Here is a 127,792-nt window from a genome sequence, read left to right as displayed (position 1 = left end):
AGTTGTTATCTCTGTTCCTAGTGAGTGTATGGTCACACAAATATGTGGTTTTACTTGAAAGAGTTTAGTTTGAATGTTTGGAACTTCATAACATTCTATAATCATTTTACAGAATAAACCTCAAAATGTTCCTTAACCATTTTGGTAATTAACATTACACTTATGTGTTCTTTTTGATTTACCTTTTCATTAATGTTTTCCTTCCTACATTTTAGGTAGCAAAATATATTTCACTACTTACAGCAGCAATATTCATTTATTACATGCTCATTTTTTCCCCCATTAACTTTACATTGTCAGAATCGTTCAGTATTACCCGATACTGAACTCGCGCGACAATACACATATAGCATTCATGTGCATAAAGGAACTACTTTCTATTGTAAACAAAGGATGCAGACGCTAGCACTTTTGATTTTTACACAAATCATGTACACTCACGTAAGAGGCTCTTTATGTTGTGGTTGTTTAAATTTGTTTCTGAATGAACATAAACATGTTTCGTGGGGAGTGGTCTAAAGCGCTCTCTGTTACGGATCACTGCCATCTCAACTCTGTCTGCGTGGGTTCAAGTCTCGGATCCGGCTAATGTGGGTATGTGAGAAAACTTTGCCAGTAGCTTCTCGTGGGTCAGTTGGTTCTTTCCGGAGTTTTCCAGGGTTCTTCCTCCACCATTAATACTGGTTGCTATGTATCGCCTATCGTGTGCTGAAAAATGGCATTAAACCCTACAACATGTTTCGTGGACTGCCACATACCAGCTGTTTTGGTACATTCCGCGTTGATACAGTGTTACGGATTTAGGCTAGCTACAGTATATAACAGACTCAAGATAAGGTCCTTACAAATAACATACAAGTGACAAGGCATATACTCTCTTCTTTAGCTGGTGATAAGAATGGCAAAATAAAATATACTTACAGTTTTATGTCCTGAATTTCCTCAAAATGTATTTTCTTAATTCTGCAAATCCGAATTACATGAGCCATGTCATAGGTTTTCAATCTGGATTACACATTTCGAAATTGTGCTGTAATTTCAATGATAAGTGCAATTGCATCCTCCTTACTGTACTCAAAATGAAATAAGCATTAAATTCCATAGCGTCTTTTTGATAATTGCAGTTGAAAGACTTCATATTTTTCCCACATTATGGTTTCAAACATTCAATGACAGAAACAGAAACACATTTGCAGATGTCAACATGCTTCTCCCTAGATTATTAAATCTCATGTATTTCATGTGGAATCGTCACATACAAATCCAGTCCATTTTCCTAGAATCAAGAAAAATACCAAAATCTATTCATTCCAGATCAAATGGAAAAGTTGTTGCAATGCACATTCATTCACAATGACTCCAAGTTTCAATTTTAACCAGACACGCCATTTTCTTTCGAAAGTTATGTCGAGCGCGCAACTAAGTTTAAATTTATCAGGGCGGAGTCATGTGTGCAGTAATAATGTTGATTTGTGTAATGATGAATATGCACTTGTATATTTAGTTTGGAATGCAGCATACATTTATTTACGTTGTTTCTTGTAGTGTATTGTGTTTATATAATTACACCTTAGGTAGATTAAAAAAATGAGCATATAATAAAAAGGTTACTGCATTTGTATGGGAAAATATGAACTCGTTTTGTTGGAAGGATATAGTGCACTCCCAAGGTCGTGCAGTATTCCATCCCAAAACTCGTTCATATTTTTTTCCCCATACAAATGCAGTAACCTATAAATATTAAATAGACTGCTCTGGTGGCCTAATGGTTGGAGCGTCCGCCTCAGATGCAGTAGGTCGTGGGTTTGATCCCTGGCCAAGTCATACCAAAGACTTATAAAAATGGTACTAACAGTAGCCTCGCTTGGAGCTCAGCATTAAGAGGTTAGTGTTAGGACTGGAGTCGAGATAATGTGACTGGGTGGGACACAAAGCTACATGTCTAGGACATGATGCCCCAGTACTAGACATCACTATAAACTGCCACACTGCAGACATTGTAGCGATGTAACTGAAAAATTGTTAAAGCTATGTCAAAAATCCAAATCCCATACACGCACACACATAAATTAAATAATAACTTCAATTTGAAGACCTCTTACGAGTTATTGTGAACAATACCAACTTTTGCAAAAAGGTTTCATCATGAAAAAATTTAAGAAGCTTAATTTGATGACAGTAATGAACATTTTAAATTGAACTTATCAAGCCTACTGTTATTTTAACCAAGGATCAGCTGAAACTGTTGTTAGTTTAGAAATGCACATGCTATGGAAAGTATTACAACACAGAAGAAAAAAAATGTGTTTTGGGCAATATTGCCATGACAACTGGTGCACATGATAATGTGAACAAAAATGGATTTATATCAGATTCAGTTTATGATGAATACTTGAAAGATGCCACTTAAATAACTTTGTTTTTCAAAGAAATTTGGATTTAACCAAAATTAGCACAGCGATATATCTTGACACTTTGAAGCAAGTTAAATGATTTTCTATCCATGATAATAAGGTTCAAGGTATCTTGTGAACATGTAAGAAAAATACTGCTACCAAATTTAGATGGTGTTTATCATAAATATATGAGATTTATCAATACTAAACAAAAGAATAAATGGTCTTAAATGAACTAATGGAAATTGTTTTGAGCAAGCATGACTCTTTTTTTAAGGATAAATGATTGATGGCCAAAATTATAGGCGGTCATGGCTTGCACAAAATAAGAACATACATCAAATGATTTGCGGGTTAAAAGTCAACGTCATTAGAACTGTAAATCATAAACCTCAAATCACAAATTTTAAGGAAAGTTCCAAGATTTCTCACAACACAATGATACCTGAAGTCAGACACATGCTATGACTGTCAAAATGTTCCGATATAGGTATCATAAGAAGTCCATAAGAAACCCCATGTTGATTTAGACATCAATTTGGGAGAAGGGGAAATAATATTTTCAAGACAACCACCGGTGAGGTCATATTGAGGGTTTGTCATTTTCATCTAGGGCCAAGTAGACGCCATAAAAACCATGTCAAAATGACTGCCATTTAAGAAGAGAAGCGAAAACAAGATTTGCAAGATGGCCACTTAATGGGCATCAGATCAGCACCATTCTAACTTAGAATCAACCAAGCATTTGAATGTCTTTATGTGAAAACCCCATGCTGATATAATGACCGTTCATTCAGGAGTAGTGATAAATGGTCAAGCTGGAAATTGGCAGCCATATTGGACATTTTCATTAAGCACCAACAGACATCACATTAACTATTTTGGTGAAAACGCCATGTTGATATGACCTTCCATAGAAGCAACAAGATTTTCAAGATAGTGACTGTGGTGGCCATCTTGGATGTCAGATCAGTACCATTTTTATTTAAGACCACCTGGACACAGAAACCATACTGGATATGAATATCCCATGTCAATAAGACATCCATGCAGAAATAGTAGCAATAACAAGATTTCCAAGATGGCTGTTCAGTATTGTAGCAGCTACGTTGGTCATCAAATCTGCACCATTTTTATTTAGGACCAACTAGATATAAAAAGTCTTTTAGCGAAAAATTGCATGTCAATATGACCATCCATATAGGAGTAGCAATATGATTTTGAAGATGGATGCTTTAGTGGCCACACACTTTGTACCAGCTGAGATCATGAATGTTTTGCACACCAGCAGAGTACTAGGTGCTGGGTCAGTATTAATTTTTGTTAACAATACTGAACAATCTGTCATAGTCAGCATTAGAATGGTAAAGAACCAATATTCCTTTCATAACATGACAAAGATAAGGAAATTTATATCTTCCAGTTATTGGATCTTTTAACTGGGAAATTAAGTGCTATTGCACATCAACTATCCACATGAAGTACATTGTCAGGTAGAATGCCAACTTAAAACTTCAGTTCTCCTTCTAACTTATCGGCAGCCTTTCCTGCAGCAAGGTACATCATATGACTTTTTAATGGCATCTGCAATTTTAAGTCAATTATCTTCTGCTAAACACCTAACAATATTTGATGATTTTGTTCTTGCACATGCATATTTTCTGCAATCAGAATTTTGGAATCAGGAAACATCCATTTGAACAAAGGACCAATGTAGTCTTCTACTGCTGGGGTAGTCTGAACTCAGTAAATAATGCCTCTGCATTTATAAAATTCATGTCCAGTTTATTTCTGCTGTAAAAAAGAAGTAAACTTATTATTGGAGTTAGTAATAAAAAGCTAATTCAAGGTTTCTTTGTTTTACCACGATGAACAATATTAAAATCCTTTACACACAGCCTGCAATGGCCATGAAGCTGCCCTAGAATGGAACTGTATTGTGTAATTCATGTATTTGAATCGATTTTCCATTTTTTTCTAATCCATCTGTGAAATAATTGGAAAAACAGTTTTGCTCTAACACATGAATAAATCTGACTTGTAGTGCCAAATACCTACAGACTGGTTCTGTACCAGATATGAATTAGAACAAAGAATCTGCAAGCAAAGATTAAAAATTTAGAAAACCAGTCTGGTCTCTTCTAAGCCATACAGCTGATATAAATAGAAACCGAGGTCAAGTTTAAGTAGAAACCAGCATGTTCCTTGGAAATAGGGCAGCTGCCATAAACAGAACATAATACTACTAGGAAAGTGCAAGCAAGTCTACAGACAAGCATACTCTTTTGTCATAGTTACGTAGAAGCCGTCTTTTCTAGAATACGGTCTGAAAGATCAATGAGATGTTAATAAAAATGAGAAAACAATTTTTTGGGTAGGGGGTATATCGAAAATGCGTAATCTAAATACATTTACACATAAGGCATAATTTAGTGGGGAAAAAAACAAAATGATTATGCAGAAAGCGTAATGGTTGGCATATATGCAGACCATCCCATAAACTCTTTCAGTGTGTTGCAGGAGTCATATTTAATGGTAGATAATAATCATGTGTAAATTTGAAAAAGCCTTCAACAGTGCTCAGTCCACAAATGATACAAATTTTCTAAGGCCTCCTGCAAGGTTAAAAGGTGGGGTCATTCTACGGATCTAAAATATCTGTACCGGCTTTATTCAAGAAAATAAACTTTGCTGTGGGCCTTCAGTATCGGGAATTTAATTCCTCATGCATGAGTAAACATCCCTATGTAGATTTAATCTTGTTTACATTTTCTATCCATGGTTATCTACCATGCGCTTTTGACACGTGTCCAACTTAAGTCAGTATAACATAATGTGAAATGTCTTGCACTTCTAGTAAGCCTGCTTATGGTGCATTCTATTCAGCAAGTTGGCTATCATTTTCTGAGGACTTTTTCATGCAACAAGTGCCATGGAGGCAACTGTTTTGCATCAGAAATTATAAAATAAAGAGTCAAATTGCACAAGGGTGCTGCCTACAATGAACATGACCTTCAGCTAGATGTCAAATCTGGTAAACCTGCCAAGTTGTGTTGTGTCACACCTAAAAACCCATTTTTGAAAATCCCCCAACAAGACAGTGTTGTGGTAGAACATGAATTCCAAAAACTGCATCCATAACAAGAGGGGAGTATTCTCAAACAACTTCTATGGTTATCTCAAACTAAGAAATATCCAAACTATGGGAAAGCATTTTGGGTTTATTCATACTCTCAGCAATGTATAAAAAGGATATGAATAGATTGCTTTTTAAACCACAGAATGCACCATAGCTACTGCTTACACGACATCCTCGTTGTAACCATGATTTAAGCAGGTTGCAAGGGAAGTAGCAAGGGGATTATGGTTAAGAGCAGTTCGGAACATGGATCCAAAATATGAACATCACTGTAGAAACCTGAAATATTGTATTATGAATTTTTCCACATCCTTAGTGCTGATAATGGATTCATGTTTCTGTCCAGGCATCAATATCATTTGTAATGTGGAAAAAGGTAAGGTTCAAAAGTCAAAACCAAGGAAAATGCCAAAAGATTGGTGTATCAATATCATTAGCAATTTTCATTATCTCCATTGCTGGCAGAAAGAGAGAAGAAAAATCTAACAAGCAGATGGGGCATGCTTCTATAGTGAATGATGCACAAGTCATTATTAAGTGACAGCCAGCCACGAGTGTCACAACAGTAGCTACCCAGTACAGTCAGCATTCTTAACACTTTTTAAGCAGCAAATTTTAAATAGGTCACAGACAGCCTTTAAAGATCTCCACGAGATCCTAAATCCATTTTGAAAGTTTTATTCAAATGTATATAATCCATATTCCAGTCCCAATACTCCACATAAACAGATGCAAAGAGTGGTTTTTTTCCTCCACCATTTCACAATTTATACAAATTTTTTTTAAAGAGACAATACCAAATGATTTATATCATAAAATTTATTTCACAACACAGTTACATATTACGATGAACAATTATGACAAATATACCATCAATCTAAGCGTTAAATGTCTCTGATATTGATCCATTGTCATCTTTCCCCATCGAACTTGACCGTCACTCAATCCTTACCTTTAAAATCACATTATATAAATGTTACCAGATCTTTTACATGGAAATAACGTGTAACTGCCATAAGTTAACATTGTATTGATGATAGATAGAATGGATATGTATGAATTACATATGAAAATAAAAAAAGGTGATCAGCACATGATGGTGAAAGGTGTAATATAATTTTTAAACCAGCTATTGTTTTTCCACTACTATTATCACAAATATTACTTTGTACACAATTTAAATGAAGTGAATAAAGTAGATGGAATATTTATCTTTAAACACAGCCAAATCTGTAAAACTGCCAAAGAATTAACTTACTACATTATAACAGTATTCAAATGTGAACTTGCTAACTCTAGCTACACACCAAGAATAGTGAAGAACCAAATGAAGTCAATTTTACATACACTGTACAGCAAGCCGACAGTTTAAACAATATCCATGTGTCTACTATACTTTCATCTTTATATATGCAATGCTTTTGAATAACAGATTTGTAAAAATTGTCTACCTCTCCCCTTTCATGACATTTTAACCTTCTAGGTAAAAGAAATAATACACATTATTCCTCTTCATCATCTCTCTTTATAGCATAGTACTGAACTGTCCAACTCGTTATATTATTACACACGAATGAACAACAAAATTACTTTGCAATCTTTCTATTATCATCTCCTTCATTTGTCGCATTGAGTGAATTCCATTTTGAATACCAAAAGTGCCTTCTTTATATATTTTCCACCCTGGAAATTTGTTCATGCTAGTGTTAGCAATTCAGACTACATTTATGTCATGAGGCTGCTCCTCCCATTTGTTTTCTGTTCTCACTGGTCTTCCCCTTGTCAATTTTTGGCCCAATACATTAATTCCTTGTGTCTACTTTTTCTTCTTTGGTCTTCCTCTGCCATCTGGTGTCCCATCAGCTTTCCTCTTTTGTGCCTATCATAAAATATATAATAAGGCGTGATGTCTAAGTGCAAACAAAATCTTAATGTATACTAAATAGAGACATGTATATCACAACAAATTAACTATACATATTGACAGCCGATATGAAACGGTAAAGATTCTACCAAATACTGTTTTAGACAGGAAGCAAATTAAGATGCACTCTATACAGGAATGTATATAATAATGATGTATATTGCCTTGTAAGTGCATGATCTAAAACTCTGATTAGTGACATAGAAATTTAAATCCCGATGACCTAACTAATAGGATGGTCAATGATCCTAAAGATGAAAGATCTCATTACACTTCATAAACTACAATCATCTGTCAAAATGTCTTGACATTAAACAATTACTATCCTTGTTGCCCTGATTATTGGTATACAAATGAAAATCATTATTACTGTTATTATTATTACTGAATACCTCGTCCAGAAAAGTAAAATATTTCAAATGTTCAGTTGTGTTTTGATGCAACTGGTACATTCAACCATCAATGCTTGTCGGAAGTAAACTAGGTTGCATTATATCCGAGCTTGAAATAATGAACACTTATAAGGTATTTTACAAAAATAAAGAATACAGGTTGCAGTTCTGGCATGTTTTTCATTCTGCTCATGTAAGAAATACACTGCCATTGGAATTTACAAAGCTATGTTAATGCATGATGTCTCCAATTGAATTCTCTCTCTGATTAAGAGCAACGTTCCCCTTTCTATGGATGGGCCCATAAATCAAAATAATCGCAATGGGCCTAAGTGTTAATTTTAAGCTTATACATCTGAAAGTATAATCATTTTGACCCCCTCCACTTACTAGACCACAGCAAACACTTTTTAGATAAGGTGACAAAGAAAAGAATTTTGTGACCCATCAGTCAGGAAATTTCAGAAAGTAGAAAGATCAACACCTCCCCCCACAAATCTGAAATAGCCAAAAGAAATTCAGGCTAGGCACAATTGTCATCTATTCAATCAAGTTTATGCTCATGTTAAAGTTTTGCTTGCTTTAGTCTTGCAACTCTAGCATCCATGGATCTGTCATGTGACTGTTGTGCACTTTAGGAAGTATATGTAACAGGTAATAATATTTCAAATTAGCCATTATTGTGGGCTTCTTGCTCATTCTATTTAATGCATGATTAGATGAAAACAAATAAAATTTGTCAAGTCACAGACCTAAGTAACTGAAACTTTCAAATGAACATCTGATTCGTTCCTGGACCAGAAGGAACAGCTTTATATAGACATGAAATTCAAAATGGTGAAAGGAGACGGGATTGTTTTATTTACAAGCAGTCAAACACTGGATTTAACCCAAAAATATTATATACATATTGCCAAAAGATCCTTCAATCAATTGTAATGCAAGAGCCTATAAAAATACCATAAAGTGTTTAAAGTGTACACTGATGTGCTGCAATACGATTTGCCAGCACAAATCACATGATTTAATGAAGACGTGAAATCAGACACAAACCATCCATCAGTACAAGTTTGGGGAGTAATCTGTTTTGATATACAGCAGACCCCATTTATCCAAATACCCGGTATTATCCTAACTATATAGCCAGCCATGAAAAATTTGTTCTTTGTTTATATCTGTTATCCGAACAATGATGAATCAAAGTAATTTAGCAGTCTTTAATCCTCAAATCCCTACTGAAATCACAATACATTATCCAAACTATGACAACCGTCATAAGGGCACGTTGATTTATTGAATCAAGACCTGTTGGTCCAAAATGTGAGTACTGATTATATGGTTCCCACGCTTTCCTCAAGATAAATTTCCAGGTCATTTCCAGTTGAAATTAGTTTTTTCAAGGTTCACATATGACCATTACTGAATGGAATTAAACATTTTAGATTATAAAACATGCATTTTTTAAATCTACAGATGTTTCTCTTTCAAGACTCTCCAAAAACATCAAAGTCAGAAAAGATGATGTACATGTACAAAACCACAAAATGTATCACAAGAAACAAGTTTAAATATATTCCTATAAAGTAGCATGTAATGGCATTTCAATGTACAGAATAAAATTTCGAACTTCATTTTGCTGCATTATGTTGCTTTGTGAGAACATAATGAACATAAATTATGTTTTGTTTCCTTTCATACCTTTAATTCTAAAGAATTCTATAGCAATATATATGTACATTTCATAGAAAGTAACATTTCCTATTACAGTATAAAAAAATAAATAAATGCAAATAATTAGAATCTTGCCTTGTAACGACAAGAGTTTAACCCTGAATTTAACTGTGCCAATAAATAAATAAAATGATTTTTCAAACAAGCTAATCTCTTTAAGACGATATGGTTAAAAATCCATCATTTGAAAAACATTTTCAAAAGGATTGATTTAAATTTTGACAAAAGACCTTCAAAATTTTATACTGTTATATAAACAAGGACTGAATTTTTGTAAAATCAACTTATCTTCATGTAACTCATTAAACCAGTCCCAAAATATGTATTGATACAGCAGCTCGTAGTTTTTTAACATATACAATGCTGCCAGGCATTTCTGCGCACCTATGGTTTCCGTCTCCAATACTGACGTAAAATGCATACCGAATTCGACCGTTTGACGAAATTAAAATACTGTAATGATTCCCATTTGAAAAGAGGCAATTGTCACACAATATTCTGTTCAAAATAATATTAATTTTGGACACACGAGATACCACCACTGTGTTTTCGTGACTCATGATATGCCGGCCAATTCTGCAAACAGCTTTGAAAAGATGTAATGTTTATCCATCGGGCTATAGAAATGAAATACATTAATTTGGACCGTTTCTGTCAGCAGTTCAGTTGAGTAATTTGATCAGGTTTATAGCTAGTTTTACAAAATTCAATGTAACAATGCCAATAAATGGCAAGTGATATTAAGCCAACTAAACCGTTCTTGTAAAAAAAATCAGTAAAATTCAATATTTTATATTTTTTAAAAATGAGCTATCATGTGGAAGAGAAACAACAATGAATAGGATGTAACGTGTTAACGTCTTGTTTATGGGGAAAAAAATACTAAGAATTTAGAAACAGACTATATGCTGGAAAATTTTGTGAGAATCCCGTTCTAGTGGCAAGCTGACATGTTGGGCAGCAGATGATTTTGTACGTGTGGGACAACTTTTTGCAAAATTGGAAACTTTGATTAAGATGAAGAATTTTTTTTTAAGGTATGCATTTCCATCTTTTATAAAATGTACTTAATTGTATGATTCTAACAGATACATAGTAAATAAGATTTTCTGAGTTACAGATTTAAACACAGGAGTCTGACGTTTTATCAATAAAGTATGGCAAAATCTTTGACAACATGAAATCACCTTACCGGTAATATAAATGAACACAAGGAGTGCAAGCATGACCACAACCCTCTGCTCAATTCAACTTTTCTCATAGTCTTTTATCACTTCAGAATTGCAAGAAGACTGAAAAACTACACATACACATTCAAAAGACATTGACGAACCAACGCATAACTCTCGGATGACCATCGCATGAATCCAATGTAGTGAATTAACCATTATTTTCTTAGAAATAGCAAGGATTATAGTAGTTATGTTGTTAATCCACAGTCAAACAAGCCGAAACTACTGCGCAGATGAAACCTGACCCAGTACTCGCCCCATTTGCTTTACTAGTCACATGACTTCACAAATCTCAAATGATGACATCGGAAGTCCAATATTCAAGTGATATCAACAACAAACTCCTTTATAATGTTGCTGTACAGAAATTCAATTATATTAAATGAAAGTCAGATACTTTTTGTAAAAACCAGCAATCTGGCTGGTCTGATTTATCAAACAGAGATCATGTCAATGTGGTGGTCATGTGATGCAACAATTCTCCAAAAGTTGTTCTTGGAATACATAAATATGGAGAGTTTTGTGTTCTTTCTTTTGTGTATTTTTATTACAACCAGTATACGACTTTCATTTAATATTTTATTTTTTTCTCTACAACATTTGAAAAGGCAGGTTGTTAGATATATGTACAGTACTCATGCGACCAGCAATGCAAATCATGAGCACCAGGTTACATTTCATCAACGATGTAGTTTTATCTTGTCTTTCAACAGATTAAAGACATTACAATTTTACTACTCACAATTTCTGAGAAAATAAGTAATCTTTTTATCAATTTCATGCATGCCTCATTCGATCTAGCAACGTTTAAAGTTTGCTAGGCCATCCGGTAAGTGGCTACGCTTTGCCACCAAAAATGTTGGTCTCTTGTGATGCTAGAGTGGTTTTCATACCTTCCATGTATGGAAAGATACAGATATCAAGCTGACTTTGAAATTAAAGTCTACTAGATAAATCTAATCCACTGGTCGTTTGTACTGACTCAGCATATATGTTTTATTGCAAGCAATCAAATAATCCATACTGCACCCTCCGAATAATCTGGTTAGAACTCAATAAATTGAACTCGTGATCAGTTTAGTTACACAACTCAATTACGCGATTGTTTCAGGCGTCAAGTGATGGAAGAAATTTCCTGGGTTTTCCCCCGACTTTCATCAATATTTGCAAAATTCCAGGACTTATCATGGTCGGGAAAAAAATTATCATTTCTCCCAACTTTTTCCTGATTTCCTGGTAGTGTGTGAACCCTGTGATTAATTGAAAAGCAGGTTATGTTATTGTTTGTTGTTGTTGTTGTTGTAGGGTTTAATGCCATTTTCAGCACACGATAGGCTATACATGGCAGCCAGTATTAATGATGGAGGAAGAACCCGGGAAAACCCCGGAAAGAACCACCGACCCAAGAGAAGCTACTGGCAAGCTTTCTCACATACCCACATTGGCTGAATCCGAGACTTGAACCCACGCAGACAGAGGTGAGATGGCAGTGATCCATAACGGAGAGCACTTTAGACCACTCGGCCACTCGGGGCCCCGTTATTGTTTGTTGCTAATCCAATAAATGAATTGCCTTCTGACAACCCAGTTATTAATTCATTTAATGGCAATAAGTTTATTTAAAATAGGTTTGACCTAAGAAAGTCAAAAATGATATAAACCCTTAGAAAGCTACAAACAACTGCACATGTATTTTCAATTTTTTTTATTTTTTATAGGAAGCCACTTTGGTTACTACACTATATCTAAATCACCAAGCCATGGAAAATGAAAGAGGTACAAAGGCAATGAGGGAACCAATGAAATGGCTTCCAAGATAAGTGGTAACAAGGGAACAATAAAAGTACAGCTAAAATGGTACTTTAGTTTTATTTCTGTGGAATATACAGGTACATAAAGTATGGGTTTCATCTGTTAAACTTTTTTCCAACAAAACCAAGAAGAGCTAATTTAAACAGCGTTATGTAGGAAAAGAAATGTATTTGACTTGATGTACTCTTGCACCATCATAGCCTTCAGTTATTCAATCCCAAGTAATATGCAAAGTTTTCTTCTATCCCCTCAGACTCTGAATAATCCAATAGTCTGCTATATGTAGAATCTATGTTTTTACTACTTGTACCTGTCGGGTTTCTTTAGCAAGGTAGAATATATACTTTGAAATTATTTTCATCATTACCTTTGTAATACTTCCTCTTGGTCCCTTCTTTTTTCTTTCTGCCTTCTCTCTTTCTTCCAATTCCATGTTTTCTCTCTCAATCAAGGTGATCAGGGTATTGCACCTCCTTTGTAACTCCTATAGAAAGTAAGATGTTCCATTTTAGACTTGTGTGCATGCTTGTATGTATTTAGGCTTGTAAGCTATATGGAAATTAGTTCATCTTCAACATCTAAACAGGTTTATATATGCAGTGCTATCAGGATGGAATTACTGTTCAAAGTACAATCAACATCAAGATATCACTGACAAATAAATTTCATTACTAAGTTTCCAGGTCAATGTATAAATTTCACACTTACACTTGTGTTCTGACCGAAAATTTAATGTGATGATCTCTTGACTAGAATTTTTTTCTCGTTTTATTTGCAACTCAAAACTGTCAACACTATATTTTACTAACCATAGCTGTCCTGGATTTGATGAACCAATCAAATCTGAATTGAGGAGCTTGTCTGACAGCAGTTCTTAGTTCATCATACACATTCTCCTTGTCAAATCCAAGCTTATGCAACATACAGATCAAGAATCTGTCCTCCTCTTCTGTGTAGTTTTTCCCTTTGTTGGTCCCGTACTGTATCCTCAACTGATGGAATGGAGCTCTGTACCTGGCCATTTTTGCATCCAAAGCCTTCTTGATGCTGATTCGTCGCTGAATTTTGGCCTCTCCTCTCTCAATCTGAGCCATGATCCTCTCAATGTCTTGAAGTTCATTGCATCGCTCCCAGAAAACTGTTGAATACTCCATCACCTGTACAAGATAATTAATGCCATTAGAAAGTTACATGAAAACAAATGCAATTCAGTCTTCTAATGCATTTGAAAATTTGAAAACTGTTTTAACATGCTAACACCAAGAAGACTCATGCACACAGGTTGTTTTTTTTTAAAATATGTTCTGATTAAGCTGTGGAAGTGACTACAAAAAAACTTGAAAAATCCAGTTTATTTATTTTCTATTTCTCTGGGATTTATGACCTGCTGTAAATTAGTCAAGGAAACTTTTTGGGGGGAAAAACCAGCATGATTGCTGTAACTGAATTTCCTTATTTGGAAAAGTTTCTATATAAGTAGCACAAATTGTTATATAACATTTCAAATGTGATCATCTTTAACTTAGACAAAAGTGAACAGGCTCAGATAATACTAGCTGATTTCGGAAATCTGGGCACAATATAACTTGACTGAAAAGACTCCTCTGTAACCCAACTTTCCTCTGCAGACTGGGCATGTAATTTAGTTAAACTGATGCTATTACTAATCAACACCCCACCCCACCCAATTGTTTGTTAATGACTACATACCTCTTCAGGAGTTTTGCCTTCCACTTCTCTAGATATACTTTCCAGATCATCCCTGCCATACTTTTCATTGGCCTTTATGAACTGGTTAAAATCCCTCTTACTCCAGTTTGTAAAGCCCTGAAAAAGAAAATGACAAGTGAACAAAGCTATGCTCAGAAGTGTGGCTGACAAAATGAACAACATACTGATATTTTATCATTTAAACAAGATGCATTATAAGCTTGATAGAATTTTAAAGTGTGTTATGAATAATTTTTGTTTTTAATGTTATCAAAGCGGTTATAAATGAAAATATACATGGAAATATCTACCTGTGTTATATATACAACATGCATTTTGTTCTGTTATTGATAATGAAGCTGGTTGTGTCCATTGTGATGTGCATTTGTGTGACTAGTGTTTACTCAGATATGGGAAATTCACTTGTTGGGTGTGTATGGTTTTGATTTTTAATTCCTACAAGATCAAGGATATTTTGGTAAAGTCTGATGTGCATTTTATGAAATATACAGTACCAAAATATAGAAAATGTACATGCAGTGCAAGGACCATTTTTTAAAATGCATCTCACTATTCAAGGGCAGTCTCTCATGTGTGTCAGACAATTAGAGGTTATGATGGACACGTCTTTTTATAAATTTGTAAACAGTCAATGAAGATGTAATTTACTGACAGATGAATATTTAGTGAAAAAGACGAGATAAAGTCAAATCACATGTGTGTATTAATTGCCCTGAACAAAGGAACCTGAATTTCAAAAGTCATATGTTGTATTTATTGTTGAACATACTTAGCAATATTCATGTAAAAATTGCAATAATGCACAGATGATGTGTAACAAATTTTGTTGGTGCATTCAGTAATGACTTTAGGCTATCAGGTTCAACGACTTCCCTCATGACTTGGCATATATTTGCAAACATTAAATAACACAGACTAACTATATTTACATCTGATTCAGTTTTTACATTCAAAAAGGATTAATATGTCTGACTGAAATTCATGAAAATAAATGAGAAATACTTTTGACAGTGCATATGGAACATTTTTGTTAATTTTAAGTCCTAGTGTAAATGTACATCTCACTCGTTACATGAAAGCTAGGACAAAGCTTAAGTACTTTCACCATAAAATAATTTTATAAAGCCAAACAAATTTGTTCACAAATGATTCTGATGTTACCTTTTCTTTGATTATAATGGATCATAATTTGTATCCACAATGTATAAGTCTTTTGGGAAATAACTTTTTGAAATCCTCAATGACATGTATTTATTCTAGTCCATCTGACTGTAAAGTGGACCTGGTTTTTCCAATCCTGTGTTTCTCAGAGCTGTTCCATTAAAACTAACATGGTACCCGGGGAAGGCACTTTAAAAAAATGATATGCCAGGGTACTTTGATTCACAGAGTTCATATGAAAATAGTAAGAAAATTCTCACTCCCAAACACGATTCTCTTTAATCAAATGTCCCTGAAGCAGATTATGAAGTACTGATGCAAGAGTGAACATCGCCAGGAACTAGTTTACAGCATAGTGACATATAATCATCAGTCACTGATAACTGTTCTCAAATGATGAACTGTCTTGTTGAACAAACTGAACTGGCTCAACAATTACATCAATATTCACTGCTTTGCATGGGTTTTTGTATGTGATAATTACCGGATATACATAGTACCAATGACCTTGTTTATATAATACTAAAGACAAGGTCCTAAAATCCATGGGAATAGTGAGTCATCTGATTTTTGAACAAAAGTCAACAAAAATCATGCAAAACAAAAACAAACAAAAAAGCCGCATAAAATAGTACAACGTTTTAATGAAGCATTTTTTTCTATATAAGCCACTCTCTATAAAACAATCTAAGACCTCAGCTGACCCATTATCACATCTCACAGCAAACAGGTCATTTCAATTAGGGCTGTTCCAGTAAAACATATCCCCACCCACCCCCAGGACGGCACTTCAAAAAAACTTCTGTAGGAGGTCGTGTTTCAAACTATTTTGATTCTGACAGTGGAAGGTTGGTTAGGAAAATCACTTCTGTTGTGGGGTTGTGTTAACAAAATGAGAAATCGCGAGTGGGGCTGTCAGAAGAAAAAAAACCCCCAAATATATATTTAAAATCACATTTAACCACCTCCTAGTGGTCTAACATGAATAAAACATTGGGCCAGAAAATGATGCCAGTACACATAATTTGTACAAATTTGCGTACTTTTAAAGCAGTGATACGGCATTATGGAAGAGAAAAAATTTGTCATAAGAGGCAGCAAAGCAGCAGCAGAGTTCATGTTAGTGAAAATCAGAGGTCTCGGAAATGCTTAATCACGTGTATTTGGATGCCAATTTTTTTATTAGGGACACAGAAAATCACTTTGGCAAGAGTCGTCCGTATGCATGTAATAGGTGGGCAGCATAATTCAAAGACCTGCCAGTCCTGCTTTAGCCACCGGCTTATTGGGAAAATGTGTTGATCAATAGCTGTGCTGATATTTACAATGACAGAATTTAGTGGCTGAAAACCCCACCCACCCCATACATGTCACCATTATAAGAGTACATCAAAAGAACATGCTGCAATAGCTGGGCAGCAAGATCAAAAGCTTTGACTGGCAGCTGGATGGGAAAATCTATTGATTTTTACGGTGCATGGATTCAGAGGCAAAAAGACTAAGATATGTACATGTGGTCATTTATAACAGTACATCAAATAAACAACTTTAGCTTTCATTATTGTTCTCAATTCCGAGTGTAGTGGAGTAAGCAGTGCACATGACCTCTTATGCCAGATTTGTCTCTTCTATAATGCTGTTTTTAAGTCCAACATTCCTATAGTCTGCTTGTTAAGACATGGGTATCTAAAATAAATATAACCAGCATATTGTCCATCCAACACATACATCAGACTCGCACTCAACATCAATTTTGGGCTCAAAATCACACACTGGTATTTCCAGTTACATTTTCCCAACATCCAATAGACTGATATACATGAAATTCATCGTCATCATAGCTATCACCAGCCAGTATTTGCCGACTGAAAACGTCGTCTGAAGACAAACCATGTTGTGATTCAGCCATTTTGGTTTCCTTTGTAGCCCTTATTCGAAACATGCATTTATAAAACTTCAGTGATGAAAGTAAGGCTAAAACTACCATAAAATGCTTGTTCCAGGGCCCAGTGAACCAATCAAAATTAGTTTAACAGCCATTTATATCGAACTGAAGTATCCAGATATCTGGATGTTGCATCAAAAGCCGTGAGACAGCTGCAGCAGCGCGAATTATGTCGCAAAATAACCTTTTAAAGTTAAAAGTTTAATAAAAATTGCATACTGTGCAAAGCACATTTTTTATATCCACGACATTGACATAATTTGCTGAACGGGTATCACTGTTTTATAAGTACGTGAATTTGTACAAATTACGTGTTCTGACCCAGTGTTTTATTCACATTAGACGGCTAGGAGGGGGTTAGATGCGATTTTAAATATATATTCGTTTTTTTTATTCTGACAACCCCACCAGCGATTTCTCATTTTGTTAACACAACCCACAATAGAAGTGATTTTCCTAACCAACCTTCCACTGTCAGAATCAAAATAGTTTGAAACACAACCTCCTATAGAATTTTTTTTAAGTGCCGTCCCGGGGGGGGGGGGGGGGGGGATATATATGTTTTACTGGAACAGCCCTAAGAAGAAACCCGGATCCAAATAAAACATGGATGAACCAATTATCCGGATTTTGCGGCAACAATCACTTTTCTGTAGTTTTTGCTAGTATTTTAAGGGTAACTTTTTAAAGACTTATGGCAAAATTATAAGAGTTGGCAGGTCTGGATTGGGTCTAATACTTTATGAATTATGGTCTTTGATTGGGTCTAAAACTTTATGAGGCATGGTTTTTGATTGGGTCTAATACTTTATGAGATATTGTTTTTGATTGGGTCTAATACTTTATGAGGTATGGTCCTTGATTGGGTCTAATACTTTATGAGGCATGGTTTTTGATTGGGTCTAATACTTTATGAGATATGGTCCTTGATTGGGTCTAATACTTTATGAGGCATGGTTTTTGATTGGGTCTAATACTTTATGAGGTATGGTCCATGATTGAATCGAAAACTTTATGAGGCATGGTTTCTGATTGGGTCTAATACTTTATGAGGTATGGTCCTTGATTGGGTCTAATACTTTATGAGATATGGTCCTTGATTGGGTCTATGAGGTATGGTTTTTGATTGGGTCTAATACTATATGAGGTATGGTTTTTGATTGGGTCTAATACTATATGAGATATGGTTTTTTATTGGGTCTAATACTATATGAGGCAGACCAGGTTCTAAAGCTGACTCAAAGATGTTATTAGTAACCATGAACATTGACAACATATGCTCTCCACTTGATTTTACCAATCCTCAAATGCTAATGGACGAGCTCTGTACAATTCCATATACCAGTAGTAACTCACTGCCAGTTGTTAAAGCATGCAAGATTAACACACCAAAATTTGACTTAGTATATTTACAGGTTACCTTGTTTGTCCAATGAGTATAGCACTCCCATGAATTCTCCAATCATTATTTACTGGTATATATTTTGTACAAAACATGTTTTATTCTCTTCATTAAGAGTGATGCTACAGAACATACTAGACTATAATATAGCCTTTTCCTATTTAATGGTTCTGATGAGCCACATTATATCTCCATTGTACCTGTTTGAGCAAATCGTCCTTTTCCTGGATCTCCTCTTCTATTAGAGGCTCAGACTCATCAATTTTCTGCTGCTCCTCCTTCCGAATTCTGTCAGCATCTGCACCATAATCTGGATTCTTGGGAACCTGGGATTTAAAAAAAAATCTCAGCAATTTTTTGCCAGTACAAATCTGTTAGTTTACAGAATTCCAATCCTTAATTTTAGTCATTTGTGTGTAGTGTCTGCCATATCAATACCAACAGGAGCCTAATATCACGTTTTAAAGAAACTCACATAGTATACATATTATTATTTTTAGCATCAATCATCTGAACCCACCACACAATGTAGCAACAGCAATTTTTTGGCATGATTTGACCAATGCAAGGTGACAGTGCATACCCTGATTGCGATTAAGACCATCTAGTCTGTTCATTAGTGATCATAAATCTGTTCACTTTACTTCAATAGCTCCTCACAAGAACTCATGAGATTCACAAGCATCTTCAACAAAGCATAAATTGGGAAGAATTTAGTGCAAAATAGCGATTTCAAGTGCTCCATAAATTAGTAAAACTGGTATGCAGCCTCTATACAGATAAAATGATAAGACACTGCTTCTACTGGTATGTCATGATACATGAATGTCATAGATTCTTGGAACTGCATTCTTAATTGTTTTATTAATCCTGAATGCATCAGGGGAAATTGTATATTGTACCTTATTTACCTTTATTAAATAAAGTTTTTTTTATTATCATTATTATTATTATTATTATAAGAAAAAGACTGCTTAAAAATCTAAATCTTCGATCGCAGCTCGTATTTTGTGAAATATTCAAAGAAACTAAAGTAAAATCATAGCAGTAAAATCTCTGTCAATGCAAGGGTTCTGTGGAGCCATCTCATCTGCAACCATATTCTAGTCTGGTTTCCTGTATACAATTTAAACAAAACTTAAAATCTTAATATAAATGTGCCAGGCTATCTTTCATTCAATTCATCCATTTGACAACAAAGGCAGACTAAACACAATAGATCATATCAAAGTATTGACAATACTAAGGAACATAAGAACTGACAGAACATAATTCCTGATATGCTATTTATGGTCATTTTTTTATATATACTGTAAATATACTGCTCTAAGTGAGCTTTGAAATGTTTTTTGCTTCATTATCCTTTCTTTATACATGTATATTACTAAAGAATGTTAAATACCTTTTAAGAAATTATCATGGCGATTTCTTTTAAAAGCATTTTCTCCTGTTTCATGTATTACCACAGCTGCCAACCTTCCAGGCTCGCAATATGTGAAAATAGGGACAAAATTTAGTGAATATGGACAAGAATTAGTGAAAAATACCATGACAATAACTCCATCCACTCTGACTGTCAATACTACACTATATCAAGACTGCAATATAAAACTAAAACACTACATATAATCAGAAATATATCTGCATTTCTATGTATTTTGGTATTCATAAACTTCACTTGTTCTTGTGGTTATTTATCAAGACATGATACTGCGGCAGACTTGAACTTCCTCAACTGCTTGATTGTAAATTTGCTTTCAAAACAGTTCAGACTTCTTGCCTGCTGGTTGATCTTGGTGACTAAAATTGCTGACAAATTTTCTGCACCTAAGGAGTCCCTAAAGTCTGTCTTATTTTTCCTCACTAGAGAAAATACTTTTTCACTGTCTCTCTTGCTGTGAGGAATGCACAGGAGCTGCAGCACTTTTGGTTCTTCCACAGGAAAATTTGGAAGCGATTTTTGAGTCCGGCAACATTTGTCAGAACAAATGTTTAGCATGGTCTCCAGTTGATAAAGGTAGATTGTGTTCGACAAGAAAACTCACAAATAATGCTTCAGCGTTGGTAGCCTGCATTTCTTCCACCAATTTTTTAAAATATTCCAGAGCTGAAATCTGCGAATTCTTAATTTTCCCAACTTCTACGTGTTATTTTGCAATGGATGTGCTTCTTCACATCGTCTCTGCGACGGCACACTGAGTGCAAAAAGCATGATGAATATCAATGTTTAATGTCTGAATGCACGGCCAATTTTTGATATATTCCAAATTAAACTTCACTTTTTGAGTAATACATTCCTTTTTTCTTGGTGGTGAAGACATTTTCAAGATTTACATGCGATGCTGAACGGTAACTCAAATCATTGTTGGTGACGCATGCGCGGAGCAAAATTCCAGTTAGGCCCCAGTTTCTCTCAAAAGCATTTGTAAAACTACTCTTATACATATAGATTAAAATAGGCTAAAATGCTTGCTACCGGGCGAACTGTACTAATCGGCTGTAGATCTACTAATATTGCGACCAGCAGTACCGGACCGTTTCGGCAACTGTGAATATCATGACTAGCGCTTAACAGGAAATCGGTTATTAAAGATTAAAATAATTGAGGATTGGAGAATTCGTGAATTTTTGGCTTACGGCGTGAATCCGTGAATCGCTGAAAAAGTCGTGAAATTCACACCAAACTCGTGAGGGTTGGCAGCTATGCTTATACATATAGATCAAAATAGGCTAAAATGCTTGCTACCGGGCCAACTGTACCAATCGGCTGTAGTTCTATTAATATCGCGACCAGCAGTACCAGACCATTTCGGCAACTGCAAATATCATGACTAGCACTTAATGGGAAATCGGTTATTTTATTAAAGATTTAAAATAATTGAGAATTGAAGAATTCTTAAATTTTTTGCTTGTGGCGCAAATCCGAGGATCGCTGAAAATGTCGTGAAATTCAAGCCAAAATCATGAGGGTTGGCAGCAATGTATTACCATCAGTGGAACAAACTCAGGTCAAATCATATGCATAAATCTGAGTTGCCTCCCTTTACATATAAAACTTATCTGAAATGCCATTGAATGTAAACTTTGTTATTAATTTTAGAAAGACCACAGTGATACAAACTGTACCTGGTAAAAGACAATAACAACCAAGACTATGACAAGAGTAAAGACATGTAGGCAATATGAAAATAAGGACTGTGTGTGTGTGTGTGTGATTTGGATTTTTAATGTAGCTTTAACATTTTTGTCATATCGCTATGATGCCTGCAGAGTGGCAGTTTATAGTGATGTCTAGCACTGTAGGCATCATGCCGCAGACATGTAGCATGATGTCCCACCAAGTCACATTATTCTGACACCAGGCCATCCAGTCCTAACACTAACCTCTTAATGCTGAGCGCCAAGCGAGGCAGCTGTTAGTACCATTTTTTTAAGTCTTTGGTATGACTCGACTGAGGCTCAAACCCATGACCTCCCACATCTGAGGTGGATGCTCTAACCACTGGGGCACCAGAGCAGTAAAAATTAAGACTAGCTGGGGCTAACAGACTAATTATTGTCTGTCTTACCTTGTAACCTATACTTTTCCTGTAGAAGTAGATTTCTTTATCCAGGATTTCAAACAGCCGTGGTGGAAAGAATTGGAAGTCCTGTACACTGGGTTGTTTGGGAGGCCTTGGTGCCTGTGGAGAAAACAAATATTGTAATACAGTAATGAGCATTTCTCAAAGATAATTTTTAAAACGTTTCAGTACATTTTCATTTAAATGGACTGAAATAAATTTTAGAAAGCATACTTACAATTGTCACTTTGATGCCGAAAATTCTTTTCAGCCATTCTGCTATATGTAGTATTTCCATAAGAAAAGTTGCCAAGTTAGATAAAAATCTGACCTGGTAATCGCCATTTGCATTGCTAGCCATATGACAACACAAATCTCGCAGCCTACATGCTGAAGACATCAGAGGTCCATTAGACATAAAACACCAACAAAAATCCCCTTTTTAATATTGTGGTACAAAAATGTCACAAATATTAAATAAGTCATGTAAAAAAAAAAATTTAACTGAAGGCCATATAATTAACACACTTACTCCAAGGACAACCAGAAACTTGTCATTGTCAAAGCAACCTGGAAAATGCCAGATTCATCATGCAGAGAGACCATGTCTACATGGTAACCAAGTTATACCAGCAAAAGAACCCCCCTTCTGAAATGTACTCTCTGAATATAGTTATAATACTGTATCTTCGGGCTTATGCAAGCAAGACAGACAACTAGCATTTCAGAGTACACATTCATGGTATATAATGTTACACCAAAGATTCAATGAAATATAGCAACTGAGGTAGAAGATAGATATGTGCTACACATGCTCTGTTTTCAAATGGGAATTAGTTTATCACGTTTTATTTCCTTCAAAGAGCAGATGTTTGTAAGAATTCCAGATAAAATTGGAATAGAGCACAATCAATATGTGGACAACACATGCAACTTTCTGTCAGTGATAAAAATTGTTTACTGTTACTGAAGGATGAGCAGTGGGATAAAACAAGGTTTTACCTTAGGGGCTTTAGGTTCATTCATCCGAAGAGCTTCTCTAAAGTATGCATCCACAGCATAGTTGGCTTTACGTTCTCTCTTTGGTGGCTCAATCCAATGACCGATACCAGTCAGTTTTTGTTTCTCTCTGTAGTCTTCTCCTTCAAACTGGTATACACTTTCATGGGTGTCCAAAGAAAATCCCCGCAGACTGCTTTCTCCAAGTGACTCCATCTTTTGTCGTATCTCCTCAGTCTGTAAATACATAAATTAACGATATATTAAATGGAGAATGTTACCCACTTTATATGAAATTTATTAAACAAATTGAGTTGTGCATGCTAAAAACTGCATGTATCAAGTTACATATATTTTATGTCAATTGAAAATGAGTTTATGATTCTATTTATTAGATAATGTTGAGGATTTTGCATTATTCTATGGTATTGCTCTGTGATGATGTTAAGTATAGCCCCCCTCCCCCCCTTGTGACAAATGATTATTTTCTTATGCAGCATCATGATGCTAATAAAGGTAGTAATTATATTATAAAGGATATCAACATTTTTCAGTAGATATAAAAAAATAATTTATAAATGAAGAAAAATCAGATGGTTCTATGGTAGCTTTATTGTAATTTAAGGTAAAGATTTGTTTAAATCTTCTGTGATGTTAGTGTTATTGTAATTTAACTTATAGACTTTTGAAAGTTCTGTGATGCTACCCTTTTGTAATTCAAGTTATGAACATTCAAAGGTTCTGTGATCCTAGCTTTATTGCAATCAATGTTACAGTCTTTCAAAAGGTTCTCTGATGCTATCTGTATTGCAATTAAAATTCAGACTCTCTGAGGTTCTCTGATGCTATCTGTATTGCAATTAAAATTCAGACTAACTCAGGTTCTTTGATGCTAGCTTTATTGCAATTAAAGTTACAGACTTTGGGACTTTGATTTTGAGTTTCTTGATCAAAGCATTCCACGAAAATCAAGGTGGAGTTAACATTATCACTATTATATCCAGTGCTGTGAATCAAAATTTCTGACAGTATAAATTTCAATATCCCATTATCAAATATATAATAACGGTAAAGATCTTGAAAGCTGAAGCCTAAATGTACACATCTTTAAAAATAATAATAAAATAAACATAATTTTAATGAGGCTGGCAGAAACAAGGTACCTGTATCTTAGCCAGAAACTAGATGTATCCAAATACACTGATACCCAGCTCAACTCTCATCCCAAATTAAACATGTTAAAAATGTAAGTAACAAAAGTTAAAAGCAAAACACTAATGGCCAATCGGATGCAACTGAACTGCCACTGTACTTGGTGAAATGTATTTGCTAATGGAGACACACACAAACAAAAGCTGAAAATAAATGCAAAATATAACTGAAGTTCCAATAGAATGTAACAAGTAAAAGCCAACACAATTAAGGTTAGTCTGCTGTACCCTTTCAGACGTACCCAAATAAAGTAAACTCGTATGAAGGAAATCTTGTGTAATTCAACCTAATTATTCATTTCCATCACGTAGAGTGAATGGCACTTAAAACCTCAACAGTTAAACACTAAAAGATTAGAAATCATACTCTTTTCTTGCATATATGTTTGAAAAAGACAGTTTATAAGAATTAAAGAAGTTACTTTTCTATCACACATGTAATTCACACTTCTATTGGATATCTTTTTTGCTCTTGTACAATGTGTCCCACTGCAAGGATCATCAACTCGGATCTACCAACTTATAATGCAACAATGGATTAATGTAGTAAACATCGGGCTTGAGAATTATTGATCCGAGGACAGAGACCAATTTATTTTTTGCTATGGACCCATCAATTGTTAGCAGAAGTAGCTGTCAAACTACTATAATTTCTTACCATATATACTCGCGTATAAGCCCATTTGCAAATACACTGACCCCACCCAAATGAATAGGTATAAACACTAAAAAGTGCATGACCTGTGTATAAGCCAACCCACAACTTTGTGACATCATAAGATGCACTCAGTAAGTTCTAAATGCACTTATTTAGGCAAACTTATATTACATAAATTACACATATACTTCTCTCGGGTTGGAATCTATGATTATTTTAAAACATGGTATAAACTTGATTCAAAATTATTTAATTTAATTTTCTGTTTTCTTACTGTTTGTGTCTAATTTAGATTTGTTTATAACTTGATCGAACAATGACAAATTGAGCATTCGCGAGTTGCTGTAACACTACCTCTCCCTTTTGACTCAATTATTGTTTGTTTATGCATTACTGCATTGGACATTTTATATCAGTCCACCAGTAATTAAGTTTTTATTTTTCCTTGAAATTGTAAATACCTAACTCATTAAAATGTGATCACAGCATGAGAACACAACAAATAACAAAATGGTTTGATTCAACACTCTCAATTAGGCTACTGAATGTATTTACATAATGGCATCACTGCATGTACATTGTAGTTTTAAACATGCGCTGAATGAAGTACATTCCAATGAATGAAGTACATCCCCTTGGAGTCAAATCATGGGCACCACTGCACTAAACATGAATAATATCTCCAAAATACAATAGTGAAGTTTCAGAAATAATGCTTAAAAAATTATGCTAATGCTGTAAAAACTGAGTTGTAGTTTGCTTTGATGTAAGTGACCTTACACCATACCTGTCAACTCACATGACAGGAGGGAGAAAAAAATCCAGATTCTTAGGGTCGTTCCACGGCAACCTCCTGATTTCATAATATCTCCCAATTTTTGTAGAGAACTCCCAATTATTACATTATGCATTCGATTTTCTTCCTGGTTCCTACGCTTTTCTAAATATAAATTTCCAGGTCTTTTCCAGGATGAAATTAATTTTTTCAAGGTTAACACATGCATTCCTATCATAGTATGAAAACACCCAATAAATGCAGCAAATAGATTATACTTCTCTCTTTTCATAACAAATCTGTAAAATAAAGACCCAAGTACATCAACTATATACTAATAATCCCATACATTCACTGGTCTTTTTCTCCAATGGACACAGCCTGTTGATATCACAGTCGAGCTCTTTGTGTGGCTTTCATAAAGATTTGTTTAGCCTTCCGTTTTGGGCTCTATGTGCAATCGTTTCTTTTCCTTCTCAATGAGCGCCTTTTTCCTTTCAAGCTGGTACTTGTATTGGCAACATGCAGTGCACATATTCTGACAGAAAGCTACATCTGTTCTCTCATGCAAGAAATTTTTCTTCTTATAGTAATTAACTCACTTTTTCCACATGCCTTCTGAGCTTCAATTTTTCTGTACGCAGCTTCTTTTGTAGGTGCCATTCCTAACTCTTCCACCTGTGATTAACGTACAGCAGAAGTAAAAAAAATGCCAGTCCTCTGGCATACAGTTTTCTTATAAGCTGAACAACTAACTTTCCGTCGACTTTTTGCTCCAGCCATTCCCATTTTTTAAACCTTTATGTAAACTTCTCATGTCATGGTCTCTCTCAACAACTCAGGATGCCATTTTCTGCAAGCATGCTTCTTCTTTCCATTGCCATCAGTTTCCATTACACGTTGATTCATTGGATGAATTTAAACTTTTGACCATTCAGAACACTCATTACAAGAGTCGTGGGCTAACTAATATATGGAACGAATACGTTACAAGGGTCGTTTCGGAATGGGACCGAACAGACCATTTTTAAACAACTGGATCGGAGATGATAAAACAAAAAATGGAATAGATCAAGAAAAATCGGATTCAAGTCAGGAGAAAAGCAGAATTTTCAGTCTCTGAAACAGCATGAACCCTGATCCACTTGCACATTATGTGATAGCAGATCTGGATCTACAATGCATTCAATTGATAGTGCACAACACACAAGTAAACTGTACTATTATAAACAAGGAAAGAAACAATACCCACCCTCTTTTCTCCTTTAGCCATAATAGCATCAATGTCTTCATCTGTAATCTCACTTTCTTTGGAGGCAAAGACATGACTAGCACCATGCCGAATCATACTCAACACTTCATCTTTCCCAAGTCTGTTGTTAGCTGCATCAACAAGTCGACCTGCCAAGAGTAAATTACAAGTTTAAATTCAAACAAACTTTCACGTTTTTTGTAAAACAAAATTTAAAGGACATATATATCATACTATAAAAAGCGTTATGTAAAACATTATATCTAAACTTTTCTTCTAAAGCCTACCAACATTCTGTGAATTCCCCTTTTCATGCAAGTATATATACTGATACTTAAACCCAAGAACAGGACCTACTGGAGCAAGGAAACCTATGCTGGCTGCAAATAGCTCATGCCAATTAATATTTATATGTAATTAAAGGGTGGAGCTATGAACAGTTTATAAAGTTTTAACCCAAAAAGCCAGTTCCCAGGGGATCAACATGCAGGAGCTAATATTAACTGCAAAAATTATGTATATTTTCATGACATGAAAATAGAGTACACATAATGTGATTATGTGGATGGGATCTTACTGGTTTCCAAATGTTGACCAGTGACTACATTGGTTTCAAAAGTTTAAAATGAAAGTCAACTGTCTCCTTATGCAATATTCCATTAATAAAATGATGACAATAGATTACATCATTGCAAACTATGCAATGAATTCTATTCAAGATATGTAACAAGAAGCTGGGCATGTTCTGCATGTCAAACCCTCCTGAAAGCTTGACAAAAAAAAGGGAAAGTAAAAACCTTTGTTATTTAAGTTAATCTAATGTGTGAATGGATGCATAGCTGTCTAGACATGGACACATATGCCAAAGCAATCATAAATCTTAGGAGGTGACCTCAAAAATCTTCTGGCCTCACTTTAAACATTAAGCATAAAAAATTTCATCCAATTCTTAATGGAAGTTTTTGAGTAATGGTCTTGCAAGAAAATGCTGACATCAGTATCACCATGTCTCCAAAAAGAGACAAGATAATAACTAAGTAGTATGAACTCTGAAATCGTGTCTCTTTGATCCTAAGAAGGTAATAAAAACCTCACATCTGACTTTGTTGAAGGTACTCGACAATTTCTGATTTAAACAAACACAAGCTAATTTATTTGGTTGAAACATATGCCCTGTCAATGCTGTGTAGAGGGGCCTTAACTAATGTGAAAATTTTATGAGAAACTGGGCAAAAATCTAACTTGAACAAAGTCCTTTTTGTATTATACTTCAAACCAAATCTGTTGAAATCAATTAATTCTGTCCTTCAAAATGAAAATGATATTAATAAATTATGGGAGCTGAGAGACTAATATGGGCAACATAATAAATGTACAGAATATACAAGGAACACAAATGTAAGAGATGCATTACTGAACCATTTTCATTGCACAACAAAAATACTTCCAAAGGTTGGAGTAATTGTAATAAGGCTTGTTCCAGTAAAACATACCTGGAACCCAGAGAAAACACTTTTAAGGTTTCTGATGTGACAAATTCTTTACATTCACCAAAACAGATCAGTCTCTGGCACATCAGCATCAGACTTACAAATAATTAACAATATCTTTGCATACCCTGCTGTATCACAATATTGTCCAAGCGAAGCTTCATCTCTGCCCTTTCTACAATCCTCTCTTCAACAGTGTTTTCTGTGATGAAACGAAATACATGCACTTGTTTCTTCTGTCCAATACGATGTGCACGATCCTAAAATTAAAATACTAGACTTTTGAGACATGTTCTTAATCCTTCAGAGATCAAAGTGGCTTGGTATAACTTGCCAGGTCAACAATATTCCCAAGTACTTAAATGACCACAAAATCTGAATATGCAGGATGTCTACTGAAATTTCTTCCTATGCTGCAGAAAACATATGAAAGCAACTATTCCAAAGTTTCTAAATATTTTGTATTTTCGTCCATATTTGATGGTATATTAGTACCATTTTGTATTTTCATCTATAGTTGATGGTATATTAGTACCATTTTGTATTTTTATCTCTATTTGATGGTGTATCAGTACCACTGTATTTTCATTCATATTTGATGGTGTATTAGTTCCACTTTGTATTTTTATCCATATTTGATGGTGTATTAGTACCACTTTGTATTTTTATCCATATTTGATGGTGTATCAGTACCACTGTATTTTCATTCATATTTGATGGTGTATCAGTACAAATGTATTTTCATCCCTATTTGATTGTGTATTAGTACCACTTTGTATTTTTATCTCTATTTGATGGTGTATCAGTACCACTGTATTTTCATTCATATTTGATGGTGTATCAGTACCACTGTCTTTTCATCCATATTTGATGGTGTATTAGTACCACTTTGTATTTTTATCTCTATTTGATGGTGTAACAGTATCACTGTATTTTCATTCATATTTGATGGTGTATTAGTACCACTGTATTTTCATTCATATTTGATGGTGTTATCAGTACAAATGTATTTTCATCCATATTTGATGGTGTATTAGTACCACTGTATTTTCATTCATATTTGATGGTGTATCAGTACCACTGTATTTTCATTCATATTTGATGGTGTTATCAGTACAAATGTATTTTCATCCATATTTGATGGTGTATTAGTACCACTGTATTTTCATTCATATTTGATGGTGTATCAGTACCACTGTATTTTCATCCATATTTGATGGTGTATTAGTACCACTTTGTATTTTTATCTCTGTTTGATGGTGTATCAGTACCACTGTATTTTCATTCATATTTGATGGTGTATCAGTACCACTGTCTTTTCATCCATATTTGATGGTGTATTAGTACCACTTTGTATTTTTATCTCTATTTGATGGTGTAACAGTATCACTGTATTTTCATTCATATTTGATGGTGTATTAGTACCACTGTATTTTCATTCATATTTGATGGTGTATTAGTACCACTTTGTATTTTTATCCATATTTGATGGTGTATCAGTACCACTGTATTTTCATTCATATTTGATGGTGTATCAGTACAAATGTATTTTCATCCCTATTTGATGGTGTATTAGTACCACTTTGTATTTTTATCCATATTTGATGGTGTATCAGTACCAGTATTTTCATTCATATTTGATGGTGTATCAGTACCACTGTCTTTTCATCCATATTTGATGGTGTATTAGTACCACTGTATTTTCATTCATATTTGATGGTGTATTAGTACCACTTTGTATTTTTATCCATATTTGATGGTGTATTAGTACCACTTTGTATGTTTATCTCTGTTTGATGGTGTATCAGTACAAATGTATTTTCATCCCTATTTGATGGTGTATTAGTACCACTTTGTATTTTTATCCATATTTGATGGTGTATCAGTACCACTGTATTTTCATTCATATTTGATGGTGTATTAGTACCACTTTGTATTTTTATCTCTATTTGATGGTGTATCAGTACCACTTGTATTTTTATCTCTATTTGATGGTGTATCAGTACCACTGTATTTTCATTCATATTTGATGGTGTATCAGTACCACTGTATTTTCATCCATATTTGATGGTGTATCAATACCACTTTGTATTTTCATCCATATTTGATGGTGTATCAGTACCACTTTGTATTATCATCCATATTTGATGGTGTATCAGTACCACTTTGTATTTTCATCCATATTTGATGGTATTTAAGTAACAATTTTGTATTTTCATCTCATCTGTTGGTGTATTATTATCATCTGTCCAATACTTAAAATGCCTCTTTCTCAGAATTCTTTCAGTTGAAGTTGGTCAAATTCTGTTGGCAGTTTATTAAAGTTGTTTTTTTAAATTTTAGTAACAGCTACCATTTTTGTATGGCAGACCAGCCTTTTCTAGTCCTTCATTCCAGAATGTTTTCTCTCCAATTTGATCAAAATCAGCTGACTGTTTAATGAAAAGACATCAATGAAAAATTCTTCTACAATTTAGTAATGGCAGCAATATTAAATACTAGATCAGCTTCATTTGTGAAAGCTTAAAAACTGTTTAGGCCAGGATGATTTCTGTCAAATTTAGTCAAATTCTGAGGACTTTTTTTTTAAAAACAAGGTCATTTTAGCAGTGTATCCCCTAGGGGCACAAGATTGGGTGTCAAAATTCCCCTTAAGACTGAGTAAAAACCAAACTTGGATAAAATTTTGTTGTCTCTGAAGCAAAAATGAGGGTAAAGGGAAACACTGTTTTAGTAACACAGCCATATTTAAACTTGGAGCAGCATAATTTCTAGAAAAATTAATGCTTTTCATGTTTTGTCAAAAAAATTCAAAGAGCTTTTGTTGAGATATAATTTTAAGGCTTATCCTTTGGCAAGCAATGGCAGTCATATGTAAATAGTCAATCAGGATCATTTATACAGAGCTTTTAAAAACAAAACACTTCCTGCCAGAATGCCTTTCTGTCCGATTCGTCAATTTCTGCTGGGTGGATGTTTGAGAAGTTGTTGAAAGTTTCTTCTATCATTAGTCAAGACAGTCATATTTAAAGGTGTATTGGCACCATTTGTACAAATGTGAAAGCTTTTCATGTCTAGGTACTATTTTTGATCAATCGTTGTTAGCAGTTTTAGCAGTAATTTTAATCTTTTTTTTTCTTAGTAACAGTGGCCATATCTGATGGTGGATCATTTGTATCCATTTTCAAGTCCTTCATACCAGAGCATTTCCTGAAAGAATATTTGAAATTCTGTTTTTGAAGCTGTTTTAATATTTTAAAATTTTCAGTAACTTCAGCCATATCTCAGACCTGCTAATCCTCACATCTGGCACACTAAGCCTCTGATGCAGTTTTGCTCATTAGGCTTATTCTTCATTCCGGAGTCAATGCTGATGGACAACAAACAACAGACATACCATAAGCTCACTCAGCCTAATAGCCACACAAAATATAAATATATCTGCACCCCAATTTGCAGTCTTAATGAAGGAATAGAAATTCACCATCACAAACTTGTCCAAAAATTGTCTAAACCCAGTTTTGTTATTGTGCAAAACATGCACAGAACAATCCAGGGTTTGGTACAGTGCAAAACATTCATTTATCACACAGTAACTTACCATAGCTTGAAGATCTACTTGTGGATTCCAGTCCGAGTCATAGATGATGACAATATCAGCAGTGGCCAGGTTGATACCCAGTCCCCCAGCCCTTGTACTTAACATGAAGATAAATTTGGTACTGTCAGGATCATTGTAGGCATTGATAGAAACCTAGAAAAATCAATTAGAAAAACTTTCCTGTTATTAAATTTTAAAATGACTGTAACTGATCATTTGAAATATTACTCATGAGAAAATTTTGACAATACTTTCAAAATAACTTGATCATATCACGGCATTAGTTTGAACAAAGGTATCATACTGCAACATTATTTCTAAAAAGGCCTCTTTTACATTTTAAGAAACAGAGATACCACAGAAAACAAAAACCAGTGTCTTACTTGTACCATGCAATCGTCTACCAAACATATCCCCACCTACATGCAAAAACTTTTACATAAAACTTTAACAATGAACCACGTCATAATGGCAGAGAAGGCAAATATTCTTTTTAGGAAAGTACATCCCTATGAGAATACTTGCTCACATTAATGTTAGATATAAAAAAACACTACTTCCCTAATCCAGCCCTCCTGAAAAATAAAAAATTAATCTTTTCTATCTATATACCATAAAGACCAAATGAAAAGACTCATACCTGTTACCTCCCTCCAACCACTGTTAGGTGGTACCAGTTATCAGCTGAATGGTACATTAACTAGGTTGCTTGCATTCACGATGAAGTTGGGAGGGTTTAATAGTCATGTAATTGAGTAAGTTTTCTTGAAAAAATATAATTTACTATAATAATTGTTTTCTGCATTGGACATGTTACCCATTCACAATAACATTAGGAATATAGGTATGTACAAGATCTGAAGCCCCTCAGAAAACTTGGATGGGCCATTCGCTTTGCAGAAATAGGTCAATCCAACACTCAGGGATGGTGCTGGCTTCTAAAAGTTGTCGCCCAAAAAAATCGCCTACCTCAATATTTTTTCTGCCAATTTTAAAAAAATATAGCCATTGTCATAATACAGTACTATCCATTTATCTCGACATCCTCCGGACCAAGGTAATATTGTCAACATAAGCAGATGTTAAGTATAGCAACCCCAGATAGTGCCTATTCCTTATCGGTAAACTCAGCGAAAATCGACTTTTTCTTGCACTGTGTGCACAAAATTTGCTTTAAAATCAATATTGATAATAACATTTTTATGAAATAAACTTTATTTAAAAGGGCTTTAAATTATCTACAAAAGCATATAAATTTCATTAATATGTACTTTTTATTGTATAACTATATCGTCAAGTAATTATCAATCAGTTATCAAAATTGACGGCTCTCAGTGAAGTGCTATTTCCTGTGCGCGCACGTTGACACCAGTGTGTTTGATTTGTAAATGCGGGTCACAAAAACCTAATGAATATTAATGAGGTGTTCATCATTTGAATGGGGAATGAATGATGTTTCCGACGGTGATTTGAAAATTTGCATATGATGACCCTGTGCTGAGAAAATAGTCCCTAAAGTATATCTAATTTTTTTTCAACTTACGAACGTTTTATTAAAATTTTCAATATATCGTTACAAAATACACATTCTAATCTTTCTTTGGATACCAAATTTGTTTTTTAGAACAAATATTTAAGTACCTGCATTTAATTTTGAAAGTACGCATTTCACAAAGTTGACCTCCATAAGGCACGCGGGCAAAGTCGCCATATTTGTTTCGAGATAAACATAACATCGATGTGAAAAATTGGCGATCACAAGACGAATGCTGTGATTTATTTATACTGTTCGAATGTTTTTTATCGGTAAATAATTCTTTTGTATATTTATTTATTTATTTATTAAATATTTTGTGAAGTATAGAGTAAATTTTATCATAAATGATCGTCCTCGTGTTGACATGTAGATTTCTCAGCTTTATTTTAGTTTACTTTTCTTCAAAACTTGCTTCTAAATACAAATTAATGCCAAATTATTGTATGCAAATGATGTTTAAACATGTTAATAATAAACAAAATTCAACCAATAACAAAGATTTATGGTACGAATGGAATACGAAAACGTGAATACCGATCGACGTTTCTTAAATATTAAAGTACTGCTCTGCAATGTTAGATGATGAAATATGCTGCTTTTTGTAACTGTACCTAAAACTTTTTTTCATTTTCTTTGTAGAAATATGAGTATGGATTTTCCTGGTCCTTACTGCCAAGAAGCAGGAATAAGTGCTGATACAATAGCTTCCAAATCTTGTGTAAAAATAGACAAATTGTCAAATGGAATTGTGATTGAAATTTTCAACTTTTATAAGAAAAGTAATCAAACATTTGCTAAATTTTGCAAGACCCTAACATTACTGAATGATGGGTTTCAGTCACTTAACCAATCTACTCTTTCCAACAGAGTCAATAGTGTACTTGACCAGAAGAAAAAACTTGTGAGTAAAAAAAAGGTGCCAGGTGTAAAAAACATTGATGAACTTCTAGGGAATCAATTCAATACATCAGTGCCAATAAAAAATTCATATCATGTGACAGAAAACAGATGCTGCAATGAGAAAGAGTCAGACACAGCGTGTCAAAGCAATGAAGTTCAGTTGCCAGATATTACTTACAGCTCTAAAAATATTGGCATACAAACTGAAAATGAAACAGCAAACAACTTCACAAAACAGTGGAACATGAAAAAGTATTTGTGCAACAAACAATCAAGAAAACTGCATGTATTAATAAACCAGGAAGCTCAATACAGACAAAAATTAGACTCAATTAATATTCGAATCGGTCACTATTCTGTAAAAAATGTCAACAAAAGAGATTGCTCATCAAAAATCAATAATCTTCGTTTTCGTGAACTTCAGCGGTTTAACAAAAAAACAACCTCAAAGCTTCACAAAGTGGAAGGTGCCTGTTACAAACACACTGAGGAACTGGAATTGTTAAGAAGAGACCATGAGGAACTTCAGGAGCAGCATCAACTGCTCACCCAAAAAATCGTCACTGAAAAGTCTAGAAAAGTAACTGCTCAAAAATCAAACAGTAAGCTTAGAAGCAAAGTGTCTCTATTGAAACAGTCTGTATCTAAAATGAAATAGGATAACACAATGAAAACTATGACATCAACAGAAAGAGACACAAATTTGAAACTAGCTACATTGACTCATAAGTTATCAGAAAAAGACCTAATGGTGTGCGAGTTACAGGATAAAATTGAAGATTTACAGGAAATGAAAGAAAGTTGAATCAAAACAAAACATACAGATGGAACTTACAGTGATAAACTAAGGTTGTGTGTAATCCAGCTGGCAGGTCTGGAAGTTGCCACGGAGAAAGTGACACCTGTCACTGAAGTTATATCAGAAATACTTTTTGAAAAAAAGTTTGACAAAAAGGAGTTACCAAATAGCACAACAGTGCAAACAATCATAGACGAAGGACATTTCATTGCAAAGGCATACATTGCTGAAAAAATAGACAATTGTAAAAATTGGGGTCTCAATCGGGATGGCACTACCAGGCGCAAACAGAAAATAATTGACACAGCGGTGACACTAGACAACGGTGAGATTGCCAGTCTGGGATTTACCCACGTTTCAAGAGAAACCGCCAAAATCATTACAGACGTTACGAAAAATCACCTCATTGAAATAGCCGACATAAGAAGCAAATCATTCAGAAGTCAGACTAATGAGGATTTTATTGTTAATTCCCTTGCTAAGCTTGCATTCACAATGAGTGATCGTGCTAGTAATGAGAAGCTGGCTGACAAACTTTTAAATGAGTGGAGGGATGAAATGTTAAAAAGTTGTGAAAATGACACTGACAAACAGTCTGTTAAAAACTTTCATTGTATGGCCCATGTTTTGTTGGGATTTCATAGATATATATGTAATGACATTAAAGTACTGGAAAAATCTTTGGTAGACCAGTATGGCCCATTAGGACGAGACAGCCTGCCGATCTTTAAATTCTGGTCCAAGGTGGGTACCATCATTGAGCGAGTTGTCTGTACGACATCAGACACTTTTGGACCAGCTGGTGACCACCTTGGACTGCGCGAGCGATGGGAAGCCTACTGTACTGAAAAAGGTATATTGTTTACGGATCGAAGTTGGAGAGAATTTTTCATTTTAAGTTAGTCCACTGTGACCATATTATGCTTAAACGTACCAAAACCTTGGAGTTGCAGTGCATTTTAACTTTTTTTTTCTTCTAATTCAGTCGTTTGAATGGTGACTATTATATATATTGCAATTTTTGGGTAAATGCAACATCGAAAATTGACATGCTGGGAATAATTGGTATAACTGTTTTTAAATCTTTTATTTTTTTACTTCAGTTCATGTTTTATTAAAAAATACAAATATTTATTCCAGGAATCAAGTCGACAGTTGGGAACTATCGCGACAATAGGTTTAATGGTTTATTCCAAACAGCGGCTGAGATTCTAGTACATCGCTTGGATTTCCAGACAGTCATCAAAACTGTACATGCACCAAACAAAAAAATTCTATCTGTTGATGCAGATTTAAACTCTGATCATATATTGTGACTATGTTGCTAGCCCTAGGGTTTGTGTATGTTAAAGTGACTGGCCCATACTGGGAACTCATTACATCGGGGAAAGTGCCATATTTAGAATTGTATGTATACATTCAAAACTTACAGAAGTATTTAAAAGATTGTGTGGAGAAACCCAAACTGATTGAAAGTGATGAACATTGGTTGGGAGAGGTTTATGACACTGCAATTGAGCAACGCTTCTCTGAAGTGATAAAATCTATAAAGATTGACAGAAAATTACTGAATCAAGTTATTACTTCTATGTGTAAGTCAATGGTAGTAACTACTGAAAAGCAACTATCTGATTTCTTGCCTGGTGGGCAGTACAGTGAAGCAGCTGATTCAAAGACAATGATGAGGACACAGTTCGCGCAAGTGACCAATCTTGGCTGTGAACACCACTTTGGAGACCTTGATAGCAGTCAGAAGCGTAGACCAAATGCCTCCTTGCACCACCACTCCTCCATTCAACTACTCAAGAGAAACCGTCTAAGAATGAAAGAGTGGTATGAGAGTATGACTCCCACAGAAAAAGTCATTGTGGAAAAGTGCACGCCATGGTGGAAAAGACTTGCGTCTTAAACATGAAGAAGACCAGAAACGTGTGTACAGTGAAATATTGGACCAAATGAATGAACCGCCACCAAAGAAGGGAAAACGAAATCTGAATGACAATGATGAACTTTATGAAAGTGAAATATATGAACTCAATACAGTATGTCAACGGTTGCCTGTTCTAGACCAGCTTAAGGAAAATGATTATGTTATCGTTGCATACCAGGATGCTTGGTACCCTGATGTGTTCATGAAATTAAAAGCAACAATAATAATAATTTAATAGTTAAATTCATTGCATCATGTAGGAAAGCGGGAGTTTTTAAATGGCCCAGCAGAGACAATGTTCAGGAAGTTAAGCCTGAATTTGTCATAGCGACTGGACTGATTCCAGAATGTCTCAATTCTGGACGTCAGTGGGCATTCTCAGATCACAGAAAATTTGATGAACGGTTTACAATGTATGCCAATGTTTTCTTCTGAATTAAATGACTTGTTAAGAAATATGTTGTACAGTATCTTAATTGTCTGGTACAAGAAAAATAAATATTTTAACCCCTTATTTTCTTCCCTGCATTGAAATCTAGTTTACTGTATATATTTGAATTCTACAGGAAAAATGCAATAAGTCTGACAAGTTTCATGGAGATATCTCTTTCAGATCAAAAGTTATGCTGTAAATACTTATCTTATTAAACGTGTTGGGTCCGCGACTTAAATGAATAAACATGCATTTAAAGAAGGCAAAAATTCACTGAAAAGCCAATTTTTGCCAACATTCAAATAGTCATAACTTCTGAACTAATCAAAATATTTCAGAAACTAAAACTGTTCTGAAAAGGTCTGAATTAGCTCTATAAGAATCAATCATTAAAATGCAAAATATGAAGACTTTGTAATTTTGACTGGGGTTGCTATTAAGTAATGGGGGGGGGCGGGGCCTAAAATAAATTGAAATTTCGTACACAATTCAAATTTTTCAGAGATGACCTGTCATCAATGCCAAGAATTTACTTTCTTGTTGCAAACAAGAAATGTTCAGGGCACAATAAATATGTTCCAATTGCTACGAAAAATGAAACAATGCTTTAAGTTTGCTGCCGATTTTCATTGATCGTAAGTCTTCGGCTTGCTTTGATGAAGGTTCATGTGTTATTGAAGGCACTGTTAAAGACTCTCTTTGACAGACCGAACAAATGCCTGTTTGTTATTGCTGCTGCAACATCAAATGATTGTAAAACATTGACAGATTTTTTTCATTTGCATTTTGTATATACTGAATGATCAGTGCTTCAAAATAATCAGTTTTTGTTGAAATTTCAGCAAAACTATTTTTCTGGTACATTTTCAAAGGAGAATAACTGCCATCATCTGGTAGATTGTAGTGATTCAGTTCCTGCCTTCAGAGGTGGTCAACTGTAGCAAGTCAGGCAGCATGACTATTTGGGATATATTACAGCACATAGTACTAAGGCCAGACATCAGCATAAGTGGATGATATAACAATGCCGTGTTAGGGTAGTTTGTCAATAATGAACAAAGTATTTGTTCAAGTAACAATAGATTCCAGTGCAATTTTATATCCATGTTCACAGCTTCCTGTCATGGTGCTTTTAAATTTCTCAACTCGAAAACCAAGACTGTATAAACAATTTTTAACAGCCAAAAATATCGCAATTTGCATCACTAGTGAAGCCCAGCACAATCCTGACACTGATAAAAATGAAGACGTCTGGTGCAAACATATTGGCCATCTTTGGAATGTCAAGGTGGTAAATCTAGGAGGTTATTAAGAGGCTTGAGGAAAGGGAAACCTTGTTCTTATCCCTTTATTAAAATGCCTCCTAAAGTAAAGAGCCTGATGCCACCTGAATTTTAAGGCCCAAACTGTTGCTATTGCTAGGCAGTATTCAGCCTCTAATCTCTTTGTCAGTGACGATCTCTCCATTAAGAAGAGACCAATTTGATCTGACTTTTTATACAGAAGGCATGGCCAGTTGGTGCAGCACCTACTGTTCTGCCTGTCTCTTCACTTCCTCTATCCTGCCATCAAATCGAAATGGTGATTCAAAGGGTGTTATATGGAGTGCCTGAATAATGATGCGCAAAGATCATAAAATCCAAGTTAGCAGCAGCTATCAAGGCATCAGTATCCAGCCCTATTAATAACCTTGTTGACCCAAGCTGTCAATTTCCAGGCCTGATTACTGTCTGCATTTTCATTAAGTCAAAAAACAGTTATCAATGCTCGACCAAAATGAACATGTTCCCATATTTATCCACCTTGTAGAACAGCAAGTTGTCACTGCAATATTTGTATCCACTATCTGAAACTTGGTGGTCAATGTGTCTGCATGTGTTTGATACCAACATGCTGCAAACACTGGCAGTAGTTGACTTCCGAGAAGAGCTGCCCAACTCATGTCTCTTTATCTGATATTTCTCTTCAATTTGCAGTCTGTGGCAGTAGGCAGTAGAAAAATGATGTTGAGTACTGGCTTTGCAGTCTTTCTTATGGCTCACAATAGAGTGGTGGGCAGCCCCACTGACAAACTTTGCAATGTACCCAACTGCTTTCAAATTAGGGTAACTTCTGGCTTTATGCATTAATCAATGGTTTGCCAAAGAAGCTAGGCTGAGTAGGAGGTTGAGACTATATTCTGGAATAACATGGTGTTGAACACTTGTCTATCCACTTTATGCAAGATTGGAGAAGATATAATAATGATAGCAATATATTTGTCTAAGCTTGGTACATCAGTGTGTTGTTGTTGTTGTTGTTGTAGTGTTTAACGCCCGTTTTCAGCACACGATAGGCTACACATGGTGGCCAGTATTAATGGTGGAGGAAGAACCCAGGAAAACCCCAGAAAGAACCACCAACCCACGAGAAGCTATTGGCAAGCTTTCTCACATCAGTGTGATAAGTACCTGAATGCAAATTGCGAGCATGGTGAGAATGCTGCAGGTAACGGATTCCTAACTGAAGTCAAATATGGCAGGACACCTGTCTGTCTTCCTCATCTACGTCCACCAAAGCAATGACGTTTTAGGAAGTATTTACTGCCAACGCATGAGGGCATTCATAAGGTGGCAAAATTCTATACATTTCCTCAACATTTCTGTTATTTCCATAGTAGTATGTGTGTGTGTGTGTGTGTGTGATTAGGTTTTTAATGTAGCTTTAACAATTTTTCAATCATATCGCTACGATGTCTGCAGTGTGACAGTTTATAGTGATGTCTAGCGCTGGGACATCATGCCACAGACATGTAGCATGATGTCCCACCCAGTCACATTATCCTGACACAAGGCCGACCAGTCCTAACACTAACCTATTAATGCTGAGCGCCCAGCGAGGCAGCTGTTAGTACCATTTTTTGAAGTCTTTGGTATGACTTGACCCTGGTTCAAACTTGCAATCTACTGCATCTGAGGTAGACACTTTAACCACTAGGCCACTGGAGCGGTTATTTCTCCATAGTGGAATTAGAATGACCTGCAATCCATATATTCACCCTCACCACTAGGGGTAGCGTCCTTCTGCAATATACTCTGCAGCCCATAGAGCAAGGACAAAATCAATGAATCAAATATTCTCAGCCCACAATGCACACACATTACGTATGTGACCAAGAGCATTTTGTTCATGTGGAGCCCATTTCATGGTTCTTCTCCACAACTTCAAAATGACAGCATTTCATGCACCACAATGACATCTATACAACAATGTACAAACTGTGCAATACTGATACAACAATTCAAAATAAGCAATACAAAACAATAACAGTGCCAATGAATGCTATTGATCGGCATGTTGATTATATCAATTATGTCAAAATTTAACTTCTTACACCACTGAAATAAATCACTGGATGGTGACAATAAAAGATAACTTTTTTTATGGATTCTTCAATGGCACTGTAGACAGTTGCAAGATAAAAGTTTGAACTGATAACGTTTGGGACATCGATGGCTACCTTGCAGGAACAAATATGTTGAGTAGAGAGAGTTACCTACCTACATCTATATAATATATACATAGAAATATGTTTCCCATCTTTCATGGAGGACTGAATTCTGGAGGTAGCAAAGAGAAATACCCGATATTAATGTTATCGGGTAATGTATTGGACCAGAAATATGCAAGCAGTGAACACAAGTAAACAACAAACAAGCACCAATTATACTGTATTGGAGCACAAAGTCAGAATAAATGAAGTCCACACTGCAAAAAAAAAATTCACAAATGCTGACCAAAAGTTTAAAATAATGACTACCATACAGAGTAAAAATCTACTACACTACACAGTAAAATTACTTTACTGAATGGATGGGTTAGAAATCATGAAGATTTCAAGTGGTCTTGCTGGACTACGTTGATAGTATTGAGTGAAAACTTAAAACTGGCCCACCTAAAAACAGTAGTAATGGGAGGTAATGGGTCAAAGTTTCTTCCCCTGGTCCATATGTTAAAAAGACGTCTTTTCCTGAGGTGTGGATTCAGAAGGTAGTGGAGTTTATTTTCTGAATGTTAATGTAATCATGGAATAAAAAGCTTATGCAAAATACTTGGAAAATACGAATCTCTGCACTTTACAAACCTGTCGATCTTCATGGGGTGTCTGTCCATCCAAGCGGCAGTATTCATACCCTCTCCAGCAGCAGTAGTCTTCCAAAATATCTAACATCCTTGTCATCTGGCTGAAGATCAGGACTCGAGAACCTAGTTTGCAAATAAAACCGAAAAGGCACATACTACACCAGCAATTAAAAATATTTGCATTCATCCACTATGCCACATTCAATCAATGATTGGATAAATGTGGAAAAGCATGTACCTTTCATAATGTGATCACTTCCTCCTTTCAAGCTGTTATTCAATTTAAAATAAAATTATACAAAATATTACATTCCACATAAGGAGAAGATGACAACAGCCTAACCACACCAACTTAAGTAAGGAAAGTTTCAAGAATAGCAAGGCATTACAAGCTAGGAAAATACAATATATTAAACAAGATCAAAGGGATGAACACAATTGTAAAATTTTTTAGAATTACATTCCTTTTCTTATCTTAATCAAATACCAATATCCCCCTAACAGCATGAAATCTTTGTTTTAAATGTTCCAATCTTCTTCTTGTTATCCTTTAGCAAAAAATTGATATTTTAAAAAAGTTAATTAAAAAAACAATTGGTAAGAAAACATTTAAGCAATATCTTTTATCAGCATTTTTGGTAAGAATTTTAATCTAAAATGAAGCTGTCAAACAAATGAAGGACAATAACCATTCTGGATATAAACATTTCATTTCTGAATTACATTGAGTTATGTCCCTTTAGATAGCCAAACTAGCAGGACAAAATCAGAACTCTCACTCCCTGGTATATCAAACAAGGTGGTCAAAAATTGCATGTCATGCCCATGATTGAAGCACTGATTTAAAATGTGCAACCTTGATTCATCCTATAGAGTAAAGAAAATCCATCAAAGGACCTGGGAAATGAAAGTGTATGAAAACCTAAAGGCACATTTTCTTTGTGTTTATGCATGTATGATTTATGTATGTCTAGTGTTTAAAGACACACCAGTCCATTCCTGGTCATAAAGTGATGGCTTTAAACTTTAATTCCTTACAACAAGGGGAACAACTGCAAAAAGTTAAAGATAAACCCTTTCAAAACACTATCTTCATGATAAAATGCACTGATCATTAAAAAAGTTGTATAAATAAGAAGCTTGAAAATAGCTAAAGCATTCTTTGAATAAACCCTTCACAATAGAAGTTAATATTTCCTCTTACAATATATAAGGCAAAAAGGTAAAAGATGGAAAAATGAGAGGGTAAAAAAAGTCTTTAAAATTCACCGTTTTTTTTTATGTAGTTACTTTTATTGGCAAAACACCATCAAAGAACTGCTTAATCAATCTGACATCATATAATTTCTGTCTTAAGAAGATTGCAAGTCAAAATACTTGACAAAATGTGTGTGATTTAAAATTTAATGGACCTTTAACAATCAGTCATATTGCTATGATGTCTGCAGTGTGGCAGTTTATAGTGATGTCTAGCACTGGGGCATCATGTAGACGTAGCATGCACCCAGTCACACTATCCTGACACAAGGCCGACCAGTCCTAACGCTAACCTCTTAATCCTGAGCGCCTAGCGAGGCTGCTATTAGTACCATTTTTGAATAAGTATGACTTGGCCAGGGTTTGAACCCATGACCTTTCGCATCCACTTGATAAAATGTGCTCCACTATCAGTGGTCACTGGTACATTAGATATTCCAGTGAAGGTTTATCATCATTCAATCAGGTACATGAGTATATAGATGAGTAACACAATACCACCTCAACTCTGCAAAGTCTTGTCTATTAATGATGCCAGTGACCTCAATCCTAAAGTCAAACAAGGGGACAGCACATCTCTCAAGCAAAAATGAATGAAGAATCATCTGAATACAGACAATCCATATTCAAATTTTCATTTGTTAACATAGCTGCCAACCCATGAGTTCAAAAATACTGGCTGCTTATGAAAAAAAAAAAAAAAAAAAGATTTTCATGAGCAAATACTGATTCTTAAAACTTTAATGCATATGTAACTATTTACCCATTCAGCTGCCCATCCAGAAGATGCAAGAATGCAACAGTCAGACAAAGAATGTTTATAGAAGCCTACTCAACACCCTGTTTATTTCAATCATTATCAATTCCAATATTCCATCGTTCACTGATGATCTGAATTCTGTGTTATTTTTTTGACTTAACTGTTTCCCAACCAGCATTCGAGTAATCCTTTGCAATTTTAGTGTCTGCAAAAAGTGTGCAAAATAAATCACCAGCAACACTAGTAACTGAGGAAGGTTGATTTCTAAAATAATTTAGTAAAACAACTTAGACTGAATTGCAACAAGGTTCTCCTGGCATTTATAAAGGTCGCAAGTTCAGGCTGAGCTTTTTCATACTGTTTTATGTCATGGGTGCTTCCATGCCCACTAGTGAAATCACAATAATACAATTAGCAAAACTCAAGGTTTTTCCCTTTACTAGATGGTTTCTCAGACCTAAACAAGATTCACAATTGTCCTTCCAGTTCTTGTTTCTATTCTTTGTTGGAGAAAATTCTGTATCTTCTGCTTTCCTTTTCTACAGGACTAGAAGTTGAATATTATGAAGATGAGATACACAATCAATATGGTGGCATGGCAGCCTCAATTTCAAATGAACCAACATACTTTAGAACTCTATACTCCTATAAACATGTGATACCTTTACTCTCAGAATGGAACCTGGAGCCCATTCTAAACTGAAAATTGCAAAGAAATTTTTTATTTGATTTTCAATATTAAAAAATAGATTTTGAACAAGAAAAAATGTACACCTATATTCAGATCTAATATACGGGACACTTGGGAGGTATTTGTTAACCAAATGTTTAGTGGCACCTAAGACTAAACTCAGAAACTGAATGTGTGGACTGTAGATCACCACAATGCTATTTGGCAGCATTTTGTAACAGAAACAAAAAGGGCAAAATGTATAAGGTGCAATGCCTAATGAGTTTACACTGGAGCGACCTGAAATCTGAATCTCACAAAAAAACCTACTCACCACAAAGTAAAATTTCTGCTGGTATTACTGTGAGAAAATTTATCATCTTGCCAACAGCATCAGCATTTCTATTAATTGTTATTCAGATGCTCTTGGAAAGATAATGTGAGTTGAACTGTAAGCTGATAAAGAACATGACAGAACAACAGACCTGACAACCCTGACGAGTTCGTCTCAGCAAAGCAATTGATTTTTTTCCGTAAGATTGACCAGTTTTCAGTAAGGTGTAACAAAATATCAATAACTGCTATAGTAAGCTAGAAAATGTGATTAAAAGTTTGACGCATCGAAGATAAACATTATGTTCAATTGAAAAGTTGGTGAAGTATGTTTATACTTTATTTACCACTAGTACAGTTGCACAAACATGAGTTCCAAACCCTATGCAACTCATGGCTTGTTGCTCTCTCAACTTGACATAATTCTTGGAAATTCTTTTCCAATTCACATGATGATGGCAATCTTATCTTCCACCAAGAGACATAGTCATTTTATTGTTAAGTACACATCAGTGATGTCCAATAAACATAATTGTGTCCTTCCCAGCTGTTATTCGAAAGAATCTGAATACTCCTTTTCATTCTTCTGTGTTAAAAGTTAACACGTTTCTAGCTTATTTTCCTTTCATCTTAAACACGCATCACTTTCTGGACACCATTTTTAAAAGTTCTATAATCAGCAGTTTGATCACTTTACCATTAAATTTCTATCACTGACCATGATCATCAGGGTCAAAGTTGTTGTTGTTGTTGTTCTAGGGTTAATGCCATTTTTCAGCGCAAGATAGGCTATACATGGCGGCCAGTATACCTGGTGGAGGAAGAACCCTGGAAAACCCAGGGAAGAACTACTGACCCACGAGAAGCTACTGGCAGGCTTTCCCATGTACCCACGCTAGCCAAGCCTTGGACTCGAACCCACACAGACAGAGGTGAGATGGCAGTGATCTGGAACGGTGAGCGCTTTAGCATCAGGGTCAAAGATGAAAGAAAACATGTGCAGAGAACACACTATAAGCTTCATAAAAATTAATGTAAAAGAAAACTTTAAAGCAAAACATCACTATTGGCAATGCTGATGCCAGTAGAAAAGTGACTGCATTCTTACTTTCCCACTGATGTGTACTAAACAATAAAATCAAGCCACTAGAAATTACCTTGTTCTTGCAACCTTGGAAGAAGTTTGTCCAAAATGGCCATCTTTCCACAGTTGTCAACCAGGTGTATATCTGTTGTATATGGTGGGCCTGGACAAAAGTAGTTCATAAAGGTTATCATTAAATGAAGCCAAACATAACATTGCATGTAATAAATTCTTTGTTACAAAATAACAAATTTAAGGTTTTAATTTGAGGAAAAAAAAGCTACTCAAATTGACTGATTCTATACTGACTGGAAAGAAATTCCTGAAATACACGTCAAATCCATTTTATGTCCTTTAAATTTTTATTAAATGCTTAAACCATCTCTGATATTCATGAGAAACTGGAAAATACCTAATTTGGTAACACTTTTTCTGAGTTAACATCTTCACAAATATACCAGCAAATGCAATACTAAATGGACCCTGAACCTGATATCAACGGCAGACAATCACTGAAACTGTCTCAAACAGTGCAAAGATATACCCACATGTTTCGTTAAATCAATAATCAAAATTTCATTTCAAAGGGGAAAAAAGGTTCTTTAGACAGAATCAGTCAAAATATTCATCTGATACATTCTCATATTGGGTATGATATATACCCATTGATACCTGTTGGTGTTACTATGCCCAACAGCTATTATACATAAATTTGGACCATTGGCCTTAAAATCAATGTTGGAATACTATCAACTTGTTCACTAAAATGCAATGAAAACAAAGATTGATCTAAATCTACCTAATAAAATATATATATATATATATATATATATATATATATATATATATATATATATATATATATATATATATATATATAAAAATAAAAGTAACTGTCTTCATAAGCTTCTATTTATGAATGTACCCACATCAGATGCAGGAGGTACAGGTTCAAACTCAGGCCAAGTCATAACAAAGACTTATCAGTGTATCCCCTAGGCGTGCAAGACTGAGAGTCAAAAATATCCTTGGTGTCAAAACTGGGGGTCAGACTGAGTAAAAAACAAACTTTGGTATCAAAATTGGGGGTCAAATAAAAAATTTGGGGGTCTCTGAAGCGCAAATGAAGGTAAAGGGAAACACTGCTTATAAAAATGGTACTAACTGCTACCTCACTTGGTATGCAGGATTAAGAAGTTTGTGTCAGAACTGGCCAGCCTGTTGTCAGGATAATGTGACCGGGGGGGGGGGGGGGAGGAGACATGATGCTACATGTCTATGGCATGATGCCCCAGTGCCATACAACAGTATAAACCACCACCCTGCAGAACTTTTAGCAGCATGACTAAAATAGCAGCAGAGGGGGCGAATCCGACATTTTGTCCAATCGTTATTTGGCTTAATTAATACTTTCTGCACTCAGCGGATCCGGTGTAGTCAGCGCTGGTAAAAAAAAAACGACGACGTCGTTGGGGGATCGTCGCGTCGTCATTTGGTTTAATTAACACCTTCTGCGCGCCGATCCCCAGCGTCGTCAGCGTCCGGTAAGCACATCGACGACCGCGTCGATGTCATCGCCCCCCTCTGCTGCTATGATCTTACAAACAGAGTGATCACTAACTCCTCCTCCTGTAGATCAATTAGGTTATTTGACTGATCGGTGAGTTTAAAATTAATTCTCGTTAAAAACCGATCATGGCATCGCATATAGACCGGATTAATCGGACTCTCAACGATTAAAAATCCCGGAGGGGCTGTTGGTGAAAACGAATAAAGGATATATCCCTGTTGAGCTTGATTTGATTGCTTGGTATCTACCTGGTAACTCCCTTCGATAACATCACACACTAGATTGATCGCTATCACTGATGTGATATTTACGTTGTACGGGGCAATATGCCTACCACTATCTTCGTTATCGTGTTTGAGGATATAAGTTGATGGACCGAGAAAATCATTAAGAGACTTTCTTAGTTCTGGCGCGTTGTATCCTGGAAACTTGAAATCGGGTAAATCGGCTTCTGTGATATTATACTCGGTTAGGAATTTTTGTTTACTACCATCGCTGTTATCGGATATCATTTTAACGACTCGTTCATTGATATATTCCATGTCTGATATAAGTTGATTCAACACCTCAACGTGTTTTCGTTCTTTTGTTTCCCGTAGCTGTTCTAGTTGTAATTGGTAATAATGATTAATCTCGGCAAACATATCAGTGATATCACTTAAAATAAATGTTAATATGGCGACCGATTCAGTAGTTTCCTTATGCTGAAAATACCACTGCATGATATTCCTGCTTTGAAATAAAAACCAACTGGGTGATAACGTGCTTTTTATAGTAGATAAATTATTTAGATACCGGGGGATAATTTCATGATACGATTTCTCATTCGTGTGCAAGTCCGCGGGTTTTTCCTTAGGCCATCCTAGTATGGTTCTTATTGAACTGTTATAAATATCAACCATATACCCCGGTGTGCTTATCTCAATCGTCGACGATAACGTCGGTTCATGAACCGTAATAGCTATTTTTGATTCTTTTCCTGTGATCGATTTTATCCTGCGTTGAAATTCCTTATTGATTTGTTCTATTTGGTATGACCCAGTTGGTATTGTAACCTCATTCCAGTCTGGGGTCCCATCGGGCTTATTTGTCCATGCAAAAACCAGCGAGTTATTAGGTTGTTGTCCGTTAAATGCGTTCGCTCGGATATTAGGCCAACTGTGATATACTCGCAATTTTGCCAGCGCTATTTCCTTTACTGGAACCGGCGATGGAAAGTTCACACTGAATTCGGGTTTCGTTGACGTTATTGATATCATATTTGTTTGTACCGGAGTGGTGTTCTCCGCAATCCGCTGAAGTAATTGAGACCCTTCGGGGTTCAGCGACATTATTATTATTCGTTGTCTTTAGTGTCTAATTTCAACAACCAGGTGGTTCCGGCTTCCAGTTGAAAATCCTCGATTTTTGACATCGCGGAGCTATACAACTGGACCATCGTGGAGAATTCAACATCGGATACGAACAAATTATCAATTGACAACGAGATCAACCCGGATAATTTCGAGTACGCGTCGGATACTATTTGATGTTTTACTGTATACTCGTTGAGTTTTTTCTGAAAACACGATGATATCTTCCTAGTGATTGCGTTGGCGACTCCAGCAATTGTTGTCATCGCGGAAACAGCGATTGGAACAGCGATCGGGGTTATCGTGGTTACCGCGGATAAAATAACACCGGCGCCAGCTACTATACCCGACACCGAGTACACGACCGCGTCGATGGCGGTTATTTTTCTGCGGTATTTTTTTATTTTTGCACGGTATTGTTCGGAAAGCGTTTTCAAGTTCGCGGAAAATTCTTTTGCGGTATCGAATCGATATTGATGTGACGTCGGTGATACCTCTGATTCAATTACCTTGGTGGTCATTTTTATTTTAAAAGAGCTAGTGTTTTTAATTACTTAGATTCGCTACAAATTCCACATACCATGTGATGTTTGTCCTAAATATACTGCTATCAACGGCTTTAATCACAAACCGTTCAATTGTGTCCTTGTTAATGATTGTTGACACTGTATTGTTAAACCCGGATGAACTCGACGATGATATACTAAACTGCATCGCCGAAATCAATGTCAATCGATAAATGCCCTTAACAGTTGCGGTGATATCTACTGTATTCTGTGTAGGAGTCCAATCGAATGATCCATGCTGAATTGTGTATACTGTGTTGATGATGTTCTTATGAGGGGTTTTTATTTTTTCGAGTTGCTCTGTTCTCGATAGTCCTTCTCTAATCGCTTCAACAATAAATTTGATTATTCCTATTTCCTGTCCATACGCAGTGATATCATTTATAGTTATTGTGATTTCATCCGGTTTGATATTTTTTTTACCAAAGAATTTATCAACGGCGTTATCAATCCTGTTAACATTTTTTCGCAACGGTGGTAAATTGGCTGACAGCGCCATAAGTTCCGAAATAGCATTTGTTATTGTTGCAAGATTTGGTTCGGTTGCCGTCGGGGGTCCCCGAAAAAAACTATCGACAATGTGTTGCACATTGGTGAAACGCGTTAGCATCGACCTGAACTGTTCTCCATGAAAGTTAAATTCACCACGTAAACCTTTTAACGAATTCGACATGGTTATATAACTGTCGCCAAGTATACTTATTTTTCCATCTATCATCGATATATCTTCACCCGGTTTGAGTCGTCCGTCGCTGGTATACAGCGCGATAGCGTTCTCGGCGGCATCACGCTGTCGTATTAAAACGTCATTCAGCGACACATTACTGGATTTCAATTTACCCTGGCGGTCTTGAAACACAACTATTTCACCTGGGTCAACACTTGTTAAATTCAACGTATCAGCGATTTCATCCTCAATTAGTTTTTTTATGTCATCGGTGGCGGCCGTTTCCGTGGGTTTTTTCAGCGCCGAAACCGGTCGCCCCCAAATATCAATCATCGTTATTGTAAATGTTATTCTCTAAAATCCGTTGAGCTTCTACGACCCCACTAGTGTATTCGTTTACAACCACATGAGGTGGTTTCCGCGATGATGAAATCGCCGCAAGTACGTTCAATACCTCACGGCCACATATCGGCGGGTCACTTAATTGCTGTGTTGGCAGCGTGGAATAAAAAACCCGGGCTGAACACGCCCGGATATACCGCATGAACTCTTTCGGCGGGGCTAACCCGTATGAATCAAAATAGACGATCGCACGCTGATCAATCGCGTATGCAACCCAATGAGTTCCCGCTCCGGAGGACCCATCGAGGTTAATTATGCCTGTTTCAGTATTCCTTGGTGCCGCCGGTAATTGATCCCTCATGAAAACACCTCTGAAGTTTTTTATCGCTAGCGCGTTTGCGGCGTCTATTAAATCAAAATTAGACATAGGAGTCATAGACTCAGGAGTCATAGACTCCCGAGTCAATAAACGGTTCCCGGTAGTCTTAGACCCTTTCCCGAGTACCATGAATACGGGGTCCCCGGTAGTCTTAGACCCTTTCCGGCCACGGGTCGTTTTTTTTTGTAGCCTTTCCCGGTTGCCTTCTTCAATGCCATTCCCGCCGCGGTACCAACGGCTCCTAACGCCGCCGCCTTAGCCACTGCTGGTGCGGCCGCGGCAATCAACGCTGGAATCGCAGCTAACAGCGGAAATATCCCACCGGTCTTTTCCATGTTTTTAATTGCTGCGGCTGAAAAATCTATTTGAACACCCTTTTTATTCTTCATCGCGTCATTGAAATGTTTTATTTGACGCGCCGTCAACGATATCTTATGATTACCACCCGCCATCTGTGACGGCTTCAGCGTTATTGTGGTCCCGCATTGTTTAGCCGACTTTGATCGTAATTTCTTGACTTGACCATCAGTCAACTCTACACTGACGACACTATACGACATTTTATTGTAAACGCGTTTGTGTTTTCAATTACATGTTTTCCACTGGCGCATCAACGATTCTCATTCGTCCACCAGCACCTTCTAGCAGCATTGATTTATCGCTGAGAATGACAGCAACCGCTCTATAATTAACATTACCCGGGGCTATATGAGCTCGGAAGTGTATATCAACGACGGATTGTCTCGTTAAATCAAGATGTTCCAACGAAAAATAATAAATCGGATACAGCTTTTTAAAATCAAGTTGTGATATTTGCAAACCAGTGTCGACGTTTTGATCACGGCCCATATATGACAGCAATCGATGGTACACACGTGCGATATGGTTGTCGCCGTAATTAAGCTGTATATCCTCGGATGGTTCCTGTTGTCCGTTTATTCTCAGCGAAACATCCCTGACTCCTAATTGATCAAATATCATATGGCTGTGTTCTTGACTGCCCAATCGTTCCCTATTCTGTAGCGCTATGAATATATGACGCGGGGCTGAAACACCCTGTTTTGATGCTAGGTGCCATGTAAACGTATCGGCGACGTTATCCTCTTTAGCATCAGTTGTTACCGCTAGCCAACTCAACAGCGATTTCCCTCCCTGTTCCATAAATGCTAACAATCGTGCTTCCGTGGTAACTGATGGAGTCAGCACCGGCATCCACAATGCCATTTTAGTTAAAATGACTTTACCGGCAGCGACACCAGCAGCATGCCATATTGCATTGTTATCATCGCCCCTTCGCGTCAGGGCAATTGTGTGCTTGGCCCCATAGATAACCTTCCTGACATTTCTGCAGAATCCAAATATGTGATGGAGTGGAATCGCGCATGAAAACTTTCGGCGTGGTCCGTGCAACATCCCTACTCGTACTGCGAATCCCATATTGTAATTATCGTTAAGACTTTTTATGATATTGAACTCAGCGCCCGGTCTTACCCTGCGGTCTGGATTGGCTGCTTCAGCTTGTGGGTCAAATGCGGTATCTCTTTCCACCAGCACGTTAATGTACTGAATATGATCAGCGTTATCGGTGGAGTCCTTCGCAAACATTATAGATGGGCCCGCCGATCTTGTATAATCATCTGAATATCTCGCTAACCCAATTATCGTCGTTGCAACATCAACCTCGCGTTCTATTGATTCAATTTCTCGCCCGTCAATAAGATATCTGGCGCTCTCAAATAACGCCATGATACCGTTGTTGACGAAGCCAACTCGAACACGAGGGTCATTTGGGTATGGTGCATTATCGGCGGCATTTGTCACGAGTTCTCCCTCGATTTCGATAAACGCTTCACACGGCAGAAAGTATTTACTGGTATCTTGGACTTGAAGTTCAATTCGCGATCGTAGGTCGGGTTGCGCTGCATAATAAGAATAATATTGATAATCACGGACAGAATCATCCCTGCGCACTGGGGCGTCCATATCAAACGCGGGATCAGCGGTACGCGCAAACATTCTATTATTTATCATGTTGATGTTTTCAATTGCGATTTTTTCGTCGTAAATTCTTTGAATTTAAACCACTTCCCGCTATCGCGTTCATGAGCGCGTTGGTTGCCGCATCGGCGGATGGCGAAGTCGCCAACGACTCTAATTTTTCTTCCACGGCGTTATTTATTACTTTACTGACATTTGCAGGCATCACTGTCGTTGATGGCATTACCGGTGGTTTCTGTTTTTTTCTCTTAGATTTCACCAACGACATTAGTTTGTCCCGCGCGGCTGAAAGCGCCTTTCCGGCAACATCTCCAATGGCACTAATACCCTTATCACGAATAACATCAATAGCCTTCATTCCTAATTGTTTGGCTAACGGCGCTACTTTTGGAGCCATTCTTGTAAATAACCCCGCAATGGTGCTACCGAGACCATCTCCATAGTACGCGCGGTAAACAGGCAATCGCGAGTTTACCACGTAGACGAGTACTGGTTTATCGTGGTTGTAGTGTATGATCATCTTTATTATAAAAACACCGGTTTTTCAATTAATCATCCACGAGTTCGTCTATGAGCGTTCGATATGCATTAATGTCCATAATACCGCCTGTAAATAACCGCTTGCAAATATCAGCGGCCTCATTGATTATTTCCGGAGAGTTATTTCCGGCTCGTTTTCCTCCAATTAGTACCTCTAGCCGTGATATATCACTGAGAACACTACCAGGACAGGTAACGCCGTAGGATTCTTTACCAACAGAGTATCCTTTTCCTTTTTTTGGTGTTATACTCTTAACTTCCTTGTGGAATTCATCGTAATCGGGATCACCACGATGTGGTAATGCTTCTTTATGTTTACTCGCTAAATACACTATTCTTGCCCAGTCCTTTAACGACTTTATATTTTTCTCGTAACCGCTATTGATATGCTTCTTATCTCGTATGCTCTTAGCAAAATTGTTGGCAGCAAAATTAATTAATTCTTCCCTGCTGCTGAAGCCTCTAATTTCATCTATTGTGCTCTTCTTGAGTACAATACGGGGTATATTCCCCTCTTTTTCTTCCGGTATTTCTTCTTCTGGTGTTTCTTCGGGTATTTCTTCTTCCGGTTCTTTCGCAGTAGCACCTAGTTCTTCTTCATCGGCCATTGTAACATAAGGTTCTTGTGGTTCGGTTATAGCGAGTGGTGGTGGCCTCCGTGTTGTAGCAGCCGCTATTTTTGCAGGAAGTGTTTCTAAAGACCTTTTTGTTTGTTCGGTCTGAGCCGCTATCTTTTCAAGCGCACCAAGAACGGGTACAGTTGCCGCCGTAACATCTTTGGTCGCTTTAGTTACCGGGGCAAAGAGTTGCTCGCTTCCAACAGTAAAATCGGTTTGTAGTTGCTGCCGCGTTTGAAGTTGTTCTCGGACCCTATCTCGTAACGGTATAAACTTTTTAAGCGCTGCTAGCCGCTCTCTGGCTAGCCGAGTAGTAAGTGATTCGCCTACCATTATTGCAATTGCGAAGCAATTTCTAATTTCTCGCCGGAGTTTTCGTCTATAATCCTTCTAATGTTTTTGATCTTGCTAGAAATCTCCCGGCGTCGTTCATAAACACGTCCGAGTTTTTTTCGTATTATTTCAACGGCAGTAAATAGTCCAATGAATGCATTTGCGTCATTGTGGTACAAGTTTTCATTGATCGTATGTTGTAATCGTTTTATAAAAAAGTACTCGCGGGCCAGGGTAAAACGCCCCCGTTTCGACTGTTCGTTAATAATTTCATAATCGGATAATATTTTTTCACTGTCGAGACCATCAGATAATTCAATTCCTTGATTTTTTAATTTTGAAATCTCGGCTAATATATTATTGATGTCTTCGATATTCATTATTCTTATAAAACATCTTATTTCTAATATCAAAAATTTTAATAAAATTTAAGTTAAAATTTAATAAAATTATTGGGGGTCATTTTTGACCCCGTTTTTTGTATGGACAGTACAATGCCGTAAATCTCCACTCGAGTGTTGTGGCAGATTACAGGCATACATAGACGGTACAATGCCGTAAATCTCCACTCGAGTGTTGTGGCAGATTACAGGCATATACATATACTTAATTAAGGACATTCACATCTTGGAACCCCAAAGCATACATCTCCGGGAGGGAGGCCTAGGGTGACAAACGTCATCGTAGACCGCCCAGAAGATATGCTTGGGGGACATCACTACATGTACTTAATTAAGGATGAAATGATTGATGGATGATGGGACGGCACAAGACAGCACAAACATAAAACGACGGGGCGGAACTCTACGGCCAATTCAACCAATCAAAAGCAACCCAATTAAATTAACCCGGTTGCATGATTGTAAACAAAAGACAACCACACGCCCGGGTTAAGAGCGTGGGTTAGTTTTGATTAGTTGAATTGGCTTTCGAAAGCCCCAGGCTTATAACGAGTCATCTTATATATAAAGTGACTAATACAGCGGCGTCAGTCACAAGGTGTGTGTTAATTTGAATTCCCTTGAATCGTTAAACCCTTAAATACTTATTAATGGTGTTTCACGGCATTTAAATGAAACCAAATACTCAAATAAAACATTAAAAAAAAGAATACAGCTGTTAGATAATAGCGTGTATTTCATTAGTTTTCATTGTAAAATGATTAATTAATCGCAACATTAATTGGACTTCAAGGGACATAACTCTTGTCATGAGACGCTATCACAAAACGAGTTATCTCCCTTTGATGTTATATATATGAAAATCGAATTCTGTGACCCGTCTTTTTTGAGATCGCTGTTTTAGTTATATTCTCCGCAACATCTAGAACTGATTTACTACAAATATCGAAGTATTTACCAGCCGCATTCATAGAGCGAAATATTTTTTCCTCGTGCGTTATTGTATCAAATGACTTTACGGGTTTTGCCTTTCTCATCCCTCCTGTTTTTCCAAATTTGGAATTTTGACTCGGTGTAACAGCTCTTAGATTACACAGTCTGTTATTTTGAGGACATCCATCAATGTGATCAATAACGAGACCGTCGTTGATCAGTCCGTTAAACGCTTCATACACCATCCTGTGAATAAGACAGATTTTTTTCCCAGCATTAAATCGCAAGTATCCGTGATTATTTACGGTACCAACCGGCTTCTTCAGTCTGCGGTTTCTAACAATACCGTCGCGAGATGCCTCGTAATTAACAAACACAGGGTGAGGTCTGAACTCTTGGTCCATTTGTATAATAATACTACTTGTCTAATTTATTATTTGGTTTAATTATAAACCTTGCAATGTAGTCCTGAGGAGTTTTGATGACGAAGTCTGCGGTGGGGTCAATGACGGCGTTTTTTATTCGTTTATCGTAATAGCGTTTTAACTCTCTGTATCGCTTTCCGCCACAATTAATACACAACTGTGATTTTCCTCTTACACCAACGTGGCAAACCAAGCACGGGAGGGGGCCAAGAGAACCATTACGAACGCTTTGTAAATGATACCCGCAGAATTCACCTCTACATGATTTATTGCACGGGGTTATCGACCCAATCATTAACCATTTGCAGTGATTCATTATACTATATTCTTTTATTTAAATACTTGTTTTAATTATATGGATGAGTTTGAGAGATTAGCAGTAATTAAGCCCTGGAAAAATATTAAATTCAATCTCGATAGAGTCCTCAAGGACACGCCAAAAGCGTTAATAAACGATAGAACCCTGTTGAATAAAATACGCGATTGTATCGGTGAATTCAAGCGTGATGGTGCATCTCATAGTTGGTCAACATTTCGAATTGATGGTGTTGTTGATGCTACCATGAACGACAACCGCGCAGCAACGATAATATCACAACTTGACGGTAAAAGGTATTTCTTCAGAGTAAAATTCATTGTCCGGGTGGAATCAGGCGATTGGATCATACGTGATAAATTTGAACCAGTTCTCAGCGACAAGAAAACAGTCACTGTTAGCCGCGACTCCAAGCCGGGGTTGTTAACCGGAATTGACAGACCATACTATGAACGAGCGTATCCTGAAACAGCAGTTGTTTATGGAATATACCCGTTAAATAAGAAACCTGATATCGGAAAACTGAAACCGATGAAACAGTCAACGGGGATAAATTGTGTAGCAGAGCGAGTAATAGAGCATTTTACAAATTCATGTCGAGGAAACAAATTGACTGATTTACGACGTAGCAAAATCAACCAGTGGGAACTAACCGTAAAAGAGCGTGGAGCAACCATCAGCGACATAGCGAGATTAGAAACGTCGTTGAGATTTCCAATAACCGTTACAACGATAACCGGTGAAGTATTATACGAATCAAAGTACAAATCAAATGGAGCCCCAATCAAAATTATTGATCATAACGAACACGCATGGACGCCCGCGATCACAATATTTCCACGGGATAGAACAGTAAAGTATATCCCGGGGGAATTTTTAGGAGAGGACGGTTTTCTCGCGGAGAGGAAACTATTTGATGCTATTGCTTGCTTGTGTAAAAACGACCCTGTATCAGTGTGGTTACTTCGCAGCGCTGAAAACGATGCGGATACCTTTGATCAGTTTGTAAGACCAAACGGTGAATTATATCGCACTGAAGCATTTCACAACAGGATGAAAAAAACTGCCATGGAATTTAAAGAGCATGATGAACAACTGCTAACAAATTGTTTTACGATTCCATCGGTTGTAGCTCATGTTGCAGCAAGGAAAAATGCGTGGAGACCAACGCGCAAGGAATTTCTGCCGGATGTACAATCCAGTTGTTTGGAATACTATCACGGTGGACTATGGAACACTGAATACAGCCGCGACGCTATGATCTCGGTTGATATGGTTGCCTGTTATCCAGCGAGTTTTCTCGGGTATGGATCCGCCGCTGAGTACTTTAGACGATTTGGACACCCCAGTCATGAAATGACTCGTGTTGCTATTAATGGACCACTGCCTGATTTTGATTTAACCGGATTCGCTCGCATAGTATCATTTGAATTCGCGGCAGGACTTCATCGCTGTTGCTATATTTGGATCGGTAGACACATGAATGAAAAGAAGTGGCTGCCAATAGCGCTGCTACGGTATATGATTGATTGTAGCATGCTAGTTTCGTTGATTGTCAGTGACGCGATTATATCATACCGGGCGCAGACTGAAGTCTGGTTACCAGAACCGGAGCGTCTAGATAGCATAATTGACGAATCCAGAAAAAACATTGATGCCGACGAGGAATATATCATCGAATGGTCCAGGAGGATATTTAACCAACGAAACCGCGAGGCAAAAGATCTCGGTAGAAGAATAATTGGTAAGTTCACACAAGGTGGAAAAAACCACGACTACAAACGATATTGCTCACGGCTGATTATAGATGACGCAGAATATGATTTCGTAATCAAGGACGCAGTGGCAAAAAATAGATACGTGAACTGCAAAACAGCTTTCTTGTCCAATGGAACAAAGTTGGGTACAGTTGTTACCTACGGCGATGGAGACAGCCCCGCGTATCCACATTTGAGGGCGTCTATGCTGGGCTATGCCGCTATCAATTTATTCTCGATGATAAATAGATTCCCCGATACCGCGGTTAGAGTAGCCGTTGATTCGTTTTATGTTGACGTAGCGTATAAGGAAAACGTAGCCGGGTTTACTAGTCCGGACGAGAGTTGGGGTACATGGAGAATTAAAAATGAAATACGACGCGATTATTCCCCGTCAGCAGATGTCACCGTTGAGAACAACTACTTACGCGGTGATAAATTGTCAGAATGGTCTAATGCACCATCGTGTTCTGATCCAATTTGTAGACATAAAACAGTTTATTTAAGCGGCTGTGGCGGGTCAGGAAAGACGACTCGGGCAATTGAATTATTTCGAACGCGGGCAAGTATAATCGTGCTTACACCGACCCATAGACTAGCGCGAGAGATAAAACAACGAAATGTTGACGCCGTTACTTATCACAGCTTTTTTCGATACAGCGGCGGTGAGTGGACTCCTGATCGAATGGGTGAAAAATTTATTCCTGAGGTTATCATCTGGGATGAGATATGTACTGTTTCGTTAGATACTTTACAAATGTTTCTTGAGTGGTTGCTGCGCGCGAATACAGCGGTGATCATGTGTGGCGACCATGGCCAACCACCACCATTTGTCGGCGAGGGTCCACATGATTGGTTAAGGGGTTTTGTGGACTATTATGAAGAAACCGATACTGATTACCGAGCACTTGATGAACAACTGCGTGAGGTTAAAAAATTAATCAGATTACAGCCGGATAGAGTTCAATGTGAAATAATCCGCGAGGTGATTCCGGAAACGCCGTTAAATGAATTCTGGGAAACATGGAAACCAAACGATTTGATTGTAGCGAGTAGAAAGATAGTCAGAGACACACTTCAGCGGAGGTTGTTTATGTTGCATAAGGAAAAGTTTCCAACGCGCCCAGTGCCGTTATGTTATAGACCCGCTGACACACGGCGGCAGAACATTGAAGTTGAAATTCCAAAAAAACAAATTCTCGTGCTGAATGATATCGTGCTCGTTGATATCAGCATCGTCGAGGATGCGCTACGTGCTGATAAATCCCCGTGGACGCTAGGATACGCAACAACAATACATTCCTCGCAGGGACTAACCATCACGGACACAATTGTTTGGATGGTTGATAATCGCATCGAATGGTCAAATCTAGTCTATCTTGCAGTGTCCCGAGTACGAAGGATAAATCAGCTTCGAAGAATTGTTATTGACGAAGCCAGTGACGAAGCCGGCGACAAAGTCACCATCGATGCAAGCGTCATTGATAGAAAACTCTCGGGTTACCGCCAACAGGATAAAAAAAAACAGCGGCGTTTTGATATTGATGCCGAATTAATAATTGCGTTACGACAACAACAGAATAATCACTGCGCGAGTTGCAATTGTATAATGAGTTGGCGTTATTCGGATAAAGACGCTCGCCAATTTACCGTGGACAGGATCGATAACAGTCTCGGTCATGTCAAAAACAATGTGAGGTTGACCTGTCTTGAGTGCAATAGACGCAACGGCGCTAGTTAAGACCACGCGGGGGTAATTGAGTATCGTCAGGTATCACTTGTAGTTGCTCGCGTGTAAATCCGCGCTGAGGAGCAGTTGAATCCAGTCTGTAGATCGGTGGTCTACCAGTTGATCGTGTTATCGTTGATATGTTATGTGTGGTAACACTCCAAATAGGATCAGTAGCTCTTTTTTTACCGCCTTCAAGCTCTCCTGGTTCATATAGATATCTCACGGTAACATCGCCGAGAATCGGCTTGGAAACGCTATCTATTTTTGATCTTCCGGGTATATACTCGTATTTAATCGCGTCGCTGGGCTTTATGTTGATTGCTCGGGTAATCTCGTTATTTAACGCTGCAATTACGCCTGGCAACCTTTTAACCCATTCACGAGATCGTTTTTCTTGGATGAATTCCTTCGCGTATTGATATCCAAATAACCGTTCAGCGAGAGTCCGATTGAATCGTTCAACAATTGCCTGATCACGATGTAGCGCAGTATGACCTCGTCGTACCGCGACGCTATGATGTTTCAGCGTTGATAAAACAGCGCCGCGAAATTCACTACCGGGATCAACTTGTAATAGATTTGGCCAGCGCAGAGGACCTCTTTGATAAATTCTTTCAAACGCAGCGGCTACTTCAGTTGCTGACTTTGTTTTTAACGGCTCCGCTTGTTTGTATCGACTCGCAACATCAACTACGGTTAGCGCGTATTTGTAACCGTTGTCATGCGGCAAAAATAGTATATCAGCCTGATGAACCTCATTAGGTACGCTGACATCAAAGCGCGAGAAGTTGATTTGTTTAGGCGGTGGTAGATAGATTTGCCATATAGCCTGTTTGGATAACCAATTAGCCGCAGTGGTCTTTGTTACCTTTGCAGCGCTTGCAAGCTTACCAATTGCGGCCTTCCCCTTCCAGTATCCTCTCGGAGAATAATAGATGGATTCCATGTTATTATTAATTACCAGCGCCAATCATTAATTTACCTTTCATAGCCGATTTTACCAACCATGAGGCCAATTTTTCTTTGACGGATTTATCAGGAATAGCATTTAATGCGTGAATTAATTTTACATCCGCGATATGACGCTGTTGCAGATTGCTACTTTTGTAAGCAACATCATGAGCATGACACGCCTTATCGATAGCGTTTATTGGATACTCACCGGGTCGCGGCTGATTTTGATCATCGAGTCTGATATCTAATCGTGTTCCGGGGCCACAGTAGCTATATCCTGGGAGGTGCTTTTCTCCTGGATACTTTGCCCACGGTGTTCCGGGGAGTTTTGCCAATTTGGCTGCGATGTCACCTCCTCGCTTTTTTTTAAAACATCTCCGGGTCTAATAGAAATAAATCTAAATTTCTTTGTACCGCATTGTACACACTTGCCAGTAAGCGCCGATCTATTATTCCTTGTTGTAACGGTTGTCATATCATTTGTGCCAGTACGCACTCTGCACTTCACACAATATAGATCCATAATTTATGTATAGAGATATGAATATAATTGATTTTTCGGCGACTAAAACAAGAGAACCAGTTAAGCATGTTGCAGCGTTACCAAACTCGATCCGGATGATTATCATCGGACCATCTGGATCCGGCAAGACGCAATTGTTACTCAATTTAATAATGAGATGGATGAAGTGGGATAAGTTGTATTTGGTTGCTCCTAGCGTAGATGATCAACGATGCTACGAGGTGTTGAAAGATTTCAACCAGAATGCATCAGCGATCGCTAAAAAAAATGTTATTGAGTTTATTACGGATATCAATGATGCACCGGGTATTGATGATATTGATGGCGACGTTAACAATCTAGTCGTGTACGATGATGTTATGTTAGACAATCAAAAAAACCCAGCTAGGATATTTTCCAGAGGCAGGCATAAAAACACTGACGTGATATATGTCACTCAACGATACACTCAGATTCCAAAAGTAATCAGAGACAACTGCAATATTCTTGCTGTATTCAACGGCGTTGATACACACACGCTACGAAATATTTGGCAGACATGGTGCGGCGGTGACATGGACTTTAATGTTTTTCGAAACTTTTTTAGTCATGCTCAGTCGACCCCACATGGATTCGTAACGATAAATTTACATGATCCTCGGACACGATATCGTATCGGACTTGACCAAATATTCGGTTAGTTGTAAATAATTTTCATTGTAAATAACTCCTTAGCAGCAGAGGGGGGCGATGACATCGACGCGGTCGTCGATGTGCTTACCGGACGCTGACGACGCTGGGGATCGGCGCGCAGAAGGTGTTAATTAAACCAAATGACGACGCGACGATCCCCCAACGACGTCGTCGTTTTTTTTTTACCAGCGCTGACTACACCGGATCCGCTGAGTGCAGAAAGTATTAATTAAGCCAAATAACGATTGGACAAAATGTCGGATTCGCCCCCTCTGCTGCTAAAATTGTTAAAACTGTTTTCAAAATGCCAAATCACACACACACTCTTAAGAATTTTGTTTCAATCATTGGTTAAGTTTTCTAAGTTTGAAAAGGTACCTAAACAAAACTTGCCTTACAGGTAAAAAGTTTGAGTGAAATACCCTCAACTGTTTGAAAGTGATGTTCAGAACAGCATTGTATATGGATGGACAGACATGGCATTGATAGATTTGGTGACAACTTATATCCCTCAGCATTGCATATGGATGGACAGACATGGCAGAGATAGATTTGGTGACAACTTATATCCCTCAGCATTGCATATGGATGGACAGACATGGCAGAGATAGATTTGGTGACAACTTATATCCCTCAGCATTGCATATGGATGGACAGACGTGGCAGAGATAGATTTGGGGACAACTTATATCCCTCAGCATTGCATATGGATGGACAGCAATGCATAAAACTAAATATAAAACCTCCCCTTATGTGCACTCACTTTGCAAAGACAGGGATATGTATCTTAAACTAAATTTCTTATGTAACAAGATACACAGTCATATAAAATTGGCTATCTACCTGGTTCTGCCCCGTCAAAAAGGTAGGGATGGTTAGCACATTTCCTCAGCTGCATCAAAATATTCAGCAGCCTCATTTTGTCAGATTTTCCTGCTCCATTAACAACATCGATATCCTTCATAAGTATTTTTGTGTACCTGCAATAGCATTTAATCTTGCTATAAGGAAACTAAATATTAGAATTTATTCATTCTTACACAAAATATCACAGAACTTTAACAAAGCTTTTGAACAAACTGAACAGATAGTCACAAACTTTTGTTCCCTGCAAAAGGCACAAAGGTATACAATATATATATATATATATATATATATATATATATATATATATCACTGTAGGAATCTGATAGATCTAAAATGGCAAATTAAATTCTTGCAAAGTACTGTCATTACTGACTGGCTGCAACCACTGGTTATTTCCCTTTCCTGCCTTCTGGAACTGCTTTCATTCACTATTATTATCGACAAAATGGTGGCCATCTTTCCAATCAGTATCCATCTGGACATTAGGAAAAACCGGGTGACCATCACAAAATTGCACACTAATGATTATAGAATGTGGCTCATTTAGCCTACACTAAATTAAACCCACTGGATGTTAACCTAGTTAACAGAAAACAAACATACCTAGTCTGTGCCAAAAATTGACCAGCAGCCAATTGTATGCTGACAGTCAGGGTTCTTGCACTCTTTAAAAAATGTAATTTGATGACTTTTCCAAAACCTTTTTTAAAATCAATTTCAATAATACCTATTACGTAAATTTACACCCTCTTATCCTTACCAAGCACATTAATACAAAAACCTATTTTACAGTGGCTTTGGGCATACTTCATCCTATCAGATAGGTCATTCTCTTCTGCATGCCTTTGAGTACAATGATTTTGAATGGCAGTAAGATCCCTGGATGTAGTCTGATTGAAGTTTTGGGTGAATCTACACTAACAAGTCCATTCTTGAAGACAGGTAGGCTGGTAAAACTTTTGCATAGGCAAATGAAAAATGCGACTGGATAATACAAAATAACCAAATTCCATGACTTTTCCAAAACTTTCAATGACTTGTGAAAATTTCAAAACTTTTCAAGGCCTCTGAAATGCTTTTCTATAATTCACAAACCTGTTCAGGATTTGCATACCTGCTTTTAACATTGTTGCTACCATGCATTTGGATCTTGCACCCAACCTGAGGACAGGTTTAAATGTCAACTCAGAAAATGTTGACAAATCTTGGTCTCTTAACATACAGAAACTTGTCCAACCACAAAAATCTGCCAAATCAAATAATGCAAATATCCCATCGCAAAACATTAAATCTGGGAATGGATAGAGCCATGTGAACGAAAATCAGCACCAACAAATATCCTCCATTCCCAGTAAGACCTTTAAATTTAGTACAACTTGTACATCTAGTAATTATCACATCAAATATCCAAGAAATGGACAAATATTTCCACTGGAGATCCAATGTTGAACAAGGATGTTCTCCATGTCTAATGTTCTCTTCATTGGAAGACAGTTACTCTTCAAATTGTGATTTATAACAAAAGAAATCTACTTCTAAATATTACTATATATTGAACTGAGCAAAATTCTGGGACCTTTTTCACATGGAAAAATTGAATTAAATGAAGTGCTGAAAGTCATTTCTTCTGTATGTCTGGATTCTTTCCACTCAAAGTAACAATTATGTGGTAAACAGAATCTCAACCTGGCAATAATTTATTACTGAATTTATGAAACTTAATGAATAGATTTTCATCTTTTGCTCATCAAGGCTCACAAAATAACTTATTTCATAAATTCACTATTAAATCATTACCCATTTAAAATTCTCAAAATCGGCTACAGTAGGTATCAGACCCCATGTTTGTGTTTGGTGAAGGAGGGTCCAAAACAATAAACTCCACAGAAAGCAATGTTCCACTTCTTTTGATGGTACATTATGTAACAGTCTGAGTCATCCAGTGTGAGAAACAAACCAAAGTTCAAAAGCGTACAGGAAAAATCCAGCCTTCAAATCTGTTATCACTATAATAATCCTCAGTTCATATTTAAAAAATACCAATCTTCAAAGTTGCTATTAATCAGATAATTGATATATAGAGATCAAACTTTAATTATCACACAAGGTTGGCTCTGAATTAGTTCCCTTTCTCTTGCTGGTGATAATGGTTGTGATCTGCACATTTTTATATTAATGTACATTTCTTGTGTATCTTCTGTTTTTGTATTTATTAACCTAATGAACATTTTATGCATTAGAATGGATAATAAATAAATACGTATCCATACCAATGCTACATCTTTATAAAGGGAAATCAATTGAAAGCCCTCTACAACATTATGACTTCTGTCAAATCTGGTCAAAAAGTTTTATTTTTCATAACGAGATCCCATTTTTATGCTTTATTATTTTTCTATCTGTATTTGATGGCAGATTGACATTTGTATAAAAATAAAAGCCACATATGCCAGGATGAATTCTGTCAAAGTTGGTAAAATTTCTAATGATTTCTTTTACAAGTCCTTGAGTATTTTCTTCTATTTTTATTAACAGCAACATAAAAATATGCATACTAAGCAATTTCAGCAAACTATATAAATAAGCTTCACCTTTCTGAGGGTAAGAGAGAGACAGAAAGTACAGCATGAATACAATAAAAGAGTTCCTGATTCTACATTCCAAATGACAGCTATCCTTCCAAGAGTTTGTATTGTGATCCATGTTTGACAAGCATCTGTCAAAAAGCAACTAAAATATTGTCAAACTCTGCCAATCAGATGTAAGATCATCTCATAAATATGCACAGATGTTTCTCATTATCAAACTCAAAAAGCCATTTATGATCTTGATTATTGAAGAATACATACCAAGTTTCATCAGAAGAGTGTTATCAAGCTCAACCAACCAGATGTGCGATCACCTCATAAATATGCACAGATGTTTCTCATTATCAAACTCAAAAAGCCATTTATGATCTTGATTATTGAAGAATACATACCAAGTTTCATCAGAAGAGTGTTATCAAGCTCAACCAATCAGATGTGCGATCACCTCATAAATATGCACAGATGTTTCTCATTATCAAACTCAAAAAGCCTATATTCAAAGTCTGATTAAAATTAGATCATAAATAGAGTTGTATATTAAATCATTAATATGCATGAATCTTGCTCATTACTGAATTCCTCTGAAAAATTGATGATACATGTTTATTTTTAAGTTTTATCAAAATCAGGTCAGAAATGTGTCTTTCCCTTGGTTGATTGTAAACTCAATGAAACTGATGAAATATCACCTCATTAGTATGCAAGGATCTCATGTGAGATATCAGTCATATATGCTTGAATTCCAAATTTCACTAAAATTAGATAAAAGATACGGTTTTAAAAGTGGTAGCAATTTGTATGCATGTCATCAATACACATGGATCTTATTCATGTTTGAACTCTGAAATCTAGATGATGTTCCAAATTTTATCACAATGGGATCAAAGACACAACCTCCAGATGGATTGATGAGAGATGAACAGCAGACGGCAGAATAAAGATGCTGGTACAATGCCAAAAGCTTAATGAAGCCTATAGCCAAACGAGCTAAATATGAACAAAAACAAAAAAAATAACTATTCAAACTTAAGAACTCTAAATTAGCAAAAGTCCATATGAACAGTGGTAACTTTGAAAACAATGGGCTGGTTCTACTTAAAGCAGACATGATTTTGGTCTTCCTTAAAAAAAAGCTGAAAATGTGAAAGGTGGGTTTGGGGGTTCTCCCCCAACAGGGTCTTGAGGGGTAGTGCCCCATTGATCCGTGTCCAGGGGGCCAAAGGCCCCTGGCCAAAAATCCATTTTACAGTCATGAAAAGCCACTTCTGGTGCAACTTATGATCATAATATATAACAAAATAATCATTTGAAAAACTAACAAACTTACCAAAAATTTTCTACTTGAATAATTTCAAAATATTTATTGTCACATGAATCGGTTCTCCAATACTATTGGTGCTTAAGTTATTACATATGCATGTCAGAGTTCACATCGTAATTAAGTCAATAATTTGGCAAATTTTGCTGCCAACATATTACACATCTCTCTTTTCATAACAAATCTGTAAAATAAACACCCAAGTACATCACCTACATACAAATAATCCTATATATTCACTTGTCTTTTTGTCCACTGCACACAACCTGTTGATATGTCAGTCTAGCTCTTTTTGTGGCTTTGTCACAGATTTCTTTAGCCTTCCTTTTTGTCACCACTGATTCCGTTGGCTCAATGTGAAATTGCTTCTTTTCCTTCTAAAGGAGGGCCGTTTCTCCTTTCAAGCTCCAGCCTGTATTGGCGACATACAGTGTGCATATTCTGACAGAGGGCTACATCTGTTCTCTCATGCAAAAAATCTGTGCTTCTGAACTTCAATTTTTCCGTATGCAGCTTCTTTTGTAGGGCTGTTCCAGACTCTTCCAATCACGACTTCTGTAATTTATATCTTTATTGCAGAGGTCACAAAATGCCAGTCCTCAAGCGTTCAGTTTTCTTATAAATTGACCAACTAAACTTCTGTTGACTTTTCGCTCCAGCCATTCCCATTTCCATACGTTTTTTAAACCTTTATCTAAACTTCTTGTATCATGGTCTCAACAACTCGGGATGCCATTTTTTTGCAAGCACGCTTCTTCTTTCCATTGCCATCAGTTTCCTTTACACAAAGATTCACTGGATGAAGTTAAACTTTTGACCAATCAGAATACTCTTTACAAGAGTCATGGGTTAACTAATATATGGAATGAATACGTTACAAGGGTAGTTGCAGAATGGGACCGAACAGACCGTTTTAAAAAACCGGAAAAAACAGATCGGAGATGATTAAAAAGAAAAGAAAAGACTATATCAAGAAAAATCAGATTCAAGTCGGGAGAAAAGCTGAATTCCACTTTAAAATGGAGAAAATTCATGTATGTGGGATAGTTAAGTAAAACTTGACGTACGCCTAAAAGTTAAATCTCAGCGAAACATCAAGCTCAAGTAATTACTCCATGCCAAGTGTAGCCTATCAACAGATACCGGTTTTGATTCTTAAATAGGTCACAAGAGAAATGGGACAAGTGCCTTCCCTTGTGCTATTTATATATAGTGCACATATAATTTATACGCAAATTTTAAGCAACAATATGAGCCCCAGTGACCCAGATCAAGTTAAGCAGAGATATGATGTAAAAGTGAACAAAAAGTCAGCTTCTAACCTACTCTGATGTTCTGAGTTTCACAACTCAAAACATGTTTACAGTTTGTCAGTACAAGAATACCAACATTCATTTTTTCTACTACTGGGGCAAGTTTTATCTGTAAAAACCAGCATATACTAGTGGTAAGATATCTCTAAATGTCATTATTGTTGTGGGTTTAAAACTATTTTTCAGCACACATGGAAGCCAGAATAACTGTTGTAGGAAGAATCCAGGAAAAAAACAGAACCACTGACCCACGGGAAGCTACTGCAAGCTTTCTCACATACCAATGTTGGTCGAGCCAGAGTTTCAAACCCAAGTGTACAGAGGTGAGATAGCAGTAAACCAGTGCTGTCTAACCTGCAGCCCACTAGCTGATTTTAAATGGCCCCCCCAAAGCGCAAGCAATTATTTTGCATTTATGTAACAAAATGTCAATGGCCTGCTTTCATAGTATATCTTCTAAACCAGGAAAACAATTGTGAATAATTTGTATAGTTGTTGCTTTTAAGTTTTCTGCTGTGGCCCTCGGCTTCAAGAAAAATTTGTCAGTGGCCCATGGCATCAACAAGGTTGGACAACACTGCAGTAAATGGTCAAGGCAAGCAATTTAAACAGACATGATTTTGGTCTTCCATTTAATAAAAAGCTGACAAAATTTTTAAGGTGGGTTTTGGGGTCCTCCCCCAATGGGGTATCGAGGAGCAGTGCCCCAGATCCGGGGGTCAGCATGCTGATGGCCCCCGGCCAAAAAAAGCATTTTACACTCATAAAAAACTGCTCCTGGTGCAACTTATGATCACAAAATAAAACCAAAATAATCATTTGAGACACTAATAAACTTACCAAAAATATTCAACTTTACTTCAATAATTTCACAATATTTATAGTCACATAAATTTGTTCTCCAGTACTATTGTAATTAAGTCACAATAATTTCTCAATTTTGGCAGCAAATATATTATACTTCTCTCTTTTCAAATCTGTAAAATAAACACAAGTGCCTCAACTATATACAAATAATCCCATACATTCACTTGTCTTTTTCTCCAATGGACACAACCTGTTGATATGCCAGTCGAGCTCTTTTTGCAGCTTCAGCAAAGATTTCTTTAGCCTTCCTTTTTTGGCTCAATGTGCAATCATTTCTTTTCCTTCTCAATGCCAGCCTTTTTCTTTTCAAGCTGGTGTTTGTATTGGCGACATGCAGTGTGCATATCCTGACAGAGGGCTACATCTGTTCTCTCATGCAAGAAATTTTTCTTCCTGTAGTAATTAATTGCACTTGACTTTCCAGATGCCTTCTGAGCATCAATTTTTCCATATGCAGCTTCTTTTGTATGTGCTGTTCCAAACTCTTAAACCGCAATTACCATAATTCAGATCTTTCTTGCAGAGGTCACAAAATGCCAGTCCTCTAGTGTTCAGTTTCCTTATAAAGTGACCAACTAAATTTCCATCAACTTTTCACTCCAGCCGTTCCCATTTCCATACTGTTTTTAAACCTTTATCTGAACTTTTCATGTCATGGTCTTTCTCAACATCTTGGGATACCTTGTTTTGCAAGAATGCTTCTTCTTTCCATTGCCATCAGATTCCATTACACAAGAGATTCGTTGGCTGAATTTAAACCTTTGACCAATCTGAATACTCTTTACGAGAGTCCTGTGCTAACTAATATATGGAACGAATAATTTACAAGGGTTGTTGCAGAATGGGAGTGGACAGACCATTTTTAAAAAACCGGATCAGAGATAATATTAAAAAAAAGACTATATCAAGAAAAATCTGATTCAAGTCAGGAGAAAAGCGGAATTCTGCTTGAAAACGGAGAAAAATCATGTCGGTTTAAACCACTCAACCACCTGGGACACCTCTCTCCTAGTGTGAATCTTCTGACCATAGTAAGTTACTCAACCAAAACCATTACAATGGTTGACACAGCCACCGCTATACACATAGTACAAGTCTAAGCTATGTTAAATGAAAAAGGTCATACCTGAAAGACCTATGGATTTGACATGGTGAGACAAAGAACTTAGTCCAGCCCGACTTTCATCAAACATACTCACCACTCTCTCTGCATTTTGCTCAGACCAACAAAGATCTTAGTTTCCTTTTTGGGTAGAAGTTTTGATTCAACATCTGATTTCAAACGTCTCAATAAAAATGGACGCAGAACCTATTGGAGAAAAAAACTGTACCAAATTAGACATTAAAATAATTTATGTTCACAAATTTGTGTAACTGTTCTTGATGCACATTTGTAAATAGCTATTTAACAATAACAAAATGGTAAAAAGAACTCAAAGTTTTGATGGAAAGTTTCATAAGGACTGCCTCTGAAAATGGATTTCACATAGCATTTTTAAATTGAATTAAGTGTTGGAAAAATTGTGTTATTCCAGGCATGTATACAGGATGAAAAAAAACTTACCTGGTCATCAGCTACATGAAAAAGCTTAACGTAAGCCAGGAAAAAGTGAAATGTGGGTCATAATAACCTTTTACTTCTAAGTTATATACAGAGATGCATAACTCATCATGTATGATTATTCTAGCATGAACAGTGCTCAAGAAGGTATGCATAAAGGGTGCAGAAAAATATTTGGTCATAACATAAACACTCTTGAACCAAGGTTATTCTGCAAAACCCATAATTCTTTGAGCCACAATGCCCATGACCTTGAACCTTTTGATCCAAAGATCAACATAACTCTTCCATACCTTGCTGCAAGCCTACACAACATCCACAACTCAATATAAAGTGTTTCACTTAATATCTGCTGCAATTTTCTTTTAAAATATAATTAGTTTACTACCTAACTAGCTTATCAATAAAATGAATGTTAGGCAACGTACACTTTTGAGGAAACCTGTCTGTTTTCTTGGAAATGTGGTCATATACAGTTGCTATAAATAACAAATAAGGAAAGTACTCTTACACTATTCTTTTTAAGAATATTCTCCAATTCATAATACAACTTTTTACTGCTTATTTTTAATTTTTAATGTAGCAGAAAAAAAATGTTTAATGATTACGCTAAATGCATAATGGTTGGCATGTATGGGTATTTGATGTAAAACTAATGATACTGTGTGCAAATCATTTTTATCTTACAAGTCAAAGTAACTTTGACCTATGACTTTTTTTAAACCTAAAATCTTTCAGCCTCTTCTTTATCCCAAGTGCAAGCCACTTCCCTGAGTATTGTAACTGTAGCTGGTGGAGAACTTGAATTATTGTGCAGAAACCATTTATCTTTTCAGTCACAATATCCTGGATCTTTAACTTCAAACCAATATTTTTCTTCCATATCCCTAGTTCAAGCCATTCCAAATTTGGTAACTGTAGATGATGGAGACCTTGACTGTGGTGAAACCAACTGTCTTCAGCCAGTGACCTTGACTTCTGACCCTTTCGAATGTAAATCAATAAAATTCTACCTTGCCTCAAGTGCAAGCCTTACATGAACTCAATTTACTGTTCTGAAACCATTTTTCTTCTTTTAGTCATAGTAACCCTTGACCTCTGATTTTTTTAAAATACTGAAATCACGAGGTTTCTTTCTTATTCCAATAGCAAGGCATCCAAAGAGTTTAGTTCATATATGTGTTGTAAAATTAAAGCTATTGTGTGGAACTACTTTCTTCTTCATTCATCCAGTAACCATGACCTTTGATAATCTTAGTAAAAGATGGACAAATAGACTCATAACAATAAATGACAGTTATACCTAAACTTAAGAATGTACTATATGGGCACATGTACATAAATGCACCACAAGCTGCTGCCTAGGGACTTTTTCTTACAATGAGATATAATCTGTATCTAAATGTAGCAACCCCAGATAGTGCCTATTCCTTATCGGTAAACTGGGTGAAAACCAACTTTTTTTGTACTGTGTACGCTAAATTTGTATTAAAATCAATATTCATAACATTTTTATGAAAAAAACTTTATTTAAAAGGGCTTTAAATTATCTACAAAAGCATATAAATTTTATTAATATGTACTTTTTATTGTATAACCATATGGTCATGTAATTATCAATCAGTTATCAAAAGTGACGGCTCTCAGTTAATTGCTTTTTCCTGTGTGTGCGTGTTGACACCAGTGTGTTTGTTTTGCAAACACAGGTCATTAGAAACTCATGAATGTTAATGAGGTATTCGTCAATTGAATGGGGAATGAATGATGTTTTCGATGGTGATTTGAAATTTGCATATGATGACCCTGTGCTGAGAAAATAGTCCCTAAAGTCTCACTAATTTTTTTCAACTCACGAACGTTATATTTAAATTTTCAATAAATCGTTACAAAATACACATTCTAATCTTTCTTTCGATACCAAACTTGTTTTTCAGAACAAATATTTAAGTACCCACATTTAATTTCAAAATACGCATTTTACCAAGGTGTCCTCCATAAGATACGTGGGTGAAGTCACCATATTTGTTTCGCGATAAATATAACATCATTGCGAAAAATCGGCAATCACAAGACAAATGCTGTGATTTATTTACACTGTTGGAATGTTTTGTATCGGTAAGTAATTCTACTGTATATTTATTTATTAAATATTGTGTGAAATATAGTGTACAAGGACGGTCCCAAGCCCGGCTGAAAAAGGAGGAGGGTTGGGAGTGGGGCTAGCAACCCCACCCCGTTAAAACAACTCTTGCTATGGAAACAACAAGGGAACAAACAACAACTGGCACTGGGAGCGAAGCAGACCAGGCAACCGGCTCTATGACGGATGGAGAACAAAACCGCAAGGACGTCCACATCCCGATAGCGGAACTCCTGATGCCAAAAGCATGGATCAGAGTTGGATGTTGGAATGTGCGAACGCTCAACCAGACTGGAAAACTGGCACAAGCAGTGAGCAAGTTGAATCACTACAACTTGACCCTCATGGGTGTAACAGAAGCACGATGACTGGTGCCGGCAAGCAGAAGCTGAACTCCGGAGAAGTCATCATCTGGTCCGGAAGGAAGGACAAGGACCACCCGTAGGGGGTCGCCATCATTATCAGCAAGAACAAGACCAATACCGTTCTACAGTGGAAGCCAGTGAACAAGCGCCTGAGTATGTCAGGATGAACTCGAAGTACGCCAAGCTGTCTGTTGTTGTGGCCTATGCACCAATAGACGATGCGGAAGAAGAAGACAAAAACACCTTCTACAACACTCTTCAAGCCGTTTTAAAGGACATCTCTCAACATGACGTGCTGTTGCTCCTTGGCGACTTCAACGCTAGGGTCGGCTGCGACAATAAAGACAGAGACAGGACCATGGGGCGCCATGGAGTAGGTGTGATGACCGACAACGGGGAAAGACTGGTCAACTTTTGTGAAGAGAATGACTTGGTCATAGGAGGGACCCTGTTTGAGCACAAGGACATTCACAAGCTCACATGGATATCACCAGATGGCAGAACTCAGAACCAGATCGACCACATCATCATCAACGGCCGATGGAAACACTCCCTGCAGGACGTGCGAGTGATGCGGCACGCTGATATCGGCAGCGACCATAGTCTTCTGGTGGCCAAGGTGACTTTGAAGCTTAGGAAAGTTAGGATAGGGGTCTCCAGGAATCAGCGTTTCGATGTGGCCAAGCTGAAAGATCCAAAAGTGAAAGAAGAGTTTAGGCTGGCCCTAAGGAATAGATTTAGTGTTCTAGAAGATGAGACAGCGTTGACCATCGTCAATTTCAACAGAGTAATGAAGGAAGCAGGAGAAGTAGTTTTAGGTTATAGGAATAGTAAGAAGACAGAGTGGATATCAGAAGAGACGTGGACTCGCATAGACGAGAGAAGACTGATTAAGAAGAGACTTTCGGACTCCAAGTCACCAAGACTGAATGAGAGAATTTTGAAGGAGTATAGAGGAAAAGACATGGAGGTGAAGGAAATCAGCAAGGAGAGACAGGAGAGAATACACAGAGTGGCAAAGGAGGTGGAGGCAGCAGCAGAGCAGAAAGACATGAAGACGGTGTACCAGAACACCAAGAAGCTGAAGGGCGACTATGGCCAGCACCATGACCTTCCAGTGAGAGATGAAGATGGAACTCATGTCACAGTGGAGGAGGAGAAACTGAAGAGATGGAAGCAACACTTTGAGTCCATAGTGAATCGCCCAGACCCAGCAGTACTCGCTGACATTCCTGAAGCAGAGGAGGACCTTGACATCAACTGTGATGACATCACTTTTGAGGAGGTCAAGCAGGCCATCAACAAGCTGAAGAATGGGAAGGCATCTGGCGATGATGGAGTATGTCCCGAGATGCTGAAGGCAGAAGACACAAAGACACTGCAGTTTCTCTGCCAGTCTCCAAAAGATCTGGGATAGTGAAGAAGCACCGAATGACTGGAAAACAGGAATCATCATCAAACTTCCCAAGAAAGAGATCTGGGGAACTGCAACGACTGGCGAGGAATCATCTTACTATCCATCTCCAGTAAGATTTTCAGTCGCATCATTCTCCAACGCATCACAACAGTTATGGACGGCATCCTACGTCAGGAACAGGCAGGCTTTAGGAAGGGCAAATCCTGCATCGACCACATCTTCACTCTGAGACAGATCCTTGAGCAGTCCCATGAGTAGAATGGATCCCTTTATGTGGTCTTTGTGGACTTTGAGAAGGCCTTTGACAGCCTGCACCGAGCCTCTCTGTGGAAGATCCTACGACACTACGGCATCCCCCAGAAACTTGTCAACATCATCAGGCCCTTGTACGAGAACTTTGAGTGCAGAGTCATCCACATCATCCACAACAACCTACTCACTGAACCATTCAAGGTGGAAACCGGAGTGAAACAAGGATGCATTCTCTTGCCGATCATCTTCTCACTGGCCATTGACTGGATCATGCGCCGCACCACAGAGGGCAGGAGGCAAGGAATACAGTGGATGCTGACCACAATGCTGGATGACCTGGATTATGCAGACGACATCGGGTTGCTGGCAAGCAGACACCAGGATATCCAACAGAAGACACAACAGTTGGTACAGACAGCAAGCACCATAGGTCTTCGAGTCAACATAGGGAAGACACAAGTCTTGAGGAAGAACACTACAGTGGGCGACCCAATCACCATCAACGACCAGCCTCTGCAAGAACTAGACGAATTCACGTACCTGGGCAGCAAGGTCGACACGGATAGAGATTGCAGAAGGGAAGTCACCACAAGAATCAGCAAGGCCATCCAGGCCTTCGCAATGCTGAAGCCCATCTGGAGGACAACAAACCTCAGTACCCACATGAAGATCCGTATCTTCAAGAGCAACGTGCAGAGTGTCCTTTTTGTACAGATCCGAGTGTTGGAAGACCACTGCTAACATAGAATGCAAGCTTGAAGTCTTCCAGACCAAGTGCCTGCGACGGATCATGAGGATCTTCTGGCCAAACATGATCTCGAGGAACTCCGGCACAGAGTGGGCGCAAACAAAACAGCTGAGACCATTGCAACTCATCGATGGAGATGTCTGCAGAATGCCCCCTGACTCACTACCAAGGGTGGCACTGAGATGGACTCCACAGGGGAAAAGGAACCATGGCAGACCCAAAGAGACCTGGCGCCAAACCGTGGAGCGAGAACTCAAGACCAGAGGCCTCACCCTGCAGACCACCCCCATACCAGCAGCCGACAGACCAAAATGGTGCTCCCTTGCTGTCGCCTCAAGCACCAGACAGCGCAGAGAGGATTGATTGATTGATTGATTATAGTGTACATTTTATCATAAAAATGATCGTCCTCATGTTGACATGTAGATTTTACAGAGTTACCCTCAAATTATTTTAGTTTCGTACCATGATAATCTACTGCTCTGCAGTTTTAGATGATGAAATATGCTGGGTTTTTTTAACTGTATCTAAAACACTTATTTTTTCATTTTCAGTGTAGAAAAATGAGTATGGATTTTCCTGGTCCTTACTGCCAAAAAGCAGGAATAAGTGTTGATACAATAGCTTCCAAATCTTGTAAAAAAAATATACAAATTGTCAAATGGAATTGTGATTTTCAACTTTTATAAGAAAAATAATCAAACATTTGCTGAATTTTGCGACACCCTAACATTACTTAATGATGGGTGTCAGTCAATTAACCAATCTACTCTTTCCAGAGTTAACAGTGTACTTGGCCAAAAAAAAAAAATTGTGAGTGACAAAAAAAATGCCAGGTGTAAAAAACATTGATGAACTTCTAGGGAAGGAATTAAAGACATCTGTGCTAATAAAACAATTCATATCATGTGACAGAAAACAGATGCTGCGATAAGAAAGCGTCAGACAGCGTGTCAAAGCAATGAAGTTCAGTTGCCATATATTACTCATAACTCTAATTGGGATGGGACTTCAGGCGTTAAAAAAAAATAATTGACACAGCAGTAACACTAGACAACGGTGAGATTGCCAGTCTGGGATTTACCCACGTTTCAAGAGAAACAGCCAAAATCATCACAGACATTACAAAAAAATCACCTCATTGAAATAGCCGACATAAGAAGCAAATCATTCAGAAAACAACCTAATGAGGATTTTATTGTTAATTCCCTTGCTAAGCTTGCATTCACAATGAGTGATTGTGCTAGTAATGAGAAGCTGGCTGACAAACTTTTAAATGAGTGGAGGGATGAAATGTTAAAAAGTTATGAGAATGACATTGACAAACAGTCTGTTAAAAACTTTCATTGTATGGCCCATGTCTTGTTGGGTTTTCATATATATATATGTAATGACATTAAAGTACTGGAAAAATCTTTGGTAGATTAGTATGGCCCATTAGGACGAGATAGATTGCCAATCATTAAATTCTGGTCCAAGGTGGGTACCATCATTCAGCGAGTTGTCTGTACAACATCAGACAATTTTGGACCAGCTGGCAACCACCTAGGACTGCACGATCGATGGGAAGCCTACTGTACTGAAAAAGGTATATTGTTTACTGATCAGAGTTGGAGAAAAGTTTTCATTTTAAACTATAATCCACAGTCCACTTGACCATATTACACTTAATGGTACCACAAAACTTGGAGTTGCAGTGCATTTTAATTTTTTTCTTCTAATTCAGTCATTTGAATGTTTATTATATATTTTGCAATTTTTGGGTAAAAGCAACATCGAAAATTGACATGCTGGTAATAATTGGTATAACTGCTTTTAAATCTTTTATTTTTTTTTACTTCAGTTCATTTTTTATTTAAAGATACAAGTATTTTATTCCAGGAATCAAGTCGACAGTTGGGAACTATTGCGACAATAGGTTCAATGATTTATTCCAGACAGCGGCTGAGATTCTAGTACACCGTCTGATTTCCAGGCAGTCATCAAAACTGTACATGCACCAAACAAAAAAATTATATCTGTAGATGCAGATTTAAACTCTGACCATATTGTGACTATGTTGCTAGCCCTAGGGCTTATGTAAGTTAAAGTGACTGGCCCATGCTGGGAACTCATTATATCGGGAAAAGTGCCATACTCAGAATTGTATATATACATTCAAAACTTGCATAAGTATTTAAAAGATTGTACGGAGAAACCCAAACTGATTGAAAGTGATGAACATTGGTTGGGAGAGGTGTATGACATTGCAACTGAGCAACGCTTCTATGAAGTGACAAAATCTATCAAGATTGACAGAAAATTACTGAATCAAGTTATTACTTCTTTGTGTAAGTCAATGGTAGGAACTATTAAAAAACGACAGTGATTTTTTGCCTGGTGGGCAGTACAGTGAAGCAGTTGATCCAAAGACAATGATGACCAATCATTGCTGTGAACACCAATTTGGAGACCTTGATAGCAGCCAGAAGCGTAGACCAAATGCCTCGCACCACCACTCCTCCATTCAACTACTCAAGAGAAACTGTCTCAGAATGAAAGAGTGGTATGACAGTATGACTCCCACAGAAAAAGAGTCATTGTGGAAGAGTGCATGCCGTGGTGGAAAAGACTTGCGTCTTAAACATAAAGAACACCCGAAACATGTGTGCAATGAAATATTGGACCATATGAGTGAACCGCCACCAAAGATGGGAAAATGAAATCCGAATGACAATGATGAACACTATGAAAGTGAAATAGATGAATTCAATACAGTATGTCAACAGTTGCCTGTTCTAGACCAACTTAAGGAAAATGATTATGTTATTGTAGCATACCAGGATGCGTGGTACCCTGGATGTGTTTATGAAATTAAAAGCAACAACAATAATAATTTGACAGTTAAATTCACGGCACCATGTAGCAGAGACAATGTTCAGGAAGTTAAGCCTGAATTTGTCATAGCGACTCGAATGCTTCCAGAACGTCTAAATTCTGGACGTCAGTGGGCATTCTCAGAGCATAGAAAATTTGATGAACTGTTTACAATATAAGCCAATGTTTTCTTCTGAATTAAATGACTTGTTACAAAATATTTTGTCCAGTATCTGAATTGTCTGGTAGAAGAAAAATAAAGATTTTAACCCCTTGTTTTCTTCCCTACATTAAAATCTAGTGGACATAGTTTAATTTGCTGTATATATTTGAATTCTACAGGAAAAATGCAATAAATCTGCCAAGTTTCATGAAGATATCTTTTTCAGATCAAAAGTTACGATGGAAATACTTATTTTATTAAATGTGTTGGGTCCGCGACTCAAATGAATTAAACATGCATTTAAAGAAGGCAAAAATTCACTGAAAAGCCAATTTCTGCCAATATTCAAATAGTCATAACTTCTGAACTAATCAAAATATCTCAAAAATTAAAACTGAAAAGGTCTGAATGAGCTCTATAAGAACCAATCATTAAAATGCAAATATGAAGACCGTAATGTGTAGAAAAGCAAGGCAATTTACATGAACTACTGTGTTGTGTAGATAGGCAAGTTTACATGAACTGCTGTGTCATGTCCATAAACATGGCAATTTACATGAACTACTGTGTTTGTAGATAGGCAAGGTAATTTACATGAACTACTATGATGTGAAAACAGACAAAGCAATTTACATGAACTGCTGTATTGTGTAGATAGACAAGGCAATTTACACAAACTACTGTGTTGTGCAGGTAGGCAAGGCAATTTACATGAACTACTGTGTTGTGTAGATAGGCAAGGCAATTTACATGAACTGCTGTGTTGTGTGGACAGAAGGCAATTTACATGATCTACTGTGATGTGTAGATAGGCAAGGCAATTTACATGATCTACTGTGTTGTGTAGATAGGCAAGGCAATCTACATGATCTACTGTGATGTGTAGATAGGCAAGGCAATTTACATGAACTACTGTGTTGTGTAGATAGGCAAGGCAATCTACATGATCTACTGTGATGTGTAGATAGGCAAGGCAATTTACATGAACTGCTGTATTGTGCAGACAGACAAGGCAATTTACATGATCTACTGTGATGTGTAGATAGGCAAGGCAATTTACATGATCTACTGTGTTGTGTAGATAGGCAAGGCAACTTACATTATCTACTGTGATGTGTAGATAGGCAAGGCAATCTACATGATCTACTGTGATGTGTAGATAGGCAAGGCAATTTACATGAACTACTGTGTTGTGTAGATAGACAAGGCAATTTACGTGAACTACTGTGTTGTGTAGATAGGCAAGTTTACAAGAACTGCTGTGTCATGTCCATAAACATGGCAATTTACATGAAATGCCCCAGCACAATGTAACTTGCATAACTTGATACACAATAATACATCTTATTTAAAAAATTTTACCTCATGCAATCTCATCACAAGTGCATCATCTCCAAAACAGTTGTTGGTATTGAACCAGGCATCAAAGTCCTGCAAATAAAAACAAAGCAATGCAAGTCTAATTAATTTCAATATTACTGTAATGTTAAATAAGAATAGTTTTAATTAGTTAGATGAATAATCCTGCAAAATAAGTTCTCACATTCTATCTTGAAGCACTTTTTTAAAGACACATCTGCTAACTTGTACAAAAGCTGCACAACTGCTGGCAGCTCTTACTGATCAAAACGGGTCAGTTGAAAGGAATAAAGAAAAGTTCAAGTATAAAGCCTCTTGACCCAAGAGTTCCATCACTGATGCAACCTCATGTCACACCTTAAGCGGCTGTCTGAAAATATATGCTAAAAAATTAAATTCATGATTTTACTTGCTCAATGGAGCTATAATTTTTACTCCTTAGAATAAGTAATGATGTATTATCCTTGTAATAGGCTGATATCATCTGGCAAAGAAATTCTGACTGACAAGTTGCAGTAACTATTCTTCTGCCACTGAATTCAACATCTATATCATTACTAATTTTTTTAAGTTGGAATTTGAAGGTCCTCCTGATAGGTTGTATACTATTAATATTTGGGCTCTCTGAGGGTCATTTATAAACAGTTTAAGCTATACATTTCATGGGAAGGGCAACTGCCTTCTTGAAACAAGTAACTCAAGCTGGAAAAGTGTTTTGTGTAAACAAAACTGCAAATGAACATCTGTAATCTAATAAATGTATCACTTTCAAATTGAAATAAATTTTTAACTTTGGTCCCATTCTAAAGTAAATGATGTAACCCCACAACATCACATAAATTTTTGGTAAATGCACATGTTCCACAACAATGGGGTAGGTAACATCTGCAGTATAATCTCCAGACACTTATTCTGCTGTCACATGCACACACCCCTGACACTCATCACTAAATATCATACTCTACTCCATATATTCTGCAAGATCCATTGTAATTTACCACATCACTAATTCAGTTCACGTTAGAGATAGTGCCATTCTTTTATACTTAAAAAATATAACTCAGATCAAACGTATCATTATGGATCTTCTGCATAATATAGAAAGAGGACCGAATGCCTAATTTAAATCACACACCAGCTGCACAAAACCGTGCCCCCTGTTCCCTTGTACAAGCAAAATTTGGCCCCAATCTCCATGACCACATTGCTTTTGTACCAGTCAATGCTGTGTTGATTTCTGCACAACATGGTACTGATTGTCATTTTTTAAAATCTCATTGAGAGATGCTAACGAGATGCAACACTTTAGTCACAATGTTGATGTCCTTCCCTACAAAACCCCATCCTAATTTTTCTGTCTGTCCTTACTATCATCTTTTCCTTGCATTATTGTAAAAAATATTTCATGTGCTCAAGTATTCCATAAATACATTGCATGCCTGACCTGAACAGTGCTGCACAATAGGATTTTTTAGTTCTGGATCCTATTCTAATTAAATTTTAGTATTCACTCATTTTCTACCAGTGTTTATTAAAATAATTCCAATATTTTCAAAATTATTTTTGTTTGGGTTAATAAATGACATTTCTAAATATAAATATCACCCCAGAAATTTAGTCCTTCTTGTCCTTCATTCAACATTTAAAATACATTAAAATTGAGGCCAGCAGTGATAATGCAACTCAGCAGACTACTAGAAATCATGAATGTTGTTTTAAATTGGATATGAATTGCCATCTAAAAGCTTTTATCACCTTTGATGACTTTGGCCATTGCTAACAGCTCTGTGTGGTTTGAGTGTGTGATTTGGATTTTTAACATAGTGTTAATAATAATTTTAGTCATATCGCTATGTTGTATGCAGTGTGGCAGCTTATTATGTGGAGCACTGGGGCATGATGCCCATGTCATATGGCATCAAGTCCAACCTAGACACATTATCCTGACACCAGGCTCACCAGTCCTAACACTAAATTCTTAATGATAAATACCAAGCAAAGTAGCTGCTAGTACCAATCTTATAAGTCTTTGGTATGACTCAGCTGAGGATAGAACCTGTGACTTCTGCATCAAAAGCAGACGCTCTAACCATTTAGGCCACCAGAGCAGTGCTAACACCTACAAGATGTGGACAGATATGCACATTAAGTAAAACAGTAGGCACAGCCCCAACAAAATTTCTCTCAGCGACTTAATGAGAATTTCTGAAAATTTTCAAAGAGTACTTTTTCTTACCAAATTTGCAATTCTCTACATGTTATTCTGTTTCACAATGCATAAAATGACAAAGAAAAGAAAACAACAACTAATTTGTGCACTAGTATAGCAAATTCCTTCTGGTAACTACCTTCTGACACAGCCAATTTTAAATAACAATAATTTTAAATTTTAAAAGTGGTATATTCTTATTCCTTTTTAATGCTGTATTTCCCAACATAAGTTTAATTAAAGACCTTAATGAAAATTTCAGTAAGTTTTTCAACAAATTTAACAACTTTGCAAGGATAAAACTAATGTTTCCAATATACAAGTTTTCAAGATTGTATGAACCATATGAACATCCCTAAACATTAAACATGACATACACAAAACTATAAAGTCTTTTATTTAATTCTGAATCAGATCTGAACAAAAGAACTATAACTGTAACAAGGTCATTCAGGATAAAACATGTTTCCTGGACACTAATTTCAATCATGGATGATTTAGGGAATAAATGTATTTCATTTAATGTTTGTCTTGATTACTATGAAAGTAATGACAACTACAATCAGCATTTTTTCTCCATCTGTTCTGGCTACGAATGCAACTGGTCTTGTCATGCAAGACTGCAGTCACATGACTTTATTGTCCGTCACCATTCCACACTGGAAAACAATTATACACATAGAAATTTGAGAAATAACTCTTGCTGTATCACTGCTGAGGCATTAAAGCCTTGCCATACATATTACTGCAGTGAATAAAATCCCAAGCTTGTCAGAATCATCCCTGATACAAGTTCTTCACTCCTTCTCAGCAGTAACCACGACATTGTACTGGTAATACACTCACTTCACACCTTCAAGTGAAAACTTAAGATATGTGGTCCTCCATGCACCATCAATGATTCAGAAATTAAAAATTGCCCCAAGTTCCCTCTACCTCAAAGACTACTGAAGGCAAATACTGAGGACACTGGAGTGGGGAAAATAAGCTTCCAGCACTTGTACACTCTTTAAAGGCTATTATGAGTTTTGTTTTAATATTTTAACACTGATGCCCTCAGGAAAGTTTTCATCTGCTGCTTGTTAAGAAAACAATGATTATTTGGTTTCTGCACCTGGATGTATCATGGCACAGTATAATCTTGCAAATCTAATGCAAATAGTTCCCTTGAAAAAGGTTATATAAACCAGACTGCATGATCATATTTAACTCTGGATGATCTGTAACAAAGTGTTCCTCATCATCAGGTCCAATGCAGGCAATAGTAATATTAATGACAGTTTGATATACAACACTATAATGTACTTACCTCAGAGTTGTTGAACACATCAGGCAATAGAAAGTTCAGTAGGGCCCACAACTCATGGAGGTTATTCTGGAGAGGTGTTCCAGTCAAGAGCAGTCGATTAGCTGACTTGAACTCGCGCACAATCTCTGATAACTGAAACAGGCAAACATGTTTGTTTAGCAGTCAATATCCAGTGATACAGGTGTTTCAAATAGTGTAAAGACTATTCTTGAAAAGTAAAACTGGGAGGAGAGAATAGATAAAGAGGGAGAGATATAAAATGAAGTGGCACATAGTACTGAGGCAAATAAAATGGAGTGCCTTGACCAAGAACATAATATGACAGCCAATCCAGGTGGATGCGATGGAGGGAATCAAGACCGCAAATTTCTGATCAGGAGAGTACATCCCTTTAATCACCAATCCCCATGCTTCATTTAATAAATCCCAATAACAATAAAACCATAATGAGGACTACAGCATACCTTCGATTTTTCATTCTTGATTCTATGTGCTTCATCAATCACCATGTATCTCCAATTGAACTTCTTAAAGACTGATTTCTCTCGGATGACCATCTCATATGAAGTGACACAGCAATCCCATTCACCTGGCATTAAAGTATCACGAATAAAGGTGGCCTGAAAAACATCAAGTAAAGACATTTTAAAAAAGTGAAAATTTCATCAGTTTGCCGATACTTAGCTAAAGTCACTTATCCTGCTTCCATTATAAAAAATGAATACCTAGTACAAATGGGTTCACTGAACCAGTGACCTTCATATTTCATCTTTGGTACAAGTTCCCTTCTATTGGAAAAAGAAACTGCTGAAAACAGTGTTTTAGTCTACCTCAACAATCACCGATTCACAGAATACAATGCTGGGAAATTTCATATTCTTTGCAGAACTTGATAAATCCAAAGTGTGAGTGGCTGATAATAATAAGTATTTGAATTTCCCGAATAAACAAGATACATATAAGGGTATTTTACAATCCCTACATTTATGTAAATTATCCACCTTTTACTTCGCAGGGGCCCCACTTTTCCATTTCTGGATCAACACCAAAACAATGCTGTGCACATTGTGAACCAATATTCAACAATTACTTTTAAAAAACTAGCAATTCATGACCAACCTTAAGTTTAACTATGTAAAGAAAATATGTACCTAAAGCTACATTTATCTCCTTCAAGCTAGGAATGTGCTTTAAAAACAGCAAGCTAATAAAGATAAGGTCATTCTGTTCTCAGTTCAATCCAATGACTTCAATTTGTGTTCAGGTCCCTCCAACATAAAATATGGCTTGATTCTAATTCTTGTCTAAAACTATTCTGAACAATGAAAAGGATGCATTTGTCAATTGCAAGAAGTTTTTTTTTTTTATTTCTGTATATCTGGACAAACATTTATTGGTGAAAATACAAAGTTGTGTGACTGGGGGACATTATCTGACAAAAGTCAGTGCAAGCAAACTTTGGATTTGACGGGGTGTAGATGTTATTTGTCAAATCTGATCAAAGTCTGTTCAGCAGTTTTTTAAAAGTGGTCTTTGGTAACAATGACTATATTTAAGCTGGGCAGCATTATCTATCCTGTAAACAATGATATTTTATAGAAGGACAGCATTATCTATCCTGTAAACAATGATATTTTATAGAAGGACATTATCTATCCTGTAAACAATGATATTTTATATAAGGACAGCATTATCTATATAGGAAACAATATTTTATAGAAGGACAGCATTATCTATATAGTAAACAATATTTTATAGAAGGACAGCATTATCTATATAGTAAACAATATTTTATAGAAGGACAGCATTATCTATCCTGTAAACAATGATATTTTATAGAAGGACAGCATTATCTACATAGTAAACAATATTTTATAGAAGGACATCATTATCTATATAGTAAACAATATTTTGTAGGACAGCATTATCTATATAGTAAACAATATTTTATAGAAGGACAATATTATCTGTATAGTAAACAATATTTTATAGAAGGACAGCATTATCTATATAGTAAACAATATTTTATAGAAGGACAATATTATCTATATAGTAAACAATATTTTATAGAAGGACAATATTATCTGTATAGTAAACAATATTTTATAGAAGGACAGCATTATCTATCCTGTAAACAATGATATTTTATAGAAGGACAGCATTATCTACATAGTAAACAATATTTTATAGAAGGACATCATTATCTATCCTGTAAACAATGATATTTTATAGAAGGACAGCATTATCTATCCTGTAAACAATGATATTTTATATAAGGACAGCATCATCTATATAGGAAACAATATTTTATAGGACAGCATTATCTATCCTGTAAACAATGATATTTTATAGAAGGACTGCATTATCTACATAGTAAACAATATTTTACAGAAGGACATCATTATCTATATAGTAAACAATATTTTATAGGACAGCATTATCTATAAAGTAAACAATATTTTATAGGACAGCATTATCTATATAGTAAACAATGATAATATTTTATAGAAGGACAATATTATCTGTATAGTAAACAATGATAATATTTTATAGAAGGACAATATTATCTGTATAGTAAACAATGATATTTTATAGAAGGACAATATTATCTGTACAGTAAACAATAATATTTTAAAGAAGGACAATATTATCTGTATAGTAAACAATGATATTTTAAAGAAGGACAGCATTATCTGTACAGTAAACAATGATATTTTATAGAAGGACAGCATTATCTGTACAGTAAACAACATACATGCCAACCCATGGCGGGGAAAAAAGTTTAATCCAAGTGGACAAAAATAAAGAGTAATCAGAATAGAGAAAGAGTAATCCACATATAACATGATATAAATTCTACAAGCATATGTACAAAACGATTAATTTATCCCTCTGGACTTTTAACATCAATTACTGCTTCAATTTTTCGTATATAACACTTTGAGCTTTAAAAAGCAAGACTCTCAATTACATTTTCAAAACACTTTGTACCAGCTGAGACTATACATTTTTTGCCCACCAGCAAAGCACTAAGTGCTGGGCTATTACAGACCCTGTTACTGAATTCAGTTTTACTTTTGTTAACAATGCTGAACAATCTCTCAGTCAGGGTTAAAATGGTAAAGAACCAATATTCCTTTCATAACCTGACAAAGAAAAGGAATTTATATCTTCCAGTTATTGGGTCTTTTAGCTGGCAAAAAAGATGAAAAAATCAACTCTGCCCCCATGAAGAACATTGTCAGGTAGAGTGCCAACTTGATACTTCAGGAGTTCTCCTTCTAATTTATCAGCAGCCTTTCCTGCAGCATGGTGCATCATATGACAGAGACAACCTGATATGAACAATGATGGAGACATTTTTCAAAATATGGTATGCAACTCCTTCATGAATTCCAGTAATTACTGATGCATTATCAGCTGAAAACCCCACACAGTTCTGCCAACTTATATTTATTCAAAGCACTATCAAGCAAATAAAAAATGTTTTCTCCAGTAGAATCTACTGTTAATTCTGGTAATGAAAGAAGAGCACTCTGACTCTGCTCTTTTCATTGTCAAAGTCTCTTACACAGACTGGGTACAACTTTTTGTCATCATAATCACTACTCCAATTTCTTGGAAATAGGGCAACTGCTATAAATAGAACATAATACTGTTAGGAAAGTGCATGTAAGTCTAAGGACAAGCGCAATCTTATGTCATAGTTGCATAGATGCTGTCTTTTCTAGAATATGGTCTGTTAGATTAATGGTATGTTAATAAAAATGAGAAAACAAAAATTTTTTTTTTTGGGAGTGGGATATACCTAAAACGTGTAATCCAAATACATTTATGCATAAGGCGTAATTTAGTGGGGGAAGAAGCGTAATGGTTGGCATGTATTAAACAATGATAATATTTTATATAAGGACAGCATTATCTGTACAAAAATCAAAAAGGCTTACATGCAATAATGCTCTTCTGACAAATCTTGTCCAGTTCTGTTCAACAGTTTTGAAGAATAAGCATAGATTTAAAGGCTTCAGAAAAAGGTGTTAATTGTCAAATCTGGTCCAATTCTGTGTTCAGTGTTTGGAGGAAATCATTTAAAGGTTTTTCTCTTTTAAGCCATGGTGGCCATATCTGACAGCAGATTGACATCCTTTGTACAAATTTGAAAGCTCTTAATGCAATGGTGCTGTGGTCCATTCTGTTCTGCATTGTTGGAGAAATGTTATAATGGTTATCGATTGTTAGCAACAGCAGACATATTTTGATGGTGGATTAGCATCACTTTTAATAGCCCGAATGGTTTTTATGCCAACATGTTCTGTCTGAAATATAGCAACTGTATATGGATGACAATGAACTGTGCACAATGGACAAAGGTTGTTTTGCCAGGATGTTATGTCTGAAATATAGCAACTACAGATGGATGACAACGAACAAAGGGCTGTACCATAAAAATACAATGGACAAATGTCTATACCATAAGTTCACACACAATGGAGAAAGGTCTTTATGCCAGGAAGTTCTGTCTGCAATATAGCATCTGTGGATGACAATGAACTTGCATGGAACAGACAAATGGGATGTACCATACAATGACACATAACAAAGGGCTGTACCATAAACTCACAACGTTCAAACGTCTATACCTAGTCAGAGTTTCTTCTGATCTGTGCTACCCCATTTTTGATATTTGGACATTTATGTTGGGGTGTGGGGTCAAATTCCATTCCCAATAAAAAAACTTGGAATTCGCAGACTATATGACGTCTGATGTCATTGACATGTAGGTTGCGAGATTTATATAGTCATGTGACTTAGAATGCAAATAGCCAGATCCAGGTCAAATTTTGGCAATGACATACTTTTGTCTTGTCTGTCAGTGGATTAAAGACATGACGAATGCTATGCTCACGAATTTTGAGAAAATAAATCATTCCTATTGATTTCATGCAGGTATATCTCGATGAAAGATTGTTCAAGTTTGCTGGCTGGCAAGCGGCTACCCCATGCTGACACCAAATGGTAACAGTGAATTCCAACCTTTTGATAGGGAATGGAATCTGACTTTACACCCCAACATAAATGTCCAAATATCAAAAATGGAGTGACAGGGGTCAGAGGAAAATCAGACTAGTCTGTACCATAAGCTTTTACACCTTGGACAATGGGCTAAACTAAACTTACACCTAACAGATAAAGGGCTATAGTATAAACTTACACATAACGGATAAAGGTTATACTATAAACTTTCACATAATGGACAAAGGGCTGTACAACAAGCTCATACGCAATGGACAAAGGGCTATACAACGAGCTCATACACAATGGACAATGGGCTGTACAATAATCTCATATGCAATGGAAATGGGCTCAACAACAAGATTACACACAATGGACAAAGGCCTTTATGCCAGGATGTTCTGTCTGAAATACAGCAACTGTTGATTGATGACAATGGACTGCACACTGACAGGGCTGTACCTTTAGCTTACACACAACAGACAAAGGGCTGTACCTTTAGCTTACACACAACAGACAAAGGGCTGTACCTTTAGCTTACACACAACAGACAAAGGGCTGTACCTTTAGCTTACACACAACAGACAAAGGGCTATATCATATGTTTATTCACAATGGACAAAGGGCTATATCATATGTTTATTCACAATGGACAAAGTTCTATATCATATGTTTATTCACAATGGACAAAGGGTTACAAGCCCACATGATAGTACATCAAGGTGAGCTTAAAAAAGTGTTTGTTAAGTCATACATATTTATAATGGTTGTTATGTTATTACAGAAGAAGCATGACAGGTCAGTGAAATAAAAATGGATAAAAACATGATGTATTACTCACTCTCTGTTCCTGGTTACCAATGAGACAAACTGCTCTGATAGTTGGACACCAACGTTTGAACTCATTCACCCAGTTGATCAGGGTTGACTTTGGGCAGATGACTAGATGAGGTGATGGTACATGACGATAATGCTTCATGTAACCCAGCAGAGAAATTGTTTGTAGCGTTTTTCCTAGACCCTGTTGATGAATATGCAGAATGTTAAATACAGTGAAATGATGCTGTAACATGCTTCATTATAAAATCTGGATATAGCAAGGTCATGGTGTGGCTCCCTGTATGTCACAATATTTTCACAAATTCTTTAAGAACTACAGAGTTTGAGTGCTAAATAAACAAGTTTTATTTAATAATTTGGCAAGATTTTGTACTGTTGAAGGAAACAATATGATCACTGCATCTTGCTTTCTTCTGAAAAACATTCTCTAATTTTTATTGAACCCTCAAATAGGAAGCCATTAAGTCTTCTTTGTTATTAATTCATCCTGTGCACAATTGGTGCTCAACCCATGGTCATGGCATGGTTCCCAAAATTTCACCAATTTATTAAGTACAACAAAGCTAAACTGCCAAAATAAACAAGGGTTTGATTTATTAGGTTTGGAAGGTTTATTGTATTCAGTGCTTCTTGTTTACTTCTGAAAGGTGCTGGCTTCTTAAACACCCAACAACTGTAATTTATGTTGAAAACCCTCAACAAGAATGCCATTAAGTGTTCTTTGTGTTTGTTTTCAATGCATCCTGTGTACAATCTGAGCTAGATCCATGGTAAACAATAGCCACAGACATTTGCATTATTCTGGTATACACAACCAATGCAGTCAAAATAGTTTCTCAATTTATTTATCTATTTAATTGATAGCAATATACAACTGCTTGCTGCCTGCTCCATCTTTGCATTTTTGTGGACCAAAAGTAGGGAAGGTTCACTGTTTCTTACCTTACTTAGAAAGATGTTGGCTTCTTGAGGTATGAAATTAAATTTTGATATAGGACTTTTTGGAATATATCTGCTGTAACAATGAATGATCTCAAGTCCATGCTCCAAATACACACCAATAGCAACAATTTGTAATAACTTACCATTTCATCGGCCAAGATGCCATTTATGCCATTTTCATAAAGAGAGATCATCCAATTCAACCCACGAACCTGATAGTCTCGCATCTCTCCACCCTTGATAACTGCAACAGTCAAATTAAAAGCATTATATATATATATATATATATATATATATAGACACACACACACACACACACAGGCAATAATGTCCATGACTGAATTAAAAAAGGTAAAATCATGTAATATACTTGGGGTATACTTCCATTAATGAATCTTCACATGCAATCAGAGATGCAGAGCTACGAAAGTTCTTATTAGTTGTATGATTCTAATCTAGTTTTACCCTGTTATAGAAAATAAAAACACTGGAGTTTCTTGCTCAAACAATTCCATGAATATGGAACCTGTTCTCCCACGATTTGGTTTGGTTGGGTTTCATGTTTTACAGCAAAGCAACACAAGTTGTCTTACTTACAACCAGCCTTCATTTAGTTACTTCAGAATTGCAACCAGCTCTGCTCAAGTTCTTTACACTTACAACCAGCCTTCATTAGGTTGCTTTAGACTTACAACCAGCCTTGAGCAAGTTGCTTTAGTCCTTCAATCAGCCTTCATTAGGTTGTTTTAGACTTACAACCAGCCTTAAGCAAGTTGCTTTAGTCCATCAACCAGTCTTCATTAGGTTGCTTTTGACTTACCACCAGCCTTGAGCAAGTTGCTTTAGTTCTGAAACCAGCCTTCATTAGGTTACTTTAGACTTGCAACATGTCTTGATTAACCCTTTCAACACTAAAGACTGGTAAAGCGGTCCAGGAACAATAACTTCGACTGACCAAGGTTGACAGTTATTCTGATCTCACATACCTGTCTTGTTTTCGCAATAAATTCTCTGATTGGTCAATGTCTGGGATTCCCCATTAGTAAATATTTATATCATATATTGATTCATTTGCATACTATTTGGATACATTTGGACTTTAAGGTAGGTTATTTACAAGAAATGTTTTTTCCCCCGATCTATAAATGAAATCTTCGAAGTCACCCAAGTACATCCAAAATGGCGGACTCGTCTGATGATGAATCAGAATTATCTGGGGACTAAATAATTAAAAATATCGGCAAATTTTATCATGTAGAGATAAATCAAGAAGAGAGGAATGTATACAACAAGAATGGTGTGATATTGTTGGCAATAATGATGACGATGAGGAATTTGAAGGTTTTGAACTCGCCAATGTGAATGATTCACTTGAATTTTGTCTGTGGACAAAATCTCAATCGGAACGTAACATTCACACATTTTCTGAACGTGTAGGTCCAACACGAGTATTTAATGGATCAGGAACACGTCTTGAATATTTTCAGCTATTTTATAGCGACTATGTGTTTTCAGAAATGGCAAGATTTACAAATACCAGCGCACACCTGAAGCGAAAGACTTACCCAAATCAACGCAAAGGTGTTTGGAATGATGTCACGTTAACAGAAATAAAGACATTTTATGGCCTGTTCATGTTGATGGAAGTTACAAAATTTGACAGATTAACTGTATTGGTATAAAAGTGAGAAATTCTGGCTTATATCAAATTAATCTGGTTCACAGTCAAAACATGTTTTATTTCATATTTATTTCCACTGAAATGAACACAAAACCTTGTATAATTCAGTTTTTAAGTACCTGTAGAAATATTGTTAACATGCCTTTGGATTTGCTTGAATTTTGAGATAACACTGCATCTATCCAAGCCATGATTTGTAAGAACACCACAATGGATCAAAAACAGACCACATATTACTCTTTAAATACTTTATTCAACATTTTAAAGAGAATACAGTGAGACTTACCTAAAACTTAACTTTTGAAATACCTGTATAATTATCTGTGTGAGACTAAACTTACTTATGAGAGTATTTTCAGAAACCTGAATGTCTTCTTTACAATGGTACCAAATATGTATTCCTATCACAAGAAATTAAATTTATACAAGTCCCTGAAAATATGTTACCTACATTTATTAAGATCTTGAAAGTTATTTAGTGTTGAAGGGTAGTCTTTCTCTTGTAGTTACTTAGTTGGTGAAAGGGTTAAGTTCCTTTAGTCTTACAAGCAACCTTGATAAATTTGCAAGCTTCAACAAAAAAAGTAGCTTTCCTGAGCAGACTGTTTTTCTAGTTATCTCACCAATGCACCATTTGTCTTGCTAAGATTTTATAACTAGGAGTACAGGACTCCTATTTTGGGAAAAATAGGAGTCCCACCAGCAAAAGTTGCAGTCGCCTCCCAGACACATATTGGGCATGCCTGAAGTGGCTAAATGTCCAGATGAAAAGTTTAATTTTCCAAATTCTTTACAATACTGACATATAGCTGTTGACTGATACTGAATTATGTCAATCGCGGGAAAGGTCTTATTCCAAACTCTGCTAGGCATTATGCACTTTCTTACACTATTCCATCTGAACTATCAGTTCTAGCAACTTTAGCACTTTTCGGAGTCTCATTTCAATCTTCGTCAATTTGCCATTTAACCACAAAATACTTGTTAAAAATTTGCAAATGGCATTTTGTCTAAGTCTTACACAGGTCTTAATTCTGAGGTCACATGCACTACATATTTGGCAATGCTCGGCAATATAAGCTATATTATTCATTTGACGTACTCTGATAATGACATATACATATCTGGGTATTTTTTCCTCTGAATTCAGTCATTGTAAATAACAGCATGATTTCTCAACATTCAGTGGGGGGTCTTTCAACCAGTGAATTTTATGATTGTAAAAATCAACTCAGCTTAAATGATTAATTGATCAACACATTTTCCCACTCAGCAAGAGGTTCAAGCAGGACTGGCAAGCCTTGGAATTTCCTGCCCAGCTATTACATCCATAAGGAGGATGCCTGTGTGATTTTCTGCATTTCAGATAAAAAGTTTGCAGCCAAATATGCAAGATTAAGCATTTCACAGACCTCTTTGCACTATTGCAACAAAAGACATCCTAATGCAATATGTTTCAGGATTTTCTGAATGTTCCCCTAAAACCATTGAAAAGCATCCAATTTTTCTGAGCTTTCTTAAAATGGACATAAATATCTTCTATTTAGAGGTTGTCCACAATGATGTAAAATGTATCAAATGACAAAGACATTACAGTAAGTTAACACTCTCATGTACTTGTCCTAAATAAGTGATGCTAACCTCGTTTTCAACAAAGATAAATTATCTACACCAAAAGCCTGAATAATCATTCCATGGATATTCCTGGCCCTAACCTCTGATTAGCATTTTTAAAGATGTCATCTATGTGTACAAATCATCAATGCAAATAGGCTCCACAAAAAGTCCTGAAATCATGTGAAAAGTCAAAATGTATTACTCAACAAATAGGTAGTTATTGATACATCCATCAGCTGCTAAACTAAGCAGATTATTTCTCAAGGTCTCTTACTTTTCATCTTCTGCATTACTTAAACCTGCCACTAAACAACCAGTTTTGTGTGGCCACAGCATAATGATAATAATACAACGGAGGGACTTGTCCATTAGTCCTTCTGCCTGCAAGGCATCGATTTCAAGGTCTGGTGTCCACTAGAATCATCACATCTGAAGTTCTATCACTTTCACGATGTGTGATATTTGGGTAAAGAAATCGGTTATCTTTCATTCAATACAGCTTCATAAAATTTTGCAGAGTTTACAAAAGATAAAGGGCACTACATATAAATATGAATGGAAACCCATGCTTATAAGAATCACCAGGACTACAAATTTTTTTTAAAATTAAAAAATAATAAGGGATATACCAAGTTCATGACTATTTCCAGTTAAGGAAAGAGTTCATTAGTCAACTAAAAATTCAGTTACTAAGTTACTTATGCAATTAGTGTAAAGTTTCTTTCACAGTTTTCATTTTTTAGGATAATGCTTGTATAACAAGTTTTCTTGCCTGAAATTTGGTTCCATGTAATACCAATCAAAGCAGGTTATAAAATGGATTTTTACATTTGACAAATGTGCATGCAACTTGCCGATTAAAAAGTTTCAAAATCTGGAGATATGGAATTAATCAATAAGGGTCCAACGGATGCAAAGATTTAGAAATCTGGTGGCCCAGAACTAGACTGCAAAGGTTCAGTATGCATCAGAAATACTTCCAAAGAGCAGGAATAATGCTTACATGAGGGAGACTCCTCAAATCGAGTGACAATATTGGTTAATTTTCGACTCTCGCTCAACAGTTCTTCATCTTCCTCCTGTTCTGTGCGCCTATGACGGTGACTGAAAGACAAAAATGAATACAACAATTTATAAGTTTTTTAAACCATCACAAAAATAATTATTTCTTAAAGCAAACACTTGTATATTTTACATAAAATTTTAAATTAAAAATGGGCACTATCAATGACGAAAACACAAGGATACCCACGACTCACCAAATGAGCTAAATGATGGTTTACAGAGTAATTAAAAAATAAAGTGATTAAGGAACAAAAGTTCCTCGAAATGTCCAGCAATCTACTGGATGAAAAGAATTTCAAAGAATTTTACATAACACCATTTTTTTCTTGTAACTACCTAGCGTTGAAACCGTCTGTTATTTTTCAGTGATAACAAGGCTTTAAAATTCACTGCTGTGGTTGACATAGTGGATGTTTGTTTGGCACCATTAGAAAACATGTTTTGGAGAAACCCGCATGCCATAATGATCATCCATTCAGGGTAAATAGTGACAACATAGGTTGTTAGACAAGCCAGTCATACTGGTTGTATGGCTGAAACCATTTTCTTTTAGGATCAGCTCAAAATCATAACAAGTATGGAAACCAAGTGTGTGTGGGGGGAACAGAGATATTTTCAAGACATTACTTTGGCCATAATGAGGATTAGCCATTTTTAAATGAGGACCATCTAGATACCATACCAACTGTTCTCATGTAAACCCCACGTCAAAACAATTTTCCATTTAAATGGAGTAGCAAAAACATGGTATTCAAGATGGCTATATATGGATATTGGTGCAGCACCATTTAAATTTTGGATTAACAAAACATAAACACAAGTCTTACAGTGAAAACCCCAAGCTGGTATGAGCATTCATTTAGAAGATGTAGTAATGGCAAGACTATGAAGCTGGCCACTTTGACAGCCATATTAAACATCAGACAGATGCCATTTTTATTGAGGTCTAACTAGCACTATAATCAGTGTTTCTATGAAAACCCTACGTCAGTATGATTTAAACTTCAGAGGAGCAGCTGTCACAAAATTTTCAAGATGAATGCTATGGCAGCCATAATGGACATCAACAGAGATGCTGCAAGGAGCTGAAACAAAGGTAGGGGAAGGGAACACAGCCACAGTCCAATATTTATCTAACAAATCAATATCCATCCCTCTCCCTCTCTTCATGCTCCACTGTTTGAGCTTTAATGAAATCAAAATCTTTTAAAGATGTTGACTCTAGTTGTAAAAGCATTAATCTGCTGATGGCTTTTGACCATAATCTGTCCCTCATCTGTGCATGAATACCGTTTTGTGCTGAAAAACCCCTCTCACAATCTACTGTTTGAAGGGGCATATATATAGCTTAGCCATTCTGAACAAGCTGGGAACATGTTCATCATGGTTATAAAGTATTGTCTTTTGGATACTTCTGCTACAAAAGAAGATTTTCCATTGACATACTATATATACTCACATATAAACCCGTTCACATATAAGCTGACCCCCCAAAATGAATTTGTATAAACATTAAAATGTGCATGACCCATATATAATCCAACCCAAAAGTCGGTGACAACATCACAAGATGCATACAGTAAGTTCTAAATGCATTTATTTAGGCAAACATTAACAAAAATTACCTGTATAACTCTCTTGGGGTTGGCATGTACAATTATTACATAGAAATGGTATAAATTTATTTGAAAAGTCAAGATTTTTCTGTTTTCTTATTGTTTTAGCCTAATTCATCTTTACGTACAACTTGATTGGATGATAAGAATTGAGCACTTGTGGGTTGCTGTAACACTACCTCTTCCTTTTGACTTAATTATTATTTATGAATCTCTCTTTTTGGAGCAGTTTCTGAATTTCCTGGAGTATGGAAATTCGATAGGTGGCAACCTGATTATTCTTGGAGATTTAGACTTTCACTTTGACTCTCCCAGAAACCCAAACACATCAAAACTCATAGATTCCATTAATGTTTTCAACCTCGAACAGTCAGTTAACCAACCTACCCATAAACATAGTCACATTTTAGAATGGATTATTCATAGACCTGATGATAACATTCTACAGTTCTCCCTGGTATCCCATGAACTTGCATGAGATCACCTCTGCATTATATGCCATCTTGACATATCAGTCCCTAACCCTCCACCTTTATCTGCTACTAAGAGAAACCTCTATGATGAATAGAACCAAACTAATGCATGTCATCCAAGCAAACCTAACAACCTGCTTACCTCCTACAACAGAACAACTCGACTGCTCGACAAACATGCCCCAGCTACCAAGTGCAGAGTATCAATTCAAAAGTGTTGTCCATGGTATAGCAGTGTTAGGGACCAGCTTCGCACTGCTAAAAGAGACCACCGTAAAGCTGAAGCTATTTTCAGATGGAGAGGTTTCCGTAATGTAATCACTCACTATAATATAGGTTCATTACAACAGTCGATTGACAGGATCACAGATTTATGGTTTATTTATTTGTATACGTACTTGTAGTAATTTTAGGCAAATAAATAGTATCTGATTTGCTGTTTTTCCCCGTATTTTCGCAAATACATGTCAAGTCAGAAAACAGCTTAGACCTTAAAGCGCATTTCGCGAATTCCACAACATAGCATTGTCCCATACATTTCTGACCTATATAATTTGCATTTTAAAGTTAAATCTTTAATTAAAAAAATACATAGGCCTTGGTTTCAATGATTTGTACATTTTTTCTGAATATATTTGCCCGATGATTTAAGAAAACACACAACCTAATAAACTGGTACAGCCCAGACTTAGCAAAGTCTTCCATTACATCCCGTTAGGCCTACTGGTTCACTTACAGTTTCAAACTAATTCTATGACGACATAGTGTATAAGAGGCAGTTAATATATATCCATATCACCAATTTTGATCTTAAAACACAAGTCATTATGTTTTATCATCAAAGGATAGCATGCAGGAAATTGATAGTTGCTAGGTTAATGGTCAATCAGCTATCAAAAAATAATACTTGTGAATGGGCAAGAGTTTGTCTGTCAATGAAATTGATATAAAAACTAGGCCAAGCTACTGATGCATTCATGAATACATTTTGCTACAACACTAAAACTAACCGGGCTAAGGCGAGGGGCATTTAAAAAAGATATGGTATGGTCAGTCGATGTACCTCTTAAATAATCACAGGGCAAAGTCGCTTTCGCTTTCCTAACAGAAGGCGACGTTTACATTTTTAGGCGACTTGTCACCTTCTTACGAATGGCATTTTGTCTAAGTCACACATGTCTTGATTCTGAGGTCACGTGCACTGCTTATTCTGCTACATTCGGAAATGAACACAATAACAAAAGCTGAAGTTATTTATTTGATGTACTTTTATGAATGACCACATGTACATCTCTGGGTCTTTCTGCCTCTGAATTCAATCAATGTAAATATCAGTACATTTTACCACCCAGCCGTCAGTAAAAGCCTTTGAACGTGCCACCCAGTTATTGCATCATGTTCTTTTTTATGTACTCTTATAAAATGGCAACATGTATGTACATCAACGGGTCTTTCAGTCACTGAATTCTGTCGTAAATATCAGCACAGCTAACATATCAACACATTTTCCCACAAAGCAGGTGGCTGAAGCAGGACTGGCAAGTCTTTGAATTTTGCCACACACCTATTACATGCGTAAGGAGGACTCCCGCCTCAGTGATTTTATGCATCCCAGATCAAAAACTGGCATCTAAATATACATAATTAAGCGTTTCCGAGATCTCTGTCCAACATCACTGCTGCTTGAGTGCTTAGATCCAGTTATGCCTTCACTAACTGATGTTATTAATACCTCTCTCTCATCAGGGGAATTTCCATCATTTTTCAAAACTGCCATTGTAAAGCCTCTGCTGAAGAAACCAACACTAGACCATAATGATTTAAAGAACTACCGCCCAGTTTCTAATCTTCCATTCGTATCAAAAATCTTAGAAAAGGTTCTTCTATCTCATCTGAATTCAAACAGTCTTATTAGCAATGTACAATCTGCATATCGCCCTTGCCACAGTACTGAAACTACTCTTCTAAAAGTAGTTAATGACATTCTCTCTGCGTTGGGTAGCGGAAAGATTACAGTCCTCACCCTCTTTGATTTGTCTGCAGCATTTGACACAATAGACCATGATATATTACTTCACCGTCTCCAGCATGTATTTGGCATTCATGATAAAGCCTTATTGTGGTTCAAGTCCTAATTGGTCAACAGGACACAAATTGTGTCTGCAAATGGAATACACTCCAGCCCAGTTGATCTATGTTGTGGTGTTCCACAGGGGTCTGTTCTTGTACATGTTCTCTACATTTGATACACTCAGCCACTCTCAAGTGTCATAGACCATCATCCAGTGTCTCACCAATCGTACGCTGATGACACCCAAATATACAAATCTAGCCACCCAACTGAAATTGATGCTACCATACAAGGTGTAGAGAGGTGCATTTCTGATGTGAAATGGATGACATGTAACAAGCTGCAGATGAATGATGATAAAACTGAGGTTATTCTGATTAAAACATAAAGACTTTCTTATTCATATCCTTTACCTCAAACAATAAATATCAGCAACACCAACATTAAATTCACACAATCAGTATGAAACCTAGGTGTTACTCTGGACAGTACTCTCACAGTGCACCAACATGTCATGAACATATGCAAGCCTGCATATTTTGAGCTGAGATGCATCAGCTCAATTCGCAAATATCTTTCAGTTGATGCCACTAAAACACTTGTATGTTCATTAGTACTGGACTATTGTAACTCAATTCTGTCTAGTTCATCTCAACATCTGCTCAAGAAACTTCAAAAAACAGCTGCTCGGATCATACTTAGACTACCACGATCAGAGCACACCTCCCCGCTACTCTGTACCCTACACTGGCTATCCATTCGATCCAGAATCAAACACAGAATTTGTTCTCTGTGCTACATTTCACTGTCGGACTCTAGTCCAACATACCTATCTGACTTCACCCATGTGTACACACCAGCAAGATATTTACGCTCCTCTTCTGACAATCATATACTCATTATTCTAAGTACAAAAACAAAGTCATATGGACAGCGTTCTTTTGCATAACAGGGCCCAGCAACGTGGAATGAATTGCCCACTGAACTTAGACATAAAGACACAGTGATCACATTCAAGAGGGCTCTCAAAACTCACTTATTTCGACTGCAAGAACAAACCTAAAGACCTAACAATGTTTCCTACCTTGAATATTCCAGTATGTTTTTTTTAATGTTTTCTAATTTCATGGTGTTTGTTTTTGTAATCATATCATTATGTTTTTTTATCTTATAGGTGTTGTCTAATGTTGTAAAGCGCTTAGAGCTTCTAAAGATTAGGCACTATACAAAGTCCTCATTATTATTATTATTATTAAAAGCCCCAAGTTATTTTTCAAGGAATCTTTTTAGTTTTCATGGACTGTTTTTCTTTCCAAATATTTAACTTTCTCTGCAACAATTTTTCTTATCCCTGCATAAATCAGGAAAATAACAGAAACTTAAATTAGTCTCCACTACTGCAAAAGCATGCTATTCCATGGTAAGTACCTGTGCTGTACTTGATCCCATCAATGTTGTCATTTATTTATTCACTATTTTCAATAAATACATAAATGACAACAACAAAAAGCCAAGTTTTAATGTGAACTGTTTTAATAAATTTAAATGTTTTGTATTTTCAAGATAATTTCATGGAGCTTGGGGGAAGATTAAAAGAGTTTCTCAAGAAATTAAAATACTTCTCTAAGTTTTTCAGAATTCAAGGCAATCCCTCCAATTCCAGGATTTGTCAAGGTTGTATGAACTATGTCTTTGTCTGTACTATTAAAACAACTGTCTTGAATTAATATTTATCAATATGTTAGTAACAGTTAATGCTCAAAGATTTAACTGTCCAAGTCAGCAGTGGGGCATTACACACTGAACTCAGAAGGAGCTGTAGTCATGTGACAGCTGAGGATTACTGCTCTTATACACCTATGACTCCAGCACTTGCAATGTACAACTAGAAGTTGTTGGGCCAGACTAAATAGCATCAAAACCCCAAGAGTGGATTTAAGGAAGTGTGTAAAATAAATTTGTTTCTCTTCACTGCCAACTTTTATTTGTTTGGAAATATATATCACATCAAGAATACTATGAACAGCACCTGGCACGTGTTCAACAGTCCTGTGTAGACAAATGAAATTCTTCCATAGATACCATTTTTCTTTTTCCAGTTGCAGTGACCATGAATTCTTACCATAAATGCAAGCTGTACAAAAAGTCTGGTTCCAGAATATGATGCAAAACTAACATTAATGTGTGGAAACCATTTATTATTTTATCAGAAACCCTGACCTTTGACTTCACGATCCCAAAATCAATTTGGTTCTTCGATACCAAGTGCAAGACAGTCACACAGTTTGGTAAATGTAGGTGGTGGAGAATGAAGTTATTGTTCAGAAACCAATTTCCTTCTTTCAGAATAAAAATGGGCAATAACTTACAAAATCACAGAAGCACAAAAATGTCAATATATACATCTTTATATGATGACCATAATGTCAAGGTTCATTCTAGGCCGTGCCCTGGTGCCAGTGACCTTTATTTTTCATCTGTGGGGCAATAAATTGACTAGGAACACATTGGGTGAATAAGAAAGATCCTAGAAGATTCTTAAAGAGACTGAAAGAAGCATATTCTAAGCTTACTGAACAGAAAGGACCCGCTGTCAAAAAATCAAAAGATGACCACCTTCAATGACTGATGGGAATGTTGTGCTAGCTCTGATTTGCTTGCACACCAAGCATGAGTACAAGGTGGCTTACAAATAGAAAATGTAAAGAGGACAATATGAAATCCAAGTCAAAACAGTGCTGCATTATTTCCAAAACAGTATTCAGGGAGGAAAAATACATCAACTCAAATGTGCAAACAAATTATAGTGGGGAATAGCTATTTTAGTATAACGAATTCAAAACCAGTATTAAAGAATGAAAACAAGGAAGGCCAATAATGATCACATGCACCTGGGTCATAAATTTATCCATTTCTGTAACAAAAATATTCACTTTTCCAGGATATTCTGAATTGGTCATCATTGTATCAGAACAGTGCACTATTTGCTAGTTTTCTTGTCAACTAAAACAATCATGAATTGGAAACAGCGTTTTTTCAGGGACTTGCCAGATCATATGTTAAAAATATGGTTTTTCAAAGACCCCTTCCCCCATTAAATGTTAGAGACTAATTCCACAATAACCAATTCAAAGCATATCATGTTGGAAAAATGAAGATTTCTGAGTATTTGCTTCAAATGTCTTTTTTCTTCAAACAACAACTCACTTTTCAACCAAATTTTCCCATTTATGGAAGAATCACTGTAATATGTATGAAGTCTCACAATAATCTCTAAAAAGACTGCAAGACAACTTGCATTTACAAGATTTTAACCTTCAGGACAAAAACTCTAACTGAAAGGAGATTTGTTGATATAGACATCTTCAAATATACATATACAAAGCTGCATGGATATCAACTGAGAACTAAGACTAGATGTATTCACAAGATTCTTCATATGCTACACCCAGCTCCAAATCACAAGATTCTGTCATATACTACACCCAGCTCCAAATCACATGATTCTGTCATATACTACACCCAGCTCCAAATCACATGATTCTGTCATATACTACACCCAGCTCCAAATCACAAGATTCTGTCATATACTACACCCAGCTCCAAATCACATGATTCTGTCATATACTACACCCAGCTCCAAATCACATGATTCTGTCATATACCACACCCAGCTCCAAATCACAAGATTCTGTCATATACTACACCCAGCTCCAAATCACATGATTCTGTCATATACTACACCCAGCTCCAAATCACAAGATTCTGTCATATACTACACCCAGCTCCAAATCACATGATTCTGTCATATACTACACCCAGCTCCAAATCACAAGATTCTGTCATATACTACACCCAGCTCCAAATCACATGATTCTGTCATATACTACACCCAGCTCCAAATCACATGATTCTGTCATATACTACACCCAGCTCCAAATCACATGATTCTGTCATATACTACACCCAGCTCCATAACATTTTCACATTAAAAAATTAGCACTTTTCAAATCTGAAGCTGTTTCTATTTTAAGACTCTCCCAAAACATCTAGATCAGACATATGACCGTGTCCCAAACCACAAAATGTATCACAAGAAACAAGTATAAAAATTCCTATAAAAATGCATGTTAGGTTATTCAGTTTATATAATAAAAATGTTAACTTTACTTAGCTTAACCACATTATATTGGTTTGAGAAAGCTATAAAATCATGAATAACTCAAATTAATTTTGTTTTCCTTAGAAACAACATAGCATTGTGAAGTAGAATATCTATTAACTGACATAGCATAAAAAGGATCTGGTCCATGTTGCATCTGAAATACATATGCATAATACACAAAGTAAACACCTCCAATCATAGTATAAAAGAAAAACAAATGCAAAGTATTAGAATCTTATTTTATAATTATATATTACTGCTATTGTATGAGAAAATTTGAACAAACTGTTTCAGACTAATACTGCATGACAAATGTAGTAACCTTTTCACTATATACTCATTTTCTTATTATACCTAAGGCTTAATTATAACAAAATAAACTACAAGAAAAAAGTCTCTGAATTTATGTTGTTTTCCAAAATAAATACACAACCGTAGATTCATCAATACACAATAAAAAATATTAAAGTGCACGTAGCACTGTCCAGCAGCTTCTGAACTTCATCCTGTGCTCTTCATTACCGTATTTACTGCATATGTTGGGACACCGTATTTGTTGGGACACCATAAATTAATTTTAAAAGTAATTTTTTTGTGCACTGTATGTTTTGGGACACATCGTTTTTTTTCGAGTCGTAAGTTGTGGGACACCTTTTAAATCATTCGAAAATTAAATGTCGGAAATTGCAATCCAACTGAAATTTTATTTTTTAAATATAAAACTATACTCGAGATAAAAACTCTTTAATCCACTGCAGCAGCATCTCGTCAACACAACCCTTCTCCTGCACACGTACGGTCTATTTTGGTATATGAATACTTTTTTAACTTTCTCATACCGTGAAAAATTGTTGGAGGCAACACACCACCTGAAGTGGAAACTGCAAGAACAAAAGGAAGATTTTTTTCAAATCTGCACTAGTCTTGCTAATTCTCACACTTCTGATGCCCAATTTATCATTAGTCCATCCAGGAATGCGATCAAAGTACACTAGAGTTTCATCCATGTTAATGATCATATTGTCAGCAAAATGATCTGTTTCTCTTCTGGCCATCACGAATTCATCACGTGATTTTATTTTCTCCAAATCTTCTGGATGATGCTGGGTCATCGATGTTCGCGCACGAAGTGCTATATTGTGCAACTTTAAAAACTGTTCCATTGTTTTACTTTATTGTCAAACTTTTTGTGAATACTGTTGAACAGGAACCAAAGTTAGCTTCCATATCTCGGCCGTCTTTGTATATTCAAAGCTAAAAAAATAAATCGGCACACTTAAAAGAATCCAGTAGTCGGCATCTGAGGTCAGCTTGCTTTGCAATAAAATAACCTTTGTACTGATATCCTTTAAAAAAATTCGGTTTCCGGGTCCAAAGTTGGCTTCCAACGTCTGCTTGCTTTGTAATAAAAATAACCTTTGTCTTTGATGTCCTGTCGGCAAGTTCAAAGAAGTTTACTGCTGGCTGCCAGTTGTGTTTATTTACCACCAAGGCTTATATGTGCTTGGCATCTTTAGTAATAATTAATACAAAGGTGCACTGATGTCTGCGGGTAAATATTAATGATTCTTATGTAAGACGCGCTGGCGAAAAGATTGTCACTTGCACTCAAGTGAATGTTTTTTAAAATAATGATTTTTATTTGCGAGATACTGGCATACAGTATAGTTCTCTTCTGGCCTTAACGAATTCATCACATGATTTTATTTTCTCCAAATATTCTGGGTGACGTTGGGTCATCGACATCTGTGCACAAAGCACTATATTTTGTCACTTTAAAATTTGTTCCATTGTTTCAATATATTTTCAAAATTCCCGTGAATAAAGTTGAAAAGGAACCCAAGTATGCTTCCATATCTTGGCCGTCTTTGTATATTAAAAAAAAAAAAAAAAAAAAAAATCGGCTCACTTCACAGAATCCAGTCAACTTCCAATGTCGGCTTGCTTTGCAATAAAATAACCTTTGTATTGATATCCTTTACAAAATAAAGTAACCGGGGTCGGCTTCTGAGATCGCCTGCTTTGTAATAAAAATAACCTTTTGTCTTTGATGTCCTGTCGGTAGGTTCAAAGAAGGAGTTAACTGCTTGCTGCCAGTCATATTTATTCACCACCAGGGCTTATATGTGCTTGGTATAGTAAAGATAATTATGTAACCCTAGCTGGTGAAAATACTGTCACTTGCACTCAAGTGAATGTGTTTTTAAATGATGATTTTTTTTTTGCGAGATATTGTCATACAGTAGACCTGGATATAATTCAATCTTGATTATTTTGCACCCAACACCGTGTCATGCGTGAATGGCGTCTTCAAGATATCAGTTGACTATTTCCCTCTTGTATGCGATTTTGTTGGCTCTAGTTTTCAGTTGGATAACATGTTCAAACCTTTGAGCACAACCACACACAATTGTTTCTCAGTGTTCATGTCAATGAACAACATGGTGTGTGGTATCGGACATAATTGATACACGCTACAGTATGGAAGCCTACGCTACTTATACAGATTTCGTGGAAATATTTTATTCTTTAATGCTCATGTTGAAAAAAGGAATAAATGATAACAACACAAGGTTAGTTTCTTTCTTTTTATTATCAATTAAGCGTTTTATTTATCTATTTTATTGCGACGTGCAGTTGTGGGGGGGGGGAACACAAATGCAATACAAATTTATTTCGTTTCTTAAGTCTTGGGACATATGACCAAAGTGAAAAAATGTTTCACCATAAGTTCTGGGACAGGAAAAAAAATAATTATTTTATCGTGTCCGAACATATGTGGTAAATACGGTACTTAAAAAAATTGTTTTGATCTACTTAAAATTGAAATTCAGAGTCATATTGTGAATGAATGGGCAATGCAACAACTTTTCCAGCTGGGCTGGAATGGATGGATGTTGGGTCCTTTTGACAATTCTACTCAATTCTGCTGATTATGGACTGGATTTACTATCTGTGTCAATTCCATGTAAAGTACACATGATTTGAGCAGGGAGGGATGCATCTTGACTCAGCTGCATGTGTGTTTCTGTTGTCATTGAACGTTTGGAATCGTAATGCAGGAAAGATATGAACTCTTTCAATTGAAACTATCAAAAAAACTATGGAATACCTCATTCATTTTATTTTGAGTGCAGTAAGGAGAAATGTTATTGCAGTTTGAAATACAGTTTCACAGTATGTAATCAGGTTTTAGAACCCATGACATAGCTCATGTATATCGGATGTGCACAACTAACAAAAAAGTACATTTTGAGGAAATTCAAGAACCAAAACCAAAATTATATCTTTTGCCATTCTTATTACCAGCTAGAGAAGACATGTTTATCCCTATCACTTGCATGCTCTTTGTAAGAACTGCCGCTATGTTATGACTTGTATGTCGTCTATCACTAGCCTAAATCTAAAACATTGTATCCAAACCATTAACAGAGAAAATTGCAAAGAAGCTAGTGTGAGACAGTCCATTCTGCTAAAAGAAATCAGAGTCATCTTGGCTTAATGGCTCTGAGGCCCTTACTTTTGAACCAAAACCTTCAGTTGCATTTTTTTTTCTTCTCGAAATTAGTACTTTGACTTATAAAATGGCATAGCTATGTGACAACCCTAGGCCTCAATATGCTTTTCTATGCTATTGTTGTATACCCAAGAGAGCACTGGTCATAGCCTGAACCATTTTCATTTACAAAAAGTTAAGAACATTTATCCTGAATAACTGTTTAAATGATCAGAATGCTATTTTCAATACTGCGTCTCTCATGTTTGTTGTGGACATTGTGAATTTCAAGTTCATTTATTTGCTTCTTTGAAAATTTCATTTGTGACTCAGTAAACTCTTCCACATTGTTCACTTTATCATCTCAACTTTCAAATAAAGGAAACAGCTTTTAGTTCATCCAAAAACAAATCTTATAAACATAAACTACAACCAAAAGTGTCTACTACATGTGTATATATTTTGTTTACAAAGTAGTCCCTAACAAATTATACTATTTTAGATGCATGTGTCATGCAGTATTAAGGTGTTCAGTATTGCAAAATAGCGATTTTGACAAAGTTAAAGAAAAAAAAAAAGAGAACATAATAAGAAAATGTTTTAACCCATATTAATCTGTGCCAATAAAAAAAAATGCAATCAACTTTAACCTCTTTAAATAGATTTGGTAAAAAAAATCCATTACTTAAAAAGACTTCATTAAAAAAGGGTTGATTGATAAATTTTGACAAAAATTTCTTCAAAATTATGTACTATTGCATAAAAAAGGATTGAATTTTTTTGTAAAATCCACATCTGCTTTTAATCTGAGAAATCAGTCCCCAAACCTGTACTGATAATCACAGGGGCTTGTATCATTTAAAATTCAACTTTACAAATACAAGGAAGGTACATCTCACATTTCTACCTTGATCTATTTGAGAATCAGCAGATATTTCAGCCTACACATCATGCAGCATAAATTTAGCACCACTCATTAAATCACAGATTTCACATTTTAGACTTGCATCAAATATGACTTACTACTCTATTTTCCAATGTTACCACCTCGCACGGCCCTGATCACGTTAAATTCATATTCAATTGAAACACACTTAATGGAATACTGCCCCCTCACTGGTCCACAAAAAAGCGAGGTTATCAGCTGGCTCAGTATGTCATCTTAGTCGACCAATAAGGTGATAGATTTCTACATATTAGCAATGTTTGCTGCTAAAATTCACCATAATGGTGAGTCATGGTCAATGTTACAATTGAAAATAAGCTTAACACCTTGTTCCCTTTGCTAACTAAATAATAAGTTTTATTACACTACATTTTCTATAACATTATATATCGAAACGGAAACGGGAGAAGATAAGCTGTATTATTTATCTCTTCAACTTACCGAGATCGCGCATTGCTGAAATGGTCACTTGTATTGATGCTAGACTGGTCTTCATACCTTCTACATAAGAAAAGAGACCAAAATGGAGCTGTCTGTGGCCTAACGAGTCTACTAGATGAATCTAATGGACTGACCATTGGACTGATTATACAAATGTTTACAGCAGCACCCAAATGATGTATACTGCAACCTCAAATATTCGGGAAAGAACTTGATAAATTTAACTCGCGATCAGTTCAATTACAACTTATTTATCTGTTTCTGTCATCAACTGGGTGAAGCACTCCCACTTTTCCCCATAACTTTTGCATCAATCTCTGTAAATTTCAAGGACTTTTCCCAGCAGAGTGAAAACCCTGATAATATGTAGCAAGTTTCACAGTAATACACCAACAAATGAGACTTTAGTTACCTTCACAAGATCATCATTCACTGCATTCAGCTGCAAGGCAAAAAGTGAAATAACTCTAACAAACATACAAAGTTTCAAGGCAATTCAGTGAAAACTGAAACTCAGTTGTGTTCAAGATTCCACCAAAGTAAAAAAGAAAACTCTAAAATATATATATATATATATATATATATATATATATATATATATATATATATATGTAGGAGCAAAGAAATTTTTGGATATGTTGTTTATAACACTCCCAAGTACCCTGCATTCCACTGAAATATGAGATTAATTGTGTTCACAAGATCTGCCATATACTACTCGGCAAGCCAAATAGGGCACTAACTCTTGAAAATTTGCAAGAAAACAGTGCTTTGTCAATATGCAATCATCAGGTGTTGGTCTCGAGCTTTTTACTAACTTTCATGGTAATCAACCAAACACTGCAGAATTAGTACTAACAAGACAGTCACACACTGCATTAAGCGACAAGGTAAAAAGGGCAATAACTCAACAAAACAATATTATACATGTGCAACTTCGCATCATGACCATAATATTTACCAAGTTTCATGGTGATCCATATAAATTTGAGATAAGTTGCATTCACAGCATTTTATCACACACTGCATTCAGCTGAAAGTCAAAAAGGGCAATAAATCTTTTTAAAAAACATGAAAGAACAGTGAAATGTTGTTATCATTGATGATTAAGATTCCATCCTAAATTGCATTCTGCAGTGTTCACAAAATACATCATCAAATATTAAAATGTTAATTAGTTTCCAAACCAGGGAATATTTTATTCTTATTTAGAACTCTGCAAGACTGTCATGCTACCAATCACCAAAACTGCCCAAGGTGATCAAAATTTCCACAAGGTAATTCACTTCAATAAAAGCAATATATGCCAATTTAAAATTTATGGTGGTGCTGTTTGATGATTTCTGCATCCAAGTTGTTTACATCCACTGTTACAAAATATTTTCAAGGCTATGTAAGTGATGAATAGAACTAAATTTACTGATAAAGGAAAATGCTGTAAAGTATCATTTAGCAATAAATCAAGCTTTGTTTTGAGCATGAAAAGAACAATTTCTGATAAAGAAGGGAATTATTACAATAACACTAGTTAATCAAGGAATATGACTATAGTTAAATACAAGCCTAGTCAGGAACAGAAAATTCTACAGTAAAGCCCCTTTTCTGATACCAGAGATAAAAAAAACCTGTCGGAATTTTTCAGAGCCTACTTTGAGGACTCTTTTGCCAAGTTAAAACATGAAACACACTGAATTGCAACTTTCCAAACGTGGGCAAGAGCAGGTTTGCAGACTAAGAATGGCAGTATTTATTAAAATTGAAATAAAAAGAAAGTATATTATTTTATGGTAGGCCATGAATAGCTGGATTTTCTGAGAGAAATAATCATGATATTTCACTGAAATTTATCGCAATTTTTTCACTGGCCATCAATAGAAACGGACAGCATTATAACCATGAAATTTTAAATTATCCTTAGACAAGTATTCAAGCGGTAAATTTGGCCACTTCCTGTTAAAGACTCAAGTTCAAATCAAACAAGGCACAAATTATTTATTTTTTTAAATGTGCTATTTAAATTTGACTTGGGAAGGATAACCATGTTACTGTTTACATTTTCTATGTGAATAATCACAAAACATAGCATAACAAAATGGTAAAGTGCTGACATCGTGTGGGATCCAGTAAGAAATATGCTGTTACACTACATTTTGCTAGCCAATATTAATTAGTTTCAAAATACTGAGTTTTCAGCCACTCTATGAAATATATCCATTTTCACTTGCTTCAAGCAAATATCTCTATTACAGTAGTAGTAGTAATAATAATAATAATGGTAATAATGATAATAAGGGTAACTCAATTCAAATAACTATCCTACTCTGTGACCCTTTATTCAGGAGTTGAAAATTCCTTAAACCTGAGGTCCAGGACCGTATTTTTTGCCCCACTAGAACACAGCTATCATACCATCTGAAAAATCCCAAAGAGTGTTTACCAGTACTGATAAACCAAGTAGATGAAGATGCAAATGGACATAAGCAATAGTGAGACATAACAAAAGTACATCTATCAAGTATGATAAATAACAATATATATTTTATATTCTTGGTGAGATTCCAGTTACACATGGTCACCAAGATTTCAAAGGATCAGACCCAACCTTAATCAAATTAAAATGTCCTGGACCCTGGGAGAAGAAAAAAAAATTTAAGTACCTGTCTTTTATGCACCACATACATTTTACAAATAAAATAAAACTTTCCACAAAAATATTCATTCAATCCACCATTTTTGGCAAGTCCTAGCACATGCACATGCACTATTAAAGTCAGCAAATCTTAAGATATACATTCATGTCAGAATTATTTATTTTATGATGGACATAGCATAAATGTAAATATTTGGTTGGTTTTGTTTAAAGTATGGTAAAATGCATTAATTAGTCGACTCTAGTTATACTGTAACCCAACCCCTTCATTTTTAAAAAAATAATAGGACCCAATTTTGTGATTACAAGTACAAACATTCAAAGGACATATGACTTACTCTCCTGCTTCAACTAATTTTGCCTTTTCATCCTTTTTGGCCTTGGGTCGGCCTGGTTTCATCTTCAAAGGGCTGACAGGTGTTTTCCCTCCACCAGAATTCCCAGTTGACATAAAGTGGGCAAACAATTCAGTCTGCTTAAGTAAAAACTCAAACCTGTTACCTCGATCTGCCTCCTGAAACAACAGAACAGAAACATTATTTTAAGGTAAGATCTTATGTTTGACTTCTTCTGAGAATATTAAGGTACTTTTATGTTCTAGGGTTTAACGCCATTTTTCAGCACACGATAGGCTATACATGGCGGCCAGTATTAATGGTGAAGGAAGAACCCGAGAAAACCCCGGAAAGAACCACCAACCCACGAGAAGCTTCTGGCAAGCTTTCTCACATACCCACATTGGCTGAATCCGAGACTCGAACCCATGCAGACAGGTGAGATGGCAGTGATCCGTAATGGAGAGCACGTTAGACCACTCAGCCACTCGGGGCCCCCTTAAGGTACTGTAGTGTCATTTATCTACAGTATCATTTATTTGTGTGGGGCTCAATTTGTGTGGTTTTTTTTAAAAATATTGTGGGTACTTAAATTCATAGTCACAGTTGATATATTAATAAGTTTTTAACTTTGTGGTTCAACTTCTACAATTAAATGAACAACAAAAGAATAAAACTATGATGACACAAAATGCAGTCACTTGAAGATCTAAAACAATGCTACACATGTACAGGCACAAATCAATAAGGTCAATACATTCAATGTATTTTTATCTGAGTGACAAACATCAATGGAAGTCAACAAAGCCAACAACACTAAACTACCACCTCTATCAGCACAAATACAAAATCACATACAATGTTTTCGTCTTAACAATCAACACCATCTTCTTCCCGGGGGTTTCCCGGGTTCTTCCTCCACCATTAATACTGGCCGCCATACATAGCCTATCGTGTGCTGAAAAATGGCGTTAAACACAACAACAACATCAACACCACCGGAAGTCAATGCTATGAAGACGGTAACTAAGCTTTAAGAAAGTGGAATCACTCCTTTGTGCCTGCCTAATGTACAGGCCAACTTCAACATCAGACTTGACAACAAAAAAAGAAAAGTAAAAAGAAATAAAATCACACTTCCACAAATGGCACGTTAAACAGGCCATGGAAGTCATCATGGAAAAAGATGATATTACTGGTGACAATCAGTTTTAGTTTCAGTTTTCATTAATCAATCCAATTCATGCTGAATGGATAATTTCAGCTCACAAGTGCAAGATTGGACCTAATTATCAGTGGTTTTGAGAAACTTCAACTTGTTTAACAAGCATTTGTATGCACCACTAGACCTGACCGACATGATGCTGATACAGTGGCTTTGTCCAAAAATAAGCGAAGTGTGTGCTTTAATACTCTGGTGTAAATACATAGTGTATCATCAAAAAGAGTGCTTCAAGCATAGTTCTAGTATTTCACAGGCTTGTTGTTCTTACAGATTAAAAATATATAAATAAAAGGAAATGTGCTATCTGTATTTAACTTTTTTAACAACAGTGGTGGTACTTGAATGAAAGATGGATTTGAATAAGTATTAAAATTGGCATTAAATTTTTTACTATTCTTTCATTTTCAGTATTACTGGTGTTTGAATACCTCATGCTTTTTTTGTATCTCTCTATCCCTACTTCCACACGAACTGATTTATTGATTTAAAGTAATGTGTGGAAATTACAGCTACTGCATACCTTATCAATGCATGCATTGAAACAACATAAATTCTTCCTTCAAAATGCTTAAAACACTCTAAAAGCTAAGATTTTATTACCAGAATACAGACAGACATTGATTTACCAAAAGACTAGTAGCTTTGTTAAGCTCAAGGAATGAAACATGGCAAGAAGAAGAAAAAAGGGGGGGGGGGAGGATCATCACATAGACAATTTTTTGTTAGGTCTTTAAATTCAAGGTTCACAAAGAAAAAATTCTGGTAACTTTTTTATATGATCAGATTAACTGGAGTATTTGGAGGAAAATATAATGAACAATGTGTACGAGTTATGTGGAATGAAGCCCGACAGCTATAGAATTTAAAGCAGTATCAGATTAACTTGACAGATTTTTATTATGCATAATGATAAACTTTCCTATAGCAATTATATCAGTATTTTTCTTAAGCTGTCAGATGTTATGGAATTCCTTCAATTAACTCTTTTCCTTTTGTTTTGTAAAGGTATCATGAAGACAGCTATTAGATGTGAGTTCTTCAGGGGCAAGACTTATTTCATCCATGTGTGCCTTTAAAAATTGGATTGTGGTGTCAAATATCTCTTGAAGAATTGAATTTCCAGGAGGTTTCCCTGAAGCCATATCAGGGCTCTCAGGTATCTATACTTTCTAGCCTTAAGTTATAAGGAGCTTGACAAGATCTTCAGATCCCTTTGGATGTTTAGTTTCTACTTTCATTCACTTTTCTTTTAAACTGGAGCCAGTGCCAGTGATTTCTGTAGGCTGAAGTTAGCTGGTTTTTGTGTATTTTGAACCATGTAAACAAAATTAGCTGGTTTTGCCAACTTTCCAGCTGTAAATCTACTTTGTCAAATTATTGTATTCCATCTTCCAAACTGTTACTGATCATTAAGGCTCCCCAAAATAATAGATAAAAATGAAACCGTAATACGTCAAAAAGCAGCAAAATTCCAGGACTTTTCCCACTCTTTCCAATTTTTAAAGACTTTTTAAGACAAGATATCGAATTCAAGTGTTTTTCAAAACTTGTGTGAACCATCTTTCAAGTGAAACTGTGTTTATTCACCCTGGACATAAGTAAAAATGAATCTGTCTTTACTATAACGTCAAAGTATTGATTCAATCTGGCCATTCTGACCACTCATCTAGTTGACAATGAAGCTATAATAGTGTTTTAACAACTGACTTCTCTACTCAACTACCTGGATCCTCTCATCCAACAATGGATACATTATAAGGTAAACATGTTGCCTCCACTCAGTCGTTTCTATGGACATACAGAAAGATACAACTAGGATATAATATTCTACATTCTACACATAATAAGCCACCAGCAGGCAAATAAAAAACAAGTAAAAAATTTCCTACTAAAAAAGGCAATTTATTATCTGCATTCAAAAGTAGTTTGAAGAATTTTGTGGAGTTTAATCCTAGATCTGTGGTCAAAAGACGATATGAAAGATAGTAAAATGGCTGCCTCCTTGATGAACATAAACAAAAAAAGAAACATATACCTTACAAACACCCTTATCACATACTTAATGTATTTCACAAGACTTCTATCTGGCAAGTTATTTTCTTACCAACTGTTAACCCTGTAATAAAATGAGTAGGGGTGAAACAACACATGCGTGCCACGTATCGATATGATTCATGATACACAACCTGCGATACAATACATAGCGATACACATATGAACTTCAATCTTTGGAAGGCAGGTGGTGCCATCTTATGTTTGTTGACATTCTGGTTGTATTTCCAGAATGCAGATTACAGATAGACATATAGTTATCATATATTTATATGCAGTTTTAACGATGACAAGAAAACAAAAATACTTTCAAACAAACTACCAGTTGGTTGTCAGTAAGTTTTATTCAACATTTTAGACCATTTAATGGTGGCTCCATTTAACTCACTTTAGCCACCAGACCAGGCCCTTTGTGTTGTACAGCATGAATTCTTTGAAAATATCTTATCACCTATTTCATGTCTCAATTAAACTTGGAAGACATTATGATGTTATCTTCAAAACAGAAGAAATAATGCAATTTCCTTGTACAAAGAAAATCTCCTCTAGAACAAATCTGGGCATGGGAATGAGGATGAATATCAACAAAATCTATCACACTGTACTTCCTGCAGATGCAAAAGACTGCTGTGACCACAAGTACTTGTATTTGTTAGTGAAGAAGTAAATTTACTGACAGCACACAGTCCTATTCTGTAATTTTTTTAAAACTTGCACAAGGTGATAAGATTGAGTTTGAAAACTGCCTCTCTTCTGATTCTGTGCCAATTTTACTTATTCCACTGGCACCTTCATTCACTGGTTAGATATCTTTGTTCCCCATCAACAATTTAAGGAGAGATGCTGCCAGGAATTTATCTTAAGGGAGACCTTCCCCGTTCTCAAAGAAAAAAGGGTGAGTGGAAAAAATGGAGGGTGAGGAAGAAACAGCCATATTTCAATATTTAGCAAAACTTCAATGTCTGTCTGTCTTTCTTCCTGCTCCACTTTCTAAGAGTTCTGTGGTTTTGTAGCATATGATCCACTGGACTAAATTGACTTTTTATATATATAAAAATGAAAATTGCATTATACTTTAATATTTTCTGTATTTTAGTAAGGTTTAGTATTCTGCCCTTTCTACATCTGATTTTAAAATACAACTGAAAGGCAGACTGACTGTCATGCGATCTATTTTTGTCCATCCAACATGTACATCGGACTTGTATTTAACACCATTTTTGGGTTCAAAATCACTCACTGATATCCCCATTAACACTTTCCCAGCTCCAAAAATCTGATATACTTCATAACTTTCAAAAATTACTATCATCAACCAGTATTTGCCAAATGAAAACATAATGAACCACACCCTAAATCAGACATTTTGGTTTTCTAGGTGGCCCTTATTATAAATATGCATATGTAAAACAACCATCATGGAAAGTTCAAACGACACCATAATGCTTATTCCTGGGCATGTTGTGCCAATCAAATTTAGTTTAACAACAATTTATGTAATACTTAAAGAATACAGATGTGTTGTAAATAGTAGTCTACCAGAAAACAGATGACATGACAAAAACGGCTAAATAAAAATTTTATAATCTGCCAAACACATTTCCATATGCATGACTTTGAACTAATCTGCAGGAGTTCTCCCGCATCACTGTTCTCGAGGCACATGAATTCATACAAATTTTGCATGATTCATGCAATTGCACTCCCTGACAGTATCTCTTTTTAAGTACTTTGGATATCAATTAACGTCTTTTGCATTAAGTCTCTCTGTTGCTTTTATAATACTTCCTGTTTGTCACGCAGGGAATAAGCTACATTGATTTCAGATTGAAGGTTACTGTTTAACCTGGAATGGAACAAGCGATAACCAGCAATGAGAATTCAACGTAACACATCTCACTGTGCGACACCAGTAGTGTAGCTTTCAAACTGTCCCAAATAGATGTAGAAATTTCGCATAAAAGTGGTTATTAGATGATGAGTAAAGTATACCCTGAACATACCATACTGATGGATTAAAATAATTAGCATTGAAAGGGGAGTGGGGGTGGCAGATTACAAATCATGTCACGATGTGTTCATTTGTAGATGGCAAGTGAGTATTCTCAATGGTCTTTTTTCATTTTTACTAATAAAAATTAATGCCTGTGATTGCAAATGCCGTTTCAGATAATTTTTAATTGTACAGAATAACCAGGCAAACTAATAATAATTATTCATGACTGCCGAAGACTAAAATAACTTGCATATGGTAAGTAACGTTCTGTATCAATTCTCTGTCTCTTGTATCGATATGTGAATCATTACAGCAAAAATATTGATGCATCGGTTCACCCCTAAAAATGAGTGAATTTGAAAATCCTAAAATGTGCAGCATAAACATACAATTTTGGCCTCATATTCATGTTCTTCCTCTTCTTCCTCCTCCTCCTCCTCTGCATTCTTCCCTTTTGGTGGGGACTTCAGCAAAATAGTTGGACCCGCAACTGGCTGAAAAGCAAAGACAAACATTACAGTATGCTCAAAATTTGCTACTACTAGTATTTAATCATGGTAATTTAATTAATATGGTTATTTTCCTATAATAGACAAAACAAACAACAATCAAATTGGTTACCATTTTATACTTGCAGAGTAAAATATTGTAGATCCTGAGTTTTGGGCCATTAAAGACCTGTTTGATGAACCCTTAAACAGCCTTAAATAGAAAAGTACATGTTGAATAGCGAAATGATATACCTCATTTTGTGAGAACCGTAGTCAGTGACTCCCAATTGTAAATTCTAAAATAGTTATTAGTACCATCATAGGTCTGAAAAAAATCTCAGAATCATAAAACTTTGATTATTACATGATCTGGCAGATTCCAACAGGTGTAACATGTGTAACAAATTTTGTTATTCAACATGTTCTCAAATATCTCCATTTAATGCTGTGCACCCTTTCACTGAGGTTTTACAATACAAACTTTCATGTAAGCTGAAGGATCCAACTCCAAACTGCGCATACCTAGATCTTCTACCATATAATGTACTAGGAAAACAGAGACCCTTATCTGCTGTTACATTATGTGATGTTAAATCAGGAATCGCCAACCAAATTAATTACAAAATGAAAAAGTACATGTCACCAGTAAGAGAGTAACTTAAAATCAAGGTTTTTGGCTGCCCTTCGTGTGCCACACAAAACCTCTTCACGTGTCACCTTGTGGCACATGTGCCATAGGTTCTCAACCCATGTTAGATCAAGGTCAGTGTTGTGCAGTTGACCCAATATTGTATATAAGCAAGTATATACAGTAAAAATATTATGGATATTAGGCCAACAATAAAAATGCATTTCCTATTGCACTAGTTTTAAAATTAGGGTAGGTAGGTATGCTTTTCTAAAAAATAATATATTATCACAATGAACCATCTGATGATTTTGTTTTTGTGACCACACTGTTGGCTGTTTAAACCTGTTACAAGCTTAAACAGACAAAAATTGCTGACACCACACAAAAATTGCCAGATGGCATTTTCTGTCGCCAATAAATATTTCAAAAATTGCAATCTGCAACCATGGTGAAGCCCACAGCCATCCTTGTGTCCTCATAAATTTATCACCTTTTGTGACTCAGACGTTGCTAGCACCTATGGGTGAACACCCAGCAATGAAAAGTTGTTGGTATTTTTTTCTATATTTCCCTCTGACAAAAAAGTATGCCCACTAGGATGCATAGGGTCAAGATTTGGGGGTCAAGGGACAAGTAAACTGCGGGAAAACCATGTTCTATGTGCAACACCGCAACATCAAGCCATTAAAGTTAAGTATGTTACTCAAGACTCATTAATCCCTCATAGTGCCACAGATGGCAGATAAATTTGTTGGGAAAAATTAATTTCCAAACTTTTATGTGCACCATATGTTCTGGTACAAATCTTTGTTTTTGAGTCAGAAGTTTTGGGACATTTTTTCAATCATAATATCAATGCTTTGCTGGTAAAATGATTAATAAGGATATCACTAGCACTAGTTATGGCAACCCAAGCAACCTGTTCACCATTTATAGATCACAAGCTTCACTTGGTACAAAGTTTACAGCTTTCAGTAGACATGTGAAAGGTGAGTGGCATACATGGGTATAAATATTAATAATTCACCAGGCTTTCCACATCTTGAAAATAAATTTACAGACTTCATCAGCATGACTGAACACATCTTAAGCAAAAAAAATTTTTTTTTGGGGGGGGGGGGGGGAACATATCCTAGTGGGCACCTCACTTAGAGTATTAGAATCAGATCTGAAATTAGAGGGGCCTCGGGAACCAGGCCGTCAGATTTTTTTAAAGCACTATAATGGTGCAAACTTTTGTGCATAATTTCACACTATAATGTGTCGTGGTCAGCATGACATGTAAACATTAAGACATATGGGCTAGGCTCACAGTAGAATGACTGCACGGGATGATATGTTGTGTTTTGGGCATGAATCAAATTTTTACTAGAGCTTGTTCAATAATGGCCAGACAGATGGAAGAGGCCAATGTTAATGTAAGATCAAATAGTGGAACATGACAGTTAAGACAAGCCAGAGCAAAATTTTTGGTAAATCTTGTGCCATTTGGAACAGGTGTCAAAAATTATATCTTCCATAAGTTATTAATAAAGGTGGACTATAGAGGATTATTCTGACTTTGATAGGAGTGTTAACATTTTTTGGCCACAAGGGAAAGTAATCCTGATGGATGCTGCTGACACGCCTGCAACTTGAGTTTGATCAGTCACTCAATTATATGATGAAATTTATTTTATCGACATAACAGAACAGCTAAGTGAATTTTGCTTAAATTCTGTAACTCTGTTTCTAAAAAAAATTAATCATTTAAAGGTCCTATTCAATTTCATTTTCTTTCTGTATCTGATTCAATTGTTATACTTTACAACCTGTCTTGAAAGACAACCCCTTCTGCCAAAAAATAATGGTTCTCAAGAGAGGTAGTCTATCATAACATTGTAACACCATATAATCAATAAATCTGTGCATAGAAATTCTTTTCTCTCAAAACAGGTGGTCTCTCAATCAAGGTTTTACTGTATTTTACATCGGGGGGATCATGTGAGTCTATTCTATATCCCCATTCAGGTAACTATTATTCCATTTATTAATTTCATATCTTATTTTTATTCTTTATTTGATTCAGGCAATAACACTGTACTCGATCATCTCCTAGATAACACTAACCAAAACAGGAGTGGGAGATCACACATCTCTCTCATCCTCAGACACACCGCACTGTAGTCCTACAATGTATGGCACATCACCCGATGTTAGTTTGGGTGGGGTGGGGGGAGGGGGAGGGGAGATGGGTCCTACTGCCTAACTAACGGCGCTGTGTAAAGTTTTTTATGTTGACTAACAGTGTAAAAAAAAGTAAAATTTTCAGACATATCACACACAACTGGAAACCAATAATGACCCTTTTCTACAAAGTAAAGTTATTATGTTTTTGTCAGACTTCACTTATCCTGATATGTTTTCTCTAATAAATAAAAAACTATCACAAAAGAAATGGATCTGTTTTCAAGTTTTGTTGGCTGGAAAGCAGTGAAAGCCGGGAATGCCGAAATCAGGTTCGGATGAAATATTATTCTTAACCCTTTACCTCATACAAGCACCTTTGGACGCCTCTACTCCATTCGCATGGAAGCGCCTTTTGATGCTTTTACTCCATTCGCATGGAAGCGCCTTTTGACGCTTTTACTCCATTCGCATGGAAGCGCCTTTTGACGCTTTTACTCCATTCGCATGGAAGCGTCTTTTGATGCCCTCTGTACACATCGTCCATTTTCTATTTAGTTTTACTAGCGCCACCTCTGGGGAATACCCTATATTGATAACTATAGTCATCGTGGGAAATTTTGATCAAGTTAGATCACATGGTTGCTACATAATGTCGTAATCGGCAAGCTAAAAATAGCAACAGGGTTAGATTCACCTAATTCAAAAAAGATGGAGTCAACGGATTTTGTTCAGCCATTTGTTGAAAGTTCCGATGATGAAAATTACAACTCTGAAGGCTTCAGTGAGGCAGATATTGGTTCTGATATTGATTTCAATAACATGGATTGTGATACTTTGTCAGATTCCGACGATTCGTGTGATATTGCCGCAGATTTTGAGCCTTTTGATGTAGATGTCGAGGGAGGCCATATTTGGTCACATAATTTCGATGACATTACGGTAAATGAATTCATGCACGTATCAGGGCCAATACTGCCACAGGTAATTGATGTTAATATAGCATAGCTGCCAACCTTCCAGGCTCACAATTAGTGAAAATAGGGATCAAAAGTCGTGAATTTGGACATGAATTCGTGAAAAAAAACATGACAATAACTCCATCCACTCTGACCACTCCGACCATCAATACTACTCTATATCAAGTTTGCAAAATAAATATAAAACACTACACATATGCAGAAATATTTATTTATCAAGACATTATACTGTGGCGGACTTGAACTTCCTCAACTGCTTGATCGTAAATTTGTTTTCTAAACAGTCCCGACTTATTGCCTGCAGGTTGATCTTGGGTACTAAAATTGCTGACAAATTTTCTGCAGCTAAGGAGGCCCTAAAGTCTGTCTTAATTTTCCTCACTAAAGAAAATATTCTTACGCTGTCACTGTTGCTGTGAGCAATGCACAGGAACTGCAGCATTTTCGGTTCTTCCACAGGAAAAAATGCGATTTTCGAGTCCGGGAACATTTGTCAGAACAAATGTTTAGCATGGTCTCCAGCTGATAAAGGTAGATTGCGTTCGACAAGAAAACTCACAAATAATGCTTCAGCGTTGGTAGCCTGCAGGTCTGCCGCAAATGGTTTAAAATATTCCAGAGATGAAATCTGCGAATTCTTAATTTTCCCAACTTCTACGTGTTTTTTTGCAACTGACATTCTTCCTCACATCGTCTCTGCGATGACACACTGAGCGCAAGAAGCATGAATGAATATCAATGTTTAATGGCAGAATGCACGGCCAATTTTTGATATATTCCAAATTAAACTTCACTTTTTGAGTAATACATTTCTTTTTCCTTGGTGGTGAAGACATTTTCAAAATCTTACATGCGAGGCTGAATGGTAACTCAAATCAGTGTTTTGACGCATGCGCGGAGCAAATTTCCGGTTAAGCCCCAGTTTCTCTCAAAAGCATTTGTAAAACTACTCTATACATATAGATTAAAAGAGGCTAAAATGCTTGTTACTGGGCCAACTGTACTAATCGGCTGTAGATCTACTAATATCGTGACCAGCAGTACCGGACCGTTTCGGCAACTGCGAATATCACGACTAGCGCTTAACAGGAAATTGGTTATTTTATTAAAGATTTAAAATAATTGAGGATTGGAAAATTCGTGAAATTTTGGCTTACGGCGTGAATCCGTGAATCGCTGAAAAAGTCGTGAAATTCACACCAAATTCGTGAGGGTTGGCAGCTATGATATAGCTTCAGCTTTTGATTTTTTCAGCAACTGTTCACACCTGAAATGATTGCAGATATTTAAAATCACACCAATAACTATGCACGTTTTAAAATGGGGCAGTTGAGGGCAGACGACACGTGGTGGGTTGAAACCACTCCTGCAGAAATTAGAGCCTATATCGGCATCAATGTCTTAATGGGAATTAATTATTTGCCGGATATCATCTATGTATCGGTCCTCAGACAATTTAATTGGCAATGTAGGAATTCAGAATGTTTTAACATGCAACCAGTTTCAAAAGTTGAACCAGTATTTTCATGTGTCTGCTAGAGAAAATGAACCCGCTAGAGATGACCCAAACTTTGACCGGCTATACAAAGTATGGCCAATCATACAAGTTAGCGAAAAATTCCCTCAGTATTTTAATTTATACAGAGAGGTATCTGTGGATGAAGCTATGGTAAAGTTCTCTGGACGTCTCTCTTTTCGCCAATACATGCCTGCAAAATCCATAAAGAGGGGAATCAAAATTTGGATGCTCTGTGTTGCTAATACTGCCTATATGTCACACTTTGATGTTTATCTTGGTAAGCAAGGTAACAACAACCCTGAACATGGCTTTGCTTACAATGTAGTAACTAAGCTGACAGACAAACTGCATGGCCATAACCATCATGTATATTTTGATAATTTTTTTACAAACATCAATTTGCTGGAAGATTTACAAGCAAATGGCTTGCATGCATGTGGGGCAGTCAGGTTAAACCGTAAAGGTTCTCCTAAATCTTTTAAGAAATCACAGGCAATTAAGAATGGGGGGATTGTAAAATCTTGCAAAAGGAGGGGACAAATTTAACTGCATCAGTCTGGAGAGACAAGAAAAATGTTTACCATCTCTCCACCCTGAGTGACCCAACCTTACAAATGCTGGCTCAAAGGCGTGTTGGCCCCAACATTTTGGATGTCCCTCAACCACACGCAGTTTACAACTATAACAAATACATGGGAGGGGTAGACCTTCACGATCAGCTCCGGATGAAGTATGATGTGGGTAAAACTCAAAGAGATGGTGGAAATACCTGTTTTGGTTTTTACTGAATAGTGCCATTGTAAATGCCTTCATCTTGTATCGCTGTGCCTCCAAACGCCAGACCAAAAAGTGCTACTCCCATCTTGACTTCAGATTAAAGCTAGTGAGGGATTTGATCGGGGGTACAGCAAGCGTAAAAGATCTCGGTTGGAAATTGATCATCCAGGGCTGGTAGAAGTTGAAAACATCATGGGTCACATTAATGTACGCATCTCTGGACCTAAAAGACGCTGTCGCTATCACTTGAAGCACTTACAAGTAAGGCAAGAAACTGTATGGATGCTCAATATGTGGTGTGCATCTGTGCAGGGATGGGTGCCACACCAGATTTCACAATTTGTGAATTTTGTATTTTAAATATGTGTAATTAAATTTGTTTTGTTCAAGTATTTTATAGTTTGTTGATATTCACACTGTATGACCACATACCTTTTATGAAATAACTTTCAGTTTATTCTAGAAATAATTGATGCATTACACTTGGTGGCTATTTAGTTTCTTAAATTGGTTTTTGGAAATGTGAAGTTGAATAGGGCTTTATTGCTCTTTCATACTTCAACTGATAACTTATAGTCATAAAAGTTAATTTATTTAACTAACCCTTTACACAATAGTGATAAATACAGTTTAGATCTATATCTACTTTATATTTTTTATTTTCATTCTCCTGTTATATGTTGGTCATTTAAATTTTTAATTATGTATTTCTAATTAATTTTCTTCCTGTTACCACTTGTTATTTGTTAATAAATTTTAATTATATTTGTCTGTTTATATTTTTATTTGTTTGCATTTTTGTTCTAGTTCAATTGGTTTATATATAATCTGTTTGTATTTTCATTCTTGTCATATTTAGATAGTAATTTACTGCAGTTAAGTTCATTAATGGTCAATTTAAAATTAATAAATAAAATACTATAAAATAATTATAAATTATAATATACAAGTTAAAGCTCTGTTACCAACTCATATGATGATCCTTAATTTGTGTGAATTGTCAACACCAGATGTCTTCCGTTTCATACATAAGTTGTGCATTGCTATGTTCTATACTCTCAAGTTACAGAAATATGATAAACTTTAGTATGAATATATCATACTGTGTTTATATATATGGGTATGTGAGAAAGCTTGACAGTAGCTTCTCATGGGTCAGTGGTTCTTTCTTGGGATTTCCCAGGTTCTTCCTCCACCATTACTACTGGTTGCCATGTATAGCCTATCGTGTACTGAAAAATGGCATTAAACCCTACAACAACAACAACTAACCTCACCATGTCTGCCATGACAGATAACTCGAGACTCTCGCCATGACCTCTTTTCTACACAAGGTTTGCCAGACCGTATTTGAATATTCTACGCTATGTTATTATCAATCAAGTGGTGAATAATCGCTTCATGGTGGAATTTCAAAGTTGCTGATAAACCGTATTTACTTTTAATGCTCAGAATTTGACCAAAACCGCGCCAAATTTTTACGATTTGTTTACATTTCCAAATAAGGCCTCAATGTCCTTATATGGCACACAAACAAATGAGGCTTATAACGGAAGTAATCTTTATGTGAACTAATATGTCGGACGATCTAAACGAAAATATTGGATAAAAATGGTAAACGAGATTTTACAACTATTTCTACAATGATTTTCGATACTTCCAGTATTAAATAAGAGGACTACAGGGATCGTCCTGGGTTTCGCCAATGTCGCAAATTGCGATTTTTTTTCCTTATTGGCGACAAAAATATCCCATCTGGCGATTTATTTGGCGACAGACTTTTTGGTTATTTAATTTGTACATACAATCATAGATTTGGACTGGACAAATTAAAAGGGAGAATGAAAGGAAGCCACAAACTTGACTAAGCAATGCATTGGAATATATCTGTTACACAAACGTTCTTTTGTTCATATTGACAACCCCATCTTTACAGTGCACTGTTACATCATGATCTGCTTATGCTGACATCTGGTCCGAGTACTGTATGCTGTGATACAGTCCATCATGCTACCGAACTATACCTACAACTGACCGACTTCTGAAAACGCAAATAGAACAGATACAATTAATTGAATGGCTAATCCTTCTGTTTTTTTTATATATACCAATACAATAGTTTTGCTGAACCTTCATAGAAAACTGATATCCTTTGAAGTACCGACTACTGTGTATAAATACAAAAATAGTTATTTATTTCTCAAAATACAGGAGTGAAAGAATCCCTAAATTGGGTGTGAATTTATGCTTATATATACGGTCCAATATTGCCAGGTGTTGACTTGTGTAAGTTTCATTCGTGGGAATGGAGATCCTATTTTGCTTGTCGAGAAAATGTATACAACATTCAGTGATCATTCTTGGGATTTAAAAAGCAATTCACTACAAGCTTTGTGAAGCTAGCCATATGGGGGGGGGGGTGCATTTAATTACAGAATGCATACAATCGACGGTCGCATTATATGTCACTTATCTTACATTGCAATGTACAATCATAGGGTTTTAGTATTATTAAAATGTCAACTAAAGTTGATAATGCATTGGTTAGTCAGGAGCTGGCTGGCTTTGTGGCTTATGCTAGGGTTCAAGTTCTCAGGAATGGTATGGTGTATAGAGGTGTTAAGGACTTGATTCAGTTGGCAGTGCGATCCAGGGTAACGTACCCTTGTGCATCTGTGACTGCTGAGAGACTACTGGTGTCACCTGTCAGCACTGTAGACTGTAAACGTGTATTCAGTAAGATGAACATCATAAAAACTGACATCAGAAATAAACTCTGCATCTCATCTCTCGAGAATTTAATGAGAATCAGCATGTACAGATGTGAAAAATTAGACTTTGAAACTGCATTCAACAAGTGGGCAGCCCTAAAATCGTGACGGATCTTCACGTAACACTTTGTTAATGCTTGTTGTAATTAAAGTATTAACTAACTCATCTTTTGTAATTTTCATTGCCTGTTACATTAATAGACTAAATTAACACTTGGAAAAATGTACACTACTTGTTCTGGCGACAATTTTTGAAAATTGGCGACAAAATATTGAGATTGGCGATTTTTTTTGGCGACAGCTTTTTAAAAGCCAGGACCATCCCTGAGACTACTCAATTTATTGGATTATATGTAAAGAATATGTTCAAAATTGTTATTATTGGGCTAAAAGAGCGCTGGGTGTGAATCACGTATATGCTCATGTTAGTACCCTGTCCACAAGGTAGGAGTAAGGGTACCAATACCCAACATGAACCTACTTGAACTTACTTCAGCATACCATTGCATTGAAAAAAATTTAAATGTATGTCAACGGAACATGAAAATGCATCCATTTGCTAGTATCATACTTTCATTTCACCAGGATAATGACAGCACAGTAAGTATATTAATTACATATAAATTAGTGGAAGAGTGTCGATATAGGCTGCCAAGTGTGAGACGTTCCTTAAACTGCACTACTCATTCCGATGTCAACGACATCGGAACACACTATATAAGGCTGTTATTTGGATAGTAACACATAGCACTAAAACAAAAACAACATGTGCTATGTCTTACATTGTAGGACTACAGGTGACAATGATCAAGTTAAAATTATAGTTTTGACGGTTTTGTCCGCAAAATATCCCGTACTGAACTAGTGCTTCAAGCATTTTACCCTGAAAACCTGCGTTACAATACATATCTTTAATCTTGAATATTTTAATTTAATAATGACATTATACAGCTTGGCTTCGAAATCTCGTGTACGAACTACATTATGTGCCACCCACCCACCCGCTATTTTCCTTTTTGGTATCACCCCAGAAAGATATTACAAAATTTTGAATTGTCGTTTTACCGACTGATCCATAGGTTCGTCGTCGCTCATATGTTCAGATTCTGATTCAGACATGATAAATGATAAACCAGTTACGCAGTTAAGAATCGCCGACTACACAGTGTGATTCTAATCTCTTTTGTTCACCAGCTGATTTTTGGCGCGCAGTTCTCGACAGATCTCACATGAACGAGATTTGATATTTAGCATTAAAAAATATAGATGTAAGTTAAATAATGTTTATGTAAATAATAAACTTTTGCCTGAGTATCTTCATAAAAATTACACCATTCATAAATTATATCTTTACGAGGAAAAGCAACATGCATCTTGAAAAAGATACTTCGAGAAAAACCATATCAGCACCTCATAGTCTTCAAAAAAGGTCAGGTGCATACGAACCTTCAAAAGTCAATTAATGCATATAGTACATACTACAGGAATAACTTATTAAAAAAAAACTACCAAGAGAGAACGTGAGTGAAATTTAATGGGGAAAAAAGAAAGTTGTTACTGAGTTTCCCATTTAGGAAAACAACTTACACTAATGATTTTTAAAGTCTGGGCTAAAACTGAACCAAGAAGAAATTTGTACCCAGTGGTATGTCTTGCCTGAATAGCCTGTACATAATGGAACGACTTATCATCGCATTTTAGGAAAACAAGTAGACCATTAAAAACACTTTAGCGTAAAGGACAGTCAAATTAATTTTCGAGCGTGTCGAGGAGGTGGGTGGGTTGCGATACTTTTGGAAAAACAGCTGAGAGAATGTTGGCATACTTCTAAGTTACTTTCATGTACTGTGACTAAGATTTCTTTGGATACTGAACTTGTGGCAATTGTACACGATCTAAGTGATTAGCTAACCAAATGGAATATCTCATGTGCTCGAAAATATAATTCAGCCTTAATTAGTCTAAATTACACATTCGTTAGCAGTTATTAAAATTAGGGAAAACGAATTGTGCCAGACTAGACAATACCAGTTTCTGAAAGCACAATGAATGATTTGCAAAATTTGCAAAAATTAAAAAAGAAAGAAGTTATCAGCTCTTACCTGTGAAGTTCCAGCAGTAGGTTTTTGATAGATGTACATCTAAAGGCCAGGCTGTGTACTCTATAACCCATATTACACCCATC

General features: G+C 36.2%; 1 protein-coding gene and 2 pseudogenes across 3 annotated transcripts; 2 read left to right on the top strand and 1 right to left on the bottom strand.

Moving 5' to 3' along the window:
• Positions 1 to 6,336: 6,336 nt before the first annotated feature.
• LOC149797849 (SWI/SNF-related matrix-associated actin-dependent regulator of chromatin subfamily A member 5-like) lies at positions 6,337 to 126,823 on the bottom strand. 2 transcript variants are annotated; one of them, XM_089962858.1, is made up of 24 exons: positions 126,673 to 126,823; positions 116,662 to 116,766; positions 111,003 to 111,178; positions 108,015 to 108,074; positions 94,745 to 94,845; positions 90,587 to 90,687; positions 89,503 to 89,682; positions 84,113 to 84,268; positions 83,649 to 83,780; positions 80,134 to 80,202; positions 70,469 to 70,578; positions 63,160 to 63,296; positions 46,313 to 46,402; positions 42,137 to 42,258; positions 32,415 to 32,567; positions 28,941 to 29,073; positions 27,324 to 27,472; positions 23,431 to 23,664; positions 22,435 to 22,548; positions 19,066 to 19,191; positions 14,337 to 14,453; positions 13,436 to 13,783; positions 12,994 to 13,110; positions 6,337 to 7,414 (listed from the first exon to the last, which is right to left on the bottom strand). In XM_089962858.1, exons 1-24 carry the CDS (start codon positions 126,724 to 126,726, stop codon positions 7,352 to 7,354), a joined length of 3,147 nt encoding a protein of 1,048 aa, XP_089818984.1. In that variant the 5' UTR covers positions 126,727 to 126,823; the 3' UTR covers positions 6,337 to 7,351. The 2 variants fall into 2 exon arrangements, with proteins under 2 accessions (XP_089818984.1, XP_089818985.1); XM_089962859.1 differs by lacking the exon at positions 108,015 to 108,074.
• Positions 35,663 to 37,961, top strand: LOC149797851 (uncharacterized; annotated as a pseudogene). Its single transcript, XR_016421563.1, has 2 exons — positions 35,663 to 36,503; positions 36,791 to 37,961. The product of XR_016421563.1 is annotated as an uncharacterized LOC149797851 (transcript).
• Positions 73,499 to 78,454, top strand: LOC149797850 (uncharacterized; annotated as a pseudogene).
• Positions 126,824 to 127,792: the final 969 nt, after the last annotated feature.

The sequence above is a fragment of the Sinohyriopsis cumingii genome, chromosome 6 (genome assembly GCF_028554795.1).
Source record: "Sinohyriopsis cumingii isolate HCF-2022 chromosome 6, ASM2855479v2, whole genome shotgun sequence".
Classification (NCBI taxonomy): Eukaryota; Metazoa; Mollusca; class Bivalvia; order Unionida; family Unionidae; genus Sinohyriopsis; species Sinohyriopsis cumingii.
Note: the sequence above shows the minus strand (reverse complement) of the source record. Positions and strands in the feature narration are given on the sequence as shown.

Coding starts and splice junctions, on each gene's coding strand:
- LOC149797849 (XM_089962858.1), bottom strand. CDS start 126,726: ATGTCTGAATCAGAATCTGAACATATGAGCGACGACGAACCTATGGAT. Junction 27,473..28,940: donor CAATATTGTGATACAGCAGG/GTATGCAAAGAT, acceptor TACTCTTGGCAG/GTCGACTTGTTGATGCAGCT. Junction 22,549..23,430: donor ATGAACCTAAAGCCCCTAAG/GTAAAACCTTGT, acceptor TTTTCTCCACAG/GCACCAAGGCCTCCCAAACA.